At 45.7% G+C, this 144,179-nt stretch overlaps 1 protein-coding gene and 1 long non-coding RNA gene across 5 annotated transcripts; both read left to right on the forward strand.

The window, feature by feature from the left end:
* Positions 1-13,700: 13,700 nt before the first annotated feature.
* Positions 13,701-79,865, forward strand: Sspn (sarcospan). Of its 4 annotated transcripts, none has more exons than XM_052720415.1 (3): positions 13,701-13,818; positions 69,518-69,604; positions 75,535-79,865. In XM_052720415.1, the coding sequence occupies exons 1-3, from the start codon at positions 13,801-13,803 to the stop codon at positions 75,898-75,900; spliced, it is 471 nt and encodes a 156-aa protein (XP_052576375.1). In that variant the 5' UTR covers positions 13,701-13,800; the 3' UTR covers positions 75,901-79,865. The 4 variants fall into 4 exon arrangements, with proteins under 4 accessions (XP_052576375.1, XP_052576374.1, XP_052576372.1 ...); XM_052720412.1 differs by lacking the exon at positions 13,701-13,818 and adding an exon at positions 40,487-40,757; XM_052720416.1 differs by lacking the exon at positions 13,701-13,818 and adding an exon at positions 40,798-41,131.
* Positions 79,866-111,690: 31,825 nt separating this feature from the next.
* Positions 111,691-141,143, forward strand: LOC128099374 (uncharacterized). Its single transcript, XR_008214506.1, has 4 exons — positions 111,691-111,759; positions 112,222-112,334; positions 112,413-113,145; positions 140,428-141,143. It is a non-coding gene; the product is annotated as an uncharacterized LOC128099374 (long non-coding RNA).
* The last annotated feature ends 3,036 nt before the right edge of the window (positions 141,144-144,179 follow it).

The following is a 144,179-nucleotide window of genomic DNA, read 5'->3' on the forward strand; positions in this document are numbered from 1 at the left end:
GTTTTCTAGACTCCTCCTACAAATCACCATCACTAACAATGCATTCTAGTCAGGATAGTTTTGCCTCTGGGAAAGTCAGAGGCAGGCAGGAATCCCTCCTGGGATTCTCAAGTCTGAGCTGTTTGGCTCAGCTCTCTAGAAAACTATTCACTGGCCAGTATGAACAGGCCTTGAGAGATGACTTCCTGTCACAATCATTTCCAGGATGCTTTTAAGGTATACAGTTCTTCTGCGTTGCATTCTGGGTATTACCGGTAACTGTTAGTGGAGTTTCAAGCAAGACTTGGAAATAAGCATGCACACACACACACACACACACACACACACACACACACACACACACTTAAAATCTCCGTGGCTGATTGCTAAATGCCCCCCTTTGAGTAAGTTCCACCCCCACCATTGGAAAAACAGTCATGTTGGATGCCAGCTTGAGATCGACTTCCATGAAAATACCAAAGCAAAACCCCATGTCAGTTACTTTTCTGATGCTGGGTAAAGCCCCAAAACCAAAAGCAAATTACAGAAGAAAGGGTTTACAGTTTCAGATGAGTGTCCATAATGGCTGGGAGGGCATGGCAGCAGGGGCAGGAAAGCTGGCTGATTACATTTCCATCCACACACAGGAAGCGGGTGGGGGCAGAGTGGACAGGAGCAAGGCTATAAAACCTCAACCCCCGCCCCCAGGTTCTTCCTCCTGCAAGGCTGCATCACCCCTGCTACCATCTGGTGTTAACTCTGTTGGAAATGCTCATGAGAAGCACGGAGGGATCACCCCAGTAAGCCTTTCTCTTACTGTTTCCCTGCTTCCCGAAATCCGTGGTGGAGTTCTCAGCTTCTGTTCAGAGACCTCCTCATAGAAAATCCCCACTATAAGAGAATAACTCTCACCCCCTCATTCAATATATATTCATTAAATACTGTGTGGTCATCAGAAACTGCTCAGAGTTCTTAAGATACAAGCACACAAGGCCTCTTGCCTCGGGGGACTGGCATTTTCATCCCCACAGGGGCTTCAACTTATACCTCCTGGCAATATCCAGCCTTGGCCATACCTTGTGGGTCACATGTTCCAAGGGGCATTTGTTACAACTTTCTCATAACAGGGCCATGGGATTTGCTGACACACTTGTGTAGAACACATCTTTTGTTTCTTCTGTATCTGGTCTAATATTTCTTAGGTGACCCGTACAGTAGCAAATTGAGGTTGAGGATACAGTTCCATGGTGCAAAGAAGGCCCTAGTCCCGGGTAAGAACAAAACTATGACAAAAATCTTCTTGTAAATGAAAACAAAACAGCGAGATTTTTTTTTCTCATCCAAGGTGCTGGGTTAACTCTTGCCTCTGGGCAGTGAGTACTTCAGACTGAGTGGACGAGCCACCCGAGGAGGCACGCCCAGCGGTAAGACCTCTGAAAGCTGACAGGGCTGACGCCTCTTTTGTGCTGTTCACAAGCCAGTGACGCAAGACTCAGTGTGCTTTCGAGTGTGACTGTGGACTTTCAGATCTCCCTCGTGAGTTTCTTCACTCTAGACATTCAACGCAGCAATAATTTGACGGGGCCCGAGAGGCAGGCGGCTCAGGCCCTAAGAGCACTCGCTGTCCTTTCAAAAGACCTAGGTTTGGGACCCAGCACCCACATCAGGTGGCTGATGACCAGCTGTAATTCCAGCTCCAGGGGCTGATGCTCTCTTCTGTTCTCTGAGGGCAGCTGCACTTAGGTTCACACATCCAATCACCACGCATGTATAGAGTAATTAAAAAAAAAATCTTTAAAAAAGCAATCTGAGCTCTGGTTTGTAGCATCTGCTCATCACCATGGTATAAGACTGTCAGAGGCGACACCAGTGAAAGCTCAGCGTGAGGTAATGTTTCTGTAAATTGCCTCTGAGTAAACATCCAGAGAAAGTACAACGGCTAGGACGTGGTAAATGTGGACTATTTATCTCCTCTGCTTTAATACAATGTATTTAATTGCAAATTATGCAATTTAAATTTTAGCAATGGCTGTGATTGACAGCTGCTTACAAACTCTCTGGCGGTTAACAGTAGGCTCAGAGCTGTCTCGCGTCGGGCTGAAGACAGTAACCGTCAGTGACTCCCTCTGCCTTCTTCATCTGTCTGACAGCTAATGTGCTGAATTTCTTCTCCAGCCTGGAGCCACTCCTTCCCTGCTTCCACCACAGGGGAACCCTTCCCCTCCCTTCCACCTGCACCCCTGCTGTAATCCCACCCCCCACACACACATGCTCTGTCCACCTGGGAGGTGTTGTACTGGCTGGTTTTGTGTGTTGCTTGACACAAGCTAGAGTCATCAGAGGAAGGAGCCTCAGCTGAGGAAACGCCGCCATGAAACCCAGCTGTAAGGCATTTTCTCAATTAGTGACCAATGGGGGAGGGCCCAGCCCATGGTGGGTGGCGCCATCCCTGGGCTGCTGGTTCTGGGTTCTATAAGAAAGTGGGCTGAGCAAGCCATGGGGAACAAGCCAGTAAGCAGCACCCCTCCATGGCCTCTGCATCAGCTCCTGCCTCCAGGATCCTGCCCTGTTTGAGTTCCTGTCCTGACTTCCTTCAGTGATGAACAGCAATGCTGAAGTGTGAGCCAAATAAACCCTTTCCTCCCCAAGTTGCTTTTTGGTCATGGTGTTTTGTCACAGCACTAGAAACCCTAACTAAGCCAGGTGTCTACAGCCAATTCTGCACCCAGGGCCAGCATGGTCCTGGAAGTGTCTCATGGCTTATCACATAGAATCTTAAATCTTTCCATGACCCCCAAGGAAACCTCAAGCTCTTACCTGGTAGCCCCCCCCCCCCCCCCCCCCCCCCCCCCCCCCCGAATTGTCTTGGCCATCACTGCCTGTCCCAAGCACTCTGCACCAGCCGGGCTGGCTGCTTTCTAACATATCTCCCCTGCAGCAACCAGGGCCCTAACATTTGTTCCCTCTGCCAGGAATGCTCTTCCCCCACAACATTCCAGGACTGGCTCTTTCTCACCATGCAGGGTCCAGCTAAGTATCTCCTCCTCCGAGAATGTTCCCTGGCCATTCTATCTCAGGTAATTCCCACCCACACAGCTCCATCTTCTGCTACATCTCCAGTTTCCTGAACTCAGGCAAATTACCCAGCTTCAGGATGTTGTGTGAAAGTAGCGGTGGCCTCTTCCTCATAGGGTTATGAGGATCCATTGGGTTAACATATGGAAGCTTTGTCTGCTGCCTGGTTCATACCAAGTACAATATACCCTTAGCCTCTGGGCTTAGCACCAGTTATTTGAGTAGTATCCACACCACCTCTATGGTTATTAAAGTATCAGAACCCTTGTCCCCATCTAAAGGTATTTGTCTGTTTCATGTCTCTTCCTTTGGAATTTGGGCTCCTTGGGAACAGCGGCCTTGAACAACTCCTGCGCTTCTGTTTTCACACCCGGACAGGTCACTCTTGTCTCACTGTGACAGACCCACCTGAAAGGAACAGGTGAAGGGAGAAGACTTATCTTGGTTCCTAGTTTCAGAGGGTTTTAGCCACAGTGGCAGGGAAGGCAGGCTGCATTCCTGGTGGCTGCATTCTCGCCTGCAGGGAAGGTATGGCTGCATTCCTAGTGGCTGCATTCCCAGTGGCAGGGAAGGTATGGCTGCATTCCCGGTGGCAGGGAAGAAGGCATGGCTGCATTCCTGGTGGCTGCATTTCTGGTGGCTGCATTCCTGGTGGCTGCATTTTTGGTGGCTGCATTTCTGGTGGCTGCATTTCTGGTGGCTGCATTTTTGGTGGCTGCATTCCTGGTGGCTGCATTTCTGGTGCCTGCATTTCTGGTGCCTGCATTCCTGGTGCCTGCATTCCTGGTGACTGCATTTCTGGTGGCTGCATTCCTGGCGGCAGAAGCGCCTGCTACAGTCCTTACATCTTGCTGGATCAGGAAGCAGAGAGAAATCAGAAGCCTGGACCAAGTTAGAATCTTCAAAAGCCCAACTGCAGTGGCTTACTTCCTACTAGACTCTACCCTCTGAAATAATCCATGGCCTCCCCAAACAGCATCCACAGCTCAAAAACAAATGCCTAAGCCATGAACCTGTGGGGATGTTTCAGAATCAAACCATGACAGCACTTAAATATTTGTGAATGAGTGTCTTTCTAAATGAGTGAACACAGAAATTAAGAGTGACCACATTCAAGCCTTGGGTTACTATTGAAAAATAGTATCAACTGGTCCTGTAATCAGCACGATTTTGAGAACATAGATTTCTACTAGAAAAGGAGCCCCTGGACTCCATGGAAAGTGAGCTTCTGTGAGTTCTGGGAACTGGTCCTCCTTGAGTGTTCCAGTGATGCCAATCATCAGAAATGATGGGCTGAACTGAGGTCCAGTCATGAACTCTAAATTGTGAGAACTTACATACTGTCCCCCAAGATGGACAAGCCAGATGCCCTATGGACCCCAAGTTCTGGTTCTTCTGCATCTGGGATTACAGGCCGGAGCCACCATCCCCAAATTTCTCTGAGTTTTCTAATTTGGAAAATAGAAATAAAAACTGAACTTATGAGTATTAACTGAGATAGCCCCAAACCTGGCATTTACTATGTGTTCAGCACCTGAGGGGCTGAAGGATCTAGAACTGCCTGGGAGAAGTAGCTCTGGGCCTATCTGTGAGGGACTTTTTACACTGGGCTCCTTGAGATGGGAAGGCCCACTCACAGTGTGAGAGGTACCATTCCATGGGCTGGGGTCCTGGACTGAATGAAAGGAGAAAATGAACTGAACACCATCCATTTCGCTCCGTTTCCCACCCGTGGGTGTGATGTAGCCAGCAGTCTCATGCTCCTGCTGCCGTGACTAACCCGCCATGATGGACTGTAGCCTAAAACTGTGCATAAAGTAAGCCCTTCATTCCTTCCTTACATCCGCCTTCATCAGGTATTTTTTGTCACACAAAAGAAAGAAACAGCTAATGCAAATATTCCATTTTTATATAATAAACAAGCGAATTAAGGAGCTGGTGTTTGTCTACAGCAGGGTTAACTGGGGTTCATCAGCACACGGCACAACAGATCATGGGCCAGAGCTGAGGTAGAAGGAAATGGAGTTTGGGCCCAGAGGTTGGGGCACTGTGATGACTGAATGTCGGCAGTGTAACGACAGAAAACAGTGCTTGGGACTTAGGACCGGATGGGCTTCTACAGATGAGAAGCTGTCTGGGGACTGAAAGCTGGATCTCCCCCAATCACTGCACAGCTCAATTCTTGATTTCCATCTACTTCCTGGAGAAGTAGAGACCCATGTTCCACTAAAGCAGCAGATCAGACAACAGTTTGTATTTGGATGATCTTAAACACATGACTTGTGTGTCCAGGACATACAGTGTGACCACTGGGTGACATCTACGTCTTCTTATGTTGGGTAGATCAAATAGTGGAGCTCAGAGAAAGATGAGTTCATAGATGAAGGGAGACATTTTAAGAAGAAACCATTATGAACATGGAAGGGAAGGCTACAGAAGAAAGATGGGTGCATATGTTTGAACACAGACAGGCATGGTATCATCTTGTGGGAGAAGAAAGTCAGATCTTTAAGGATATAAAAGTGGGGCTACATTTATCTTTAAATGACTGTAGCACAAAAGAATTAAAAATACTAACACTTAAGGAAACGTCCTCTGACATCTCCAGAATACACTGATGACCCTCTAGTGTTTTTGCAGTGTGTATGGCTGTTGACCCTCTGATGGTTTTACAGTGTGTGTATGGGCTGTTGACCCTCCAGTGGTTTTGCAGTGTGTATGGGCTGTTGACCCTCCAGTGGTTTTGCAGTGTGTGTGTAGGCTGTTGACCCTCCAGTGGTTGGCAGTGTGTGTAGGCTGTTGACCCTCCAGTGGTTGGCAGTGTGTGTAGGCTGTTGACCCTCCAGTGGTTTTGCAGTGTGTGTATAGGCTGTTGACCCTCCAGTGGTTTTGCAGTGTGTGTAGGCTGTTGACCCTCCAGTGGTTTTGCAGTGTGTATGTGTGTAGGCGAGTGGAGAGAGTAATTTGGCAGAAAGGGAAAAGTTAATTTGAAAGAGGAAATTTGAGGTTAGAAAAACATGAAGGCGAATCACTTGTGATGAGTATAAAGAAAGTGAGTGAGATTCAATAAGGAACCAGAGAGACTGAGACCAGAGCCAGAAGGTGACCAGAGAGGACACAGAAGCCTTCTGCACGTCCGTCACCCCACCAGCACAGTCCCATGCAGCGGGCAAGTCAGGACTTGCCTGTGCGGACAGCTGGGAGGAAGAGTCTGCGGTTTGATCTGAGGCTCTGAGACAAGAGCTATGCTAATTCCTTTAGTCGAGGGCACCGTAGTGGAGATGATGGTTCTGGCCAGCTTTCCCCATTGTGGTGGGCATCATTCCCTGGGCAGGGGTTCCTGAACTCTCTAGAACACGAGAAAGCTACATGAAGCAACAAGCAAGTAGGCAATGTGGGTGCCTTTCTTTGCTCTTGACTGGTGTGCTTGAATTCCTGTCCTGACTTCCTCGAATGATGCGCTATAGTCTGGACACATAAGCCAAATAAACCCTCCACTCAGTTGGTTTTCGTCAGGGTATTTTATAGCAGTGACAGAAATGAAGCTAGAAAAATGACGAAGGCAGAGAAAGGACAGACAGGACATGGAGAGTAAAGAACTTAGAACTCCTGACATAGAATAAAGAGAAGGAAGCATCCATAAAAGAGTTAGGCAATAGGCATGTATTGATGACCCATGTATGATTCAGATACAAGCCTCTCCTTTAATCACGAGAAACCCGAGGCATAGATGTGAATTTGGTTTTATACAGATGAGGAAATGGGAGTTCAGAGAAGTCACTGTTAACCACACAGCTAGTAAATACCAGAGCCAGGATTAGAACCACCGCCTGCAGCATTAGAAAGCCCACAACATTTCCATTCACAGAGCAGCTGCCATGGGAGGGAAGCGCTCAGCCTGGGTGTGAGGCAATATAAATGGCATCTCCCTCGAATGGTGGGGCAAACATGCAAATAAATCATGACTAGAAAGATGAAAAAGAGAAATGAGAAAGGGAGGTCCACGGAGTGAGTGGGCCTCGGGTCAAACCACCTGTTCTTCCTCAGGCCCAAGAGGTTACTCTCAAGAGCCTGAGCAATAAAGGCAGTGAGTGGCCCAGCCAGATTCATGGGAACTCTTCTGTGGACAAGGCTGGAGAATCCCTAATCTGTCACAAGAGACTCCAGGTAGTTGATGGTTGGCTTCGGTGGACACATGGGAAGTGGTAGAGAGGAGCTAAGGATGCGTTCTGTAAAGATGCCTGGCAGGAAGTATGGTGGCTGTGCAAGGAGCCCAGAGACATGGAGGGTGCAAAAAACACCCATGCACACAGCTGGGAGGGAGAATTTATTCTCTCCACTTTGCATAGGAGGAAACCGTGGCTCACAGACTTGAAGGACTCACCTGTGGTCGGTCCAGGGACCCAGGTTTCAGAACCATAGCGTACCATGCTGTTTTGTCTTCTCTCTTCCCCTCTCCTCCTCTCCTCTCCTCTTCCCCCTCCCCCTCCTTCCCTTCTCTCCCCCCTTCTCTCCCTTCCTTTCCCGAGTTTCCACATTTCCCTCGCTTTTCTCCCCCACTTTTCTTTTCTCCCTCCCCCTCTTTCCTCCTTTCTCTGGCAGAACTGGAACTCAGTATACAGCTCAGGCTAGCTTTATCATTGAGATAATCCTCCTGCCTCGGACACTTGAGTGTGTTCCTCCACATTCTGCTTTATTTTTATTTTAAACAAAATGCATGTCTGGTGGTAAACCTTAGTATCAAAAAATGGGAAATATTTTTGAATAAGGCCTTCTCATCCTATTTGAATGGGGTGGGGTGTTTTTGTTTGTTTGTTTGATTTTACATTTTGTTTGCTCACTTGTTTCTAATAAAAGCAGCCATCCTTTACAGGTGACAGTGGCATTCAGCACAGGCTTGTGTTTTAGGTCATGGTAGTGTGTTCAGGCACGGATTCACACAGAACCTAAGCTGTGCATTGACTAACTCTAGTACTGTTCGGCTATCTGTCTGTCCTTCCTTTCTTTTTACCACAAGTCTTTTGATCGGCAGCTTTCCCGGATCCAGCAGTCAGTTGGAAATACTAAGATCTGAATAGGAACTGTTCGTGTGTCCGAGTGCTCACTCCAGCTGGTAGAGCTGCTGGGAGAGGTTGGGAGACCTTCAGGAAGTGGGTCACTGGGGGGAACCCTTGAAGTCTGTAGCCCACTCTGCTTCCTATTCTGCCCCTGCTTCCTGACCCACCTAGATGGGAGGTGGATCTGACCACCATGCGGTGCTCACCATGATAAGCTGGATCCCTGTAACCATAGCCAGCCTCCCCTTCCTTAGGTTGGTTGAGCCAGATCTTTTTAGCAAAGAGAGAGGAGCCGACATAGAAGGCAGTTCTTAAATGACTGACTTAGTTTCATTCATAAAGCAGACGGGCTGCTGGGGAATGTTTCCGTGCTGACTCTGGAGTCTGGGCTCTATACTGCAGCATTTGTGGGTAATGGAGTGGAGTGATTAAGTTTGGCCCACCCAGAGTCATCTCTGTGCCCACAAAAATTCACACTGAATGTGCTTATTGCTGCTACCAGTGCCATGGTAATACCCCAAGCTGCTCAGATTACTAATTTAGACTTTTTCAAGGCTGTCTGGGAGAATGCCCACACATCCAGATTTCTGTTTTAGAATGACAGCCAGCTACTAGACACCACAGTCAAGATGACTTAACATCAACACTGGACATCTCTACATACTCCGTGGCTGTGTTTTATACCTCTGCATCATTCCATAGGGTTAGTGCAAAAATTTCTCAATTACTAGTAAGGTGTTAAGTTGCTCAGACACTGGACGGTGACCCAGTCAGTACAGCGCTTGCTGTGGAAGTGTAAGGACCTGAGTTCAGATCTCCAGCACTTGTTTAAAAAGCCAGATGCAGCAACGGTTCGTGCCTTCCATTGGGCGTGTGGAGGCAGGAGGATCCCTGAGGTTTGATGGCTGCCTTGGATAATGTGCAAGCTCTAAGCTCAGCGAGAAAACTTGTTTTAAAAAATAAGGTGGAGAGTGCTAGAGGCAGACACTGAACATCAACCTCTGGCCTCTAATTGGGAATGCCCCCCAAACACATCCACTGGAATACACTATGAACACCACACACACACACACACACACACACACACACACACACACACACACACACACACACACACACACGAGAAACATGGAAACAAAACAAAAAACAAAAGAGCAGGTGGAGAGCAGGGGTAGTGCCTGCCAGCCAGGATCCTCATGGTTCTGTCCTCCTGGACTTTCCAGAAGCTGTTCCTAAGTGGCTTGTTTCAAGATGAAGGTCCCTTCTGTGCCCATTCATGAGGCAAAGGGGGGTGGACATGGAGTGCAAAGCTAGACAATGCCCTTGAGGACTCCTTCTTAGGGACAGGGTCCCAAATGGAGCCAAAATGTCAGGGGCAGATACTGGCTGAGTATGAAACGAATATGTGGCCAGACACGATGGTGCACTCCTGTTATCCTAGCAGGAATATTATTATGAGTCCGAGGCCAGTCATTATAGTGAGTTCAAGGCCAGACTGGGCTACAGAGAGAGACACTCTCAAAAAACAAACAAGTAAAACAAAAAACAAAAACAAAAAAACAACAACAACAAAGAAAACCAGCGCTGCTCTGAAGGGTCTGGGAGAGCCAGGCTGGGTAAGCGCCTCTCTGTGCTGCTGTCCGTCCCTGAGCACAGGTTCAGTTCTCTCCCAGTCCCTAGGGCACACAGCAGCTGGAAGCCGAAGTTGGATCTGCCCCAGGAGGGTGTGAGTATTGCAGGGAGTGATCCAGGCCACAGAGCATGGAGAGGGGAACAGTCCTTTTGAAAGACAAAAAGCCAACAGCATAAGGGACACCCTGGACAGTCCATGATATTCAATATTGGATCAAAAAAAAAAAAAAAAAGCAAGGAGCTGGAAGGATGACTTGGCGGTTGAGAGCCCTGGCTGCTCTCGTAGAGGACAGGGGTTTGGTTCTCAGCACCCACGGAGCGTCGCACAACCTCAGGTGACTCCAACTCCAGGGAATTTGATGCCCTCTTCTGGCCTCCTCAGGGACCTGCATGTCTTTCTGTCTGTCTCTGTCTCTGTCTCTGTCTCTCTCTCTCTCTCTCTCTCACACACACACACAGGTGTGAAATACAAAACCAAACATTTTTTAAAAAGAGAAAAACTAGAAACATGATATCCTTAGGTTTTTAAAATAAAAACGGGCACTTACTTCATATTCCTAATTTGTCCTGCCCCCACCAATACCCGTTAACCTTCAAATAAGCTTCTGTTTGTTAAGTCAGCCTCCACCTCTCCACCTCTCACAGGCTGAGTAATAACTACAATAAACACACAAATAACACCTGTGTGTTAGGTCGCAGAAGAACTTCACCGCTGTCCTAGAGAAACTGTCAGAGCAAACCCATCTCTCAGGAAATGCTGTTAGTCATTTTGAAAAATCGTCCAAGCAGCATCGTCCAACATCTGTAACGCACACACTGATTTGTACATGTACATCTCCCCCTTTATGGGGAGAGCTGGTCTGGTAGCTCTTCAATCGCTTTCTTCCTGATGGCAACATGTAGCACCCAATCCCCTTAGATATCACCTCTGTTGTCCCCACCACCTGCTGGAGTCACCCAGAGCTGTGACAGGAACCTCACAAAGATCTTTGCTGTCTTCAGCCTGCTCCTCACCTAGCAGCTTGGGTCGGAAGTTTTAATTCAGTTAGATTCTATCTCTGTCTTGTTCAACAGCCCCTGATGATTAACAGAAAAACTCAGTGTGAGAAAGATCTGCATGGGCCTCCTGGGGCTTTCTACCATGATGACCTTTGGCCTCATCTGCTTCCCCTCACTGCTGCCTCCCAGCCACATGAGTCACCCCCCTGTTATTCCTGAACACATCTGTCCCCTGTCCCTGGGGGCCTGGCCTTAGCTCCTCTGCCTGGAGCTGTCTCCAGAGGTTACAGGCTCTGGGTTCACTTCATAGCTTCTTGGAATCTTTGCTTACATCCTCGCCCTCTGTGTGGCCTGCCTGTCACTCTGAGCCTCTTGCCTACCATTATCTGCTCCGTGTTTTCCTTCCTTTCTCAAGTCTTATCCTCCCTTGACATAATTCATAATTAGCTTATTATATTTACTGCTTACTGTTAAATCTAAACCCTCTAAACCTACACTCCAAGGTCAATGGTTTGATTCTTAGACTAGTATCTATCTAACATATCGTGGGCCTCTGGTTCATACTCTAATGAATGAGGGAACGTGTAAATATTTTCAGTGCCCATTCCCTCATCTAGGCGTTCATTGTGGAGCTGTGCGTCACGTTGCCAGCTGGTCCTCTTGGTCACCCCTCCAGTTGTCCTTCTGGCCCCTGTAACCATCTCACTTGGCCATGTTGTTTGCAAATAATATCAAAGTCATTACTATGTTAGACGTGGAACCACACTTTGTTTTTACAATCCACCCTGCTCTGTGTGGCCTTGTGAAAACCTCCCAGACTAGCTTTGCTTCCAGGTCAGCCAAGCCCCAGACTCTCTCGAGTGACTGTTCATTTAGCCACAGTGGATTCACATTTCAGGCTCTGTCTTCTGTTAAACCCGGCACCTTGACAGTAACGGAAGCACTTAGCATCTGATTTATTGTCCCTGGATAGATCACCATGTCTTTCTCCTCTCAAAGGTCTTCATATACTGGAAGGTTGTGAAGATAGCCTGTACAATCCAGTCTAATCTACTTCAGTGTTAGGAGCTTCTTCCATGGCTCCATCTGGAATCTGCAGGCACCTGCGCTCATATGCATATACCTACACACACACACACACACACACACACACACACACACACACACACACACACACACTTAAAAATGTTAAAAACAAATCTTTTAAAAAGTCAAAGTTACCTGGATGTGGTGGTGTGCACCTTTAATCCCAGCACTCGGGAGGCAGAAACAGGCAGATCTTTGTGAGTTCGAGGCCAGCCTGGTTTACATAGTGAGTTCCAGGACAGCCAGGGCTACACAGAGAAACCCTGTCTCTCCTCAAGAAAGGCTATTTATAAAGTTTACTTGTTTTCCTTGTGGTAACATCCCCATTTGATAAAAGCCAGCCATGCATTACTAATCCCACATTTACTGTTCCTTCGTCATTTCTGAATTTGTAGACATGCAAGCCCCCCAGACCTTCCTTTACAGAATGAATTCTGTAAACCGTTCTACCCAAGACGGCTCTCAGCGTGAGTAACTTTGCCTTAGACCCTGTGAAATTCTCAGGGGAAATGTAATTCTTCTCTGTATGCGGTTTATTGCCCCGCTTATATAAATATACGCTTAAGAAATATCCATTTAAGGGACTGCAGAGATGGCTCAGCAGATAAAATGCCTGCTGTGCAAGCAGGAAGACTGGAGTTTGGATCCTGGGGGTATTGTGACCTGCCTAAAGTCTACAAGCTCCAAGGCAGAAATGGGGATCCCCAGGGCACACTGGATAGTAGAGAGTAGAATTCTGGGTTCAAAAAGAGACCTGGGTTCAAAGAGAGAGCCCATTCATTAAATGAAGTGGTACATGATTGAGAATACCCATTGCCAACTTCTGATCTCCATGTGCACACTCAACTTGTGCACATGCACCTGCACACACATGCATACACACTACACACACTTAATCCTATTTGAAAACATCTAGATCACAGGGAAAGGTTGTTCGGGATACCAAGAAAAAAAAAAAAATATATATATATATATATATATATATATATATTTGCTTTTTGAGACAGGGTCTCATTATATAGCTCTGGCTGGACTGGACTCACTATGTAGAACAGGCTGGGCTCGAACTCACAGAGCTCTGCCTGTCTCTGTCTCCTGAGCACTGGGATTAAAGGGTTGTGCCACTATGCCTGACTCAAAAACTTTTTGAGCATGTTTTTATTTGAAAAATTCTGGACTTCCAGTTGGGGTCCAGGCAGGATGTGCCGTTTTCATGCCATAAATTTAAGAATTATTTAGAAAAACTCTGGGAGATGATATAAGCCCCCTGGAACTCTCAAATTCCATCAACCAGAAGGTGGAGAGAGTATGTAACAAGGTCATGGTCACAGCCTTTCGTAGTTTTAGCAAGTCCTCCAGCCTGGGCGTGTCCTGTTCACCCACCTCTTCCAGACTTCTGAGACTACTATGGAGAAGCTGATGTCTTAGGGAAAAGCGGATATCTTAGGGAGAAGCTGATGTCTTAGTGAACGCCATGCGTTTTCACTGCTCAGCTTTGTCCTATGTGTCCAAACTGATTATGCTTGGTTTTGTCCTCAGGGCTTGAAGCATTTAATCATCTAGGGTACAATTTAATAATTAAGGGGGAAAAGAGTGGGACTTAATTGTCCCCACGCTTCACACAGTAGTGGCATACAAACAGCAGAGGCTGATAAACACCCATTTGTGATCGTGACAGCCCAGAGGCAGGACACATGGAACTCGGAGGCAGTGTTCCTGATCTGAGTCAACCTCAGATCAGAGGAAAGGTATTTTCCCCATGCAGTTTCACAATGCACAAAAGGAAATTGCTCTTTGTCTTATTATCAGCCTGGGTTGCAGAGAGCAACGGGAGGTTAACTTAATAATTTGCCTTTGTGTTTCAAGGTGGCAGCTGGCCAGGTGTTCTCAGGCGCAATGGAGAGGCAGCATGAAATGTGTTTGCCTGGGAAACATCCGGATTCTGTGAAGACATCCTAGAGAGCCCCTCTGGATGCTTGTCCAGCTTCAGGTAGATGATGACCTCTCCTCCAGGGTTTTAAGAACATCGTCCAGAGCTGGAGAGAGAGCATAATGATGATAAAGTTCTTGTCCTGTAGGCATAAGGGTCTGAGTTAGATTCCCAGAACCCATATTCAAAAGGTGCATATGGCAACAAGTATTTGTCCTCTCTGTGATGATGAGATGGGAAGCAGGGACAGGGGCTCTGACACCATTTCCTACAAAAGGTGGAAGATATCTCAGCAGCACACCTGAGACTGTCCTCAATTTCTGCATGCACACACACAGGTAGGCGCGCGCGCGCGCACACACACACACACACACACACACACACACACACACACACACACACACACACACCATGGTTATTGGCCAAATATGATGAGCTTTGAGGGCGATTCCTTTGCATAGTCGCTTAAAAATTAAGTGGTCTATTGATCCAAGCTGTTCATCTGCTCCCCACAAGTGCCCAAACCCAGAAACCAAGCAACTAGGAAGCCTGGTTGGAGGTAATCACCAATACCACCAGCAAAGGACTGACTGTGATACACCAAGGGCCTCAGCCTCTGATTTCAGTATCCCTGCACTCTGGAGTGAGGGCCAGCAAGCTATCAGCCATGGGCCTGTTGCCTACTTTCAAAAGTCTTGTGTGTGAGCTAAGAAAGATTTTTGTATTTTTAGGAGCTAAAAAAAGAAAGACACATCAGAAAAGAAATTCAAATTTTATTACATATGAAGTTTTATTTTAACGTACAATGCTATTTACTGACACATGGTTAAGAGCTCCGATGAAGTCACTGTGTGGAGACTGTGTAGCCAGAGCCAGCAATGTTTCCTACCTAGTCCTCTCCTGGTGAGCTTTGCAGCTGATGATCTGTCTAAAAACACTGGCCCAAACAACATACTTTCAACTCTGAAGGGAGCTTAACCCGGGGTCATCTGGGTCTGAAACACTGCATCACAGCGTTCAACAGAATCCCGTAGATCAAGGGCTTGGCTATCTACAGGTGCTGAGAAATCATATGGTTAGTGCAGTTGTTGCCACTCTGAGGGGGATGGTATCCTGGGAGTCAGGAGCCAAGGAATACTAAAAAGTCACTTCATATAACAAATCTCACACAAGAGATTTATTGGTAGAGACAATGGAGGGTGGCCGCCTCTGCTGGCCAGAAGCAGCAGGGGAGTGAGTGGGAGGTAGGCTTTAAGTAGTGTTTCTTGGGGGTGGAGTTTTCCAGGGTGGGAATTGGTGAGATTTCTAGTCCTTCACTTGGGGCAAGTCCAGGGATTGGTGGGTTTTTGAGGGCAGGGATTGATGGACTTTTGAATATGGTGATATTTCATTTGTACTGAAATGTGATTTTATTTGTATGTTAATAAATAAAGTTGCCTGGGGGTCAGAGCTAATAGCAAGCCATAGCAGAAGCCGGGTGGTGGCGGCACACACCTTTAATCCAGATCATATGACAGACAGATCTCTGTGTGTTCAAGCATGGAGACACGCGCCTTTAATCTCAATACCAATCATAGAGACCTGGAGGTCTGTATAGACAGGCAGTGATGAGGAGATCATGTGGTTGACAACCAATGAGAAGGCAGAACAGAACGTCAATAAAAAGACAGATACACAGGAAGTAGGTCTCTTTCTGAGGGGAAGGACGATAGGGGGAGTGAAGGGTAAGAAAGGTTTTTTAGTATCAGCTCTTAACTACTGCTCTGACCTCTTGGGCTTTTAACTCTGCATTTGATTCTGTGTTTCTTATTTAATAAGACTGTTACACCTATATTTGAATGCAGGGATTGGTGGGATTTTGAATGCAGGGATTGGTGGGCTTTTGAGCTCAGGGATTGGTGGGCTTTTGAGCTCAGGGATTGGTGGGCTTTTGCGCTCAGGTGGGCTTTTGAGCTCAGGGATTGGTGGGTTTTCAAAACCTGGAAGTGAACTTGGACTTTTTACCCTACAGTTATGTTTGCTAAAATGGAAAAAAACTAAACAAACTTGTGTAACTATATGGATTATAGCTTTATTACTCAGTTCATTGAGGTACAAAACAAACATATCAAGGGCTAGAATATTACTGAGGCACAGACTGTCTACAGGAGAAAGTACAACACAGCTCAGGGTTTGCTGTGATTGGGTCAAAGATATCATTTTACTGGTATTTTCCCACTCCTCTTTGTTTTTATCCCATTTCCTGCTTGTTTATGTTACTTACATATTGAAAGCCATATTTAAAAAGGTTAGAAAAATCATCAGCTGTCTGAAAAGAATGACAGTGTGGGGGACAGAGGTGTCATTGAGAGTCCCTGATAAAGGCCATCTTTATCCTGTCCTTCACCACATATTTCTTAAAGAAAGGGCAAAGCAGACTTCTCACAGCTTTTCTCTCACTAATCGTGGGAACCAGCAGGCATGAAAGACCTGTCTCTTCATTCAACAAATACAAGCAAGCTTATTTACCAGGGCTTGTACCATCTGAGCAATAACAGCTCTCTCTCTCTCTCTCTCTCTCTCTCTCTCTCTCTCTCTCTCTCTCTCTCTCTCTCTCTTTCTTTCTCTCTCTTTTCCTCCCTCCCTCCCTCTCCCTCTCTTCCCCTCTATTTGTGTTCTCTGCCCTTTGTGATGCTGAGCAAGGCTGAGGTAGTCTCTTTTCAGAAGTAAAATTGGCTTCAGAGCTTAGTAATAGGCCTGCTCCTCTGCTCCTTTCCATCCCATCCCCACAGCCAGGAAAAGGCCATCTTCAAAAAATATCCCCACTCATTACCACTACTGTAGCAAGAATCTTAAAAGTCTTATTAATAAAATCAAATCCAGGAGCCAGGTATTGGGGTGAATGCTGGAAGATCAGAGAAGCAGAACAAGCCACAGCTACCTCACCTCGCCAGTTCCTCAACTGATCCTGTTTCCTCAGACTGGAAGCCTCAGAGTCCTCATCCAAAATGGGTCTCAGCTGAACTGCTTCTCGAAAGTCTGAATGCTTAACCAGTCAAAAGCTTCTAGTTTCTGGTCTTCACACCTTATATATCTTTCTGCTTTCTGCCATCACTCCCTGGGATTAAAGGCTCACTTCTTGGGATTAAAGGCGTGAGTCACCATGCTTGGCTATATCCTTGAACACACAGAGATCCAGATGGATCTCTGCCTCTGAAATGCTAGGAATAGAGGCATGTGCTACCACTGCCTATCCTCTATGTTTAATATAGTGACTGTTCTGTTCTGTGACCCCAGATAAGTTTATTAGCATGCACAATATTTCGGGGAACACAATACCACCACACACTACTGTTTTAATGTTTCAAGATATATAAGGATAACTGGAATCCAAGCTGTAGGAAGGCCGAGGCAGGGGGATTGCCATGAATTGAAGGCAGTTTGAGCTTCATATTGAGTACTGGGTCTGCCAGAGCTATGGTGTGGTACTCTGTCTCAAAACAGAAAAAAAAAAAAAGCCAAGAAAGGTACATGAAGATGGAATTATCTCAGGGGACTTGTGAACAAATGTCTGTCTACTCCAGATGCAGCACCAATGACAGACCAGAGAAATGAATCTGCCCACGTCTAGCCTGGTGGACCAGTCAGTTTATTGGGATTACTTACAGGAGGGTGGCTGAGAGGCTACTTACAGGATCACAGGTGATTCAGTGGTAACAGTTACAACGAAAAGATGGATGTGTGGGAGGTGAGGATGTGTGGGAGTCCCTTGTGCTCCCTATACAGCCTTCAGGGCTCCACCTTAGTGCCCACTCCCAACACTTGTTTACTGTTTTACAGCCTTGGGGAGGCACCTTGTGACTTTTTTAAGGGAGCCTTGTAAGTTTCAAGCACTTCCGGTGGCCCTGTAAGCTTCCTTGTCTTAGGAGTTGCCCTCCAGCAGGGAGCCTCTCAGAGGAAGGAGCAACACCACAAAGCTGTTACCTTTGGGAGGTAAGCAGTGGGTTGGCACATGAAGTGAATGGGAGACACTAAGAAGTTATGAAATGTCCACAGAGATTGGAGGAGGGGACTTTAACCATTTCAGAATGGTGCCCCCATGATCTCTCCCCCAGTGTTCTCAACCTGCTGATGACCCAATGGGATTTCCACACTCTGCTCCGCATGAAGGAAACAGCATTTGCAGAGGGCCCTCTGTCTTTCCTGTCACAGATGCTGTGCTCAGGCAGGTTGGTGGCTTCTGTGAGGGCACTGGAGAACTTAACTCAATTGTTAGTATTTATTGAGCACCAGCAATTTCAGGTCAAGGAGTTACTAAAGTTCTGGGTTGCAGAAGAGGGTACAGGGAGGGTGTAGGGTCTTGCTGCTCTGGCTGTGGTCCAAGTAGAGCAAGAGGAAGACACAGGCGTGTTTAAAGGAAGAGTCTCCTGTGACTCATTAAATTAAGGACATTGTGTAAAAATCTCTCTGAGAAGACTGTGTACCCTAAACATGGTATGATGGCTAACATAGTACCTACCATGTGTATATCAAGTATGGTTTTGAATTAAATTGATAGTTGTCATCTGTAGAGAAATATGGTCTCACTAAAAAGATTAAAAGGTGTGGTAATACTTTATTTGTGCTTTAATAAATAAAGCTTGCCTAGAGATGGGAGGGGGGGAGGTCAGCCATTATAAGTAAACAAAGAAGTCAGGCAGTGGTAGCACACGCCCTTAATCCTATCACTTAGCAGGAAGGATCTCTGTGTGTTCAAGGCCACACTAGGGAACAGTCAAGCGTGGTAACACACCCCTTTAATCCCAGTACTAACCATAGAGACCTGGGGGTCTGTACAGACAGACAGTGACAAGGAAGTGAGGTAGCTGGTCTAAGAGAGCCAATGAGAGGGCAGAACAGCAAGTCATATAAAGCCTGGATAAACAGGAAGTCACGCCATTTGGAAACTGCAGAGTTGGTGAGGTAAGATTGGCTGGTGGCTTTCCCTATTTCCCTGATCTCTCTAAGGCTTTAACCCAAATTCCTGGCTCTGTGTTTTTTATTTAATAAGACCATTTAGAAATTCATCTACAAAAAGGCAAGGAGAGTGTGTGTATATGACATGATGTATATATGTGCATGTGTGTATGTAAGTGTACATATGTATGTGGTATATATGTCCATATATGTGTATTTATGTATATGATGCATGTGTATATGTACGTGTGTGTATATGATATATATGTGTGTGTATATATATATGATATGTATGTATGCATGTGTGTATATGATGTATATGTGTATGTATATGTGTGTATATGACATAAATGTGTATATATGTGTCTATGCATATGATGTATGTGTATGCATATGTATGATATATATGTGTGTATGTATATGTGCATAGATGATGTATATGTGTGTATGTGTGTCTATGTATATGTGTATATACAAATTCAATTTACTAATCACTACACAAAAAAATCTTGTCATTCATTTGAAGAGAAAATTTGCTTTTATAACAGACTTTTTGAAAATGGGAAAAAAAATAGAAAAGCTTTCAAAAAGAAAATTATCGTTTATTAGAGTCCTGGATCCAAAGCATGTTTTTAGAAAAATATAACACCTCTAAATACCAGTGTGCACAGGGGACAGGCACCCTGAATGAAGTGACACCTTCATGAAGAGGCATGCTTACAAACATCCAAAGCTGTGTTTATGCTCCTACGGGAAGCCATCAGTCTTGACCTTTGTGTTACTGTGAGAGGGAAGGAACCCAACCAGAGGACCAACATGGCATGGTAGGGCTTGAACATGCTCCAAGCTGTCACCAGCTCCTGTGGGTAGTCATTCCATTACATGAGAGAGCAGAGTCCCCGAATTTCGGGCAGGTGGGTGTTGAGAGTGGTTACACTTGGGATGCAAGTTCAATCTGACCTTGCATTTGATTAGCAAGAAAGGCACTGGACAGCAGTGAGTCAGGCTACAGACCTGCTGCCTTCCATCGAGGAACTGCCTAGTGGCTGTGCCTGCTCTTAAGTGGCCTTGACTGGTGTCAGCAGACCTGTGTCCTAGGTTTGCTCTTTTGAACCAAGGTTTTTCTGTGTAGTTCACACTAGCCTTGAACATACTACAGTAGTTTTATTTTTTGATTTTCAAAGAAAGAAAAGGTTTTTAAAGAAATATCTATATTACTGAAGTACTTTCAAAGTAGCTCAGTCATGGATCAACTTACGTGTTCATAAACAGATGATTTGGGAAAAGAAAATATAGTAGATACATACAATGGCATATTATTTAGCTATAGAGAGGAATGAAATTATGCAATTTGGGGAAAATGGTTTGGATTGGAGTCCACCATTTTAAGTAAAATAAATCAGACTCAGAGATAAATATCACAGTTTTATCATGTGTCAATCCTAGACTCTCTCTCTCTCTCTCTCTCTCTCTCTCTCTCTCTCTCTCTCTCTCTCTCGTGTGCGTGTGTGCGTGTGTGCGTGTGTGTGTGTGTGTGTGTGTGTGTGTGTGATATAAAAGTAGAAATGAGACTTTCTGGGGGAGGGAAGGGGACTAGAGAAGGGGGATGGGGTGGAAGAGGAGGACATGGACAGGGAATGTGGTAAAGTACATGTTATAATCAAATGAAAGCATCTTTATTAAACTTATCACCATGGACAATGAATATAAACTGATAAAAAATATTGTGGGCCTTTTAAAAATAATTTAAGGTAATGCTGGTCATCCAAGAGCAAATATCTACCAATCATCTCTCTGGAATCCAGAGGAAATGTCTGAGATGCCTGAAAAGCATCCCAGTATGCAGCAGGCATTTCTCTAGTTTTGACACTCTCAAAGGATCAATTTTTTTCTAGTAAATTTCTTTCTCTATCTTTGTCTAACCAACTTTCACAAACAGAAGCCTCTTGGGTAATATGCAAATTATTGTTGACCATTAAAATTACCTGAATTTAGACTAATGACAGTCAGCCGTCATGGGGAGTTTGAAACAAATACTTAACATTTTCCTGATTTTACCGTTTTGCCTGAGGAGGATTGTGGAATGTTGTAGAAGGAATGCAAAGGACTAAGAAAGCTTAGTATTTAGCCTCTAAGTTCAATATGGGCTTTTTGAAAATCTTAAACACATGAGTCAAGTTTCGCCCAGAAAGAAATAATTTTCTAATTTTTTTCCCTATGAACCTGTCAAGGACTAAGTTGGAGAATTCAGAGGTTTTTTTGTTTCGTTTGCTTTTTCATTCACTCACAGTACAGAGAGGGCAGGCCTTTCTCAAGGGCAGCTGAGCTGTGAAAGTGGTTCCTGAGAGAGAAGGTGGAAGGCTGTCCAGGAGTCTGGGAACACCCCTCACCCCTCCCTTGTATGTGAGGTGTAGAGCTCAGTAAGGAGAGTTTGGGATGCTGCAAGATGTCCATGCTGCTACACTGCCTTCTGAGTCTGGCCCTGGACTGTCTGCTCTCCTAGAACAAGCGAAGCTCCCGCATATCCAAGATGGTGTGATAAGATGGCATGGGGCTACAGGCGAGAGGAGAGAAGAACGGTTGTTCTGTGTTAATCCCACCATTCGAGAATAAGACCACCACCACAGTTTAAAGCCAGATTTGAAGCAAGCTTTAATTAAATACTGGCCAGATGGTTGGGCTCTGGCCAGGTCCACCTCTGGGTTTCCAGAAGATGGCCCCAAATCACGTTTTGCCGTAGTTTAAGTATTTCCTATCACGTCCAATCGGGGCGAGCATGCATCCTGACGTACGTCCAGCCTACATCCAATCAGGGGCAAGCATATATCCCGACGTGTTTCCTGCCTGTGAACCTCCCGCCCACATGTGATCAAGCACATCCAGTGCAGATGGTTCAAACAAATTTGTTTAGGGGAGTGAAAATATGTGGCTTGTTATCTCCCATAAACATTAGCATTTCAGGAACTAGCTGTCCTGGAGCAAGAGGCTCACTGATCAGAGACATTTTTGCTTTATGGATTCTTAGGCATAGTAAATAAAACTTAAAACTTTGGCTCTCCCTTTTGTCTCACACACTGGACTGGAAGTCCTCAGATGCCCTGTGGAGGGGTTCCAGGGATAGAGAGAGGGAGTCTATATAGAGAAACAACTTTTGAGTGCCTGAGCATTTGGGTAAAAGCTGAGACCTTTAAGAAGCAATGGGAATGAGTGGCAAGATGAACTTGTGCGGATGCAGTGGGGCCTACAGCTCTCCACAGAGTGGGACAATGAGTGTAACAGCTGTGTGTGTGTGTGTGTGTGTGGTGTGAGTGTGTGTGTGGTGTGTGTGTGTAACAGCTGTGTGTGTGGTGTGTGTATGGTGTGAGTGTGTGTGTAATAGCTGCATGTGTGTATAATAGCTGTGTGTGTGTGTGTGTGTGTGGTGTGTATGTAACAGCTGTGTGTGTATGGTGTGTGTGTGTGTGTAATAGCTCTGTGTGTGTGTGTAGTGTGTGTATGTAACAGCTGTGTGTGTGTGGTGTGAGTGTGTGTGTTGGGTGTGAGCATCTGTGAACATGTGTGTCAATGTCAAATGCCTTCCTCAATCACTCTCCACTTTATGTTTTTTGAAACAGGGTCTCTCATTGAACCTGGTGCTCACTGATTCATCTAAGCTGGCTGGCTAGTGAGTCCCAGTACCCTCCTGTCTCAGCCTCCCCAGTCCTGAGATTATAGGCACTTGCCACTGTGCCTGACTTTTTATGTGGGTGCTGGGCGTCTGAACTCAGGTTCTCATGGTTATAAGGCAAGCATTTTGCCAACTGAGCCTCTGGCTTAGCCTGAGTAACTGCATTTATTTGTACATTTGACTGTGTACCGTGTGAGCAGACATTGCCCCTGTTGTATGTAGGATGAGGATGAACTAGCACAGGTTATTCTCACTTTCTCAGTGCCTATCTAGTACAAAGCTGAGCGAGGAAACTCAATCTTCAGATGCATGCATTAATTCCAATTGCCCTAATTAGGAACTGTCCTGAGCCATTAATGGACCAGCTTCCTTCCCTGGCTTCAAATCTGGCTTTGGGACACGGTGCTATTCTGAGTCTCCTTGTATTTACTGAGATGGAAACAAGTGGGTTGATTAGAAGATTGAACTGCTTTTGAAGCAGCCAGGCACTATAAAACATCTACATAGGCTTCTCAGCCGCCTGCTTCACCTCTTGTTCTTTAATTAGCCCCCTCATTACTCTAATTTTTCCCTGTGACTTGTGATTAGCTGACTCTAAATAATCTAGAGGAAATCTGCTTCAATGCAGAACTCAATCAGTTTTGCTTTAGAATTCACTGAATATGTACTCATTGAGAAGATTCCTCTTTCCACTTGGGAGTCTTTGTCCCATCCTTAATCCTAACTACAAACCAAATGCGGGAGGTTTGGGGAGCAACATCTTTGCCCTTTCAGTAGTGGAACCAATATGGAGTGGAAATGCTGGCATCTGTTAAACGTGGTGTACAGTTCTGCTTGCCACACAGAGCATGGAGCATCACCATGGGAACTCCACAAGAAGACATTGTTAATCCCTATTTTACAGATGTAGGAGCTAAGACTTGGGGTAAGTAACTTGGGCAGAAACTACTTTAAGCGATGGAGATGTGGTTCAAGTGTTACAGGTTAGCTCTCTTAACAAAGGTACAGTTACAGTTAACCCTTCTGGGTTTTGTTTTGTTTTGTTTTTCAAGACAAGGTTTCTCTGTGTAGCCTTGGCTGTCCTGGAACTCTCTCTGTAGACCAGGCTGGTCTTGAACTCACAGAGCTCTGCCTTGCTGTGGAATGTTATTTTAACTGGACAAAGATGTGTTTATGCTGCGGAATATTACTTTAGCTATGTAAAGGTGTGTTACATTTGTTTAATGATGTAAGGATGTGTGTTTAATTATGTAAAGATGTGATGCATCTGTTTCACCTTGCCTGCCTAAGGCACCTGATTGGTCTAATAAAAAGCTGAATGGCCAATAGCTAGGCAGGAGAGGGATAGGTGGAGCTAGTGGGCAGAGAGAATAAATAGGAGGAGAAATCTAGGTTTGAGAGAGGAAAGAGAGAAGGAGAGAGAAGAGGGAGGGGAGGGACACACCCTGGGCAAGAAGCCAGGCGGCTGCCAGCCAGCCAGACATGAGAAGCAGTGAAAGTAAGATACACAAAAGGAAAGAAAGGTAAAAAGCTCCCAGGCAAAAAAAAAAAGGTAGATAAAGAAAAACATGTTAATTTAAGTTCAAAGAGCTAGAAAAGAGCCTAAGCTAGGCTGAGCATTCATAACTAGTAAGTCTCCATGTCATGATTTGGGACCTGCTTGGTGGCCCAGCAGAAGAAGCCTGCCACACTGCCTGACTTTGCCTCCCAAGTGCTGGGATTAAAGGTGTGCACCACCACCGCCACCACCAGCACCACCACCAGCACCACCACCGCCACCACCACCACCACCAGCACCGCCACCACCACCATCGCCACCACCACCACCACCAACTGGCTCAGTCAACCCTTCTCTATCGGAGTCCGATGAAGCTCGCTGTCACCATCGCTGTCACCTCTCTGGACACTATCCACGTTCTGATTCTGCATGCATTTTAATTGTTACCTTTGGCAGCTGCTGTTTTGGCCCCTGTGGTTTGTGCTCTTGACTGGATGGACACGTTTGTGACATCTAGGCACTTGCTCACACTTAGACAAAGAGATGGGATGGAAGAGTTGCAGATAGGGTGACTTCCAGCTTCCATGAGGGAAGCTTCACACTGGGACATGAATGGTCAGTGTCTTTGTTTTAGGTAAGTTTGAGAGTTAGTAACAGAGCAGCAGATTTCATCTTCATGCATTTATCATTGCATTTTGTTCCTATTCATCCCCCTATTCTTCCACTCTTTAATGATGCCCCAGATTGCAGACCCATTTTCTGAATTTTTTACTCTCAAAACTGCAGCTGCAGAGCCCAGTGCCTCCCCAGTGCTCCCTGCAGAGCCCCAGCTCTGACCTCAGCTGGAACCCTTCTCTTCGGGGCTCCCCAGGGCCACCTGCCCTGCCAGGATGCTCTTGTTCTGATGGCTCACACAGTACCCAGGTGCCTTATTATTTTCTCTAAGTTTGTTCCAAGTTTTTCCTCTTCTTTAAGGCTATTTCTATAGGTCTGGGGGGTGCGCACAAACACATGATTGCTTGCTATACTGGAAGCCTGTGTCCTTCTCTTGGGGAGTTATTTCATGCATCTATGGACAGGATACTCTATCTTAGAATCTTATATTTCAATGAATTTGGAAATAAAACCCCAGGACACTATATTGTCCTGGACTTTTATCTCTTCTGTTACTGTGCTGACCATGGCTCCTGTCTGTGGACGATTAATCTAAAGTGTCCTCAAGGATGGATGGAAAAATGATGACTTATTTGAATAATGCCACTGAATAGGTAGACGCAGGACAGCTCAGAAACAGAAATGGAATAGGTGAGTGCTTGGCATTTCTGGATTAAGTTTACAGGTTTCTATTGGAGCATCCTGGCTAGAAGAGGCAGAAAGTCTGTGGTTGAAAGTGTTGTAGGGGGAAATGGCAATGCTTTCATTGATCTTCATGAAAATAAATGTGCCTTGGTTACAGCCTAGTAAATACAAAATAAAAACAAACCAGCAAAACTCCTTGTGGTAGCTATGAAAAATATCAGGCATTGACTGAGGCTGAACGCAGACTTCTGGGGGCATCATCACTACCTTATTGCACACATAGTGATCTCTAAATATCATCTTGGCTAGATATTGATTGCTTTTCCAGCTCTACTTAAACTGCAAATACTGACCACATCTTCCTGTGATTTTCCATGGATGGTTTTTTTTTTTTTTTTTTTTTTGGTTTTTCGAGACAGGGTTTCTCTGTGTAGCTTTGCGCCTTTCCTGGAACTCGCTTTGGAGACCAGGCTGGCCTCGAACTCACAGAGATCCGCCTGGCTCTGCCTCCCGAGTGCTGGGATTAAAGGCGTGCGCCACCACCGCCCGGCCCATGGATGGTTTTATAGGGAGTATGATTGACAGTCGATGACATACACATAAAGTGTACCATTTGGTAAGGTGTGTGTATGTGTGTATGTGTGTGTGTGTGTGTGTGTGTGTGTGTGTGTGCGTGCGCGTGCACACAGGCCAAAGGCCAACCTTAAGTGTCATTTCTCAGGTGCCTTGAGTGGCTGGCCTCAGAGACCTTGTCTCTGCTGCCCAAGTGCTGAATTACAAGCTCTCACCACCATGTCTGGCTTTTTTACATGGATTCTGAAGATCAAACCCAGGTCTTCGGTCCCTACAGTTTATAAGTTTTGATATGTACACCCTTCACACTAATGCCTCCTCCGTTCCCCACCCTGTCCATAAAACCCTTGGCCCCCGTTCTGTCCCTCTTATACTCTGAATGTTCTAGAATTCTGTTCTGTGTGTCTCTCAGTGGCCTTGCAGAACTTCTACAGATTGCCCTGTGCATGCTTTCTCTGTGGCTCTGTCAAAGCTGGTAAGCCTGTGGTTGCGAGTGTCCATCTTCCCACACTGCATCAGCTTTGGTTTCTCTTAAGCTGTTTCACTTGATGAGATTGTGTTCAACTTCTTCAGAAATGGCCACTCCTTTCCCAAGTGGTTTTTATCATTTTCCATGCAGGGCCAACAGCCTACTTTTCTTTTTTCCCCTTAATTTTTGTTTTTTTGGGGGGCTGGGCAGTGGTGGTACATACCTTTAGTCCCAGCACTCAGAAGGCAGAGTCAGGCAGATCTCTGAGTTTGAGGCTAGCCTGATCTACACAGTGAGTTCCAGTACTCACTACACAGAGAAACTCTATCTGGAAAAACAAATAAACAAACAAATAAATAAATAAATATTTTTGTGTGTGTGATGTGTGTGCATGTGTGTTTGTGTGTGACTGCGTGTCTGAGTGTGCATGGAGACCAGTGGAGGTCCAGGTATTCTATCACTATCCATCATACTGCCTTTTGACAGGTCCTCTTACTGGGTCTCTAGTAAGGGTGGCAGCTAGCAAGCCTCACTCCCCCTTCCCTCAACACTGTGATTGTAGGTACAGTTAGTCACACTCAGCTTTTAAATGGGTGCTGGGGATTCGAACTCGGGCCCTCATGCCTGTGCAGCAATTTGCTCTTACCACTAAGCCTTCCCTCCAGTCCCTGCCTGTCTTTGTAGTGATAGCTGTTCTGATGCGGGGAGTGACTTCCCACCGTGGTTTCAATGTACGTTTCCGTGGGATGGGATAGGAAGCGTTTCTCAGCTCTTGACTGGCCATCTGTTTTCTTTCACACGGGTTCTGTCCAAACCATTTGCTTGTTTTCACTGGATCTTTTTTAAATTGCTGAATTGGAGAATTCTCTGTGTATTTTTGGTCTGGATCCGTCATCATTTCAGGATTTTTCACAGGTTTCCCCAGTGTGTGGGTCCTCTTTTCAGTCTCACTCCAGTGTCTGCTGCTGTTGTCTTAGCTGCTTGTCCAGACCAACAGTAGTCAGTCCTCCTGAACAGCTGCTTTTCATGGTCTAGACTCTTTCGGCCACTGCTTCAGCCCCTTGTCCTGTGCAGTGGAAACAGCACCCCAGAACTGGTAAATACTTAAGAATGATTCCCCCCTCTCTTGTTCCCAAGTCTCCTGCTCTGTTTACTCCACCAGTTCACTGCTGGGTCATCATGGTGGCCTCCGAGGGGATGTCGCTGTCTCCTTTCTTCCCCTCGTCCATTGTTCATGCTGTAACTCTTGGCATTTTCACAGTATAAATCCAGACGCTTCACTTGCTCCTCAAGTGCTTGCATAGTTTTTATTACCTTAAGAATAAAGTCCAAATTTCTCACTATGACCTTTCAATGTCCTTGTTTGTCCTTGTTGGATTCTACTTTGAGGTAGTACCAATATGGGAAGGGAGGCTGGTAGGATAGAAGTTCTAATGGAGCAGAGGAGGAGCAGGGATGGGGCTTGCAGAAAGTACATTACATATTTGTATGTGATTCGCTTTATGAAATGCAGTGCCATGTATGAAAAATGTAATTATTATTTTTTGAATAGCTGAGCAATGTTGATTTGTGGCAAGGACCCAAAGAGAAGATGTAAAGAAAATGGCATCAGAAGAGCGGCACACTGCTTCAATGAGCCATCTTACTGTTGGTGGTCCCTTTTAGTGGACCCCTGAGAATTACTGAGTACTAGAATTCTACTGTTGGTGGCTTGTTATTCCAGCCGAGGCTCATCAACTCCTGGATGTGTGATTGGTTGATGTTTGGGTCCAAGCTCTCAGACACGTGCTGGGCCACTGGGAATTTTGTCTTCATCTATAACCATCAAAGATGCTCAACTTTGAATAGTCATGTTACCCCATGGCCACAGTCAAGTCACCCTAGGGGAGGGACTGGGAAGCTGATGGAAGCCCCCAGAGACCCCATCTGGTTTACACCCACTAAGAGTCTAAGAAATCCCTGTAACTGTAAGGCAGAGAAGCTAGACTCTGGGACTAGTTCCCCAGACTGTAAGGACTTTGAGTATCTTGGACTCCTCAGATATTGATTAGGAGGCAGAGAGTGGAGAATGCTGGGTCCGGAACTCTAGCCTATAGGTACGTCACCCACACTCAGGGTTGTCTTCCCTCCTTAGCTAATCCTCTCTGAAATGTCCTCAGGGACACACCTCGAGGTGTGTCTCCCAGGTCAATTCCAAATGCAGTCAAGTTGACAGTGAGGTTGAGCCATCAGACCACCCATCTGATTCTTCATTTCTCCCTGTATACTATATGTTTTGTATCTGTGATATACAGCATCACTAAGAGGGAGAGAGGGCACTTGTACGCTTGGATTAGATTTGCAAATGCTAGCAAAGGGTGGAAAGTGAGGCCAGTTAGGGACTGTGGATCAATGGATATGCAATAATGATGCAGATATAGGATGACATCCAGCTTGAGTGGGGAGGTGTGAGGATGGAGGAGAAATGAGAAAAAAAAAAAAAAAAGAACAAATTTAACTCTGGTTAAAATTTGGGGGATGAAAAAAAATTGGGGGGATGTTCTTCAGTGGTAACACCATTATTAAGTAGTCTGTGTTCCATTAAGCAATCCCCCACCCATGTTCATGCAAGCCACCCTACTTAAACCTGGGGTAACAAAAAACACAACACAAACAATGGTGCTGGAAAGAGGGGGGCACTGGAGAGGGGGTGGAGAGAAGGAAAGGTCCAGTGGGAGTGTGATGAGAGAGGGTAATAAGAAAATGACCACAAAGTACATTATGTAGACATATGCAGTTGTCAAAGAATAATAGACGTATCAGAACAGTGATACAGGACAGGTTGGGTACAGGGAACAGCAAATGGAACTGAGTCCAGGTCGGGTGTAGCTGGGATTCTGCACCACAGCCCCAGGAAGTTGGAAGATCTCCACCCCAACCCCCTGGTAGCATGTTCCACTCAGGTCTCCAATAAGCCTGGCCCCTGATGCATTCTCCCTGAGTCTGGTGTTTAAAAACCTGAATGTCTTCTGAGGAGCTTGAAGACACAAGCCCTGTAAAGAGCTGGCAGTGGCATAGCTATTTGGGCCAGTTTAAATCACCTGCCCATCAGAGACTCACAGCTTTTCCAGGTGAGAGGTATAGCAGTAATTGTGTCTGTCACAGGAGCTCAGGGAGAGAGCCAGATCATAGGTACCACCAATAACCAGACAGTGGAGATGGGGTGAAAGGGATTCGGGTTCTCCCTATGGCTGGATCTCCTCCACAGTGATCAGCTGGCTCCTTCTGAATACAGAGTAGGGACCCAGAGCTCACGGTGCAATGGCCAGCTGGCAGAAGAGGAGTCCAGAGCAAGGTGGGTCTGTTTCCCCAGAGGCCTGCTGTTGCCCACGTGTGCTTAGGGACCTTATTCCCTAACACATCGGTCAACTGAAGTCCTGCTGGTGTGTTGCCAGCAGCTATACAGACCCAGGATCAGAAACGTTGATTTTATTGTGCAGCCGTGGGTTCAAATGCCTCCAAAGGCGCCTTGCGAAACTGGGCTAGTACAGTGGTCAGTGGTCATTAAAAACAGCTGTAAAAGGCCATGCTTAGTGAAGGAGGCAACAGCTAATTCAGTCACACAGACATGTACAATGTTGTGTGTTTCCCTGATGATGCTCACGGCATCGAAACCCCTAAACACTGGCTTGTGTTAGCAGGTATGTGTGCATGTGTACCTTTAGTAAAATACCTGTTTCTGCTGTTATCACTGAGACGGGCCCTGTGGGTCCCAGCTAGAGGCTGTGTGCTGCATAGTTGTCTGGTCTCCCCAGAGACCACCTGACTCTCCTACAGCTTGGTTTGGAACCAGAGAACCGGGAAGATTGGCATTGGGAGAAGTTGATGAACTTGTGTTTCTTTTCCTTCTCCAAGTTCTTCCTGGAGGTGTGAACAAATCATGAAACTGCTAAAAAGAAAGGCGGTGTGAAGGAAGGAGGCCACACAATGGGTCCTGGGAGACTCAGAATCTAGACCATTAGCCGTGAATCCAAGCAGGAGGTGCTGAACATTCGTTCACACAATTGGGCACATCACAGCGAGATTTCTTTTCTTGAAACAATGAACAGAGTGTCCTGACACCTCTAGACATTAGGGTGCTTACAGGGCCTTGTCAGGGTTAACAATCAGGAATGGGACTTTCGTGTCACCTCCCACGCTAACCCCAGAAGTTCTGTCCTACAAAAAGACACACAGAGCTTATGCTCCAAGGTGTGAGCTCAGTGGGCAAGTAGGAAATGCACCTCCTCTCCATGTGAAAGTAGATGCAAATGATGACTTAAATTTAACTAGTTACTTCCAGATATATTTCCTAGGATACCGGCAATGTTATTTTAAGATTCACAGAAACTTGAAAGATTCGTGAGGCCCCTGGGGAGGAAGAGGAAGAAACTAAACATTTATACTTTAGCTCCTTCTGACTACTCCAGCATCTCCTACACAGGTAGGAACTCAACAGTCACCAAAGAACCCAAGCACTGCTCTATGTGCAAGTGTCCAGCAGGTGTTTGCATGGACACAGCAATTGGACACCAATGAAAACAAAAAGCTGGTGAGCTACTTAAGTGTTTGTCCCTCTGGAAAGAAAGTCATAACATTTCCAAGAGAGCCAGACGTGATGACACATGCCTGTCTGAAACCTCAGCACTTGAGAGGTTGAACCAGGATGGTTTCTATGAGTTCCAGATCAGCCTATATGCTTCACAGTGAGTTCTAAGCTAGCCTGGGCTATAGGGTGGGAACCTGCCTCAGAAAAAAAAACTCAATAAGTGGACTGCTATAGTGGTAGACACCTGAAACCCATCATCCTGGAGGTGGAGGCAGAGTGACCATGAGTAGAGACCAGTTTGGTCTAGATAGTGAGCTCCTGTCTCAAAAAACAAAACAAAGCAAAACACATCTTGCTATCTGCCAGTTTCTGGGCATAGAGCAAATGAGTCAGACATGGCACAGAGTCTTTGGTGAGGTTCACACTTGTGCTGAGTGTTCAAAGCCCAGCACTCATTCTCATGAGTCCCCCAGTGAAGAAGCCATGGTGTGGAGCACTCTCTCCCTTGAGAGCCATTGGCTTCCCTCTCCTGTCTAAGAAGCTGCTCTGAGTAGCAGCTCTCCCGCCACTGGGAACTCTCCTTTGGTCTGCTCTCGGTCTATCAGAACTCCGTGTTATCTTCTACTTGGAGCCATGATAACAGCAAACACCTTGGAAGATCCTTACTGAGGGCCAAGGTTGAGGACTTTCTCATTGCTAGAGGGGATTGGTTGACAGCTGTGGCCCTTTCATTCAGTCTTGTTTTTAAGACCAGGTAATACTATAGCGGTGTTTTCTCACTAGTGGCTCAAAATAGGGAGTGCTCTGAGAACACATTAGAAAAACACAGTTTCTTTGGGAAATGCAAGTCAGTTTATAAAAGGCAGTCAGATGGGCAGCGTTATCTAAAAGCATTTGATTGTGAAAGTGGAGACACTAATTATAGAGCAAAGTTGAGTTGCTTTTGTACTCTGCAGGGCAGTTGAGTCCAACTTGTCCAGTGGGGTAATCACCTTTGTCCAGAAAATCAATCACCTGATAGAAGCTGGTAAACTAAATCCAGAGCACTGGTGTCTGCCACTGGGACAGTTATGAGAGGGTAGCACAAGGTGATTGGGAAACAGAATCAAAGACTCGATTCCTATGAAACAGAATGCCGATGTCCAAAACTGCCTGTCTTCTTCAAGGCAGTCGCTTTGAAAGGCACGCCCCTGGCACAGTGTGACCGTGGCTCAAAGAATTTTTTAAATCATTTTTGAAGACCTGCATTTAAATGCTAACAGCCCCATCGTTTTTCTTTCTCTATTTTTAAAATGTACTTGTACTAATTTTTAGAAATTGAATGTAGCTGAGTGTTTGTCTGCATGTATATCTGTATACCATGCATGTGCCTGTTGTCTGCAGAGGCCTGAAGAGCACGTCAGATGCCCTGGGACTGGAGTTAGCGGTTGTGAGCCACTGTTTGATTGCTAGGAACCAACCTCTGGTCTTCTGTAAGAACATCCAGTGCCGGGCGGTGGTGGTGCACGCCTTTAATCCCAGCAATCGGGAGGCAGAGGCCGGCAGATCTCTGTGAGTTCGAGGCCAGCCTGGGCTACCAAGTGAGTTCCAGGAAAGGCACAAAGCTACACAGAGAAACCCTGTCTTGAAAAAACCAAAAAAAAAAAAAAAGAACATCCAGTGCTCTTAAGCACTGAGCCATCTCTCCAGTCCCCATTATTTTGTATCCTTCGAAGGATGGACTTAACACCAGGGATGACTGGCAGTTGTTGAGCAGTAAGTAGGAGAGGCCGTGGGTACTGGGTGTAGGCTGAGCTGATCGGCAGCCAGCACCGACGTTTGTCAGTAGTGAGGTCATGGGAAGTTGGTGATCTGAAGCATTGGATCATTCATTCATTCATTCATGTATCCATCCATCCATTCATCTGTCCATCCATCCATCCATTATCCATTCATTCATTCATTCCAGCTGTCAGTCATTTGATCAGTCACAGTGTAAAGGCTTCCTTAGAATTTTGTGGTGAGAGCGCTTAGGCATCGGGGATGAAGTCAGCATCTTTACTTTAAATCTCTGCTCTAGGTTAATGGTCACCATTTTTAAAAACAAAAGCCGCATTTATAATTATCAAAGTTCCCCAGGAGAAATTCTGAAGGTTGTTGAATACCTATAGTCTTAGCAAGTAAACATGGGCAGAGATGCAGAGTCTTCCGTTTTAGAGGCATCTGTTTGGTACATTGCTATGGGATGTTCTGTATGTCAAGTGTGTTGCTGATTGGTCAATAAATAAATCACTGATTGGCCAGTGGCCAGGCAGGAAGTGTAGGTGGGACAAGGAGGAGAATAAAGCTGGGAAGTGGAAGGCTGAGTCAGAGAGACACTGCCAGCTGCCAGGATGACAAACAGCATGTGAAGATGCCGGTAAGCCACGAGCCATGTGGCAAGGTATAGATTTATGGAAATGGATTAATTTAAGCTGTAAGAACAGTTAGCAAGAAGCCTGCCATGGCCATACAGTTTGTAAGCAATATAAGTCTCTGTGTTTACTTGGTTGGTTCTGAGCGGCTGTGGGACTGGCGGGTGACAGAGATTTGTCCTGACTGTGGGCCAGGCAGAAAAACTCTAGCTACAGTACATGGCTTGGTTAGTCTCCTCCCTCTCTCCCTCTCTCCCTCCTTCTTTCCCTCCCTTTTTCTCTACCTCCTCCCTCCTGCTCTCCCTCCCTCCCTCTCTGTCCCTTCTCTCCTCCTCCACCCTCCCCTCCCTCTCCCTCCCTCTCCTCACTCACTCACCCACTCCCTTCCTTTCTCTCCTCTGTGACTGAGAGTGACCTGTAGGCCTAACCATGTATCAGAATTATTCGGGAGTTCTTTGGAAAGTACAGGCTTTCCAGTCCTCTTCCTGAGTCAGGATCACCAGGGAAGGGTCCCAGTCACAGACACAGGCACTGAAGAGCCTGGTGCCCCAAGCCGAAGCCAGGATCAGTCCGAGCTTAGTGTCCTGTGTGTACATGTAGAGAAGTCTATCTCCTCTCATGAAGCTTCCTGATGAAAAACACCCCCTTAGCACCAGGCTCTTGTGTCTTACCATGCCTCACACTGCCCAGCTACCTCCTATAGTCCAGCGGGAACCTTAAGGGGCACTGCCAGTGCCTCTCAAGTGTGAGGACCGCAGAGAAAGAAGGAGCAGTGAAAAGCCAGGGGACTTAGACAAGGGGTGTGTCCCGCTGCCTTTGTGGGGTCCAGACTGCAGTGCTTAGCAGGCCTTGGTCACCAAGCTGTGTCTCAGCCCAGCTAGGTCAGAACCAGCCATGGCGCTTCAGTGTGATGGTTAACCTCCAGTCATCTAGAGTAGATTTAGAGTGGCCCAGGGGACCACGGAAGCACACCCCTATGTGTGCCTGTGGGAGTTTTTCCAGAGAGGATTAACTGACCAAGAGAGACCCATTCTGAGCATAGTTTGACATAAACCCTCAGACTGGGGGCCTAGAAAAGGGGGAAGGAGAAAGCTGCCAGAGCTGGCATTCAGGGGGACCCGCCTCCACCACACTCCTACCACCATGATCTGAGCTACTTCGTGTGACTTCTCACTGTGAAGAGAGAACCCTCCAAAGCCATGAGCCAAAACAAACCTTTTGTTCCTTACATTGTTTCTGTATTTTATTTTATTTTTGTTTGTTTGGTTTTGGTACCTGCTGTGTGAGAGATACACAAGTGAGTGTCTGTCTACACAACACTTGAGCTCTGATTTGGGCTGAAGTTCGTTTAGTAAGCCAGCCAGGCTGCTTCGTAGACACAAATACACCCCAGATAACAGTGTGCTGCTTATTAAATAGGACCTGAAATTCCAAATTGCAAATGCTGTGGAGAGGCAATGGTACAAGATGGTCTCCCAAGGGACACTCCAGAAGATTCTGGCTTCAGGCACAATTAATTTCTGATGCTTAAATACTGCCACCAGCCTCCCACACACACACCATTTTTTTCCCCTCTATTAGTCTGTCTCTTATTTCCCATTGACCTTATTCTTACCTCTCATAGTGATTCGCTTTAAACTATGGGAAAGAACACCAATCGTGGGCAGCTGGCTTCCAAGAGGAAGAGACCCCCCCCCTCCACTGTAGCATCTATTCATCATATCTAAAGAGAGAATTCTTATACCACCTGCTTCGGCATGGTCCTTCATATACCCACTCCTTGATCCCAGGGTAGTGGGCAGGGTACCCTGATTTGTGTTTTATCAAGCTGAGGCCCCAGTTCTTGGGCCATGGGTGCCCCTCAAGATGATGCCAAGATGGGGTAGGTTGTTTCTTGACATAAAGAGAGATAGGAAAGATCTTAGGTCTCAAAACAGTGATGTCTCTAACACAATACTATTTTAGGGGTAAAATGTTAGAGAAATGTGAATTTCTCCTGCTGAGTTTGGCTATATCTGCTTCACTGTTCTCACGTTAGTTCTTTTTCATTTGTGTGTCAAAGTGTCTGACAATGGCAACAGGAATATGTGCGTTTAGTTTCTTGTAGTTTGGGGGTGTAGTCCATCATGGTGAGAAACTTGTGGAGGCAGGAGTGTGGGCAGCTGGTCACACTGCGTCCAGTCAGGAGGCAGAGGGGATGCTTGTGCTCAGTCCCTTTCTTCTTTTTTTATTCCATCTGAGACCCCAGTCCATGGAATTCAGGATTCCACACTCAGGGTGGATCCTTCCTACTCAATAACCCCCCCCCCCCCCCCCCCCCCCCCCCGCACAGACGTACCAAAAGCTGTGTGTCCTAGGGACTCTAAATTTAGTTAGCTTGACAATGAAGATTAACTATCAACATTAGATTATCAAAGCATTTCTTTTGTTATCTGTTTGGTTTCGAGGTAGGGTTTCACATAGCCGAGACTGGCCAGGAACTTGCTATGTAGCTGGGGCTGGCCTTGAACCCCTTATTCTCCTGCCTCCACCTTCCACGTTCTAGAATTATGGGAGTGTGCCACCATGCCAAACAAATGTTTTTGAAGTGCCAGAAACAAATAACTCCCACAAAATAATTTGAAATAAACTATGCAGATCATATATAGAGAACCCTTTCTATTTGATATAAACTTCACAAAGCACACTGAAGAATATTATGAATAAAAAAGCAGAGGGTCAGGGAGACAGCATAAAGATGACAGCTAATAATTACTGATCACTTACAATTGATCAATTATTAATACTAGGATATATCATCACTTAAACTTCAAGCCAACCTTCTGAGGCAAGTATCGTCAGTCTTCACATCTCATGCAAGAAAAGCAGACTGAGTCGGCCAAGGAGCTGCTCCACTCACAGACACAGTTGGACGCAGCTGAGGTTGGCAGTTCACAGAATTGGGGTACAGAAGGAGCTAGCCCTACCATGGTTAGTAGTGCATCCTAAGTTAACATTAAGAGTGGTGGTGACTAGATGTGGAATTAAGTGCAGGGGACTGAGTCCATGGAAGTGCGCATATTAAAGATGACCAGAGATGCCAGTCTGGCTTAAAGGCAGCTGGTGACTTGACTGCTCATCTGGGGGGGAGAATTGGTTATCAGAATGAGAACCTCATAGTTTCTGTACAACACATAGAGTGTTTACAATGATTTTATGATATTTTTAATGTCATTGCTTAGAAAACCTGACTATCATCCATCCAAAGTGTAGTGGTCAAATGGTTGCTAAAGACAACAGCCAACAGATAAAATATGCAGTCAAAGATTTTCAAGAAATGTTTTATTGGCAATATTAGAATCAAGATTACAGTTAGGATTTATAAATGTATTTTGATAGGCTGGGGAGATGCTCGGTTGGGAGAGTGCTTGCCAAGCCAGCCTGAGGACCCGAGTTCAGTCCCCAGCACCCACATTTAAACACCAGACACAACTTGGTGTGCCTAGAATCCTGGCCCTGGGGAGGCCAAGACAAGAGGATCAGAGCCTGGTTGAGCCTGGGAGTTCCAGAGTCAGTGAGAGATCCTGTCCCGAAAAGTGACTGAGGTAGCACCCAACATGGAAGTCTGAGGTAGCACCCAACATGGAAGTCTGGCCTCCACATGCTGTGAATCTACTAGTGCAACAGCACTTCACCTGTGCACACACATGTACATGTACACATACAAAAAAATAAAAAAAGAACATACAGTTTCTCTCACACTGAGGTGGGTAATATGGAGCCAAATATCACTAAGAGGGACTCATGGCTGACACCCCACATCACAGCTTAACTCACCACCCTGATACAATGACAGGAAGTCTGTGCACAACAGAGGCACATTCCCTTGGCATGAACAACTGCTTAGGTACATATAAATTAAATCTGTACAATCAAACCCCCAAGTCTTTCAGCTCAAAATATAAGTGGAAAGAAAAAGAAATTTAGATTAAAAGTTGCAGGCTTTAGTCATAAGTTAAAAGAAAAAAGGACTAGAGCAACCCACTTATCCCATCTTGGGAAATTCCCACTTAAATACATATTATGTAAGACAGTTTCTAGCCTCGACTAGCATGTGTATCTCCCAGGCATTACTGCTGCTGTGGCTATTTTTAATGTCATTGCTTAGAAAACCTGACTATCATCCATCCAAAGTGTAGTGGTCAAATGGTTGCTAAAGACAACAGCCAACAGATAAAATATGCAGTCAAAGATTTTCAAGAAATGTTTATATTGGCAATATTAGAATCAAGATTACAGTTAGGATTTATAAATGTATTTTGATAGGCTGGGGAGATCTGAGGTAGCTCAGACACAAAGCCACGGGGCCAAGTGACCATGGACTGAGGCCTCAGACACCGTGAGCAAGATTAAACCTTGGCCTCCTTTTCAGTTGGTTTTCTTGCCTTTTTCCCCTTTCAGGGAGATGTTTCGGTATGTCTTTGTGCTGAGGAGGACGCTGATAAAGATGTTGATGTGTGTGTGTGTGCACACAGGGGATGGTAATGATCAGGCAAGTTGCCTGATCATGAGGCCTCAGTCCATGGTCACTTGGCCCCGTGGCTTTGTGTCTGTGGTGACATTGTCTATCACGGCAAGAACTCATGATGGCAGAAACAGTTTCCCTCAAGACAGAGAGAGAGGAAGGGGCAGGGTCCCAGTATCCACTCCAAGGGCATGCCCCAGGGACAGGACTTCCTCCCACTCCGCCCCCTTCCCTAAGTCTTCACCATCTCCCAATAGTGCCTGAGGTAAGTGACAGTGTCTTTGGCACATGGACACTTGAGGGACATTTAGATTCAAGCCGTAACAAGAGAGAAATTTTACTACAGCTTTATACTTCTATTAACCATTGGTTATTTTCTTTGTGTGCTGTCCCTTCAGAGAGAGGTGGCTCCACACATGTATTTACCTTTATGTCATGTGCATGACTGTTTTGCCTGCATGTGTGTGTGTGTGTGTGTACCTTGTGTGTGCAGTGCCCATGGGGGCCAGAAACAGGCACCCAATCCTGGAGCTGGAGCTAAAAATGGGTGTAAGATGCTCAATATAGGTGCTGGGGTTTGAACCCACGTTCTCTGCAAGAGTGGCAGGTGCTTTCAACCTCTGAGCCATTTCTTTAGCCCCAGGGATGTGTTGCTTAGTTTTTTGTCAACTTGACACAAGCTAGGGTCATCTGTGAAGAGGGAGCCTCAGTTGAGACAAAGCCTCCACAGATTGGCCTGTAGGCAAGCCTGTGGGGGCATTTCTTGATTAATGACTGATGTGGGGGGGGGCAGCTCACTGGGCAGGTGGTCCTGAGTGCTCTTAAAATAAAAAAAAGCCCAAGCTGAGCAAGCCACGGGGAGCAAGCCGGAAGCAGCCTCTGTCCATGGCTTCTGCTTCAGCTGCTGCTGCGACTCCCCTCGTGATGGACTGTGACCTGAAAGTTGTAAGATGAAATAAACTCTTTCCTCCCCAAATTGCTTTTGGCCATGGTGTCTTATCACAGCAATAGAAACGCTAACTAGACAGTGACAGTGACAGGGACAAGCAGGCGCTTGACTCTCCTCTGCAGAGTTCTCCATACTCCCTTAACCCTAGCCTGGAACTTACAACCCACCTGCTCCGTCTCCGCGGTATCCGGGAATATGGGCCTGTGCCACCAGGCCCACTAGGAGCTGTGCTGTAGGAACAAATAGCTAGTCACAGATAGTTTGCTGGCTCCCTGTGATTTTTACCAGATTTACATAGAAAGACCAAGCGTTCTTGGTTTTTTTTTCTGCTGGGTTGTCCTTGTCAGTGGGAATCATGTTCTATATTAATCGCAGCTTTTGTCCATACCTTGTGGAAATCCTCATGGTTCTGTGACCCCAACACTGATGGTAGACTTCCTGTGCCGCACTGTCCCCTGGTGAGTGTGGCAGTGATCAGGCCATCCTGAGTGGGGACTGAATGTGTGTTTCGGGTTCTGCTTCTGACTGACTTAATCTATGAACCATATTTTTCTCACTGGTGTATAGAAAAGGTATAAGGCAAGTGCTGAGTCTCACTGAGTAAGCGCCTCTGTGTGTAAGAAGTAGGCAGCAATTAGCTTGGAATTCTGAGGGGGCAGCAGGGAGCTAGGCTTGGCCATCTCAACCAACCTAGCAGTAGGCATCATTTATTTATTAACATCTTGGAAACATAATTTCCTTTTGAATAAAGTTTCTGAATGTGAAAGTGACCATACAAAAGGAAGTCTAAATTCCCACCCCCAAAAAGGGACTATTTCTTCGTGGTTTCACACTGTAGTTTGTCCCAAATGCTGCTGTATGAAGGTAGGCATAAATAGGAACAACCAGAATTACCCATCTGTGCCTTCCGGTGGGGACCAGATCTGTAGCTACCTGTCCTGGTACATTGCAGGTGCTAGAACTAGCTCTTAGATGTTGCCTGGGGGCAACTGTGCATCTCTATCAAGAGTCGTCAACACCCCTAGACCTTTAGCCAAAATGTGAAGACTCACTGGGGGCCTCAGAGACACGATTATAATAGCTTTTAAATCCAGGGGCTGGGTGTGGTGGTGCACACTGTAATCCCAGCATTTGAGAGGGAGAGGTAGGAGAGGTAAGAATTCAAGGTCATCTCTGGATGTCCAGCAAGTTTGAACCCAGCCTGGGCTGCAAGAGACTGTCACAACGTACAAATGAGGACGAAGCGCTTTTGAAAACAAACCATTAGCCCAACCGCCCTTCGAACAATTATTCCATTGTTAAATTTTAATCAATTATTATCATTATGGTGTGTGAGCATGTGTGCGATGTGTGAGTCACATGTGTGAGAGGTCAGGGATTCAACTTTTCGGAATCAGTTTTCTCTTTCCACTGTGGGTCTGGAGAGCAAACTCAGATCATCTCACCCACCAGCAATGAAAAGAACCTCAGTGAGAGGGGAAAAAAGGGTTGTTCTTCTTTTCTCTTCTCTTCCTTTTTTTCTTTACCATTTTCTTAATTTTTCTTCCTCTGCTCCTTCCTTTCTTCCTCCCTCCCTACCTCCCTTGTTAGTTGGATTACAGATTTAGAAAAAAACGTAATTTAACTTTTGGCAGTGACTTCTCAGCTGTTAGTGCAGCCAGCCGAGCCCATTTTTGTGTCCAGTGATCTATTGATTAAACACCAGCGGTTTCAGCATTCATCACCTTGCCTTGCAGGTCCTGGAAACCAAAAAGCATAGCGGGCTGGCATTCCCATCACATGGGTCCTAGGCTCCGGGTCCCTACGCGTTGGCAGTTGGCGACCCCCCTCGGGTCCCCCTCGGCCACTAGTGGCCTGAGAGTGTTTTCCACATTTGCTCAGCTGCAGACAAGGCAGGCCCAGCCGCCCGGCCCAGGCGCAGCCACCGCAGCCACCACCGGCCTGAACATGGGGCGCAAGCCGAGCCCCGGGGCGCAGGAGCGCGTGGACGAGGAGGCACGGACCTGCTGCGGCTGCCGCTTCCCGCTGCTGCTGGCGCTGCTGCAGCTGGCGCTGGGCATCGCGGTGACGGTGCTGGGCTTCCTCATGGCGAGCATCAGCCCCTCGCTGCTAGTCAGAGACACTCCGTTCTGGGCTGGGATCATTGTAAGCATCGAGTCTGTTCTGCCTAAGCGCCAGCGGGCATGCCAAGCCGCGTGGCCGAGTGGAGACTAACCCAGCTGCATGCGCCCCCACCCCCACCCCAGCTGCACCCCTAACTGCTTGGAGACTGACTGTGGGCACACTTGGGCTCCCCGCCGCGAGGCCGGACGCAGGATTCCGGCCTTCTCCTGCCTGAGGCTTCTTGCTCCTCCCTGGGCCCTGACTCTCAATCTGCTGGAGCTCCAGAGGCCCTGTGGTCATCTTGCACAGCCTCAAAGACAACTGCAGAGGCACCCTGTGTGGCTTGGTCCTTGTCCCTTTGCCCAGGCCTGTCTGCCTAAGAAGCACAAAGTGAAGCTCTTCTTGGGAAAGGCAGGGTAGGAAAACCCGAACTTGGAGTAGACACACTGGTTTTGTTAAGCTACAGTGCCCTGTAGGCTTCCTGAAATCGTGTTCTCAGGCAGGGCCCGAGAACACAGCAAGTGCGGCCCCAATCCACACAGTGTAAGGCGGGTTGAAGCTCTTCTGGCTGTGGCAGAAATGTGTTTGGGACCGTACTAGTGGGCACCCAGTGCTTTGAGTTGGTGTGTGAATTCTTTAAGGTAAAACAGATGCAGCTTACTGAATACCTACCTGCCCTGCCAGAGCTTTTATCTTGAGTTTGTAAGTCCACTCTTAGGGAATAGTCCTCAAGTTAGAGAAGCCAGGCTGGCCCCGCCCAAGGTCATGAGACAGCCAGGCTGGCATCTCTGTAGTCGGATTCTGGCTTGCTATTTTAATACCACATTATCTAAAGCCAGTACTACACTTTCAGACAGAGTGTTTCAGTTGATGCATGCAACAGTGAGGATTGTTACGCCTCTTTGGGCCCGAGGAAGCCCACTAACAAGGTAAAACACCCTCAGGCCCGGAAGGTGAAAGTGCCGTCGGGGAGATGGGCCGGCCCTTCTGCGGTCCATCTCACGGTGCCGGTGCGTTGTATGCGTGTGTTGTTGCTGACCACACAAGGAAATCCCAACATAATGTTGTATGGTACAGAACTTAGAGACTCCTGATGCATATGCATGGGGGCGGATATTTTTAAATTAAGATTATTCGAACTCACAGATCTTTGAAGAGTAATTTAAAACGTTTAATTTGTGTCCCGAGAATTCCCTTGAAATTATCATGATTGGAGTTTTCTAAGCCAAATGATTTTTAAAAATAACTTCTCAGACATACTGATATTTTAGTCTCCTCGATGGCTGTTAACATACTCTGGGGGAAAATATCTGTCCTTGAAGGTTAGGCAAAAGGAAGAGTAAGGAATGAAGCTGGTTTTGAGGACCAGCTTTTATTTCAACTTCAAGAAGACCAGTTCCAAAGAAATGAATTAGATTGGGGGGACAAACCGTGTTTTAATGTTCAAGACATGATTCAGAAATCCTGAAACTTCAGGAATCAAAAGGTCCTGTGAGGTTTGCTGTCCCTGATGGCGTCCTGGGTGTGGCATGGAGAGCCTGGTGCACAGCAGGGGACTCTCTGTCTCGTTTCTTCTCTATAGCCTCGGATTCATTTCAAGTCCACCCATAGCATGCGGCACTGCTTCAGTTTTCTTTCAACAGAGAATCTGGGTAGTCAGAGCATCTAGCACGCATGTCCACAGCCTACTGATGGGGTCTCTGAGAAGCCAGGTGGGGGCACGTCTCATCTCGGCAGGATGAGGGCTGTGGGCAGTGTGTCCCTGTCTCTCAGACACAGGGACCTTGTGCTTGCCTGACCACACTGTCTGTGGTTGGTCTTGGGGCATTCTTCCAGACTGTCAGGGAGGGAGAGGCAGGAGGCAGATGGTGAAGGACAGGCGTGTAAACACCACACCTGGTGTTGAGTCCCGGCTCAAAAATTAGTTCATGTCTGTCTCTAGGTTTCAATTTTTGGGGTTTGGGGATCGTGTGTGTGTGTGTGTGTGTGTGTGTGTGTGTGTGTGTGTGTGTGTGACTGTGTTCATGTGCGCATACATATGTGTCAGGGAGGGCATGCACATAGACCTGTGGAGGTCAGAGGGCAACATTGTGATGTTTTCCTCAATCACTCTCTACCCCTTTTTTGAGACAGTGTCTCTCACTGACCCCCAAACTTGCCAACTGGGTTAGATTGGCTGCCCAAGGAGCGCCCCCTGGATCTCCCTCTCTGCCATGGTGAGGTCACAGACACTTGGAGCCACACCTGTCTTTTTACTTGGGTGCTGGGGCTCTGGGACTCAGAGCCACATGTTTGTGCACCAGGCACTTTACCCTGATCATCTCCCCAGCCCTGGTTCCTACTTCTTTATTGATAGTAAGTAAGCCTTACCCCTTAGGGTCACCGTGAGGAATCAACAGATCAATGAAACCTCAGCACAGCGCCAGCCCATAGCTAACAGGTGGCGATGCACCGTGCTTCAGCTTTTGGGAACAGTCGCCGATGGTGGCAGTCTGCAAGGTTCATCCCCAGGGTGACAGAAGAGTCCTGAATTGCTGTGTTTCACGGATCAGTTTGACCATGTCACCTCTCTCCGTTCCTGGTCACTGTTCACCAATATGACATTAGCCCAGGACGTTCTGCATCTCTCTGCAGGTTGATAAAAATTAGTGTGAAAGGGGGCCCCTCCCAGGGGTCATTTTCCTCTCGGATGTGGAGTCTAGTCTGGTATATCCTAGGGGACCCTGAAAAGTTGCCCTGTTCTAGTAGAAGGCTTACTGCCACCAAACCCACGGCTGAACAGAGCCACACCCACTTCCGGAATGCAGGCTGAAGCTCCCCCACGGTCCACAGCTGTGTGTGCTCCATTCTTTTATTTACTCAGGCTGCCTCTTGGCATAAGGATTGGCTTCAGTTTTCAGAATCTGCTGTCCTGTTAACTTGAGGTTTGGGTGTTAGCATTTCCTCAGTACAACTTGGATAGCTGGGTGAACCCATACAGGTGGCTTCTCTTTGACCACTGCCTCTGTGACTTGCTCAGACCTTGTACTTAGAGATTAAAGAGGTCCTGGGTGGCTTATGTTCAGAGATTTCAGTCCAGTGGGATGGTGGGAGGCCAACTAGGCTATCTCCTCTCTCTCCTCCACTGTGACTGTCCATAAAAATGACGCCACTCCTCATACCTCAGCGGCCTGAGATTTCTGTATAGGAAGGGAAGATGTTGAATGGAGCTGCAGTGGAGACCATGACATCAGCTCAGAGTCCTTGCAGATGGCAGAGGTTGTAAATCACAATGGCAATAAGAAGAGAAGCAGTCTCTCTGAGGACAAATGGGGCTCAGGCGAAGCACCTAGGAGAGAGACGTTCATTCTCGGTGTGTTCTTTTCCTATTTATTGTTTGACCAGATCGCCGATCTAGATTTTAATTTTATGTTTGGTTTTCAAGACGGTCTCATGTAGGAACTTTACGTAGCTAACTTTATGTAGCTGGCCTTGAACTCCCGATCTTCTGGCCTCCACGCCCCAAGCCATTTCAGCCAGTGAAGGAATCCACGACTGGGAATTCAGTGAGTGCAGTTCTAACTGAGATGTTTTGTATGTTTAAACTTGGGCTTATTTTTCTCTGTTCAGTACATTTGTTAGGGGTGTCTGCATGAGTCTAAAATGGTGTTCCTGCAGCTGGGGGATATCGCCAACTGCTGATGGACTGAGCACTTACCACACCTGACAGTAATGAATAGTGCCCATTAGAAAATTAACCCACACTGGTGTTTCCAAAGCCATTACCTCTCAGAGAGTCCCTGGCCGTGATTTATTTCCTTTGGCATCTCAGTCCTGAAGGCAATATCATCACCCGCTCTTCCTTCTCACCTCCCCCGAGGACGGTGAGATGTTCTTGTATCTAGGACCCAGCTGGCCTGTAGTCACCTAGTAGGCTGGGCTGATGAGAACTTACTCTGAACTTCCTGCCTCTGCCTCCTGAGGGCTAGAATTGCGGGTGGGCGCAGCCCTGCCCTGCCCTGGTTCCTGCTCTGTTCTTTAGTTTCTCCGCTTGCAGCCCCTCCATCATCCCCATATCCTGCCCACTGGAATCCAAACTCTGAGATTTGTGTCATATTATTAACCATATCAGAGAGTTTAAGGCAAGGACTTAAAGGGAACCATGTTTCCTGTATTCAAGATTAGTCTTGAAACCCATCATATAAATGTGTAATGATTATAAGTCCTGCTGGGTATTTCAAGAACAATTTCAAGAACAAGGAATGGTGATACATGGCAGTAATCCCAGCACTCAGGAGGTTGAGGCAGGAGGATTGAAAGTCCCAGGCCAATCTAGACAACACAGTGGCACCCTGTCTCAAAATATATGCACACACACGAAATTTCAATACTTCAAATTTCAAATTTCTCCAAGGGATTAGAAATGCAGGTGTATTTGGATGTTTCAAAACTGGCTAAGACTTGACATAACAGAAGAGAAAGATGACTACTTATTTTAAGAGAGAATTGCAAGCACCCGCTTTGTGAGAATTTACTGAGAAATTTGCAAGTAGATCTAGAACACATCACAAGTCAGACTGAAGTGTAGTTATTACTTATGATTTACAGCTAGAGACAGCTAGACGCCTGATCTAGCTAAGGAGCTCCACCATGGTCGTGAGGAAAGGCCGGAAGAGCAGAAGGTTTGGCGCTGGTTTTCATAGACTCTTTATCAAGTCAGGAAGCCAAAGATACTGTCAGTTTCCACATAGGAGTCTTGAGATTTGAAAAATTAGATCTGGAATAATATTTTTAGAAACACACTGTGTAATATTCATTATTTTTCATATTGAGACTTTAATATGTGTTCCCAAACCCAGTCTAGCACCTGGAGTACCACTGAGTGATAGTTTTTATTATGCGATTGTCACAGGGTTGCTAGAACCAAGGAATAATAATTACAGGACCGATTCAATCCCCGTGGAGCATATATAACAGATATCAAGAAAATAACTTGATAGCCATGTGAAATTCTCACATCAAATATAAAAATTTTAATGAGTTTATGAAAATAGCATGGAATATTTGAGAATTTGAGAAGAGGAAGTTTTATTGGGGGATTTATTAAGGCAACTCCACATAGTTAAAAAGGAGGTTTATTTTGGGGGTGGTAACTTACAGCTAGTAAAGGGGTTGATTACAGGATCTGGGAGAGGTGAGGTGCAGTCTAGCTGGGTTCTCTGAAGAACTCTGCTTGGTCTACCATCCAGCATCTAGGATCACCAGGAACCAAGGGAGCTGGCACATCCGGATCTTGGGTCTTAAGGGCTCCCATCTTGGCCCTGCCTCAGGGGCAGGTCATAGGTAGATGTGACCATTGCCAGAAGTCTCACTGGGGGTAGTACTTCTAGGTCAAAGTTGGAACAGCTACCCACTACAAAGGTTAGGATTGCACAAAATCATAAGATGCCCAAAATTGTGTGAGAAGTTTTACCTCTGCATCTAGCCCCATGATAGCCCAGATTTCTAGATACTCCCTTCACTAATGAGGAGACAGAGCTAAAAACCATTCACTTGTGGATATATTCCACTCGGAAGTTTACCTAGAGGTTAATCTCCAGAAACATCTTTGAGATGCCCACATGAATCATCTGAGTTTTGATGTTTTTGTAAGAGTAATTCTAGCACATCCGCTTTTGGGGGTAACCAAAAGAAAAGAAAGTAATGCATTATTGAACTCCCTATCCACGGGGCTGTTGTGTGTCCCCTAACATATAACACATCACATTGAAATCTATTTCTCTCAAACTTGGGGTTACACAGAGCTTCTGCCTGAACTTATGTATGCCCATTTTAAAGTAATAGAGCTGAATATTGAAATACAGAGCATTTGAGTGGACCCTAAAGTAACAGTAGTGTGTTGTCATTGCTGCATTCTGGCTCAGGGCTCCAGGAATGTTCAGAACACTGACTCATGATTTCCAAGATGTTTTAAAGTGGCTTGAGGCTGGGGAGATGACATGGCTTACTAATCTTTCAGAGGACCAGAGTTTGGTTCTCAGCACCCATATCAGGTAGTTCACAACTGCCTGTACTTCCAGATCCAGGAGATCTGATGACCTCTTCTGGCCTCCTCAGGTACCTGCATATACGTTTGCACACATACACACACACACACACACAAAATAATAAAATAAATCTTAAAAAATAATTAGTAATAACAACCACAAAATAGATGAATTCACTTGACTTATTTTGCATTTCCGTGGCTAGAAGAAATGACTTCTGGAGTTGATGCACTGGTGCTCTTAGGCCCCCCCGTGAGGGAAACAATAAGGTAAATCTCTAATTTTCAGTCTAGTCATTCACAGATTTCTCATATGCTGTCCACTTCTAGCTTGCTCTGAGGAAATGTCTGGGTTCCCTCACTCACCCACCACCACCACAGTGCTATCCTTGCCTTTTCTATTAAGATTGTTGTCTACTCAGCCCTGCTTGCTGGTGCTGTGCTCTGGAGACAGCGCATCAACATTAAAGGGATGCATGCAGGCAAGCTGGTGCTGTGCCCTGAGAAAGCACATCAGCATTAAAGGGATGCATGCAGGCCACGACAAATACTCCAGCCTGCAAATCTTGATGTAACTTCAGGATGAGAATGAAAATTAGTCACTGGACTTGAAGTAGGTACCATTTCATTGAAAAATGCAGTTCGTTTTGGGAGCCTAGAACATGTCAATCTGAAATGCTAATCATAAAAATCAATCAGAATGTGGAGCTAGATGGGGTCTCAAGATGTCATGGGCTTTTTAGTTTACTATATTCCCCTAGTTTTCATGGTGTGTATGTGTGTGTATGTGTGTGTGTGTGTGTGTGTGTGTGTGTGTGTGTGTACATGCCATACATGTGTGTCAACTTGGTTCAAACATTTGCTATTAACATGGTGTTTCTAATGAAATTCTGAGGCTTCTATCACATTTTCTACCAATAGCTGATCAATTTCATCCTTTCCTTATGCTAGAGGGCCTGTTAGACCTTTATGGGATCTGATATGTGTTATATACAAGGGATGATTTCTATTTCTGATTATTTCTTGTAGTTTAATAAATAACAAAGTTAATTCTGAATCATCTGGAATAAGTTCAGCCATTTCAATATGTAAAACAACTCTTTCTGCATATTGAGAGTCAGTAACTATATTAAGATGTTTGAGAAAATCTAATAATACCATTAGAATAGCATATAATTCTGATTTTTGAACAGAATCATAAGGGCTTTGAGCCACTTACATTTCCTGATTTATAACCTGCGTTTTCTGATTTGTTTGTATCACTATAGAATGTAGTTGCTCCAGAAATTGGTGTTCCCCATACAATGTGAGGAAGAATCCAAGTAGTTCTCTTATAAACTGAAGTTTCGTGCTTTTGTGATATTTGTAGCTAATTTCTCCAAAAAATTTTGTAACCTCTTTGCCAATGTTCATTTTCTGCCCATAATGAGGAAATTTTAGCATTAGTAAAAGATACTATAATTTCCACCGGGTCTATTCCTGCCAATTGCCACAGTCTTAATTTTCCTTTCAGAATCAATTCAGAAAATTTTCTACATAGGTCTTTAATTTTTTTACTCTGTTTGTGTGGTAAAAATATCCATTCTAAGATATTTTCTTCTCTCTGCATTAGAATTCCTGTAGGAGAATGTGTAGAAGGTAAAATAACCAGAATGCAATCAAGCTCTGGATCCAAACGATCCACATGTGCATCCTGTAATTTCTTTTCTACCAAAGCCAATTCTCTCTCATCCTCAGCTGATAATTTTCTTATACTATTTAAGTCCTTATCACCTTTTAAGGTTTGAAATAAATTACTTAGTTCTTGAGTTGTCAATCCAATTGTGGGCTATAGCCAGTTAATATCTCTCAGCAATTTTTGAAAATCATTAGTTGATAATAGATTTCTCCTGATTTGTACTTTCTGTGGTTGAATTTTTATAAACATATCTTATATCCTCAGTAATTAATAAATCTCCTCTCTGTATTTTTTTCAGGAGCAATTTGTAATCCCCAACAAGGCAAAATTTTCTTTACTTCTTCAAACATTTTCTCTAAGGTATCTGCATCAGAATCAGCTAGTAAGATTTCATCCATATAGTGATAAATTATAGATTGAGGAAACTATTTAAGAATTATTTCCAATGACTGTTGTACAAAATATTGACACAAGGTAGGGCTATTTAACATCCCTTGTGGAAGTATTTTCCACTGATATCTTTTAACAGGCTAGGAATTATTATAAGTAGCCACTGTGAAGGCCAATTTTTCTCTATCTTGTTCTCATAAAGGTATATTAAAAAAGAAGTATTCTAAATCAATTACTACAATAGACCATCCTTTGGGTAATAGAGAAGGCAAGGTAACTCCAGGCTGTATAGAGCCCATTAGCTGAATCACCTTATTAACAGCTCTTAGATCTGTTACCATTCTCCACTTTCCAGATTTCTTTTTAATATCAAATACAGAAGAATTCCAAGGACTGGTCAATTCTTCAATATGTTGAGCATCTAGCTGCTCCTATACCAGCTTTTCTAATGCCTGTAATTTCTCTGATGTCAAAGGCCATTGTTCCACCCAGACAGGTTTGTCAGTTAACCATTTTAAGGGTAGGTCTGTTGGTACCTTTGAAAGATCAGCAGCTGTTGTGTCCTGTTTATGTACAACCTGAATGGTTAGTTACTGTTTTTGATAATACTTTCAATATTTTTCTCAGAAACATAGAACAGTTTATGGTTTGTTTCTGAGATTAGAGGAATGTTAATTTTAGTATTCTATTGCTGTTACAAATTATGTCCCCATAAATTTATTGCTATGTTAGGCACATATGGCTTTAATTTTCCTCTCTGTTCTTCTGGCCCTATACACTCAACCCATCTTGCACTTTGTTTTACCTGAGATAAAGTTCTAAACCCTAGAAGCTTAAATTTTACCTCCTGAAGAAGCCAATTTGGATGCCAAGATTTTGGTGCAATTATTATTATATCTGCCCCCATGTCTACCAAACCCTCAATTTCAATTCCATTTATTTGTATTTTTACCTTTGGTGTTTGATCTTTTATAGAAGTTTGCCAAATATTTGCTTTATATTTCTCCTGAAAATTTTGTTTTATCTTCTAAAGTTGCTCTGTCATCTTGAGCAGGATGGTTTTTCACAATAGGCATTCAGTCTTTTAATTGTTCTGTGGAGGGATTTCCTCAGTGCTCACAGGGAATGACTGAACCAAATTTGACACAGGGGCCTGATGGTAAAGGGTAACCTTGCCTCTCCCATGTTCATCTGCATTCATTAGTCCAATGTCAGCCTTTGCCACACCTCCTGAATTTTCCAGAAAGTTGAGGCCTTCTATTGAGATTATCTATAGAAAAAAAAAACATTGTTCCTAGGAACACCTTGCCTACAATCCCTTTTCAGATGACCTGGTTTACTACAATTAAAGCATCTAATCTTTTGATTTTTCCTAAAAATTTTAGAAATAACTTCTCCTATCCAAGTATCATCATTAGCGTGAGATTCTATATCAGATATATTTCTAATCCTTTCATCTGTGGGTCCTGATCTTGTCTTTAAAGGCCTAATCACCCTTTTGCATTCTGAGGTAGCATTTTCAAAAACCAAAGATTTAATTAATTTTTGTCTAACTTCTGGATTTGATGTCATTCTATTTACAGCTGAAGTCAACCTTTGTAAGGATTTTGTGAAGCTTTCTTTTGGGCCTTGTATAATTTTAGTAAATGACTTAGTCCTCCTTCCTGATTCTTCAGCCCTGTCCCAAGCATTCAAAGCTGCTGTATGGCATAGAGCCAAGGTGTGATCATCAAATGTAACCTGTCTTTGCAAATCAGCATAATGGCTTACACCAAGAATTTGATCTTGGGAAATCTCATAACCTCTAGCCCTACCTTATTGTTGCTCTGGCCCTGGCTTCCTCTCTCCACCATGTTTTCCACTGTAACTAAGGACCAGCTTCCAATACTGCTGTAACTAAATCTCTCCAGTCTTGTGGCATAATTTTGTTCTGAGTGGCCCATGAATTTAACATTTGTTTCACAAAAGGTGAATGCATACCGTATGAAACTATGCTTCCTTAAATCTCTTCAAATCTAACATTTCTATAGGATCCCAGTTAACTTCTGAATAGCCTTGGGGATGCCTATCATCTGGTGGTCTTTCTTGAATGGTAACTGAATAAAGGTTAGTTTTCTAATAACCTTGAGCTATTCTTCAATTTTATAATGCAGTGGTGCAGTAGCTTCTGCTCTAAACTCCTCTGTCTGTGTGTGAATATTTTTCTTAGTTTTACTAATATGTTTTTTTAAGGATTGTATGTTATCAGTCAATTTTTTTATATTTGGCACCAATATCAAACAACCTTTTTAGGGATAAACCATGAATTACCAAACTGATAGTAATTATAATTGATATTATATCAATCTCACCTAATCTCATCCCTTCATTTAATTGTTCCATTTTCAACCCATCTTGTGAAACCATACAGAGACCCCTGCATCATGGCATTGTCTCCCATTTTTAACTTGGGGAAAAATTAAAAAAAAAAAAAAAAAACTAACCACCCCCTTAAGAATTCCCAGATGTCTCACCAGATGTGCTGACGATGACAGTGAAGTGGAAGGCTGGCTGTCACTGTGCAGCACAGCTGGGCAGAGACACAGGTGCTGCACAGCCTGGCTGAGGGCAGCTGCAGCTGCTGGAGAACAGCTGGGAGCTGAGAGTGTGTGGTGGTCACAACAACATCAGAAGCCTGAACCGGGGGGCGGGGGGCTTGTCGAGGCCCCTGATCTGAGGTGACAGTGGCACAGGAGGGTTCCACAGAAAGCCTGCAGCCTACGGGGAGAGAGAGCCAACCTCCTGAAAGCAGACATGGGAACGAGTGGAAGAAGCACATGTAGCGGGAAGTGAGGGCCCAGGGCGCCTGAAGGCAGAGCCAGCTGGCCGTGCGTGGCTCACTCAGGGCATTTGGGGCCCCAGCGCCTGCGGAGTTTGGGGTCTGTGGAGTTTGGGGCCAGGAATGGATGCAACTGGAGGCTGTTGTAGAGAGGCCGCAACAGGAAAATCCCAGACTTGCTCAGAGGGCCTGGGGCAGGGGAGGAAAAGCCAGCAGCTCCAGAGGCTGCAAAGCCAGGGATGAGTGGCTACCTTGTGATTTCATGCCCTGAATTGGACACCAGATGATGTGTTTATCTAATTATTCTGTATCAATAAAAACTCAGGAGTCAGATATTGGGGTAAGAACTTGAGTGATCAGAGAAGTGATGGAGAAGTGACTAGTGACCTCTTATCTCTTTCATTCCTCCATCCAAAAGTACCAAGACCCTCTCTCAAACCTGCCCTACTACTTCTGGTGTCTATCTGTCCTCAGTCCTCCAAAAACATCTATGATTAATTTTGGTCAGCTAGTAGCTAGTAGCTAGCTCCACCCTCTGATTCAAAACAAACTTTATTGTCAGGGTTTTTTTTGTTTTTTTGTTTTTTTGGTTTTTTTTTTTTTTTTTTTCAAGATAGGGTTTCTCCATGTAGCTTTTGGTACCTGTCCTAGATCTCACTCTGTAGACCAGGCTGGCCTCGAACTCACAGAGATCTGCCTGGCTCTACCTCCCAAGTGCTGGAATTAAAGGCATGTGCCACCACCGCCCGGCTTTATTGTTAGTTTTGAGAGCATCAGAATGTGATCAAAACATCATGTAACCATTGCTCTGTAGACCAGGCTGGCCTCAAACTCAGAGATCCACCAGCCTCTGCTTTCCCAGTGCTGGGATTAAAGGCATGCACCACCACACCAGACTCTAAGCTTTTCTTTAGTTCCTTTTCATTATAAATCTTCATTAGAGTTACTACCAAAACCATATGACAGAATCTATACTAGGCTGTTTAGAGATTTCCTCTGCCAATGGAATTGATCCAAATCTCTTCACTTTAGCCTCAGGCAGACTCTTCAGACAAGGGCAAAAGGCAGCCACTTCCTTCACCAAGATATCACAAGAATGATCTCTAGGAAACATACTAAAATTCTCCTCTGAAACCTCTTGAGGTAGCCTCCCACAGTTCATCAAATCACGCTCAGCACCTCTGTCTTCCATGTTCCTACTAGGATGACCCATTAAGCAGCAGTTAAAGCGTTCAACTGCTTTTCTAATCTACAGTCCCAAGGTCCACATTCCTTCAAACAAAAGCATGGTCAGGCCTATCACAGCAATATAGTTCCTGGTACCAACTTCTGTCTTAGTTTGGATTTTTATTGCTGTGAAGAGACACCATGACCACGGTAGCTCTTATAAATCAAAACATTTAATTGAGGGGGCTCGCTTACAGTTTCAGAGGTTCAGTCCATTATCATCGTGGCAGGGAGCATGGCGGCATGCAGGCAGATGTGGTGCTGGAGCTGAGAGTCCTACAGGTAATGGGAAGTTGACTGACTGTCACACTGAGGGAAGCTTGAGCAGGAGACCTTAAAGCCCACCTCCACAGTGACACACTTCCTCCAACAAGGCCACACCTCCTAATAGTGCCACTCCCTTTGGGGGCCATTTTCTTTCAAACCACCATAATGTACATAAATATATAAATACAGCGTGTCTATTGGTGTTGTCCTTGTTCAAGTCTCGTTTGGGAAGCCATGTTTTTGAAGTATCATGGGTGACATTTCCTTGTCACTTGTAGGGGTTACAATAGATCACAACAGACTTCCTAGTCCTCTGCCTCTTACAGTTCTTCCATAATGTTCCCTGAGCCTTGGGTGCGGGGACTGTGTTGTAGATTTATCCCTTGGGTCTGAGCACCCCAGGGTCAGTTGTTCTCTGCTTCTTGATGAGTTGTGGTTTTCTGAAATGATCTGTATGTTGCATGAAGCTTTGGTAGGAGGTGGGAGCTCCTGTGGGCATAAGGATAAGTGCTTAGAATGGGGCCTATGCTGGTCTGGTAACATGGTGGTTTGTAGATTTGGGGAGAGGTTGCTTTCCCTGCAATTACTGATTGCTTCTTTTGACAAGTTTCTGTTAATTTACAAATCAAACATACCCAGTTAGTAAAAGTGGTTGTAAGAGTGACTGAAGAATGTCATTAACTCTTACAAGCACATGTGTGGGGTGGGGGCTTTGGTCAATTCCTGCCTCCCTTCCCTGCTCCAGGGAGTACCTTGATGCTAAAGTGTCACTAACTTCCATCTTGGCTAGGTCAGTCTTTGGCTGAGCAGTGTTGTTGTGGGAAGATGTTCACAGTGAGCAACTGCAGGAGCCTGCTCTCCCGTGAGGGAGACTGGTTCATATTTGCTGTAATGGTGGGTGTTAGTTGTCAACTTGACAGGATCTGGGGATGGGCCTCCATGTGTGCCTGGGTGGGGGCTCATCCTACTTGCCTTAGTTGAGTGGGAAGAAGGGCCCACTGTGGCCGGCACCATTCCCTAGCAGGGATCCCGAGCTTTAGGACATGGAGAAAGCTAGCTGAGTCCATACTGGTATTTGTCTCTCTCTGCTTCTTGGCTACAGATGCCATGTAGCCAAGCCCTCTCAAGCTCCTAGTGCTGTGACTCCTCTGTCATAACAGACTGTAATCTGGAACTACAGGTCAAAATAAACCCTCTCTCTTAAGTTGCTGTGGTTGGGCAAAGAAAAATAAACTAAGATCTTTGGTGTTCTAGAACTCAAGAGAAGCTACCCCTGAGCTTGTCTTTATAATTTACAGCCATTGTTTGCAGTTTTTGATGTTGGTAATGAAAAATCCATTAATATTTTGATTAATTAGAATGTGTCACAAATCTCCAAGTATGTCTCCATGCTGGACCTCCTCACGTCACAGCCTCCCATCAAGGTATACCTCCTGATTAGCGCCCCCACTTAGATAGTTCAAGAACACCTCATGGGATTCTCTTGGTCAGTCACCTCCCAGGCTTTGCTTTTCCTGAGCCATCCCACAGGGAAAGCTGGGAAGGCGGCTTGCACACCCAAACACAAAGCCATTCAGGGCAGTCAGCCCCAGCTTCATTCCAAAACCAGTTGCCAACAGGAGGTTCAAGAACCTCCCTATGCCTCCTCTGGTCTGGGTGTGTATGTGTGTGCATGAAAATGCATGTGCACATGTGTGACAGGGTCTTTTACTGAAGCTGGAGCTCACCAATAGGTTAGACTGGCTGGCCAGAGAAGCACAGGGACCAGTCTTTCCCGAACTTCCCAGTTGTAGGATTAGGGACACATGCCCTTGCTGGGCTTTGTCATGTGGGTTTCAGGCTTGCGTGGCAAGTGCCCTGCTCACTGAGCCACCTCCCCAGCCCTCCCCTTTGATTTTTGACCATAATCTTGATGTTTGCCTGTCTAACGTCTTCACAACCACAGCCCCTGCCTCACAACCGACAGCAGTGCTCCCGTGCTGCCCTTTCCGGAGGGCGGCAAAAGGCCAGTGGTGACTGCTTCTCTGCTGGGCTCCTGTGAAGAAGGGCTCTGGTGTCTGTCAGTGTAGAAATGAGCAGCTGCCGCCTGGCTGGGACTGTCCTCCCGAGAGAGGCTTCGAGAGCCCTGCTTGGGTCCTCTCAGTGACATCTCACTCCGATGCTGTCTTGAAGATGTTTGATTCAGCAGTCGTTGTCACATTGCCCTTACAAACCTCTTTATGATAAGCTGTTATCGAGGCCCCTTCTCCTGAGTGGAGGGAGCAGGAGACAAGGGGGAAAAGGGGGATTTGCTGATGTGTTAGCCACTCTGGAGGCCATGTTACCGATCACTGTGGAGAATGACACCCTAGCTTTTCTACAGCGTCAGAAGGGGGACCTGGTCAGACCACTAGGCCCAGGCTGTACCTTATCTCCTGTTCAGCTGTGTAGGGAAAGCTGTGAAAGCTGAGGCTTCTGTGGTCCCAGGAGAATGTGAAGAGAGAAAGGCAAAGGCAGGACCGCCCGACTCTTAGGGGGAAGAGTGAGATCCATGTTACCTTGGGAAGGGCCCCCAAGGCCATGAAAAGGACAAGAAGGGTGTCAAGGTAAACAATTCAGGAGAACAAAGGAAAGCTTTACTCTGCATGAAAGGCTAAGTTCTGACATTATCCTCAGGAGCCCCTTCTCAGGTGAACCATGCCCTGTTCCCATGCTGGCTCTTCTCCAGCCTGATTCTGAAACAGAGGGTCCAAACAATCCTGAAAAGGTAGTTTATTGGATGTTTATTGAAGGCTTTTGGTCTTTGTTCAGGGTTCTAAGACCAACTATGATTTTAAAAATGAACATGGGTGACCAAAGAGATTGTGTCCTGCAACCCTCAATAAATAATTCTCATTCAGTCATCAAATCTGGTGCGTCACAGGTTTTTCCACACCGAGACCTCCCCGAAGCCTCACTCCCTTTCTCCCTGTCCTCACACACGCCTCACAAAAAGCCCTGTGTCTGACTAGCTGCGTTGTGGAGAGGCACACAGGACAGACTGCGGGCTGCTCAGGGACATTGACCTCCTCGTGTTGAAAAGGACAGAAGGATTCTCAAACACAAGCTTATACTAACATTAATTGCTTAATGTTCCCTTATGGCCAGCTTATAGTTTTAAAACACTGGCAGTTTGAGAAGCTGCTTGATAATGTTTTAAGGATCAAACAAGATGGTTCATACTGATTTTCTCTGCATGTCCTGTGTTGTACAATGAGTAACCTTCTGTCAAGTGTGCTATTCTCATGTCTGAGCCTGGGGACGTCAGACCTCTGCAGTCATTTCTTTCTTTCCTTCTTTCCCCTCCCGTTACCTCCCCCAACCCCATCCCTCTCCCTCTTCCTCCTCCTCCTGCTCCTCTTCTTCCTTCTTCTTCAAGATAGGGTCTCGTTGGCCTGGAGCTCACCAAATTCTAGGCTGGCCTACCAACAAGCCCCAGGGATTCACCCATCTCCCCACCCCCTCGCCGAGATGACAAGTATGCACCACCACATCCGGCTCTTTTCTTGTGGGTTTGGGAGGAATTGAACTCAGGTCCTTATGCTTACAGGTTAGACACTTTACTGACATGGTTAGACACTTTACTTACAGATTAGACACTTCATGTTTCCATCACCCAGCTTTGTTCTGTATATTCTCATTATTCATTGTATAACCACTTGTAGTTATTTTGAAGTAATCCCCAGTCTTGAGGTCATTTTATCCATAAATATTTTGCTAGTTAAGTCAAATGGTGAAGTTTATAATATAATCAAATTCTAGTATCACACATAAATTAATTTCTTACTAGGAACAAATCAGTGTTCAAACAGCCATAATTAATTTATGAATATTTCTTCACAATTTGTTAAAAATCAAGATCTAGTTGTAATTTAGTTATTATGATTTTTATATTTCCTTTACTAAAAGATTTGCCTTTTATTTCCCACACCCCCATTATTTATTTATTGAAATAACCAATTGTTAATCAAGGTCATTTTTATGTCCATCTTATTCAGTTCCAGAATCATGCAGATAATTTAAAAGACCTCACCCCAACCCATGTCCCATTAGACAAGACACAGTTCTGAAGCCATCCAGGGCTGGAGGTTGACTGCTTTCTACACTTGTCAGGGTGTATCCATACTAAAGGCACAGACTTGGTTCCTTGGTTCCATGCTGATGCCTATAGAGATGTTCAAACTGTCATGGGCCTGTGTAACTATTAAAACCGATCTCCTCTTACCCGCAAACAGCCACAGCCTCCCGCACTGTGCACTGTCTCTTTAGGATCTTTGCCCCCATCAACTCCTTTTATTTTCTTGCTAGTTAATATAAAAGATATTTGCTACATTTAGTCAAGTATTTTAAAATGTTTTATAAGAAGTTTTCATGTAATTTAGTCCTTGATATTATACAAAATAAAACTTCTTGATGCTTTTAAAATCTTTTTTGGATCAACTTACAATTCTCTTAACCTTCTGGAGTCACAATTTTCTATAAAGGAATATAATACTTTTTTTTACGTACTGCATTTTTGTAAGTAAATGTGTAGCTGGAGTTTTCCTGCCTGGCCCACAGTCAGGATAAATCTCTCTCACCTGCCAGTCCCACAGCCGCTCAGACCCAACCAAGTAAACACAGAGACTTATATTGGTTACAAACTGTATGGCCGTGGCAGGCTTCTTGCTAACTGTTTTTACAGCTTAAATTAGTCCATTTCCATTAATCTATACCTTGCCACATGGCTCGTGGCTTACTGGCATCTTCACATGCTGTTTGTCATCATGGCGGCTGGCAGTGTCTCTGACTCAGCCTTCCACTTCCCAGTTTTATTCTCCTCCTTGTCCAGCCTATACTTCCTGCCTAGCTAATGGCCAATCAGTGTTTTATTTATTGACCAATCAGCAACACACTTGACATACAGACCATCCCACAGCATAAATGAGCTAATGTATACAAGGTCAGGTCGCTTTTTTTGAGTAGGGACATACTTGAACATGACTTAAAGAATAATGCTGAATTTTAGACAGAGGAGTGGCGGTACCCCAGGCAGGTGAGGAAAGTAAAGGACATTTTCAGTCCAAGACCCAGTTTCTGTCCTGTTGGTATTTAGCTTAGATTTCGTCCAAAACCTACTTTGTTGCTTCACGATTCTGTTGTCTGTCTTTATTCAGTCTTTTGAGGATGTAACTGAAATATCTCAGCAGTTCCTGTAAAGAATTAACCTTCACCCAAATGCACAGATCTGTGCTACATTGTGAAAAGACGCCATAGAGAAGACACTGGGTTAGATGTGGGTTTCCAAGAGTGGGTGAAACACCCAGGCAGAGAGCCCGGTGGCTTACAGTCATGACTCGCTTAAAATGGTTTTCAAATGAGGCTTTGGAACATCCGAGTCGGGGCTTCTGAGTGCTGGCATGCTTCCCATGCATCTTCCCACTTTTCCAACAGAAATCTTGCTTTGGCAGAAGCATCAAGGAAAATGTGCAGTATCCATGGGGTTCAGGGAGTTCACGCCCCGCGATTCAGCCTCTGTTTGCATGTTAAACATCAATTCTGTGGGAATCATGTGTACGTGGTACAAGGCAGCAAGTTGGTGCAGCACAGTGCTGTGTGCTGGGAAGCAGGCGGTGATCTGAGGAGTACCCTCTTCCTTTGCACTCGGGTGCTTGTGAAAGAGATCTGGCTAAACACAGCAGGGCAAGTTCCAAAGCTTCACTGTGGAAAACACTAAAGAGAAAACAGTTGTCTTTGTTGGAAGTGTCAAATCATGATGGAGCCCATCACTTTGAGCTGGACAGAAGGTATTGAACTGTGGCAGGGACATCACTGGTTTTAGAAGTTCTCCTGAGGCCCTGTACTCATGCTACCAATCAGGGCTTTGGCCACAGCAGAGCAGGTTGCTGCTGCCAGTGCTGTGAGCAATACTTGCCTTTAGAATCACTGGGTTTTAAAAAAGAATCTCAGAAATTTTGTTTCACAATTTATTTTGTAAAAAGATGTATATAACACACCTGTGGACTGGGCTAGGTTGGCTTTTGTATTTTAAGGTAATTGCCATATTATTAATGGTTTAATTTCAATGTCTTTACACACTTACATATGAAAAGTGTATACAGTTATTGTAGTTCAGACAGGTGCTTGCCACAGAGAAATTTTTCAGGCAAAAGGACAAGAACTAAGAAAAAAATGGGTGAAAAAGCTTAATGGATCTCATTTCTCTTGAAACCCTGAGAAGGCACACTTTATGCAATAGAATTATTTATTATTTACACTTCCCTTCTAACAGAAAAATTTTGACCTGTATCTCTAATATTTACTTCTTTTAAAAGTAATGAAATATGTGGGTGTGGTAGTACGTACCTATGGTCCCAGTACTCAGGAGACAGAAGCAAGAGGGACAGGAGTTCGAGGCCATCCCCCACTGTGCTTCAAGAAACATCGTCATCTTTACAAATTAAATATTAAAGATTTCCCCAACTTCCCTGGAAGATGTGGAAATACAAAGCCTAGATTGTAAGTCAAAACTCAGACCACATCTTCATGGGCAGGCAAAGTGATTTCTCTGCTAGACTTTTCTGTCAACAATCTCTGCTCCAGTGAAAGATTTTAAAAATTAAGTAAAAATAAGGAGTAAAGAGGATGGTCCTCTAGGACTGTAGAGGACTGTAGTTTCTGAAGGTAAATGACAAGGCACTGACCACCTTCTTGCCATGTCACAGGTAAATGAGATGCCCCGTGGCAAAAGTTCCTAGGTATATAATTCATTCACTTATATACCTTTGTGTGTAGTAGAAAAGAAGCCACTATTCTGAGTCTGATTTATGAAACCAAGATTTATTTTTAAAGATTACAGTTAAAGCCGAAAGTGTAGTGCCTGAGACTACTGTGCCCCATCCTTCCTGTTTGGTTCAGCCCGGTCCCCAGACTGGTTCTTGGTCTTTCTGTTTGTCCCTGTCACTCCTGTACTCAGCTGATGTCTTGTGTACTAGGTTCAGCTGCAACGATTGTGGTTTTAAAAAATAATACTAATTTTGGATCTGTTATGGGCAGAAACTATTTTTTCAATGAACAGTTTTTTTTCCCCCAGCATTTATAAATGCTCGCTTCTATATATTATCACAGGACAGGGTGACAGAAACATACAGAGCACACTGTGGTCACCAAGAGTGGCATCTCTGGGGCATTTGGTAATAAATTGGTCTGAAGCAGAAACAGAATGAAGCAGAAAAAGAGGTTTCTATCACCCAGATATTTGCTAACTGTTCATGCCAGCATTACCCAGGGGGTGCCTGACAAGTGGCCTTTGCAGGCCAGGCCACTACATGAATGGATTCTTTTACCCATTTGATGGTGTTTATCAGCTGCCTTGTGAGGTGTTAGACTAAGCCCTTTCCATATGCTGTCGCATTAACTCCTTCAGCAGTGTGGGAAGCAGACACCTCTGAGGTCCTAGGTATGCTGGGACTGCCAGATCCAGTGCTAGGTTTCCATTGTAAGCTGTGTGGTCCATCTCACAATGAAACCGTGGACAGTTACGTTTCTTTTTCTTTCTTTCTCTTTCTCTCTTTCTTTCTTTCTTTTTCCCTTTTTTTGGTTTTACCTTTTTTTTTTTGGTTTTTCGAGACAGGGTTTCTCTGTGTAGCTTTGGTGCCTTTCCTGGAACTCACTCTGTAGCCCAGGCTGGCCTCGAACTCACAGAGATCTGTCTGCTTCTGCCTTCCAAGTGCTGGAATTAAAGGCGCACCCCACCACCGCCCGGCGGACAGTTACATTTCTGTTCCCTGGATCCATGCATGTCACATACATAGCCTCAGTCTTGGGAAATGTGCAGTGGGTCTGTGCTGTTGAAGAAAGGGAGCTAGCAAGATTCGCATGAGAAGCAACTGCAAATTCACTGGGTTTGTGTGTGTGTGTGTGTGTGTGTGTACATGTGCGTGTGCTCACGTGTGCCTGTGTGTGTACTTGAGCTCTCAAATGTGCATGTGCAAGCTTGCATATTGGAATTGTTGAGAATTATCAGTTCTTGTTCTTCAGGCAAAACTATCACTTAAGAATGTATGGCCCTTTTTGCATCACTTTGCCCTGCTAGAGAAGAGCACTGAGGTGTCTGTGGCTCCCGGCCACTGCTGCATTACAGCCCCCTTGCTTATTTGTTCAAGGACACCGCTCTACTCAAGGCCATCGAGGCAGGGATTTGGGTCTTGACTCCTCACTGTAAGGTCTGCAAGCCTCCGAGAGTCTGTGGTACATGGTAGAGTACAATGAATATTTGTTAAAAGAGCAGAGTGAGATTATGTCTAAGATGTGACAGGGTGCTTTCATTTACATATATTATTCATTTTCAGCTCAGATTTCAGAGTAAGTTACTGGCAGAGATTGATGTGAGATGGAAAATAAAATAATACCTGCTGCTGTTCCAGGCACATTACTTCAAAGTCTTTAAAACAACTTATAAATTAGCCAGTATCACTTTCTCCACTGAGTACTAGATAAGCGAGTGTCCCTGACTGAGTTGAGCCCTTAGTGCCTCAGCCATGACTCAGCCATTCAGGGCAGGAGCATGAGCTGGCAGCCTCCACAGATCTCTGCTGCTTGCTGCCAGGATTCCTCCAGGGAGACACCACCGTGCCCCTACAGTGGTGAGGAGACAGGGCAGTGCGCTCTGACAAGTGCACTGTTAGCTCTGTGATGTTCTACTCTGCCACGGTATCATCAAGCCTGTCACTGAGTTTCCTGTTCCTTGTCTATAAAACAGAACTAGTAACAGTGACTTCTTAGGACACTTGTGAGTGTGAAATAGAAGCCAGGTGTGGCACACACTGGTGAACCCACCACTTAGGAAGCCGAGTCAGGAGGGTCAGGAGTTCAAGGTCATATATTCAGTGGCATAGTGTGTTCGAGGCCAGCCTGGATTATGTGAAACTGTCTTAAAGGCGACAATAACAACAAAACCAACAAAAGAAATGGGATGACTCACTTACTGAGGTACTGAGCATGGAAAAAAATCGCTCACTGTTGGCATGATGCCAAATCATCTAGATACGGGCTTTTCCTACATAAATATCAAGAGCATGCCCAGTGACCACTTACACAAATACTGATTAGAAGATGCAGCAAGTGTGACCTATAGTCTCAGCTGTGAGCCTGGCTAAGTTGACAGTACATTCAAGACCTTTTAACAGATTTTAACCTTGGTCACAATAACTATGCATTAGTAATCACTAGCTAACGATATATCCACAATCAGTGGTGTCCTCTGGCTGTTGGAAGGATTATCCCAGCTACTTTCTTTACATTTCTATCAGTCGTCAAATTAACTATAACAACAAAGCATTATTGCTTCTTTTTGCAGATGGGGGAACTGAGAACACAGAGAATCAGTTAAAGCCAGGCATGGTGGTGCATGCCTACAGCCCCGGTACTCAGGAGGTAGAGACAGGAAGGTCCGAATTCAAGGCTAGTCCCAGCTACAGAGTGACTTCCAAGCTAGCCTGGATCTCATGAGATTCTGTCGCAGGTCGAGGATCAGAGGGAGAAAGACTTTTATCTAAGACACTTCATGAGTAAAGAAATGGAATCAAGATGGGCGGTGGTGGCACACGCCTTTAATCCCAGCATTCAGGAGGCAGAGCCAGGTAGATCTCTGTGAGTTTGAGGCCAGCCTGGTTCTACAAAGTGAGATCCAGGACAGGCACCAAAACTACACAGAGAATCCCTGAATCAAAAAACAAAAAAAAAAAAAAAGAAAGAAAGAAAGAAAGAAAAAAAAGGAATCAATTCAATCAATTCAAGCTATAAAACCCACATTTTTCCCACTATGCAGCTCTAATAACATGTACAGTTTCATACTTGATTTTCAACTGAACCAAGCAATTTGTTTTCATTTGTTCTTTTTCTTCTTCTTTTTCTTTTTCTTTTTTTCTTTCTTTTTTTTTTTTGGTTTTTTCAAGGCAGGATTTCTCTATGTAGTTTTGGTACCTGTCCTGGATCTCACTCTGTAGACCAGATCCGCCTGGCTCTGCCTCTTGAGTGCTGGGATTAAAGGCGTGCACCACCACCGCCTGGCTCGTTTTCATTTGTTAAAGGAACTGTGACTTAGTGTTTTGTGGGTTTGAATGTTCTTTTTTATTTTTTTTATTTTTTTTAATGTGTGTGTGTGTGTGTGTGTGTGTGTGTGTGTGTGTGTGTGTGTGTGTAATCTAATTTGGAAGGACACATTTCTGTGTCTGATTATTTTGCTTTTGCCTAGATCTGTAATGAAAAGTGTTAATATGATAACAAATGCTGAGGATGTCTTTCACAATTCCATTGTGCTTAAATTCTATTTGATTAACCCCAAAAGCTGTATCTTTAACAAACAGCACACAAAAAAGAGATATAGCTGTCTCATGATGATGACACTGTGAAATGGATGAAGGACTTGACAATTGGAAGGGGACATGGCATTGACTGCTTATTTCGCAGGGTAGGACTCATCCCTTTGTTCAGTGTTTCCATGCTGTATACACTACCCACCTAATACCCAGTTAGCTGATATACAGACTACCAAATCAACTGTCATTCTAAGTATAGTGCTTATATTCAAATAATTCCATTTTATTTACTAATGGTCTTGGCATACTAGAGTATTGATGCTGATAACTTTATTATAGCATATTGTTATAAGTGTATTTTGTGATTAATCTGATGCCATGCTTTGATATATTTGCCATAGACAGAGAGAGAGAGAGAGAGAGAGAGAGAGAGAGAGAGAGAGAGAGAGAGAGAGAGAGAGAGATACTACCTTGAGAGTCTTGAGCATCTGATGGAGTCCTTAGAATAAGTCTCTCATAGATACAGGTAGACTAGTGCTGTGGAATGTTCTGTATGGCAAATGTGTTGCTAATTAGTTAATAAATAAAACACTGATTGGCCATTGGCTAGGCAGGAAGTGTAGGCGGGACAAGGAGGAGAATAAAGCTGGGAAGTGGAAGGCTGAGTCGGAGAGACACTGCCAGCCACCACGATGAGAAACAGCATGTGAAGATGCCGGTAAGCCACGAGCCATGTGGCAAGGTATAGATTTATAAAAATGGATTAATTTAAGCTGAAAGAACAGTTAGCAAGAAGCCTGCCATGGCCATACAGTTTGAAACCAATACAAGTCTCTGTGTTTACTTGGTCGGGTCTGACGGCTGTGGGACTGGCAGGTGAGAGAGATTTGCCCTGACTGTGGGCCAGGCAGGAAAACTCTAGCTACAGACTAGAGTGTGCAGTGGGATTTCTCTTTGGCTCTCTCCTGTGTCCCTTTGTACTGAGTCTCTGTGCTTATTGCATGGATTCTAAGCAGTTAGTAAAGCTTAATTTGCCAAACAGAAATAAACCAACCTCACTGGGTGAGCAGATGCTTCCATCAAAGCAGAGGCAGAAGATGTGGTGGGATGGAGTGTGGGAGGGAAGTCTGTACACTCATGAAAGCTGATGGCTCTCTTTGGTACTTTGAAATCTGCCCTGGTAGAATTTACTCCATGGGAATGACTGGATATGGCAAACAGCTCTGAGCCATTGTTGAACATTAACTGTCATGCCCCTGAAGATGTGGTCCAATTTTTGAAGAGATCGTTTTGCTTTGGGTTGATGTGGGTGATACCCATCCAGTATATCAGGATGACGTGTATGTACTATGTGCTGAGAATTCAGAGACAGAGGGATTTTGTCACCAATTTTAAGAGTTCTTACATTATGAGTACTAGCTTGTCTCATGGTACCAACACTTTTATTGTGTATACATTATGAATATTAAAAATTCATCTTACAATGAACATACACCTAACCTTTTACATTATGAAGTCTCAGAAGATGAGGGGAAGAAATAAATGTAAAGCATTCTACTGTTGTGGAATATTACTTTAACTATGTAAAGGTGTACTACATTTGTTTATGCTGTATTTGTTTAATGATGTAAAGATGTGTTGCTTTGCCTGCCTAAGGCACCTGATTGGGCTAATGAAAAGCTAAACGGCCAATAGCTTGGCAGAGGAGGGATAGGCTGGGCTGGTGAGCAGAGAGAATAAGTAATAAGGGGTGGAATTTAGGCTTAAAAAGAAAAGAGAGAGAGAACGAGGGAGAAAGAGAGGAAGATGCCCAGGGCCAACCAGCCAGCCAGGCAGCTGCCAGGCAGACAGACACGGAGTAGGACATACAGAATGAAAGGTAAAAGCCCTGAGGCAAAATGTAGATGAAGAGAAACAGAGTAACATAAGTTGTGAGAGCTAGTGGGACAAGCATAAGGTAAGGCCAAGCATTCATAAACAATAACAAGTCTCTGTGTCATGATTTGGGGGGCTGGCAGTCCAAGAAAGTCTGCTGCATTCTACATAGGGCTGACACGCTGTAAGTGGTCCTGGATAATACATACTGTTTTCACTGTTCATGAGGAATCACTCTATACAGTGCTCTGCCATTCTGATAGACTCCACACAGGCACTCAGGGGACTGTTCACACCTAGACCTGTGCTTCTCAGGGTGTGGCCCTAGGACCAACAGCAGCAGTATTGGAATTTTGTTAAGGATACAGATTCTGGGTCTCAACCCTAGACCTGCTGAGTAAGAAATTGTGAGGATGGGATGGACCAAGCTCTTCAGGTGATTCTGAACCAGGCTTCTTGGCCTTGTTTAATAAGGAACCAGCAATGAGAATAGAGTTAAAAAAAATTCTTCAGCCATGCTTACGGATGCCTGTCGGTCTTGAAATCTTGATCAAATAAGCAACCTCCAATAGCTCTTTTGTTTTTCTTATTATTTATTTTCCTGGCACATTATGTGTTAACAGCTCTCTTGAGTAAGACAACACCACACAGAGACTACAATACATTTATCATTTGTTGAAAATGACTCCTAATAGTTTACTTTTCCTTACATAATGTAGGTGACTTCTATAGAGATTCCCTTCAGAAAAACCAGTGAGATGCAATCTACTTTCCTGAGTGGTCCATTGACTTCATGACCATGGGGAGAGGTTAAGTTCCTCTTGTTACAATACTTATTGGATGAAAGCACTTTGCATCCAATACTTACAGAAATAGAGTCACGTTTCGCATTTACAGTTGATCAATGGGGCTGAGAAGGGCAGAGAAATAATGGAAGGTGTTCGGCAGACGTTTTTATTCCCCAAAAACCCTGTCTAGCAACTCTGACAACAATGTTGAAAGAAGAAAACAAATAAATTGAAGGCAGTGAGAATATCACAAGGCCAGAATATAAATATACACCAAGGGAGAGGTAAATGATAATAATTCTCATTTTTGCAGAATATTCTGGGTGCTACTTTCTTGCCATGGCAAAATGAAAAAATAATTTATACCTATGCATCTCCTTGCCTTGTACTCATAATTCTTTAAGGGATGTATCTGCAGTCAATTAGGTCAAATAAGCAAAGCCAGTGTGTGGCAAGCCCTGCGACCCCTCTGTCTGGAAACAGACTCGACATTCAGAGAACATTCCAGCCCCGCTTAGCTCTACAGCTCACGAGAGGTGGACTTTCCCCTGTACAGACAGAACTGTCTTTCTATAGATTGTGGGGTTTAGAAGCAAAGTGCTTGTAGAAGAGTATGTCTAACAAAAAATAGGTTAAAATGATTTTTGTCTTTTGTTCCTTTCCATTCAAAAGAATACTTTAAGGTTTTCTTATCAATACAGTTACCCACCTGTGGTGAACCAATGTCCCCAAGCCTTCAGTGACCCTGGCCCTGTTGCTTCTTGGCACTAATGTTCAGAGCCCCATGTCTCCCCTGGCCCAGATTCCAGGGGGATCGTACATTAGCATGCCCTCCCCTTCCCTGCCTGCAACTAGAATACCATGTCTTCTGGCATGTCCATATCCTGCCAGCTCAGGAAGTAGGTTCTTCAGTCTGGCGTGAGAACTTTCCCTATGGCTGTCAAGCCTTCAGCTTGAAGTGTTCGATGAAGATGATTTTTCCGTAACATCCTGTACATACTACTAATAACAAGAAAAAAATGATAATTCATGTGAAGCTATGGGTAAGAAGACCCCACCCTCAGCTTATACATGCTAACTTATTAACATGTGTTGAGCTAGCACAAGCCCTATAACAATATGACACAATGTACCAAAGTTAAAAGAAGTATATTTGAGGTACTTTCTGTCCAAAGTGGGTAACTTAGGTACACGACAAACATATTCTCATCCATCTTCCTCCAGAGAACTTCCCCAAGCCTTCATCAGGTCAATTACACCATCTGTGCATTCCTGCAGCTTATATGCTGTTCACACCTCCATTATATTGCCACTTCCTTCTGTCAGGCTGGGTCAGCCTCGGAGTGAGACTGTGGTTTTCGTCTCTCAGTTCCCAGAGTCATGGAGCAGTACAGACTGTGTAAGCCACGAAGTTCAGTAGATGGACAAGTGGCTGGGCATTACAATGCTGCACAGTGTCTTGCTGGAGGTCAGGCCTAGTGAAGGTGACCCAAGAGTGGCTGCTAACGGGGCTCTGTATTGTGGAGGAACTATCAGTCAGTCTTGATCATTAGAATGTACATGTCTCATCATGAGAAGGACGGAGAGCTTGGCAATTGAGATTTCAGCCCAGCAGCCTCCAGGGACCAAGACATTATGTGGGAGAAATCTTGATCCTGCTGACAGAAGCTGAGGAGAAAGCCCAGGCATGTGCTTCAGGATGTGACAGGAGCGAGTTTGGAACATTCTGTCTGGCTTGCTGTGAATGAAAAAAGAAATAAGAAAAAACAAACCAAGGCCCTTGTCCCTTTGCTTCAGTCCTGCAGATCCTCTGTGTGAGGAGAGGTAGTGAACCCCAACAGCCTCGCCAAACTTGTGCCACACTGGAATGTTTAAAAATGTATTTAAAGACATGAAAATGGCAGAGGGTGCTGAGTGGAAAGAGAAAGGGGGTCATTGGAATGGGAGGGGGCAGTGAAGGAAGTGGATGATGTGATTAAGATATATTATGCATGTGTATGAAAAATGTCATGATGAGATCTGTTGTGTATTTTTAATACATGCTGATAATATAACAAATTTGAAAGTGCTTTCACAAAGGACTTGCTCCCCGACTTAGAAACCTGAACTGCCCAGCCTCTTGTCTCCCCGCCCGCACCTGCCCGTCCTGTGCTGTAGAACCACCTCCCTGAGTCTTGCTTTGTTTTCCATTCACAACTCTTCAGACCAGCATGCTCATGATTCCAATGATGTGCCTCTCTAGAAATGTCACCCGGAGCTCACGGTGGTCCTCCTGCCTCAGCCTCCAGCGTGCTGAGACTACAGGCATGAGGCCACCACACCTAGCTTCCCAATAGACTAATCTTGTTCAGATTGCTGAAATAGCATCTCGGAATCCTTGCCACATCACCGGACATCTCTGATTATTTTCCTGAAGTGTATCTAAAGCCATGTCACCCCCTGCTGGAGAGCCAAGCCACCGCCTTATCACCCCTCTGTCCTGTCTTCCCCTGCCTTTTCTACTCTACATTTTGTTACAATTCTGCTGTGGGTCTGTCTGTTCTGCTAGCCTGCTCTACATTGTCCCATTGCTGGGCTGTGGCTCCTGCATCTGCTTTCGGCCAGGCTGACTGCTGTGTGCTGCAGGCCTGCAGTGTGGGCCCCTGGCTTCCTTTCCATCACCCCAAAACCCCCTTTATAGGATTCTGTGATGATGACATGAAGAAAGTCCTTAGACGAACTCCAGCAGGTTGCTAGTGGCTGTCACTATTATTATTCCTTTCCAAGCCTAAGTTTTAAGCAAAGCCTTCTGTATTTTCCTGTTAGATTCAATTTCTTTAAGCTTTTATAGTTCTCTGAATGGCACGTAGCAGAAAATGTCCTGCCTTAGCGTAGTGTGTGAGTTTATTTGGACTCTACTGGACATATACTAATCAAATAGATTAAATTTAATTTATCATTGTATATACTCTGAACCATCTTCTGTAGTACCTGGAACACAGAGGAACTTAATAAATACTGGCTAAGCTAAAACAATGTCTTTGCTATTTTACAACCATGTTCCACTGGACTGGATAGATGGTTCCATGGTTCAAAGTGCAGACTGCTCACAAAGAGAACCTACCTACCTTAGTTCAGTTCCCAGCGCCAAGTCAGATGGCTTACAACTGCCTAGGGATCTGACACCCTCTTCTGGCCTCTGAGGACACTGCGTTCATGTTCACATACCCACACATAGATACACAAACACATACTCAATAAAAATTAGCAAAAATACATCTTTAAAATTGAATTTCACAAGTTGAGAAAAACCTGTTTGACATGAATAAAATGAACTGAAGGGCTTGACAAAATAGGTGATCCCAGGAAGGACACAGAGCTGAGTGTTTCTGGAGTCCTGACACGTGTGCCCCAATGATGTCCTTTGTCCCTGCTGCAGGTCTGCGTGGTGGCCTACCTTGGACTGTTCATGCTTTGTGTCTCATATCAAGTTGATGAGAGGACATGTGTCCAGTTCTTGATGAAAGTAAGTTGTTTCTCCTTTTTTCAGAATCATTACATAGGAAGAAACGTGAGCACAAAAAGAAGAGGGCTTTTCAAGTGTTCCATATCTGACGAGTTTAGAAACTTCGTTTTCAGGCAGTCCAAACATGTTTTAGGAGCATATTGGTCCAGACGCAGAGGTAATGCTGGTCCTTTTAATTTCCATGAGTTAGGTTGTTCCTAGAGCACACCTTTAATGTCCCAAAAAGGAATATTGAACAGTCATCAGTTCAAGGAAACACTTGGCCAGGGAAAGGTGCCCACTTCCGTATCTTGTGGTTATTTGGAATATTTCAATAATGAAACAATCTGAGTGTTTCCCCTTGTAGGTGGGAGCACCAAGACAGAAAAGGAACATTGGCCAAATCCAGTGGGTCCTGCCAATAGTCTGTGGGAAATGGCTAGGCTATGCAGGGCTTGGCAATTCTGTCTTTCATTACTATGAACTTTTTGTCTGTTGTGGACAGTGCATTTGGTTGCAGTCTGTTTAAGTACACAGCACCTCGCTCCACAAATATAATCTCCAGATTATACTTAACTTAAACACTTAAACAGAGACTTAAACACTTCCCTCAGAGGTGAGGAACATAAAACAAACAGCTTGGCTGGTGGATTTCACTCAGTGCCATAGCCAAGGATGAAGAATGTTCTGTATGTTTCTCTTGCCCATCTGTAGTTGACTTTTCTTCTAGGCACGTTCTTTGCTACAATGAGGAAGCATGAAGCCCAAGAATAAGTCAACAATGTCATTTAAAAGCCACAAAGATAAAAAATAGGATGTGTTTAAAATGTGGGGATGTAGCTCGGTTGATACAGTGCTTGCCTAGCATGGACTCCCAGCACCAAATAAACGGAGCATGGTGGCACATGACTGACTATAATCTTACCAGTCATTAAGCAGAAACAGGGGGATCAGAAGTTCAAAAGTTCAAGGCCAGCCTCAGCCATGTACTGAGTTGGAGACCGGCTGAGCTACATGAAATTCTGTCTCAAAAGAAGGAGGAGGAGGAGGAGGAGGAGGAGGAGGAGGAGGAGGAGGAGGAGGAGGAAGAGGAGGAGGAGGAGGAGGAGGAGGAGGAGAATGTCATATATTCAAAGATGGTGGTATAAAAAGCAGTGTGCTCACACTTTGAAGGACAGTTGTGAGCCACCATGTGGGTGTTGGAAACTGAACTTGGGTCCTCTGTAAGAATAGCAAGTGTTCTTCACCCCTAAATCATGTTTCCAGCCCTGAAATGTACCTTCTTGATATGAGGGGTTTTTGTTTTTTGTTTTTGCTGTTGTTGTTTTTAGAAGAAGGCAAGAGGGAGCAGACACCAGTTCAGGCTCTTGTTTTTGATGATCTGATCAAATAACAAGGCATGGTGATGTGAAGAAGGAAAGAAAGGAAAAGAACAAGAAAGCCAAAAACCTAGTAAGAAATAGCTTGCTAAGTTTCAGGAGATTCATCCAGCAGGTAGGAGTACTCTGGTGTGGGTTGTATCCAGGCATGGAGAGCATCCTGACTTCCTTACTCCCTTCCTGATTCCTGAAAAAGTGCAGATGAAGCCTCCCTTTCAGTGAGTCCCCTGTCAGGCGTCTCAACATCTGTCCCTTAAAAAAACAACAGAAGAAAAAGAAAAACAGGGATGGGGAAGAAGAAGAAGAAGGAGAAGAAGAAGGAGAGAAGGAGGAGGAGGAGGAGGAGGAGGAGGAGGAGGAGGAGGAGGAGGAGGAGGAGGAGGAGAAGGAGAAGAAGAAGAAGAAGAAGAAGAAGAAGAAGAAGAAGAAGAAGAAGAAGAAGAAGAAGAAGAAGAAGAAGAAGAAGAAGAAGAAGAAGGATGGCTGTTGGTGTCGGCAGGCTGCAGACCCCCCTGGGAAAGTCTCCTTAGCTCTTTCCTTTCTTCAGCAAGACAGACACTGACTGACAGACAGGCGGTCCTTCCTCCTCCCTGAAGGGGACCTTCAGCCAGGCTGCTGCCAGCAATCTTTGTGGCATCTTTGTTCCAGAAAGAGCTTTGTCCGGGCTCCAACAGGGCACAGCTCGTGCCGTGCTTCCCATGGTGGTTTAGGGGGAATGAAATGGGCCTTCTGGAGGGGCTTGTCACCATGTGGCTGCATTTTAGCCCTCTTTCCCCTGGCTAAGCTTTTTAGTTTATTTTCTCTTATTGGGTACCTAGATAGACAGGACAAGTCACCATGCTATGGTGATGGAGTCTTCTTGTACAAACACACACTCACATACACAAACTCACACATCTGCACGCACACACACACACACACACACACACACACACACACACACACACACACACACACATTGTGGTAGTCTGAAAGAAAATGGCCCCCAAAGGGAGTGGCATTATGAGGAGGTGTGACCTTGTTGGAGGAAGTATGTCATTGTGGGGGCGGGCTTTGAGGTCTCTTTTCTCAAGCTTCCTTCAATGTGATAGTGAGTTGACTTCCTGTTGCCTCTGAGTCAGGATGTAGGACTCTCAGCTCCAGCACCACATCTGCCTGCATGTTGCAATGCTCTCTGCCATGATGACCTCTGAAACTGTAAGGAAGCACCTCGATTAAATGTTTTTATTTATAAGAGTTGCTGTGGTCATGATGTCTCTTCACAGCAATAAAAAACCCTAAGACACTCACACACAAACACTCACACACACTCACAATATACAAACACACACACAAACACATACACACACTCATACTCACACACAAAACAAACACACATACACACAATGCACACACACACAAGCACACACACATATACAAACACACAAACACACAAAACCACACACACATACACAAACTCACACACAAACATACACACATACATAAAAACACACAAATATTCACACACAAACACACACAAGCACACACTCACATACATACTCACACTCCCCTGCTCTTAGACCTGGAGACCACTAGCACTTCCCTGCTTTTCCCCTGGACTCTCTGCCTCTGGGCCTAGCAGGTCGCTGGGTGTGGACCCTCCCGCCTCCCTGTGGGTGTACCCCTTTTCTGAGTGCTCTCCTGCATTTGAAGGTCATGTGTCTGCAGACACCTTGCTGGCGGTTCCTCAGGCTGCTCGGTGGCAGACACTTCCCCAGCAGCAGAAAGGCCTTACAGTTCTGGCCAAGGGGAAGACATTAAATCTAACCAGAACTCCCCTCCTCCCAGAGCCGCCAAGTGGGAAAGTCTCAGCAGGTTCCAGAGACAGCAGGTCAGGAGCAAGCCTGGGGATTACAGAACTGGCCTCCAGGGACATTCTGCTGGGACACCCACACAGGCTGCTGTCATATCCAAGGTCATTCCACACACCTGCCTTCATTGACAGTTTATTTCTGTCATGTGGGCAAAACAGGGTGCCTGGTTTTAAATTGTGGGTTTTAATGCACGAGCCTGTGGCCGTCAGGAAGGGACCTTGCAGATGTCACCAGCAGGCTTGAGTATCTGTGACCTCAGACAAGAGGCTTCCCTGACTCTGATGTGTGCCCATGTCACTTTGCGAAGGGATGTGGCTTCTCTTCCCCTGTCCTTGAGCTGCTGGATTCTGCATATTAAAGGAGCTAGATTACAATTAAGCAACCTCTGTGTTTGTGTCAATGTTTACAACCTTCTACAAGCCAAGTCCACTTTGTTCCTCCCACGTAGCAGAAAACAAGACAGATAGTAGAGCTGGTCCTGGGAGGTTTCTAGAAATGGCAGCATTCCGTCTCTGCTGGTTTAACTCCTGTGCCCTTGGGAGATATCTGCTCTTGATCCTTAGGGTGATACTATGAAGTCAGGTTAGAAGTATCACTCCAGACAGATGTGCAGGTAAAGAGATGACGGTTAATATGTCCAACAGATGAGCCCCAGGTAGCATTCTGGAGCAAAGCCTTAATTAGGTGGTCTGGCCTGCCGGCTCATGTCCTTCACTGTTGTGTGCTTGGGAATAAATATCTGAGCTACAATGTATCATTTAAAAATTTTTTAAATTCTATTTTATTTATTTATTTTCTGTGTGTGTGTGTGTGTGTGTGTGTGTGTGTGTGTGTGTGTGTGTGTGCTATGATGTGTGTGTGTGTGCTATGATGTGTGTGTACAGGCCAGGGTGCATCTTGCAGGGCACCATGTGGGTTCTAGGTATTGAACTCAGGTCATCAGGCTTGGTGGCAGGAGCCTTTACCCACTAAGCCATCTTGCCAGCCCTATTTTCTTTAAAATATACAGACTTCTTATTGTCAACAAATGGACTTTCCCATAGTAAGTGTTAGAAATAGCTACCATTTAAGGACATGTGTGTGCATCTGGGTGTGATTGTGAATGTGTGCACAAGGCAGGGTATGCAGTAGACAGAAGAGCAACTGTAGGATCTGTCTGCTGGTGGCCAAAAATAAAAAATAAAATGGTGTGGCAGAATTTCAATTTGGGGCTGTTCTACTAAGTGGATGGCTACACAAAGGGAAATGACCATTTTAACTGGGGTTCCTCCTGCAAGCAGTCACACGTGGGCAGCATAAACTGGCTCCCCATACCAGGAATTTAAATTCAATCACCAAACCCAAAGATTTCAGAATAATCCACAATATTTTCAATATTCTATGCCATTAGCCTTACACAATAAATCCATATTTTGAAGTCTAAACACACCAAGTCTACATAAAATATTGTCACTGAATGTTCTGGGGACAGGACCGAAGCAGTCCTTTTAATATCACAAATTAAATAAATCCTTTCTAATTTTATAATGATGCCACTTTGCACTTCCCTGATTTCCCCCTCCAAGGAACACTAAACATGTCAAGTACAAATTATTCCTGTTATGTTTCTAAGATACAAGATGTTTTATCAGGCATGATGATACCTGCCTGAAATCCCAGCCCTTGATGGGAAGAGGCAGGAGGATCAGGAGTTCAAGGCTGGCCTCAGCCATACATCAGAACTGCTCTCAGTAAGGAGCGGCTTTTGTCTATGTTGCAGCATAAATCTTGTCCTACAAACTGTAGGCACTAGTCCCAAAGTCCGGTTTTATCTGGACCCCACACAGGGAGACCACAAAGAGAACTGTGTCTGGTGTGTGACTCTAGTCCCAAGAGCATCTCTTGTGCTGCACAGGGAATTTTATTGTGGCCTTGTTGGTGAGAACCCACGACTTTTGGACACAATGTTCCAGAAGTAAGTAAAGTAAACCAGAGACGTTTATGGAGAGTCCACAATTCCTTCCAAGCAGAGCTAGAACTTTAACCAGCACGACCAATCCCAGAGCTACCATGTAGGCTAAGTCACCTGCCTTCCATAGCCATCACTTATTTTTCTACCCAGAGGCCTCTTGCTCGGGGGTCTTGACAATCATGGCTGTAGTATGATAACTACAGTATCAAGTACATTCTGTTTTCCATTAACCTTTATCACTAGTTGATCAACCTGTAATAATTTTGACCAACACGGTGCTCGTATTGCAGAAACCTGGCCTTTACTTTCCAATCTCGTTTCCATCCTATGACTGGCAATTCTCAATTTAAAAAATAAGTGCCATGTGTCATCTGGGAGAGAGGGCTTGTTCGGGATTCATTTACGTTTCCTGCTAAATCTAGACATAAACATCCCACAGTCAAGCCAACAGGTCATTGCAGGTCATGGAAAAAGCCAAGGACTGCATGACAAATGGCATACATAACTCTAAAGCTGGCCACGGTAGCACACACCTATGATGCTGGCACTTGAGCACAGGAGGGGGGAGGACTGGGAATTAAAGATCATCCTCAGCCTGGGGGACATAAGACCCTGTTGCAAAAATCCATCAGTCATCTAACTAATCAACATGAAGTATATCCGTGTCTTGGTATTAAGGTTTGAGAGAACTCAGTAAAACCGTTCACTAGCCTGCTTTGCGGTCAGCCCATCTTCTCTGTAACAGAAGGCTTTTCTTCTCTGTTGCAGGTGCTCTACTTCCTGCTGAGTGCCCTGGGCCTGATGGTCTGCATGCTGGCCGTGGCATTTGCCGCCCACCACTGTTCCCTGCTTGCACAGTTTACCTGTGAGACCTCCCTCGATTCTTGCCTGTGCAAACTGCCTTCCTCGGAGCCTCTCAGCAGGACCTTTGTTTACCGGGATGTGGCTGACTGTACCAGCATCACTGGCACTTTCAAATTGTTCTTAATTATCCAGATGGTTCTAAACCTGGTCTGTGGCCTTGTGTGCTTGCTGGCTTGCTTTGTGATGTGGAAACACAGGTACCAGGTCTTTTATGTGGGTATTGGGCTACGCTCCCTGATGACTTCTGATGGACAACAACAAAAGACCTAACAGCTTGACTCGGGCGTAGAGGCAGAAACAGAACCCTGGTTAGCCAAGGTGAAAAACACAATTTTTTTAAAGGCAAACTTTTGACAACAAATGCTTATTCATTCTCTAAGTGAATATTTTTAGATTTTTCAGAAAACAAAAGAACTTTTTGTAGATATCTATTGTACATTTTAAAAAATTCTTGGGAGGTCAGAGATGGAGAAATGGCTCACAAGCCCTCTTGCAGAGGACCGAGTTCAAGTTCAGTTCCAGAACCCAAGTTGGGTGACTCACAACTACCTGTACCCCCAGCTCCAGGGGCATTGGGTGCCCACACATATGCACACACATGTACATAATTTAACAAAACAAAAACTTTTAAAGTTTTTATGAGAAATAAGATTCAAATTGATTTCACAAACTCTAAATGGAAAAGGAATAACAGACGAGGAATGAATGACCTAGATCAATTGCTTTCTGGTGCTTACTCCTAATGCTCTTTCATCTATGACTTACACAACCTCCTTTCCTGTCCATCCAGGATGATGGTGTGAACTGGCATCTGAGGCCACCTCCTAGCCTCCAGATTCTTCTAGTTCCTTCTACCACCTGCCGTTATCCACCCTGGTGTCTTGGAGGAGAATGGTAGAGTCTGGGAAAGATGAATCTCTGTGTTGAATGCTTTAACTTATCACAGTAGAGATGTCTTTAAGGCATGAAGTAGCTTTAAAAAAACCTAGTAGAACAGGAAGGCCGAGTAGTTATAAACGCCTGGGTGGGGTGCAGCCTTCTGGCTGCCTTAACCCCATTCCATGAGTGGACTGCAGCCTCCCTCCGTGATGGTCTGCAGCCTCCATGATTGCCCGCTTCACATAATTGAATGGTAGTGCCGTTGCATTCTTAACGATGTAGAAAGTTTAAAAATAATTACATTATGCCTCTAGTCTATCATCTAAAACAAATCATTAAGACTAATTTCCAGCTAATTGTTCATTATAATTATGCTGTTTAATGAGCTCTGGCTGTCCTTAGGCAGTGCTGTTGGTGTTGAGAAAAATTATAACCACAAGGGAAGATGTCTGAAGATCCATTCTCCTGGAAGCCAACCACTACAAAAAAGAACATGTAAAACACTAACACTCAGGTTTAAAACACTCTTAGAGAAAAAACAAGAGCATTTGTCATAGGAAGCGAAGCACTTACACTAATAGCATAATTGTGATGTGTGATGTGTTGAAGAGTATCTCTCTTGACAAGCAGGTACCTTTGATGGTGATTGGGTACCACTGTTGAGTCCTGTCGTAAACTTGGGCTTTTTATAAAATCCTATTAATGATGACTTTTACAGTTGACCTAGAGACAGATGTCTCAATGCCATCATTTGGATGATATGTCCACAGTTAGAGGGTCGATTTAGTTTGTTATCAGTTTAGATTTGACACAGGTACTTTGTTAGGATAGACTTTGCTGCGTTACTGTTATTACTAAATTCAGAAGAGCATCTGTGCATTGAGGAAGGTGCTCACTTGGGAAATCCACACCGTGTAAAGACCACCATGAATGTCTCTCCTAGTTGGTGTTTTCAAAAGTAGAAGTTCCAGGTCATGGTTCAGCCAGGTTTGCTCTCTACCGTGGCTGTCCATACACTTTCCTAGTCCCTAGTCCTATGGGAACATGTGTTCTCCTTGAGAGTCGGTGGAGAGTTCCATGATGGTGACAGTGGAATCAGTCTGTGTGACACACACATCCCAACTAAAGGAACGTATTAGGCTGGTCAGCTGGAGGACTGGCCATTGTAGTTCACTCCAGGTAAAACTCATTGTGTTCTGCCTTGCCCTGAGTCTGCCCCTCTTGCCTGCTAGCTCAGATCAGGAAGGCCCATCAGAGTGTCTGGTGGATAAAATCCCACCAAAGGTCTGATCTCAGCTGTGCACAACCCTAAGCCTCCAGATACTGACCTGAAAAACCTTCCGTGTTTGTTAAGAATAACCAACTCTGGGCTAGGGAAATGGCTCAGTTAGCCAAGTGTTTGCCACCCCAGTAAGAACTTGATCCTTAGAACCCAGGTAAAAAGGCCAGGCATAGTGATATGTGCTTGTAATCCTGGCACTGAGGATGTAGAGACAGGTAGATCCCTGGGACTCCTGGACCAGCCAGCTTTATTAAGATCGAATTTTAGGTCTCTGGTGAGAGAGTTTGTCTCAGGGAACAAAAACCGAAGAAACAAAAAAGAAACCAGAGTGGACCGCTGACCTCTGGCCTCCACATAGATCACACACACACACACAGTTGCACCTGCACACTCTGAGGAATAACCAAATTCACATTGACTTATGATAGTTTTCTGTAGAAATAGCAAAAGGATTGGGAATGGGGATGTCACAGGCTGTCCTTTCAAAGGGAGGTTGTTTTCAAGTCAGTGGCTGTGCATTGGGTACCGCTAGAGGCACCCAGAACAACAGAACACTTTCCACGACTTTGACCAGCACAATCAAAAGGGTTTTGTGCGTGTGAGAGAAAATCAAGATTCCCTACACAATTAGGTTGCTCTGTGCTTTACAAACAACTCATGGGGCATTTTAAAGGGTACAATAATTTTAGCCTGCAGGTTTCTTGTTTTCTAACACAATCAAAAGTAGGCATGGTTTAAGGTTATAATATTTTGTCTGCATAGAATAGGGATTTTACTATTATATGATCAAATTATTCTTAACTCCCCAAAGAGGAGGACAAAGTTGTAAGTGCATAGAAGGAGCAAAACCAAACGAAGGGATCCCGTTGCTAAAAGCTCACTGTATACTGGTATGTGTAAGAACTGTGCTGCATGAATAACAAATGGCTTTGGGTTGGATTTGAAGTATTTTGACTTTATGTTTTGCAAATATTGAAGCTGCACTAAGGACAACAGAGAAGGAGCAGGCACAGAGCTTCTCACTTAGCAGAATGTTACACTTCAAATCTGTCCAAGAGCCAGGATGGTGACTGTGCCTTCCAAACCCCAAAACAGCAAGATTTGCACAGCCCCCCTCCCAAGCCTCCTTCAGGAGAATTAAATGAAGCAAGATTTTGCAGAGAAAAGAAGCAGCCAGGACTTGGCAGTACTTGGAATAGGAATACGACAGTCTGAATGTACAGACTGTAACCGAGCCCACTCAATGGGTCTGCGCCTTCACGTGACCATCATCTGTGGCTCCCAAGCTCCATCCAAATTGGTGTAGGCAGCACCTTGGAGCCATGCCTAAACCATAGCTACTCCAAAGCCCTAGAAACTGCAGTCAAGTGGCAGGTCTCACATTGCTCCTTCTTTGGATTGAAAGCTTAGATGTTCTTTTCTGAGTGCCTTCCAGTGTGTTCCCACAGCAAAATTCCGTTCTGTATATGTTTTGTATCCATGTCCAAGGTGGTTTCCTGATACTCTTTCGCTTGCCTTCTATGTGCAGCATGCTCTTCTTTTCTGAGACTGTGGTAGAGACTGGAGAAAAGCTGCCCGGGGGGGGCGGGGGGGGGGGGGGGGGGGGGGGGGGGGGTATTAGGGAGCAGCTGAGGAGCGGTTACCGAAAGACCATCAGAAATGAACTCGAAAGCTGTTCATCATTTGCAAACATGAACTGTGTCCTGGTATTTCCTGGTGACTGTCTCTGAATCCTTGCTGCATGATCACATTTGTATAAATATGCCACTGGATTTTTACTCCAGTTAAAAAACTCACAATGTGCTTTAGCAGTACAGTGTAAATTCTGTCTGTCTGATGGCCAAATGCTTAGTGGTCAAGCCACTGAAATGAATTCGTGTCTTCTAATTTTCTTATCTCAAATGAGCACTGTCCCTTTCAGAACTGTGGCTCTGTGTTCTGGTGTTGCAGTTTCCTTTCCTGGCCTTGATCAAATCAAGAGAAGAAGATGAAGTGTTTCTATACATTTGAGGTGGTTGTTTTTAAAGGGAGGTTGTGTGTTTCCATTATTAATAAACTTCTCATAATCCACAAATGTTTTAATGTGACTGTGTGATGCATGTGAATTGGTATATGTGAAATTGTTCAGATCAGTGCTGGCTTCAGAAACTTGTTAGAACCTGGAGGTCAAGGTGTTAAGTGAAATAAGGCAGGTTCAGAAAGATTAATACTGCCTGATTCCTCATGTATGTAGAGACTAGAGTGTTACATGAATCTTAAAAGGTCTTATTAATAAAAAACATGGGAGCCAGATATTGGGGTGAATGCTGAAAGGTCAGAGAGACAGAACAAGCCACAGCTAACCTCGCCTCATCAACTTCTCAGCTGATCTTGTTTCCTCAAACTGGAAGCCTCTGAGTCCTCATCCAAATGGATCTCAGCTGAACTGCTACTAAAAGCTAAAAGTTTAAAAAGACTCTAGTTCCTGGTCCTCATGCCTTATATGTTTCTGCTTCCTGTCATCACTTCCTGGGATTAAAGGCATGTGTCACCATGCCTGCCTGTTTCCATTGTGGCTTTGAACTCACAGAGATCCGGATGAATCTCTGCCTCTGGAATGCTAGGATTAAAGGCGTGTGCTGCCACTGCCTAAACCTATGTTGAATATAGTGGCTGTTCTGTGCTCTGACCCCAGATACGTTTATTAGGGTGCACAATATATTGAGGAACACAATATCACCACACTAGAGCTTACACACACACACACACACACACACACACACACACACACACACACACACACACCTCCTCTTACCAACTCCGAGGCAATGTAAGAGTCCATCATACTGTGAGTGCTCTCTCTTTCTGTTTACATAGGAAAGCTTCTAAAATGCAAACAGCAGGAGATAAGTACCAATGCATCCCCTGAGCTGCATTTCATTACTCAGTGTTAAGGCCCCAGGGTTAGAAGTCTGACCACCACGGATTGCTGTGACATTGGACAAGCCATTTGGTTTTACTTTCCACAGATGCAAATTATGGAAAAATCAAACCTCCTCACAGTAACATGGGGGAAAGTGAAATGAAGTAGCACTTACCCAAGAAACTTCAGTACACGGTTTCCTCCTTCTGTGGCTGGTTGGTGTAGCCTATGATACTTTTCATGGACACGAGCTTGTTCCCCACATCTAGCTACAGGAGTAACTTGGATATAGGCTAGTCATTGTGAAATATAAGATGTATATTACCATGCATTTTTTAAAATTCAAAGTGTAAGCAAAAGTCAAACTATTCTGAGACAACAATGCATTCATTCTGTCTTTCCAGCAAATATTTATACATGTATAGTGATCCTTTGAAAAGCCTGGGAACTTAAAGGCAGTTGTTTTTGTTGGGGAAGAGCATTAGAAGAATTATTAACCCAAGGGGCTGTGACATGCAATCACGTTGCCATTGGGGAAAGCAGAGGCTATATCAGCACTCCAAATGCAAAGATTACAGGGACCCCAAGTTTTGGTGGGGCCATCCTCTGTCGCTTCGGTAGGAGAGTCTCACCTGTGCAATGTGGGCTGGTCCTTGATACCCAAGTAGGAGACTGGCAGATAAGAGAGATGAGAGGCCCCGTGGAGCCCCGGACCTGGAAACATGGTGAGATGTTTCATCTACTCTGTTGAACTTCCTTCCAGACCTTTCTTCCCAGAAACGCTCACAGTGTCGTCTCTGCCTGATCATGTGTAGTTCCAGACCAGGGCTGCCTCAAGGACTGAGCTCTGTGACCAGAGATGACTGTAATCTTATGAAATCCACCAAGTTTTCCTCCATCTTCCTGTACAGGAGTCTGTTAGGCCACTGGTGGCCCAGGGAGGACCTGAAGTTGGTGAGGCAGGTGGGCTGAACTGTCAAACTCAGGAAAACCTGGTTGGAAAGTGTGACTGAAGATAAGTTCTTCCGTTGGGGTGGAATCCATGTACTCTCACCAAAGGGGCCGTGTCTTCTCAGACAGCATCACTTCCTGTAGCTTTTGTCTTGCAGTCATGTTTGGTTTAGATTGTAGCAAAATGACATAAAGATGTTAAGTCATTCTCAAAGGAGAGAGGGCTTCCTTCATTTTGTTATAGGGAAGCTTAGGATTTCAAACACTGAGTTTGACCGGAATGGGGGAAATGTGTAGAGGAGTGACACTGAGCATATTTGGACACTGGCTGAGGGAACCACAGAGAAACTGGGTTCTGTCTGGCCTGGCTTGGGTTAGAGCAAGAGCAATGACTCCGGAACAGCCTTCCACCCACCACCCGGTTTCAAAGTTGCTCCAGATAACTCTGGGGAAAGTGGCCAAGGTGGTTTCTCTACTTGTGCATTCTCTCTTCTCTGTGGGCTTTCTGCAGTCTTCCAGAGATCATACACACACACACCCATACATACACACTCACATCCATACACACACACACATGCACACACTCCATAGCCAACCTGCCTCCCCTTCCTTTGAGATTCTGTTAAGGTATTGTGAACTCAAATGTTAGTGGCTAATATAGCGATTCCCATAAATGCAAGCCACACAGTAATAGGTTCTTTCTAAGGGCCAGCAAAATTCTCTGATCTAGGGAAATGAATCATGATGCCAGAGAGTGGAGACCTGGCCACCTGCTTCAAACCCAACCATGTAGGTAGCCACCTACTCTGTCTGACCAAGATTTTGACAGAGCTCCAGAGTTGGTGGGACACTGAGACTATCTCCCATTAGCCTTGGCTGTACTGTCAGCCTGCAGCTAAAGCCACTGCTGGTTATAACTAAGTGACACTCTGCTCAGACCTATTGAAAGGAGATTTCCATAGAGCGAAAGGGAAGGGACTTTTCCTCACACAGGTCCAGAGGGCTTTTACTGTGAAGGGAGGATGAACAGAAGGAGAGAATTCATGCAGCAGCTCCTGGCCCCCAGTCTGGATCCCTGAGCACTACAGACAGCACACCAAGGCTGACTGACTTTCCTCAGACCCAGGGCTTCTCGTCATCTTCCACAGAACACCCTCAGACTGGCCTGGAACCACATCAGCCCAGAGGAGGATGCCAGCCAATAAGCAGAAAAAAAAACTCCCAAATTGTAACTTAACAGAGTGATCCCTTTTTTTTTTTTTTCCTTTAATTCCCAAAATGTGCTTTCCCCAGTCCCTGAGCACAGACCTGTGGTTTTGTCTCCCGGGCTTTGCAGCCTCTGCCTCGAGCCAAGAGACTTGGCTGTGCTTCCCCCTGAGTCAGAGTCTCGGCTGGTAGCTGAACCCAGGAAGCCCTGGCCCCCACATCTCTCCCTAGAACCACCAGCCCACACCACCTCCTGTGCTCAGCCCTTTGGCTGGGTGTCCTGCCCGCTCTTTGTTTGGAAAGCGCCATCTTACGTAACTCCAGAACCTACTAAATGCTCCATTGTCTTCTGCTTGGGAGCATTCAGAACAACCTATTACTGACTTATGACTTATCACCAAGATAGAATCTCTTGCCCGCATCTCCTCAGCCCCTTGGAACTGGCCTCACCTGCCTTACGGCAATCAACAGCCTGGCTTAATGCTTGTGGTCTTTGGGGAATTACAGGTTCAGGACAAGGTGCAGGGAACACAAAGGCAGGTTCATCTGTAGGTCAGGGTGGTTCGTTCAGTTCAGGCCGCACAGGAAAGCCATTTGTAACTCAAGACTGAGGCAGGCGTAAACAATTCTGATCTGATTATTCCTTTGCTAATCTGATTTTGATAAACAGCTGATGAAAACGAGAGACGTCTTGGCCCTCGGAGAAGAGATACCCGGGCAGTATAATCACTTTCTCTTATCTCACCAGGTGGGGGTTGATTTCAAGACTCCTATTAATAGCTCAGGGTGGCAAGAACTGTGACCTCTGCCCTGGATCTTCAGAGCCTTCAGAGCAAGGTGACAACCGCCTATCGAGTGAGGTCCCTTCAGCCGTCTTTATTTTCTATGAATCTCTGATTAGCCCTGTTGGGGATTCTAGTAATTACTCTAAGCTGGCACCTCCAGAAAAAAAAAAATAGACCTCTTAGGATTCAATTAAAAATTAAAGGGACCTTTGTGTGTGGTTACCAAGGAGCTTTCACAGAACAGGCGGGATGTGGACCTGCACAAATCAAACGCTGCTCATCGGTGACGTTTCTATGTGGTTCTGCTGCCTCAGCAGCCCTAGGGAGAGGGGCTCATGAGGGAAGGGGGACAGGCTGTCCTCTCTTCCCCACAGACCTGTGATCTTAAAGGGTCCCTCAGGCCTCCACTTACTTCTTTCTCACCTGGGGCCAGCTATCTGTGGGGCCAGGTTAGGCAGAAGTGTGCTTCTTTCCTTAGTTAGTGACATCAAACCCTCAACCAAGCTTCCGGGAAGGGTGGAGTGGGCTGAGTCTGGGGGACAAATGTGCCTCAGCTTGTCATATTTATTTACTGAGCTTCAAAACAGGGACCTGGGGGCTGGAGAGATGGCCCAGCAGTTAGGGTGCTAGCTGCTTTCCCAGAGGTGTCCACTTGGGTTCCCAGCATCCATGTCAGGTAGCTCCAGGGGATCTGGTGCCCTCTTCTGGCCCCCATAGGCATCCAGACACATGTGGCATATACTCACACAGACACACTCCTAAATGGAAAAAAAAAAAATCTTTTTTAAATGGGGGAGCTAAGAGAACCTTCCCATTTGGATGATAAAAGAGCGATTCTCTCAAGGATTGTTGAAGACCTGTGCAGTCTTTGGGCTAAAGCTTCTGACAGGGACTACTCATACATCTTACAGGGCAAAATTTTAGAGCATCCAGTTTAACCCCCCCCCCCCCCACTCTATAAAATACAGGAGGAAATCACTGCTTTCAATTTCTTCTTTCCTGATGACAAGTTGAAGTTCACTTCACAGGAGGTAGCTGAGTTGCTTCGGTTTTATTTGAATACAACTTGCATTCCCAAATGGGAAAGTCAGAGCTCCACACAGCTCCTGGAGGTGCCCTTAGAGATCTATTCCTCATTTACTGCTGTCCGGCCATGAAAGGGTGTCAGCAAACATTGGTGGGAAGTCCTGGACTGAAGGGGTCTAACATGGAGAAACCATCAATGGCACTTGGGGAATGTTTGTGTCTGAATAGACACAACCCTCTACAGACCCCTCACATAGCAGGCAGCTTCCATAGCTGCTTCATTCACACACCACCCTAGAGCTCTAAAACATCTACCACCGAAAATCAAGGGAATTAACAAACAGATCCAGATGGCCCTACTGTCCTTGCTTTTTAAATTTACTTTTATTGTATGTTTGTGGGTGCTCTGTCTACATGTATACCTGCGCATAGTGTGACTGTAGTGACCCAGGAAGCCAGAAAACGGCATCAGACCCCCTGTAACTCAAGTTACAGACAGTTATGAGCCACCATGCGGGTGCTGGGAATTGAACCCAGATCCTCTGGAAGAGCAGCCAGTGCTCTTAACCTTGGAGCCATCTTTACAGACCCTGTCCTTCTTTGTCGTCCCACAGCCTCTTCTTATTGCAAAAGCACTTTGACTTGGGGAACATTGAAGATAGGGTCAAAGTTGCGGATTTAAGGGACTGTGGAAAGACTGTCATTGTAGTACCAACTATTACTTCAATGGAACAATATAAATTTAAAGCAATAAGTCCCTTAATAATAGGATGTGCGCGTGCACACATACACACACATTTAGACAGAGTTTCTCTCTGTAGCCCTGACTGTTATTGAACTTGCTTTGCAGACCAGGCTGGCCTCAAACTCAGAGATCCACCTGCCTCTGCCTCCCAAGTGCTGGGATTAAAGGTGTACACCACCACTGCCCATATAGTCTGCATATTTTAACACATGAAAATAATATACAAAAGCATATTTATCACCCTTCAGATGAGGCCCAAAAAGGAGATACAAAGAAATTAGTTGCTCTGCCCAAGCTAACCCTGGAATTCAGATGCAGACAGTTTGATTCCAGAATTATCACAGAGCATTTCTCAACTGTCAGGGATGGCCCCTCAAGTTCATATACAGAGAAGACATCCTCCAAATATCATGGGGCTTTACAAAGACTAGTTAAAGAGAAATATGCCTCAGAGGTCTCAGGCTGGTGCTGAAGGCCTGGAGGATTCCTCAAGAGCCCTTGGTCAGCACCATGTCAAGGTCATTGACAATGATGAAGAAGTTGGTGATGGTGCTGCTGTTAGTGACTGTGATGACCAGTCAACTTGACCACATCTGGAATCAACTAAAACACAAGCCACTGGGCACTTCTGTGAGGGGTTTTCTGGATCAGGTCATTTGAGGTAGGAAGACCTGTGACACCTGAGTGTCACCTTCTAGTGGCACCTAGATAAAAGAACTTGGAGGGAGGAAACTTTGCTTTTTGCCTGCTTGCCCTCATCTTACTGGCAAATTTATCTATCCTGTTGTTGAGGCATTCCTTCACCAGAGTTAGAGCCAAATTCTTTGGGCTTCCAATATAGACTGAAGATCAGCAGCTCTCTACGAATCCTCCAGGCCTTCAGCACCAGCCTGAGACCTCTGAGGCATCCAGCCTTGGACTGAGAACTACAGAGTTCTTAGCCTTTCTAGTGTGAGACAGCCATTGCTGGACTACCTGGACTGTATTATATGAGCAACTCTACTAAATCTCCTGTGGGGTGTGTGTGGGTTCTATTAGTTCTGTTCCCTTCGAGAGCCCTGATTAACACAGTGATGATGGTGGTGGTGATGAGGACAGTGGTAACTATCCTCGTGTTGAAATCACAGACATAGCAGGAATCCAGAGAATCCTTTTAGGTCCCAAAGTTCCTCTAGCAAAGCACTCATCAGAAACACAGTTAGCTTCTATCTTCTGAAGCTGAACACCAAATAGCAGCTCCTCTCGTCTCCCTGCAAACACTGCATGGAATACTGAGGGTTTTCTTGTGTTCTTCCTCAGACATGATTTCTAATCAGTGTGGAAAGTGAACCAAAGCCTCCAAGTCATGGCAGCTGGAAGCCCAGAGGCTTGGTGCCCTTGGAGAATGAATGTCATGACAGGCGAGCATAAGCCTTTCTGAGAGCGAAGCAGTAACTGCTTAGAAGGATGGCCTGCCACCTTTGCTCTGGAGCCCTGGCAGGTCTAAGAAGTGTTTGCACAGATACATACAGGCCTTTTTCTTCAGACCCAGCTGAATGTTACGGTTTGAATGTGAAACCTCCCCACAGGCTCAGATGTTTAAACACTTGGTCCCCAGCTGATGATGCTGTTTGAGAGGTTGCAGAACTGTAGGAGGTAGAGCCTCTCTGAAGGAAGTATGTCACTGTGGGGAGACCTCAAGGGTTCATAGCCCTGCCCACTTTCCTGTCCAATCTCAGTCTTGACTCCTGAGTTAGTATGACCAGCTGCCTCCTGTTCCAGCTACCTGCCTTCCCTACCATGACGATGCTATCCCTGCCTAAACCATGAGTCAGAGGAAACCCTTCCTTCCATAGTCACTTTTTTCGCAGCAACAGGACAGTAACTAAGACACACAGTCACCTTCTTCTCACTCATCATTATCTCTGTCCCTGAACCTTGCACAGCTGTTGTAACTCAGATCCCGTAGTGGGGCAGCACTTTCTGAAAGCCCTACTAAGGACCTTTCTGGGAAAACCAGCACCCTTGGGCTCTGCAGTTTCCCATCTAGACCTTTTCCAAAGCATTGCTTACCAGACCACACTGCCTGCCCGAGGCCCTGTGGGTTGGAGCAGAAGTGGGCAAAACAGGCCAGCCCTGTCTGTTTGAACTTAAATGTGCAGTTTATGTACCCTGTAGACCCTGATGAGCTAAAACAGACCAGCTATAGATCGACAGCATCCTTGTAAATTAAAAATTGACATTAACCCAGCCATGAGAGGACCTTTCTGTACAGGAGGAAAGAAGCTCTTGCTTTCAGGAGTGTCCAGGTTGCTGACTAGACCATGAATAGGCAAAGGGCACGCCCACACCATTACTACCCAAACCTCCAACCCCTCCCACCCCAAGTGAGCTTGCTTCCTTGCTTTTCTTTCAAGTGAAGCAAAAACAACCAGAAACTAAGGAGGGTCCATGGAGACTGCAGCATGGGAACCCCGAGAGACCCACAACACAGAGTTTTATGCATGTTTCTCCCAGGACACAGCAGCAGTTCCTGACTGAGAAAGATTGGAAGGGGTGTCATGTCGGGTTTTTCTGTTTTTTCTCTTCTCATTTCTGTGACAGCATGCCTCTCATCAACAGCTTCAAATAAAGAAAGATCCGCTTTAGTTTCTGATTTCAGAGATGTCAGATGGTCATGGCCAGCTCTGTCAGTTCTGAACCTGGGATTAGGCCGAGCACCGTGGTGGCGGGATTGTGTAGCAGAGACTGGCCGCCTTATGGTGGACAAGAAACAGGGAAGTGAGGTATAGAACAGGCCAGGGCAAGATCTAGTCCCCAAGAACACATCCCTCACCGACCCACTTCCTCCAACCCCTTACGGTAACACATCACATTACGAACCCATTAAGGCATCAATTCATCGATTAGGTCAGAGACCCCAGGATCCAATCACTCCCCAAAAGTCCGTCAGCAAGCAAACCTGAGGACATGAGCCTGTGGGGACACTTCATAGTCACACTGTAACAGGAGGTCACATGAAAGAACATGTGACACTTCCACAGGACACCCAGGACTTCTGAAGGGGTCACACATTGCTTTGTAAGAGTTGGACTCCTGGAAGGGCTTAGTGAAATTACTGTTTAATACATATATTTCAGAGACAACATTTCTCTGTTTTACACCTCCATTTATACTCTAGGAGCGCAGCGGGGACCTTGACATAAAGCAGAAAAGAGACTGTTTTTATCAATTTTTTTAAAAGTTTGGATCTTGTTACTAACAGTCAAAAGTTGCTTTTAGACTTGTTTGATTTGAGAAAAAAATACAAAAACAAAAGAATATAATATTATAATCCCTTTAGTGAATTCCTACACTGTTTTTCTTAACAGGAGAAAGATACTTCTCAATCTAATATCCAGGCTGTAAAGCAAGAAGACTCCTAACCCAACATGATCATTTTCCATGAGCTCAAACAGGACAGAGCAGAGACCCAGGGTCATCAGAGACTGTTAAAGACTATGGGGACTTTTGAAATTGGACTAAATGCATCTTGCATTATGATATGGCTACAAGTCTATGGAGGCCCTGGAGTAGAATGTGGTGGTTTGAAAGAAAATGGAATCCCATAGACTCACAGGGAGTGGCATTATCGAAGGTGTGGCCTTGTTGGAGTGGGTGCGGCCTTGTTGGAGGAAGTGTGTCATGGGGGAAGGCTTTGAGGTTTCAGAAGCCCAAGGCAGGCCCAGTGTCACTCTCTCTTCCTGCTGCTTGCCGATGTGGATGTAGAACTCTCAGCTACTTCTCCAGCACCACGTCTGCCTGCACTTGTGAGCCAGCCCCAATTAAATGTTTTCCTTTATAAGAGTTGTTGTGTGTACGGGCGGTGGTGGCGCACGCCTTTAATCCCAGCACTCGGGAGGCAGAGCCAGGCGGATCTCTGTGAGTTCGAGGCCAGCCTGGACTACCAAGTGAGTTCCAGGAAAGGTGCAAAGCTACACAGAGAAACCCTGTCTCGAAAAACCAAAAAAAAAAAAAAAAAAAAAAAAAAAAGAGTTGTTGTGGTCATGGAGTCTATTCACAGCCATAAAACCTAGCCAGCTAACTAAGATACTTTATTTTTCTTTTACCTTGGGAGTTTAAAATGTCTTTCTGTTTGTCAAGGTCCTGAAATTGTGTACAGTCTGAGTAAGCACAAAATCTCTGGTTCGTGTTCTCTGGGATGCAGGCTAACACCCCTGCCTCCCACCCCTGCCTTCCAAGGACTCAGTGGTTCCTCCACATTCTATTACTTAGTTATCTAATTATTTAATTATTTATCCATGGACATTTCTCCTAATGTGTTTTCTTTTTTAAAATATAAGAAAGTTAAATAGAAGTTACCTGTCTTGTCCCAACATCAGTGATTTAGAGTGGAAGTCAAGGAGAGTGATAAGGCACCACAGCACCCATCAGGAGAGGCTAACTGTGACAGGAGACTTTTAGGAGGCAGCCAGGCAGCATCTTCTTCAGGAATGTGCTCTCGTGGGTGTTAACACATTGTGTTGGTGACTGTGACTTCCGCAGAGCAAGCTTCTTGTCTGCCTCACTGTGGTTCTGTGACTGAAATCACAGACTCTCCATCAGCCCGTTTGCCCAGTCCTTGTCCAGGCTCCACTGCCAGTTGCTAGCTGTTGGCACTCAGACAAAGTCATCAGCTACCCTTACAGAAGTCCCTTCCCTCATCAAAGGAGGGGGGCTGCAACAAGAACATACCAGTCTTGTTTCCCCACCCATCTTTGAATTTGAGATGCAAGAAGAGGGGATTCTGTTATGATATATGATGGGGACTGAGGAAAATAGGGCAGTTCTGAGTTGGTGTGAGAGCAGAGTCCTTTTTCTTTTATCTACCCCCTATGTAGGCAACTAAGACACCCATGCTTATATTTAATATGGGGAGTGATTTCGGGGGATGGAGAGATGATGCAGTAATTTAAGTACTAGCTTTGTAAGCACAAGGCCTTGAGTGTGATACACTGGAATCCATGGCTTAAACAAACAAACCAGAATGAGGCTTGGAGGTGTGTGCTTATAATCCCAATGCTGGGAGGAGACTGAGGCAGGCAGACCCTTGGGTTCACTTGCCTGCCAGCCAACCTGGTCTAATCAACATGCCCTGCCTCAGACTAGTGAGAGACCCTATCTTAAAAAACAAGGTAGGCAGTCCCCAAGGAGCAACAGCTGAAGTTGTCCTCTGACCTCTCCTCGCACCCGCAAACACACATCCATGTGTGCCTGCACAGACATGTGTACTTACCCCTCGTTAAATAAAACAGAGAGCAATTTCTAGAGCACTCTGCCTCAGAGCCATCTCTGGATGACGTCATCCTTTGTAAGTCTACTTCCTGGCTATCCTCATGAGTCTGTCTGCAGCCAGTGTGTACAGCCTTTCTCACTGTGGTGCAGAACTGTGACCAGGGACGACAGTGACTCCAACTCATCTGCAGAAGTAGGGTTCACTTTCAGCCTCTGCTCATGTTGCCGACAGACACTGGGTCCTCTGGCACAGGTCCCTGACTGTGCCTCTGGTGGCCTTGTCAAAGCTGAACTGTCCTCTAGAGAGCAATGCCTGCAGACTTCCAAAGAGCTCTGGGGTCCCACGCCAGCCTTTCTCAGCTGTGTGAGGAGGGAAAGCAGGAGACATTTCTGCTGCGGCCATCCTTCTGCCTTTACGGAAGTATGTTGCTCACACAGAGGGGTCACCTGTAGTTCAAGACAATGCAAAAGCTGAAGGGGGACCCAAACAACCTTTTCAGTGACAGACAACTAATCTGCCACGGATACATTCGGGAGGCCATTTAATGCCGGGAAGGAGAAGAACTGGCCCAGAGGCCCCACGATTCATGGTGCAGGGCACTGTCTTCTGGCTCTGATTTTATTTGTCTGTCTGTTTTAGAATTATGAATGCAGCACATTCAACACATAAACTGACTGAGAAGGGAGGGCTGTGTTCATTGCACAGAGAAATCAGAGCTCCCTTTCCCCATGATTTCCAGAAAGGGGCCAAACAAGCAGTTTAAAGCTAACCCCAGGCTTTGGGACCAGGAGGCAGGTGAGAAACAGTGGTCCTCCTTGCTGCCTGTCATTGCCGGTGCCTCCGCCACGTCCAGGGACATTTTTTACCGGTTCAGCTTAAAAATAAATACATTTTTAAAAAAGGACTCGGCTCCAGCTTATCTTAGCAAGTGACTCATGTGGGCTCAGCTGGGCGGCTGGCGGTGGCCTGAGTGTCTCCACCACGCCACACTGGGCCCTTGGCAACGGGACAGGAGGCCACAGGAGCTGGGTGAGGCTGGACCCACGAAGAGGGAAAGAATGGCATGAAATTCAATGCAGCTGTTGAGATTTCCTTTCATTAACTTAAATTATATCAATTTCTGGATTTCAGATATCTATTGAAAGGCAAGTAAGAAAAGGACTAAAGAAGACAATCTAACTGCTTTTACCCTAACTCAAATTGAGAAATAATGGAAGTAATTCAGCCTGGGGCTGAGATGGGCCTCCCCCATTCCTGCTGTTCCCTGCCTCCCTTCCTGCTTAGCTAAAGGTTTCTATTTCAGCCCTCTGCCTCTGAGGCAGGAAAAACAGAGCTAGGGGAGCTGTCCCCACTGCTGTGTGCCTGGCCTTGCCTCACCCCTTACCCAGAGTGACTCACTGATGGAGTCCCTAGCACAGCATCTCTGGAGGAGCAAGTGCCATGTTGCTGTACTGGCGTACTTAGTCACACTGCCCCCAAACCTTTATTACGCAGCCGTGGTGACTGGACCGTTCAATTATTCATGTATTTCCCATTCCAGGTATACACTGGGAGAAGAGCTGATCAAAAAGATGTACCCTAGCTGTGCCAGACTGAGGTGGAAGGGAGGCCAGGGCAGAGGAACTGTCAGCTCACATTCCCACATTCTCAGGCCCCCTGTTCTTGTACTCCAAGCTCTTTCCTGAGGTTTTTCCATGAGCCTCTTTTACTATAACAAGCTGCACTGATCTTTGGATGGTCTAAGCTTCTTTGGGATACCCCTATCCCAAAGATACCTTGGTTACAAGGTAAAAAAAAAGAAAGGCAAGAGAGAAAGAACATGTAAAAGATTCTACCTCAGTAGTATTGACCACATAACCTGTGTCATGCTGTTCACCGTTCCAGGAGCAGAAGACGCCAACATCCACACAAGAGACAGGCCCGCACTGTGGGCAAGACAGTGAGAAAGAAGAATAAGGCAAGAAACAGAGCCTTTCACACAGTGGGCAAGGCTTGTGCAGAACAGTTTCCCATGGGAGAGGTGAACATCGAGTAACAAAAGGTCGGTTGGCAATGGGAGGCCCCTTGATAGGCGCATTACTGCATCAAGGACCTGAATGACAAGCAAGAGCTGGGCAATGAGTTGTGATGATCGTGCTCCAGGTAGAAGGAACAGCAAACGCACTGGGAAGCTAGGTGTTAAGTGCAGAAAGATGACGAAGTACCTGAATCAGAGTGTTGTGTTGGAGGGGTAGGTGCTACCAGATACGAATGCAGAAGTCTATGCTGATGGGATCTTGGAAGGACTGGTATGCTGTGATAAGTAGTTTGGGCACTGTTGGTATGTCTGTAAGCTGTGGGGTGGCACAGAGTTCTTCTGTGTACCACTCACACATGCAAAGCACACATGCATGCTTACACACAGACACAGGGAAGACATACTCTGCTGGGGTTATGGGGTGGTTTGTTTTCTTTGTCAAGTTGGCTGGATCTCAGAGTCACCTGGGAGACACACCTCTGGGTGTGTCTGTAAAGTTATCCAGGGGCAGTTTTAACTGAGAAGGGAGCACGCCAGACTGAGTAACGTGGGGAGGAGAGCAGGCATGCACACTGAGTACCAGCGTGATTAGCGAGTCCTGCTCCTCCTGCTGCCCCTTGCTGCCTCGGTGGATTCATCATGATACTCTTACGCCAAGATCCAAAACTAACCCTTCTTTCCTTAAGTCACTTTTGTTGAGTATTTTGCACAGCAACCGGAAATATAGCTATAGGTTGGGGAAATATGTTTTTCTAATTGCTTGTTTTAGCTTTATGTCCTTGTGATTAAAACATGTATGTTATAAACAACTTGATGGAGAAAAGCTTCATTTTGGTTCATGGCTTCAGAGGTTTCTGCCTATGGCCAGCTATCTTGGTTTCTTTTTTTAATTTTTATTTTATTATTTTATGTAGATGGGTGTTTTGCCTGCATGAATGTCTGTGCATCACTTGCTTACATTGTTCATGGAAGCCATAAAAACACATTGGAGCCTCTGCAATAGAAGTTACAGATGGTTGTAGGCTATCATGTGGGCACGGGGAATCGAACTCAGGTCCTCTGGAAGAGCAGTCTGTGCCCTTCACCACTGAGTGATCTCTCTAACCTCTACCTTAGTTGCTTTTAGACTGTGTTGCTGTGGGATGTCTTTCTGTATGCTGTGAATATATGTTTCTCTGATTGGTTGATTTGGCCTATGGCAAGTCAGGTTATAGCTAGGCAAGAAATGGAAGAGAGAGGCAGGAAGAAGAAAGGCAGAGGGGAGAGAGATGCCAGCACCACCAGAAGAAGCAAAATGTGAAAATACCAGTGAGCCATGGCCACGTGGCAACTTACAGATAAATAGAAATGGGTCAAGTTATAAGAGCTAGCTAGCAAGAAGGCTGCCATAGGCCTTGCAATTGGTAATTAATATTAAGCCTCTGAATGATTATTTAACAAGTGGCTGTGGGATCTTGGGGCCAGGCGGGTCTGGAAGAACCTTCTGGCTGCACTGTGGTGAGGTAAATATCATAGCAAGGAATATGTAGTAAGGTGGGCTGCTCCCCTCTTGGTTGCTCAAAACCAGAGAGGCGGTGTGGGGGGTGGGGGCACAAGACACTTTAGGCATGCCCCAGTACCATACTTCCTCTACGTAGGCCCCGCCTCCTAGCTTATACTATCCTCCAATGAGGCACCAAGCTGTGAATCCACAATGGCCTATTGCTCTGACTTTGTCAGAGACCCCATGATCCAATCACTTCCCTGAAACCTGCCTCTGAGCGTTTCATTGGGGGCCAGGTCTTCAACCCCTGAGCTTTCCGGGGGACATTTCCTATCCAAACCAGAACACTGACCATTGCTTCAAAATTGGCATTTAGAGAGACGGACACTTTCTCAGAAGTACCAAAGGAAGGGCTGGGTTGGAAAACAATGAACATTTCTTTGAATCTCTTTAATAAAATTAATACCTGAAATGGAACAGCACTATGTACATCATGCTTGACATTGACCTTTCAAAGCCAACATTTAAGACATCATGTTGTGGCTAGGACTGGGCCATAATAGGAAAGAAAAATATGGAATGCTTTCCCACTGAAAGTATCGCACGCGCGTGCAGACACACACACACACACACACACACACACACACACACACGCACGCACGCACGCACGCACGCACACCTGGTAAGAGAAGGCATGACTTGGCTTGAAGAAGCAATAACGGGAACTCACTACTGGCATGGTTACTTACATTTGCAAAGAGCACAGGCCTCCCTCAGAGAGTCAGACAAGAACCTTGTTCTATTGGCTTATTTAACCACAGTGGTCTCTTTCTGTCCTGGGAGACCAGTGGCACTCTAGAAGATCCATTCCATGAAAGGGTTCAGAGCAAGTGAGTGCTCTGAGGTGTTGACCATGAAATACTTAAAAACACTTTTTTCTTATGTGATAGTCTACCTTCCCTTTAAGAGAAAAAAATCTGAGACAAAGGAAAGCATAATTTTCATTATGAAATTTTGGATATGTCTAATATGGATAAAATTATGTAGCATATTCTTGTACAAGGATGGGCTTCTGAACATCTACTGACTTGAGATATTCTTTGACTCTATCATATCCACAGTGGTTCTTGTTTAAATAAATGTGTATAGAAGGTAAATAAATTCCTCTCAAAGAACAAAAAACAAAAACAGGCAAAGTTAATGTCTGAATAAAACTATGGTGGACTTAGTCGTGTCCAAATACAAAAATATACAAAACATGAATTACTTTTTATGTAATTCATTTATTTATTTTTAAAAATGATTTTTAAAAGTCAGTCATAGTATGTATCCTTATCTCATTTAAACTAAAGAAATAATGAACATCAAAATAAAACAAAGACAGCACCAATGTCAAATATTAAAAATCAGGGGGTTATAGCACATAGAAGCTGCTATATAACCAAGTAAAAGATTGAGTCTGGAACCACGGGCACGTCCTGTCCTTGTACATTCACATTCAAAGTCACCAGGGCCTTAAGTGAGTCAACTGTTAAAATTTCATTTCAGAGATCTTTCCTTGTTGGGGTGGCTAAGGGGTGAAAGCAGGCTGCCTTTATTGCTCCCCAAGACACCTATGTTTTAATCCCTGGATCCTGTAAATGTTACTTCACAGGACCAAATGGACTTTGCATGATTGAGGCCAGCATCCTGAGATGGGTGGGTGAACCGGGTTCCCTGGGTGGGCACAGATGAAAAGAGATGAAGAGAGGGGTTGATATGGAAAAGGGGAGACAAGGCAGCCACAGATTGGGTCACTCTGTACTGTTCATCAATAAACCTGCAACTCTCTCGGCAACACCTGAACAAAAATAAACCAAAGACAGTTGTATGAAGCTCATCTGCCTGGAAAATTCGACTGTATTCTAATCATGGACAGTCTCCTGAGTAATGGGGCCAGCTTTGAAGTGGAAACACTCCCGAATGCTAAACCCGCCTTCTCTGTAGCTGCTCTGTGAGAGCTACTAAATGACTAAATGATCAAGAGTTGAAGGATGAACTCTCCCCAGGCTGGTGTCCTTATCTTCAGAGCTGGTAACAGCACACAGCTGATGATCCTGTATGAGACAATGTGAGTGAGCTCGACTCTTCCTGTGGCCTGGGATGTGGGGTGAAGGCTTGCTGAAGAATGTGTGCAGCTGGGGTGGGCAGAGGAGCAGTTCAGCCTTGAGCCCAAGCTTAGCATGTGGGAGAGCTTGGGTTCAATTTCTGGCACCCATAAAAATAATAATAATAACTGTAGCTGATCATTGTTTCGGTGTTTAGATTTTATTTATTATTTTATGAGTGTTTTGTCTCCATGTATATATGTATATGTTTGTATGTATATATGTATGTATGTATGTATGTATGTTTGTATGATGTATATGCCTGGTGCATGTGGAGGCCAGAAGAGGCTGTCAAATGCCCTGGAACTAGAGTCACAGATGGTTGTGAACCACCATATAGATGTTAGGAATCAAACCTAGGTCCTTTACAAGAGCGGTCAGCTCTCTTACTGCTGAGCTGTCTCTCTAACCTACCCTTTCAGTACTGAATTGACTATTATTTCCCAGAGCATAAAACCCATAGGAAAAATGTACACAATAAGAATGCCTGACTGATAAGAGAATGCACAAATTGAAAACCCAGATTTGAAGTCAGGTCGCTAACATCCAGAAGCCCTTGCTGCTGCCCCACCCTAATAACCCTTTTCCCTCCATCAGAAATAGTCCTTTGCATATTAAGGGTAATTGCTATTCAACCCTCTTAGCTTACGTGGCAGATATTTGCTCGCTTTGATTCTAATTCTGTCAACAGAGAAGAAATGGTTCTGTCCAGACTTGGGAGCTTATAGTCACCAAGAAAGTGGGAGGGGTTGAGTTCCTATTTGTCCAGAAAGACAGTGTGCAGGGGCGAGTGATGTGACAGCTGCATACTTCACAGTGGCTGACAGCGATGGGGACTGAAGATCACTGTCACCTTCCTGCCTGCCTCGTGTGCCCTTTATGCCTTCCTATGGAGAAGAATGATATTTACAGAAACAAAAGTAATATAAGAAACTTCTCCTTTTAGAATTGCCTTCAAAGCCAGCTGTGCACTTTTCCAGAGATGTGAAGTGACAGGGAGAAGGAAATGCTTACACCTCCCTTCTTGGCACCACACAGCAGCTTCCCCATTTTAATTATTCGTTGTTACAACCACCGAGCAGTTTCCTTCTACTCCCAATAATTCCTAATGATGTCTCTCCATAACTCAAATCAACAAGAGAAAAACAAAAAGAAGCTGATACTGTGTGTGCTTCATGTCTACTTGGAAGAGACCCAGAGAAATAAATAAATCCCAAAGAAAAGCTTAAAGTTCTTAAATACCCTTTAAGAAGGGAGAGAGAGGAAAGTGGGGAGGGAGAGGGAGGATTTTACAAAGTGTATTTGCAGGTTACATATTCAGATCTTCTATGCTCATATTTTGGCATGATGTGTCCTGAGCCCCATCATATCATTAACTTTATTTGACTTGTGAGGAAATTGAGGAAGTGGCCAGGAAGGTGACAAAAGATGACCTTAAAAACAGGAAATGATGATCCTTCCCTGTCACGACACCTGGAAGATATAATTATTATATATATATATATATAAAAAAAACTCTAACAACAGGAGCCAAAAAGTTTTTGAAACAAATAGACCAGAACTGAAAGGGAATTTTACAACTGAAGAATTAGTCAGAGATCCCAGTACCATCCTCAGCAATGAGCAGAAACACTACACAGAAGCACTAAGAACATGGAGGACCTTACTGCACTATAAGGCTGCCTCACTGTACTTGGTGTAAAGGATGGTTCCCAGCTCCTGCAGAACTATTTTCCGGCACATAAGGACAGACCGTGGTAGGTGGGACCCTTGATAAGTCTCAATAGGGTTAGAAGATTAAGATCAAGATTAAGGTGAAAAACATCCTCTAATCAAGTTCAATAAGAATCAGAAACAGAAATCAGAGAAGCTCCCAAATATTGAGACATTTAAAATACTCTAAACAAATCACAAGGAAAACCAGAAAATGTTATTAACAAAAGGAAGCCAGAGTATAACAACAATCTTTAATGGCTGAGGCAAAGCCATACTCACAGGGAAACTTGAATATTTTGTTACTATTGTTACAGGTTTTCCAGTCCTGGGGAGCAAATGCAGGGTCTCACACTTTCACAGGCACTCTGCACATGAGCTGTACAAAGTCTGAAGATTCAGGACTTTAAGTGCCTATGTTAAAAAGAAAAAAAGCTTCAAGTCAGTGATATTAGCTTTAATTTAAGGAAATTATATAAAGCAACTTTTAATGATGAAGAAAATTAATAACCTTGTAACTATATTGACTGTCCTAGTTAGCTTTCTATGGCTGTGATAAACACTATGACTAAAAGCAACTTGGGGAGGAAGGGTTTATGTCATCTTACAGCTTAGGGTCCATCCTGAAGGGAAGTCAGGACAGGAACTCAAGGCAGAAACCTAGACAAAAGAAGGCACAAATTCACAAAATCCTGGGTGAAACTGGAGCATCACTACCAGTCCTACAGAAACAAGAGGATTCTAAGAAAAGGTTATGAGTAGTCCTATGCCAACAACTTAAAACATCACTGATTTAGGAAGAAATAAAATATCTGTATAGACAAATAAGTAAGTTAAAATTTTTAAGTTAAAGTTTTTCTTTGACAGAAGCCAGACCTAGATACCAAATTCTCTATTTAAAGAAGTAGGCACTAGACCTCCATATTCAAAGAACTCAGCACTAGATCTCCATATTTAAAGAAGTCGGCACTAGACCTCCATTATTTTTCAGAAAGTATAGAAGTGAGTGTCTTACTGTTCTGAAGTCAATATCCTGACATTAAAGCTGAATAAAAAACATCAGAAGAAAAGAAAGTTACAGATTAATAACCTTCATGAACATGGGCCCAAAAATCACTATCACAACACAGGCCAATTAAATTTAGGAACATGTAAGATGAATTGTGCTCTAACACAAATCATGATGTAACCCACAACATAAAGGTGACTGAAGATGTGAAACCACACACATAATAATATGAGGGCAAATAACAAGATCATCTCAATAGATAAAGGACAAAAATCTGAGATCCATTCATGATTTCAAACTCTGCACAAGAGCTGGAGAAGTTGCTCAGCCTTGCCTAATCAGCAAGCTGCAGGTCCTAGCGAGAGACTTTGGTGTAGCAGGCTTTCTCGACTGCCAACCCCCCAAATCATGATATGGAGACTTATTATTAATTATGAATGCTTGGCCTTAGCTTTAGGCTTGTTTGTAGCTAGATTTTTAAACTTAAATTAATGAATTTGTATTAATCTACGTGTTTCCCCAAGGCCTGTTTACCTCATCTACCTACTGTCCATCCTACTTTCCTGCTTCCTCTTTGTCTGTCTGTCTCTCTGGCCCCTGGCTGGCTGAGTCCTGGCTGGCTGGCTGGTTCTCCTTTTCTCTCTGCCTGCCAGCCCCATCTATCCTATGTCTAGCTATTGGCCATTCAGCTCTTTATTAGATCAATCAGGTAGGTGCCTTAGGCAGGCAAGGTGAAACAGAAACACATCTTTACATAGTTAAACAATTATTCTGCAACACAAACAAATGTAACATACCTTTACATAGTTAAATAAATATTCTATTCCACAACACTTTTGTCTCAAAAACAAGGGGGTTCAAGTTGGTGGTGCATGTCTTGAGTCCCAGGACTTGCAAGACAGAGGCAGATGGATCTTCCTGAGTTTGAGACCAGCCTGATCTACATAGTGAGTTCCAAGTCATCCAGGGCTACATAATGAGACCTTGGTTTTGTTTTGTTTGTTTGTTTGTTTGTTTGTTTTTAATGAAACAAGAAAACAAACCAAACACACAAGGATTAGGGTTAGGATGTTGAAGTTAGCTAGTACCTGGGGTTGACCTCTGGCTGACACAATCATGTGCATACATACCTGTAACCATATACACACAAACATACACTCAATCTGCACAGACATGCACACATTCTCCAGGCAAATAGGAAAGAATTTTCTGTTAATTTGTACCAATTGCATAACTCTCTAAATTTACTACAATGATTTAATTTAATACTACTGATTTTATAGATACAAGGCTCATCTCAGTGTGGCTTTTATAAAAGTGAAGAAAGGCTGAGATGCTGAAGTCTGATGCCGAGTGCTGAAGATGGCGATGGTGTGCTATGCTCCTTGGATCCTTGCTCATTAGCTTTGCTCAATCTATTTTTAATGAACAAAAACGAATCCTGCTCCATGGATGGTGCATCCTCCAGCCTGGTGCCTGGCGTGTTATATGGCATTGTCACTAATTCTCTTTGTTTCCCACTTCCCCCAAAGCAGCTTTCTGTCCCCACAGCCTCATGTCTGCATCCTCCAGCCCTAGGTGGGATTTTCGGCATGTGTGGAGCAGATATGTGATAGAAGCAGGCCATTTGGCAGCATGGGCATGAGAGGCTGATGAAGGCTTCTGTCAGATGTAGGCAGCTTTAACTGATGTTCATAGAGTCCATCTTCTCTGCCTTCTTCTCTAAAAGTTGACTCTGAAAGAGCTTATGATTCAGAATTTTTCCCAAATAGGAGTTCCTTGGGTATACACTTAAGAGCCAACCTTATTTGGGAAATGGGGCCTGCACAAATAATGGGGCTTCACTCATGAATCCTTCAAGCAGTATTTATTCAGCACCTTCTCTGTGTGCCAACTGTTCTAGGCTGTGGAGGTCCATGGCACATACAACAAGCTCTTCACAGTTCAGTGGGGATGGGGTGGGGGATGATTCACAGACAAATAAGCACTAATAGTTAGTCCACATGGTTTGGGGACTCCCTGAAAAGCAGGAAAGGGGAGGACAGAGGCAATAGTCACAGTAAGGGAGGCCAGCAGCCACGACTTCTCTATCAAGACAACATTAGAGTGTGTCTGAAGGAAATGAGAGCAAGAAAAAGCAACCTGGGAAGAAAGAACAGGAAACACAAGAGACTGGAGGCAGGCGCATGCTCAGTACTAAAGCAAGAAAAGGAAGGCAGAGCATGGCTGTGGCAGAGGGTGTAAGTCGTCCGTGACAGAGATGCCCCTCGCCCAGGTGGAGGGGCACAGGGAAGACAGCATTACTTCAGGCATGAAGCGGGCACAGGGAAGACAGCATTACTCCAGGCATGAAGCGGGCACAGGGAAGACAGCATTACTCCAGGCGTGAAGCGGGCACAGGGAAGACAGACAGCATTACTCCGGGCGTGAAGCAGGAGCACTAAAGAGTTTAGGAAGACATGCCATGATCTGACTTCTATTCAGAAGGGGCCACTTCAGGTGCTGAATTGGTATCGACTGTAGTAGGGCAGAGGCTGAAGAAGGGAGACCAGTGAAGGAAGATACTAGGTTGCACTCCAGGCAAGAGGTGATGGTTGACCCAAGGTGTTACCGGTACAGATGAGCAGCAGCCATGCTCTGGATATGTTTCTAAGGGAGTGCCAACAGGATTAACTGATGATGAGATACAGGGAACTGAGAGACAGGAAAGCGCCAAAGATGATTACTTTAATCATTTAGCGAGAGTTAATGCAGTAATTCTATGCTGGGCACTATTCCAAGTTGATGGCAAGCACTGATCATCTCATCTTGGCATTAGCCCCGTGAGATAGGCACAATTTCCATCCTTATTTTCTTCCTCTGAAAAGCGAGAAGGGTGGAGTAGTTGACATTTACCTAGAGAGGGAGGATGTTGGAGGAGGAGGTTCAGGGTGGTACATGAAGGTTGATGCTGTGGTTGAGATGATTGACACAGCTTCCTAAAGGTATGGAACAGGCATCTGGTGATAGAAGTCTGGAGTTAAGGAGCATGGTCGACGCTGGAGATGTGTACAGTATCGAGGCAGAATCAAAAGCCATGAAATGGACAAGATCTTCAAGGAAGTATGGCTACAAAAAAGAAAGCGATCAAAACCAGCCTTGCAACATTTGAATACAAAGAAACAAGGACAAACGCTCAGCGAGGGCACAGGAATGGTGCAAGCTGAGAAAGGCTCTAGGGGAGGGGGTAAGGCTGGCATCAGTGCTACTGATGGGTCAAGTGAGAGTGACCAGAAGGCTCCCTGGCTGCTTGAAGAGATCCTTTGCACTGAAAGAGAGAAGTGCAAGCTTGAGTGTAGTGGGGACCCAGAGAAAGAGACCAGGAAACAATAAAACAGTCCTTCCTCTCTCCCTCCCCCTCCCCCTTCTCTTCCTTCCTCCTCCTCCTCCTCCTCTTCCTTTCCTCCTTCTCTCCCCTCCTCCCCCTTCTCTCCCTTCTCTCCCTTCCTCCTCCTCCTCCCCTCCTCCTTCTCTCCTCTCCTCCCCCTCCTCCCCCTTCTCTCCCTTCCTCCTCCTCCCCTCCTCCTTCCTCTCCCTCCTCCCCTTTCTCTTTCCCTCCTCCCCCCTCCTCCTCTTCTTTTTGATTTTAGACATTGTCTCATTCTGCAGCTTAGAACTCACTATATAGCCAAAGCTGGCCTTGAACTCTTGTCAGTTCTCCTGCCTCAGCCTTTTGGATACTAGGATTATAGATAGGAGCCATAATACCTGTCTCAAGGCATTTTCTATATAAAGAAATATGACAGAATCCAGAAGAAAATGTAGGGTTGGGAAAGTTTGTTGTGTAGATAAGTGAAATAAAAGCATATTCATATGTTGTATGATATTTTGTGTTCTGACAAATAAAGTTTGCTTGAAGATCAGAGGGCAGAGCTAGTCACTAGCTAACCACAGAGGCCAGGCAGTGATAGCTCACACCTTTACTCTCAGCACTAGGGAGGTGGAGACAGGAATATGAGGTGGGTGGATACAGGATCTTGGCCCCCATTCAGTCTGAGGATTCATAGAGACAGGAACACCCCATTCGGTCTAAGGAATTGTAGAGGTAAGAAGTCATTGGTGGCTGTTGCTCTGCTTCTCTGGTTTTTCAGCTTTCACCTTAATATCTGCCTGTGGGTTTTATTGCTAAGACTAATTAGGATCATGCTTCATTCTTACGCAGAAAAAATTGGTCAAGTAGAAAAGACAAAAGCATATACTGAAATGGGAGCAAGACAAGACGTGGAGCCAATGAGGAGACACAGGGTCTTACAGCAGAGCTTGGCTTTACACAGAAGCAGGGACATCCATCCATCAGGGAAAGGAGGGGGGTGTCTGTGGGCAAGTCCGTTCACGTGAGAGAAGTAGTCATTTGTGGAGGGTCGCTTCTCGCGGCTTCTACTTAAATAATGGCAAAGGTCATACATTAAAGAAAGGAGTACTGGAGTTTTGAGGAGAGAGAAGTTATGACCATTTAAGAAAATGGGGCCACCATCCAGAACTTCATCCAAAGCGCAGGCCAGTCCACCATTCCAGTCTCTTTCTTGAGCCTAGAAAAGGCTTTTTGTTTTTCAGAAGGCGATGTAGATGTAAACACTGAGGTGTCCATGTGCTTCCTAACTGGTTTGTGTAACCTACCTGGACCAGGTAAAGCAAAAGGTGAACCAGCTGAAAGTAATTCTCTTGAGTCAAGATGCTGTTTTTCTTGGGAAATCTAAATTTTACTTCCTTCTGTTTTTAAAAAAGGAAAGTACATCGTTAAATGCGGAGCTGAACATAATTTATTTGAAATGCTTTGCGAAGGCTTTGTATGATTAAATACATGTATCAGAATAATCATTCATCAAACCATTAGTCTCATTTTGTTCTCTTAGAAATAAGCTAGGCCCTTTGTGGGAATGAAGGAGTTTGGGCAGTGAGAGGCATATATTCTTAGGATTGGCCTAGACTGGTAGTTGTAAATACAGGTGCTTTTTCTGTGTCTGTCAAGCTTAGGCATATATAACCTAGTCAGTATCTCTCCTGTAATGATTACTGAGCAAGAGCATAGTTACTTGCCATTTCTTCTACCATTATGACAGAAAATATCCTTAGAACTTCCTTTTTCAAAAATAGAGGGATCTGACAACCTTAGGCAAGGTGGTAGAGTAAGATTCCCAAGGTGGTGATTTCTGTCTTACGCATGAGTTAGTGCTCCTACCCCACAGTGTCTGCTCACCACTCAAAGTCAACACTCTGAGGATAAGAGTTGGTAGGACTAGGCTTGTTCAAGGACCTGCCATGGCAAAAAAAAAAAAAAAAAAAAAAAAAAAAAAAAAGAGTACAGCACCCTCAATTCTGTCCTGGAAGAGCGGGAAAGGACTTTGGTAGGGCTGGATGGGAGATGCAGGGATCGAGGCAGGAAGGTTGTGTGGTCAGCAGGATTGGCATCATCCATGGCTTGTCTCCTGATCCTGTGGTGGGAAGATGAGACTTGACTCTGACCTCCTGAGGCCAGTTACCAGCACGTCTGTTCAGTAAGCTAAACAACACAAAAATGTACTTGCTTCGTGTTAGGTGGTTCGGGGCATTCAAAGGAGGGGATTACACATTCCGATGTCATCGGAGGGGCAGCAGATGCTCCAGGCTAGGTAAATCTGAGGATGATTATCATTTAATATCTTAATTGTTTGGGTGCAGCTTTAGTTTAGAATTTAAAATTCCAGGCAAAAGGAGAGGAGCCAATCTAGCTCTCTCCCTGGCACCATGATGTGGGAAAAGTTTCCTATCCCCAGAGACACTTCCCTGTTCTGTGAGTCTTGTGTGTCTCATGAAGGTTGAGAAATAAAATGAAGCAACATGTCACAGGAGGTGAACAGGTCTGTGTCGAGCACATTGCGAAGGCTATCATTCTTAATTACGTGTTGTCACTTAGACGTGGAGAAAGAGCAAGAGCTGCCTCTGAGGACTTGTTTCTACTTGTTATCTGATCTGGAAAACAAACTGTTACCCACTAGGCCCTGACTCAGCAACCAAATGCTCCATTTCTGGCCATCAAAATGAGTGTGTGTGTGTGTGTGTGTGTGTGTGTGTGTGTGTGTGTATGCAAATGCATGTGTATGTGTAATTGTGTATATATGTGTGTGTGCGTGTATGTGCACACGTGCGTGTGTGCATACGTGTGTGTATGCACATGCATGTGTATGTGTAACTGTGTATATATGTGTGCGCATGTGTGTGTGTGTGTGTGTGTGTGTGTGTTTATACAGAAATTTTCCAGTTCTCTGTGATTATTCACCAGCTGGTTATCCTTCACCGCCATTCTGACACCAGTCAGAATTGGTACATACCCTTCAGATTAAGCCGCCATCTTTGAAGCCCTCCTCCCCTACAGGTGCTGTGCGCAGGTTCAGGTCCCTCGGTCACTCCAGCTTCCATTTTTCTTGGCAACAGTCAGAGGTCTTATCACCCCCTTCTTGGGCTGAATCCTTGTAAGAGTGGCTCAGAGAACCCAAGCTGACTTACTAGATTACTGAATTACTACAAACTACATTAGAGGATACAGCTGAAAAGCCAGATCATGAGGTATGTAGGAAAAGCCATGGGAGAAGAGGCAGGGCTGTCTGAACTCTGGGAACTTCACCCCATAAATACCCCCTGTGTGTGCAATGCAGAAGCTCTGCACTCCGATCTCTTCGGGTATTTGTGGAGACCTCCTGATGTAGGTATGAGCCATTCAGTTGTCCCTTGTTGGTGATTAACTCAATCTCCCCCTCCCCCTGCCCCTTCCCACTTCCTAGAAGCCCTAACCCTCCAACCACATACATGATTCCCATGGCAACCACACATCCACCCTTAGGGACTTTCCAAAAGTCTCCTCATTAACATAAATTCATAAAGGAGTTTATTATGAATAAAAAAGACCTTTAGATTTTTATCATTTAGGAATTGCTCAGTGTTTCAGGAGCTCTGGCCAGAAACTGAGAGTGGAGACTAAATATATATTTCTTATTGTACCATGACATCCCAACACACAGCCCAAAGAATCAATCAAGAAGCTATAGAGTTTGATGCATGTTTCACTCATCTCTAGTTTGCCTAAGACTTGGGAACCCTTAGCCAACTAATGAGAAGGACATCTTCATTTTACCAAAATATTTTTCAAGTCCCAGAGGAGTGAGGACCACATGTCTAACAGTGGTACTGCTTCAAATCTCATTAAATGAAGGAAAATAATTGAACCAAAATGCATGCCTTCCCAGTGATTGGGTTTCAAAAGCCTGCAGCCACAAGGTCTGTCTCACTCTGGCTTGGCCCTGGGAAGTGAGTGGGTGTGCTGGCGGCTGCACTTGAACCTGGATTTAATGATACCCTTCATCAACTTCACCCTCTGCCGATGCTGCCATTTGAATCTCACAGCTGTTGAATTGCTTGTGTGTGTCTTCTATGTTTCCATTTCAAACTAAGAGAGCATGGAAAAATGCACAGAGCCACATAGAGAACCCTATTGGGCAGTGTGTCCTCTTGTCAGAACACTTAGCAAGAGAGCCAAGACTATGCTTCGCACAGGCCTGACCTTGGTGTATCATTCAACCCACATTCTACACGCAGTAACCTATGGAAAAGGCTCTAAAGATCTAGGTCAAGCTCAGATCCCACCCCACCACTCACAGTTAACCAGTAACCTGCCCAGGTAGTTGGGGATCCTTCTGCGGTTGATACACTAATTTACAGGGTGCATCCATGGAGCCATATGTCCTTTGTGACCACCCGGAGTGTGGGGCCACGCCCATGCTCGTCACCTGGCTCTTTGATCCCAGGCAGGTGACTTCTCCTTGTTGAGACATGCCAGAGTCTACACTGGGGTTCCCAGTGCAGCTTGCAGGTTATGCTGTACAAGGGTTGTCAGCTTCTTTATTTAGCCATGAACCAGTTCTTTCAACAAGATCAGACACTAAAGTCCAATAGATATTTAAAACAATGACGTCTAGAATTACCTGGCAGGAAGCAGAAACAAATGATTGATCCCTAGGCTGGTCAACTTCCATCCCACTGAAACCAAACCCTCTCTCACACAGATACTCACACATACACACATACACACTCACACACACACTCACACACATACACATACATACACCCACACGTACACAGGAACACACACACTCACACACATACACCTACATACACCCACACGTACACAGGAACACACACACTCACACACATACACATACATACACCCACACGTACACAGGAACACACACATACACACATACATACACTCTCACATACACACATACATATACCCACACATACACATGAACACACACACACACACAAATACACACACACACATACACACACACACACACACACACACACACACACACATACACACACACACACACACACACACACACACACACACACACACACACCACTGAGGGACTTTGAAGAAGCTCCAGCACTCTAATCCAGGGCAATTGGAAAGCTACTGATAGTCTTACCGATAAATTCATGTTACAGACAAGAAAACTGTCCCAGGTCTTTCCTGTCCTCCTGTCACAGGACGACACAGGTGGCCCCCACATATTTGAAATGGCTAGCCTGAGCAGAGGCTAGCCTGAGCAGAGGCTAGCCTAAGCAGGGGCTAGTCTGAGCCGGGGCATGCTCTAAAGTTGGAAAGGTACAGAGGATTTAAAGGGGAGTTACAAAATCAACAGGAATCTAAACTGTCATTGATACTTTTTTTTAACTGAAGACATTTTAGTCTATATTTGTCTATTTATTTATGCAGATCTGTGAGTGCATGTATATCACAGTGTGCATGGGGAGTGGAGGTCAGAGGACAAGTTGGGAAAGTTGGTTTTCATCTTCCACCATGTGCGTTCTAGGGATCAAACTCAGGTCACTAGGCTTGACACTTGGACCCACTGGCTATTGCATTGCCCTAGAGGTTTACTAAGGAATGTAGGGCCTGGAGAGGTGCTCAGCGGTCGAGAGCACTGGCTGCTCTTTCAGAGGACCTGGGTTTGAGTCCCAGCATTCACATGGCAGCTCACCCATCTGCAACTTTATTTCCAAGGGACCTCTGTGGGCACCAGGCACACACATGGCACAGAATTACATGCAAGCTAAACCCTCGGATGAGCAAAATAAATATTAAAAAAACAAATGTACTTAAAATGAATCTCTCTTGCTTTCTTAATAGGATCACTAGACAATTCAAAATGACCTAAGTGACTCTCATTCACATTGTCCAGTGATTCTATGGGACGCCTTATAAATGCCTTCTCCAGAGGTTCCTGGATTGGTGGTGGTGGGTCCGGATTCATGGCTCCTAACTCTGCAGACTTCACCCCTCCATTCTCTATTGCTGGAGTACATGACCCACTGCTCCCAGTAACATCCCCAGACAGCTTCATTGAAGAGAATGGGATAGGTGGGTTATGATTTCTTTGGTGTATAGGAAGGGCTTGCATCTAGACCCTGACTTGATTTCCCTCTCTGTCTTAGATGCCAATTATCTGTAAAGTGAGGGCATATGTTTACAGACATCCAAAGCTCTGTTCAAGCTCTGGAATTTGGCGCCTTTGAACTTTTTTTTCATAGTCACCTCTGCTCTTCTTCTCTGCTCGCGACCACTGTTGGCTTGTGTTTAGTTCAGGCTAGCGTTGACCTCACCACTCTGCTGCCTCCTCCGGAGTGGGTTTCCTGGTGTGAGCTACACGGCAGTCGCTCCCCAATTTCTTTGACTGTGATATTCTCGCATCTATGTTTCCCTTCCTCCAAGTTACCTCCTCCTCCCAGCCAATTTCCGCAAGCCGAAGTTCCTCTGGGAAGAGAAGAGGCCTTCCTAGACGAGGCAGAATTGCTCTCCTTCCCCCTTGCTTCCCAAAGGCCAAGACAGAATAGCTACCTGCTTTCCTCTCTAACCCAGTCAAGGTGGGCGTGAGGAGAGGCGGGAGGGCAGGTGCATGGCTAGAATGGGAAGAATAAGGCAGCAGACCCAGGAAGGGAATGAGACTTAGAAACTCCTTCTCGAAGAGATGCTTAGTGTTCTAACTGAACTGTAAAGTCATAGAAAGCAGAACCAGGCCTGCCCTGGAGAGACAGGAAAGGACTGTCACATGCAGGACCAAGCACACTACCCAGCAGCAGAGAAATGGGAAGCAGCCACCCTGACATTGGTTTATGGCCCCTGCTTTTTATTCATGACACACTTATAAAAGCTGTAGTATAGAGGTAGATGAAACACATGCCCAGACTGAGAGAAGCAAACCTTTACTAAACTTTCTACCCTCCTCCCCTGCTTGTAGGAAGCGGAAACACCCAAACATTGTTTGAAATCAGGGAGTTACCAGCTTCACAACTGAGTTCCCTGGCAGAAGGCCAGGCACACACACCGTCAGCGCGTGGGAGCAAGCAGGGTTCTTGGGGTTGTGTCGGAAGTTCCAGAGTTGATGAGGCTGTTACAGCTGGATTCAGCTGGTACCTAAGGGTTTAGGATCTAATTATTTCTTCCTTTCTCTTTTATTTTTCAAGACTGAGTCTCTCTGTGTAGCCCTGGTTGTCCTGGAACTCGCTCTGTAGACCAGGCTGGCCTCGAACTCACAAAGATCTTCCTGCCTCTGCTTCCAAGTGTGGGATTAAAGGTGTGCACCACCACACCCATAACTGTTTCTTTACAGTGTACTTTACCTTGGTATTGATGCACTGCCAAGCCCATGGCAGTGGTCTGTTCTCTTGATGTTTTTTTTTCTGTTTGGTATTTTTGTCTCTGATGCAGTAATGACACTAGAAGCTTCTCTTGGGCCACATTTGACAGGGCTTAGGTCAGAGTAACGTGAGGAGTGTTCTGAGAGGCTGGCCTGTGGCACTTACTGTGTGCATTTGAAAGGCAGCTTGAACCCAGAGTCTCTTGCCATTGGAGGACCTCCTACAGTGGATGTTCTAGCGAAGGCTGGCACCAAAGACACTGGAGGCTCCTGTGACTGTTTCCTGCTGGGGGCCTTCTGGAGACCCATGCTTCCCCTGGGACTTGTGGTCCTGTCTCTCTTCCCCATCCAGTTTCTTCCTCGGTGGCCATAGCCTCTGCAGACCCTGGTGTGTCTCTTGAGAACAGTGTCGGGAGGTCTGTGCATCATGCCTGGAAGAACAGCCAATGACCCTTCCCCCAACCCAACTTTAGGGTGGCTGCAGTATCACCAAGTGTCACTGTCCTCTCTGGCTGCCCAAATGAAGCACCATACTCCAGTGGCTCACACCAGAACTTAGACCTGATTCCTCAGGGTTCTGCAGGTTGTAAATCTGAGTGCCAGATGCCGGCAAGCTGGTTTCTTTGGCAACCCCTCTGCTTGGCTTGCGGGTGGCAGCTACACCCTGTACCTCTGCGTGGTCTCCTTTCCTGTTACGTCTTCTCTTGTAGGGACTCCAGTCATATTGCATGAGGGCCACCTTGTACTATTTCTTGAATCAGCCTGAGCCTGTGGCATTGTGGGGTCAGATTTCAACATGGGAATCAATGGAGCCCAGAGCACTGACTCAGGAGGCTGAGATCTTACTGTGTCCGCAGCCCTGTGCAATATCTGAATAATCCAGTGGTGCCATTCCACTCTCTGTCCTTACAAAGATACCCATTTCACTAGCCTTTCTGAGAGTCCTAGACTAGTCATCTCTAGGGCCTCAGTTCCTGGGTGTCGAGATGTTTTCTGGAACGTGCTCCTTGGGGACTCCAATGTTGACTAGCTGGTGTCCAATGTGCTGGAATTGCCTCCCCTGGCTATTCTTCCCAGTTCAGTTGAGGCAGACACTGAGGCCCAGAGAACCAGAAATGTCACCTGACCTAGTGATCTAACCCTTTAGTCTGGGTATCCCAGCAGGCAGACGTCCCCTGGGGGCACGTGTTTCCAAGGGTCCTGCAGTCAGCTGTCTCTGCATTAAATGGATACTGGAAATGGAAGGATGTCAGAGTGTGTCTGGCTTCCCATAACTCCTTCAAAGCAATTCCCTGGTGACGCCAGTGGAGAAGACAGGATCATGGGGTCTAGACAGGATCCCTTAGGTCTTTTTTTTCAAGAACCATTTAGTCACATCCCTCCTGAACCAGATCAACAGGGTCTCCTTTGCCCTGGGCCTTGGAAGTCAGCTCTGTTGTCCAGGATCCCGCTTCTGGGATTATTACATAAGCACAGCTCTTACAACTCTTGCCCAGAGATGGTGTTCCTGGGTGGTCCTTCTTGGGTGGGTCTCTGGGCATAGAAACCCCACGCCACATTTCCTCCTGGGCTTTGCAGAGCCAGGCAGATCCTGCCTCATACAGCTCAGCTCCAGCTTATTTGGGAGATTAAGATCAGAGATGCTGTGGAAGGGCCACGTTTTAACAAGGTAGAAAGCACAAGCTATTCAGAAGTCTCGCCTACTGTGCAGAACACCCCCCCACACACACACATACACACACCACACCCCGGCTCTAGGGACCTCTCCCATAAAGATGCTATCACGGGGTGAGGAAAGAGTCACCCCACTCCCAGCAGGCTTCTAGTCAGAAGAGCTTCACTTTCAATTACCGGCAGCAGCTGTGGAGGCCACTTATGTAACGGACTCCGCGCCTCCTCCTTGGGAGGTGGGGAGCCATTTGGTGTGTGCTAAATAATGAGTCATGGTCAGAGTGAGGGAGCAGAGAGCGGATTTCTCCTGTGAATTGCTTCATCTGAACCTCTAGTAAAGAGTGGTGAGTGAGTCAGAGCTGGCAGGGCTTGCCCAAGGCAGGGAAGCACGGCCATGGGGTGGGTCTGAAATGCAGGTCCCCTCAGGGATCCCCAAGGGCCGCTGAAGGAGGCTTTGGGGTGGGAAGCCCAGCTGGGTACTTGATGAGGAGACTCACGTTTGTTTTGAGCTGTGTCTGACCTGCCAAGGGCTCTGTGTCCTGAGAGCTTCGGGCCTTTGCCAGGCCTAGCCAGGGTCCAAGAGTGTGGGGGTGAAAAGAAAGACTTCAGAATGAACAGAATTAACCCTAGAAAGGTGAAGTGTGTCGGGGGGGAGGGGGTGCGGGACACAGTGATTTGTCTCCTTTCATGTTTCTGAGAAATCCAGTCAAAATATACAGTTTCTGGGCCAGCAAGATGGCTGCAGGTGAAGGCTCTGGCCCACAAGTCTGATGGCCTGTATTTAGTCCCAGAGGTTTGTCTCCTAGGCGAGTCTACAGCCTGTCCAGTAGATGATATTAACCATCATAGTGGAAGGAAAGCGTCAGCTCTGCCCTCCAGAGGCACACAGAGAGGCACACACACCCTACAACACACACAGGTAAATACATATAATTTAAAAAATTTATAAGTTCATGTCAGCAAATAATTTCTTGTGACTGCCCTCTCCCCACACCAGCAGGCTTTTCAACGTGGCATCAGGAAGCCAGAGCCTGTCCTCCCTCTTCATAGTAAGCCCCAGCTAAGCCCCTGTGAGTCTGGAGCGGTGTGCAGGGCCTCTTACGAAGCTGGTCAGATCTGTGCTCTGCTGTGGTGGATGTGGTGTGTTCAGACAACCGGCCTGATGAACAGTGTGGTAGGTAATATTATCAATGGGGCAAGTTGTGGAATCACCTGGGAGATAGCTCTGTGAGGGAGTTTCCGGACTGCGTTCATCGAGGAGGAAAGACCCACCTTAACTGGGCAGCCCCATCCAACTGACTAAAAAGAAGGCAAGAGCTGAGCACCAGCAGCGTTCATCTCTCTCAGCTTCCTGACTGCAGATGCACAGACTCTGACCAGCCGCCTCACCCTCCTTCTGCATGAACTCTGTCCTCCAACTGTGAGCTACAATGAGCTTTTAAGTCACCTTTGTCAACCATTCTGTCCCACACTGAGAAGTAACTAAGTAACAGGAAAGGTTTTATTCAGCATGCAAACCTCTGAGAGCTGAGCCCTCCCTCCTGGAAGCAGCAGAGCCAGAGGTCAAGGTCAAAGTGCCTGGTTAGAATCCCTGCTTGGCTGCTTACCCCAGCTCTGCTTCTGGGATACAGTTATTGCCTTTGTGTTTGTGGAGGTCCTCATCTGTGACGTGGGACACCGAGAGCCTCTCTATCACAGGGTAGTTTTGAAGACTGAGGAACACTTGCAAGGTATTTAGTGTTGGGGGTACCCTGTTATCATCACCATTATTTTATTTATTTATTTGTTTGTTTGTTTGTTTGTTTGTTTGTTTACTTTTGCTGGCCTGGATCTCACTCTGTAGACCAGGCTGGCCTCAAACTCAGCGATCCGTCTGCCTCTGCCTCCCAAGTGCTGGGATTAAAGGAGTGCGCCACCGCCGCCCAGCTCTCAGCACCATTACTTAATGCCAGCTTAATTTCCATCTCTAGTGACGTCTATCAAAACATACATTAGAACACACAAGCAGGTTTATGACCAATCAGGTAAGGCTTTTTTAGAACTAGCAAAAACTTTCCTCCTCACAGAGTGGGAGGCAGTATAACACTAATGTAGAGTGAGGACTTAACAAAACCAAGTTTGCTGAGCTCAGAAAGCAACCGTAAAGTAATGAGTGTCTGGACTTTAACTACCAACTCCGTGTGTTGAATCCGGTCACATGATTGTAGCTTAAAGTTTTCCTGTGTACTGGCCTGCCGGTGGTCGGGACAAATCTCTCCCACTCACGTACCCCAAGTAGCACACAGAAGCTTATATTAATTATAACTGCATGGCCATGGCTCAAGCCTTTTGCTAGCTAGCTCTATATCTTAAATTAGCCCATAACTATTAATCCATGTATCACCACATGTTCCTTGGCTTTACCTGCATCCCATTACATGTTGCTCCTTGGGCTGCTCACTGGTGGGCCCCCCCTTCTTCCTGTCTCTCTCTCTCTCTCTCTCTCTCTCTCTCTCTCTCTCTCTCTCTCTCTCTCTCTCTTTATTTCCTGCCTGCCTCTAAGCTGCTTTGCCATAGGCCAAACAGCTTTATTTATCAACCAATCAGAGCAACACATATTCACAGCGTACAGAAAGACATTCCCCCCGTCACATGAATTCTGGAGTTTCTTATCCCATGTGATCACAGCTATCCACCAGTGCTGATGGTGTCAACATGAGCAAGGAGTTAAATCCACAGATTCTAATTTGACACAAACTTCTCAAGCTGTTTATCCTGGTGTTGGAGAGGGAAAGGAAGGAGAAGAAACGGGGCTGTTCTTAGACTCTTCGTGGGTGGATCTTCCAGCTTCTGTTGTGACTGGATTCTGTTAACTGACCACAGAAGTAGAGGACACACTCCTCAGACTGGCCCTTCAGCCCTTTAGTGTAGCTGGAGAGTAGTTGGGTCCCACCAAGCCCCGGCAGTCCGACAGCCCACTTATAAAATAAACACACAGACGCTTGTATTATTTAAACTGTTTGGCTTAATGGCTCAGACTTCTTGCTATCTAGTTCTTACATCTTAAACTAATCCATTTTTATAAATCTATGCCTTGCCACATGGCTCGTGGCTTACCGGCATCTTCACATGCTGCTTGTCATGGCGGCGGCTGGCAGTGTGTCGCCCGTCGCCCCCCCCCCCCTCCCGCGCCTTCCTGTTCTCTCAATTCTCCTCTCTGTTAGTTCCACCAATACTTCCTGCCTGGCTACTGGCCAATCAGTGTTTTATTTATTGACCAATCAGAGCAACACATTTGACATACAGACCATCCCACAGCACTTTAGCTCTAGATGGATGTGATGTTTGCTATAGGAAGAGCTGGGGCAGCTGTGCACCTGACCTCATCGCCACCACCATAATCCTCACCCCACATAACATCCACATTTAGGGAATGCTCATTGTGCATTGGGCACAGTGCTCTGGGACTTTATCCATCTGCTCGTGTTTCATCTTACAATGATGTCATTGGTTTACTGTTGTCTCCCTCTGAAGGCTGAGAGAACCATGTCCACGACAGGCTTACAACCTGTTTGTGATCCCAAGCCTGTAATGCAGTGTAGTCTAGGACTCTGGTCTTGAGACACTGTCTGAGATACTGTCTGTCTTGTCACTGTTGCCGAGGGTGGGGGCCAGCTACTCTTCCTGCACTGCTCACATCTGCTGAGCTGCCATGGAGGACCTTCTGAGTTAGTGCCTGTGTCCAGGGAGCAGTCAGAGGCATTCAGCATTTGTAGAGAGAACGTGGTGCTGACAGGATGGACAAGAGTATTGACATCCGTGGGTGCTCAATGTGTGGATGTGAACTTGACAGAAACCATTTTAACCGGCCAGGGAGTGAAGAAACTACCTTCAGGTTATTCTGTGGCGGCAATGGTGAAGGCCAAGGGACTTGCTGGTCCTTTGTTGTCCTGGGCTCCTACAGGAAGCACCCCTTGCTCGTAGGTCTCAGGGCAGTCATTTGAGACAGGCAAAATTGATGGCTTCGACACGTTTCTTTTCTTGAAACAACGTTAATTTGTCCAGTTTTGTGGCTTTTTTATGTGGAACAGCATTAGATCATCCAAGCTTGTGGTTTGTTTGAAAACGAAATTCCGGTAAATCTTTCACACCATCTGGCAAGTGTGGTGATTGGCTGTAAGTTAGGAACAAGCCACTGAGCACACAAGAAAACAAAGTAACAAAACCCCACCAGGAACAGAGAGGTTCTTGTAATTTCTCTGCCCAGATAAACCCACAGGAGTCTTTGAGGATGGGTCTGTCCCCTTGAACAGAGCTGGAACCTGTCACTCTTGAGGTGGGAATCCATTTCTCTCAGTTCCTTGGGGCAAGTAGAATACCTCTGCTCAAGCTTCAGCAGGAGCCTTACATTCTTTCTATAGAACTAGATCACTGGGGACCCCCGAGGGCACACACAGGCTCTGGAAACCAACATGAATGACCAGGAGAGAAGATACAGATAAACACCAGTAGCTGACTCTTGCGAGTATAAAACACGTGACTGAGCCCGAGTGCCCCAGGGACATAGGAGATGCCACTCTTATTTAGCTGTCGGTCATATCCACAAGTTCTTCACTGGTATCTATAATATACACGGCAGATTTTCACCCCTGTGCCTACTGTGTGGATTGACTGTCCTAGGCACAGAAGAGAGAATGTGGGCCGGATAAACATGACCATTGTGTTTGAAGAGTTCATGTCCAGAATGACAGACAATTTCCAAGCTGTATCATTTAAGGTAATTTCGAACACAGGAGGCATCATGCAGGGATGAGGAAGCAGCTGTGAGGAGAATGAACGCGGGGATGAGGACCTTTGCTTGGTAGATTGCAAGGAGGCTCCAGGGCTGCTGACCCCTGATCAGAAACCTCATGGTGAGATGTACGAAGGATGGAGGAGCGGAGGGTGTCCTTGGAATGGGGAGTGGGGAAGACTTGAGGGGGCAGCCTGGGGGCGGCCTGAGGGGGGCAGCCTGAATGGGGACAGCCTGGGGGACACAGCCTGAGGGGGGCAGCCTGAGGGGGGCAGCCTGAGGGGGGCAGCCTGAGGGGGGCAGCCTGAGGGACACAGACTGGGGGACACAGCCTGAGGGGGGCAGCCTGAGGGACACAGACTGGGGGACACAGCCTGAGGGGGACAGCCTGAGGGGGCATCCTGAGGGGGACAGCCTGAGGGGGCATCTTGAGGGGGCAGCCTGGAGGTAGCCAACCTGAGCGGGCAGCCTGCTGAGACGGTTCCAGAACACTGTGGGATGAGGTAGGAAAGGGAGGCAGGGGCCACACCCTTGGGCTGTGAGACGCTCCCCCACTGTCACACAGGGAAAAGACATGGCCCAACTGACAGGTCACTGGGGAAAAGGGATTTCAGATCAGCGGTGGGGACAGAAGAGACAGAGGTGGCTTGAGAAGGAGTACAGGAGAAAGTGTCTTAGGTAAAGCGCTGACACAGTTGATGTGGCGGAATAAAGCAGCCGTGAAATAAGGATGCTCCCAGGTCCTCCAGTTTGAGGCACTGGAGCAGGTGGAGATTCCTTCCAGTTGATGAGTTGGGAGGCAGGAGAGGAATGCTGTTTGAGGCAAAGGTTTAAAAGCAAGTTTTCATTATGTGAAGTCTGAGATAATTTGATACATCTAAGTGGAAATAGAAAGTATATTTTCTAGAGTTCAGCAGAAAAAAATAAATAAAGGAGTGATTACCACGGCGCTGATCACTGGACCCAGGAGGAGCAGGGCTCTGATCTAGCAGAGGGAACCAGTAACTACCCTAAAGGAGGAATGTTAAGGGTCTCTCACACCCTGGAGACTGGGAAGAGTGGACATGAAGTGCCTAACCCACATATGTGTGGTGACCCCAGCCTACTTGTGCATGGCCTCCAGCCCCTATCACCCCTCCACAAGGTGTACCCCTTGACTACCACTCGTGAATGAGTCTGGACTAAGTCCCAGGCCTTGGAAACCAGACCCGAGCAGTTAGGACAGGAATCCCAGAGCCCCAGCGCTCTGGAACATAGTGTACAGGGGATAATTTATGGGTTGGTCAGGCGTGTCACTAAAGACTGTGGACTCTTCACTGCCTGGATGATGGTTAGAGCAGGTGATGCCAGAGCTGGAACTTTTAAAGCTTGAGCCACCAGACAAGGGCCTTTGGTACTAGACAAGGGTAGCATTGCACACGTGACATGCATTGGTGTGACAAAGGCTGTGACTCTACTGTGTGATGTGCAGGTCATAGGAAAGAACCCTGGGTCATTCATCCTGCTGTCCTGTGACTCACTCCTGCAGCGTCTACCTTGTGGGCAGCATCTAGTTCCACACTGACCTTGTCACGATGGGAGTGAGCAGCCTTGTTCAGTTTGCCTCAGCTCTTGTGGGAGAAGGAGGAAGTAAAAAGCAGGGTGTGGGAGAAAGGGAGAATCCATGACAGATGGGCTCACCCTCCTTCCTCTGCCGAGGTAGTCAGGCCAGAGGCATGGGAAGCTCTGGGCTACTCATGGGCATTTAACCTCAGAGGCGTTTGTACAGGTGCTGGGACAAGCCATCCCTCAGGCTGTGCTTACTCGGGACATTCCACACAGCAGGGGTGTGCAGAGACATGAAGGACAGCATGCTTTCTGTTTGTCTGTCTATTTGAGACTCAAGTCCATCCGTCCAGGTGCTGAGGACAAGGATCCATGTACTTTGACCCCAAGGGCTAGGAGTTAGCAAGAACTGGTCAAGGGCTCTGAGGTTAGGGCTGCCTTCTGAGCTTGGTGAGTCAGGAGAGAGGAGAAAGACACCTTATGTCAGTTTTTGTGAGTGAGGTCGCCATTTGGGGAGGCTGGGAATCCGGGAATGGGTTGTCCTTGAGTGTTCTCGGCAGCCCGTCCTTCCAGAACCAGGACTATGGACAGTCAGAATCAAAGTTCTTCTCCATACACAGGGCTTGGACATGATTGGCTAGAGTCAAGGTCATTCTCCAGGCAAAGCATGTATTGTCTTCTCAGAGACTCAGAGCTGGTAGTCCTCCTACCAAGTCCAGGACTGGTCCATGTTGTATGTGCTGTCTGAATAGTTAAACCTGTAGCATTCACTCGTATGAAACAGACAAATGTTGGATACTATGGGCCTTTAGTGTCTGTGTGACGTGAGTGTCCTCCGCTGCCTCTTCATCGCTTTCCTCTTCCTTTTCTCCTTCTCCCTTTTCTTCACAGCAACCATAATATCCCTGTAGTTAAGCCAATGGGGGAAAAAATAAGCCTGTCAGGGAAAGGTCTGTGAGCCAGGAATGAATCAATGTGTCATTCCAAACCTACTGGTGGCTTACTTTGTGGCCTTGGGCAAGTCACCCAATCTGTCCACTGCTTCCATCCAAACTGAGAAAAAGCAAACTGGAAAGGGGCTGGGAGAAATCATCAGCTTGGTTCCATTTGCGCAGTAACGACCTCTTTCTATTTAGGAGGCTTTGGCCCCTCTCCTGGTTCACTTTTGATAGTGGATGGATTTGCAACTAAATGGAGCTCTCAGCAGCCTCTGTTGAACATTCTAAAAGCCTGTGGTCCAGCCTCTTTCTGATGTGACTCAAAGAGGCTTTCAGCAGGACCCAAGTCAAGACCTCTTTACAGCAAGTGTTATATGAGAAAGAAATTAAGCTATCTATATTCCTCTTCAAATTAAGGCAACAGGAAATGTGTGTTTTTAAATTGTGGTCTTGAACTTCATAAGTTCATTTACTTCAGAAGACTGACCTGCCCCTAGGGCTTTGCTCAGTGTGGCACATACTGAAAATGCCTCACACGTGCTTATGGCCTGATGTATGAACACATGGATGCCTAAATCAGAGAGAGAAAAGGAAACTCTTCTTGAGTTTTATTCTATAATTAAATTTAACCAGAATATTCAAGACTGGGGATCAGAGACCCCCTAGGCATATTTGATGTTCCTGGGCATTCTCTTTTACTTTGACTAGGTTCAAGTTCTGCTTGGATTGAGATGAAACCCAAAATAGATGCTCTGTGGAGCATACTGGGTGCAGTCTCTGTGAGGCACTGGTCCTACTGGGTGCACACAGGGAAGAAAAAGGCATTGAGCACTATGGCACGAGCTAAGAGGCCTCTAACCAGCAAGACTTAACATGCTTAAAATTATCTAGATGCTGAGATTGTCTGTGTTGACACAGGAAGTCATGCCATTCATCCATCTTTTGGATCAGTTTATCAGATTCACTAGGCCTAGAGAGAGTCACCAGTTGATGTACACCCCAGAGCAGCCACTTCAGAGCAGAGACTACGGATGTTCCAGAAAATTTCGTGCAAACTCATAGACCTCATCCTTCCATTCCACCACGAGGCCTGATGGTACATCCTTTCTTCATATGCCCAGACACCATCTCTAAGAGAAGCAGGTACAGGGGCAGGTCTCTGAACAGCTATATTAGTGACTTTTCTTATTACTGTGACCAAACACCTGATAGAAAATACTCAGGAAGGAGTGGTTGACTTTGACTCACAGTTGCAGAAGATCTAGTTGACCCTGGTGGAGAGGCGGGGCAGCTGAAGTGGGGCTGTCTGTGGTGGTGGCAGGAGCTTGCACTGAGGATTTCTCACATGACGCTGACCAGGTAACGCAGATGGGATGGGGAGCTGGGACAAGCAGTAACCTTCAAGGCTCACACCTAGTTCTGTGATTCCTAGTGCCAGCTGAGGTCCCACAATTCCCCAGTATAGGGACACCAGCCAAAGAGCAGCTGAACAACACAGGAGCCTTTAGGGGGTATGGCAAGCCCCAAACCACTGACAACAACCAGGTGTTTTATGTCTAGGACAGAACAACCTCCTTAAGAGGTGGCTTAAACAGTGATTCTAGACCAATCTTATTGTATTGTTTAAAAGCTATACCAAATGCTTTTCAACGAGAACATAAAACAAAACAAAACAAAAAAACCAACCTTTCTTCTGGCTAATTTGAATTATACGATATAGTACTGTTAACTCTAATTATGCTTTGATAAAAATATAGTTATGTTCAATTGAAAAGAAACAAAGATATAAGCAGATTCTCAGGACCCATTCCATACCTAGCCAGTCACTGCATGTGGATTTTGCAGATTGACAGGTGATTCCTATGCACATTAAGTAGGAGATGTGCTGGTCTATAGTCCAGGACCATGGCTTGACCCTTTCTCATCGTCCTGCACATCTTACTATGTCCAGGGTAAGTCTGTGACTTGACCTCATTTGGATAAAAATAAAGAGAAAACTGAAGAGAAGGGTGGGGAGCCTCCAGCACCCTCTGAGTCAGGGAGCCAGGAAATCTGAGCTGCTCCTGAGGTCTGTTCACAGGCCAACGCCCTCTGTTGACAGCTGTTCTGTTGAGGAGGCTTCTAAATCAAGTCAGAGGGCCTAGGAAAGGGGGAGGGGCCAGTTCAGCTATGTCTGCCAGGAGTGATAGATGAGAGACTACCTACCACATTTGCCACTCCTGAAGCTAGAGATGCTGAGGGAGGTCAATTAGGAAAGAGCCCTGGATCTCCCTGAACAGAATTTGCAACATGGAACATGATAATTGCTTTCTGTTTCCTAAGCAAAATCTATCCGTGATGGAATGGCTTCATAGCCAGCCTCCTTCATCCCAGGAGAAGGGAGGGGGACTCTAATTCTCTAGAAAGCCTCCTTAGGCTGGGATCTTCCATTTGGCCTCATGCACCCTAACATGGCCAAGGAGGATTCTGCTAAGCACAGCACCAGAAAAAGCCAGTTGTCAAACTCATGCTCCGCCACTGGTGAACACCCTGCTGTCGGAAACTGCAAAAGCAGCCAACTCTACAGAATCCAAGTCTCCTGGGAATTTGATTGACAACTTTTTTCCAAGTCAGATGTATCTTTTCTTTAAAGTGTATTACTTTAAAAGAAATTTCAAAAATATTCTTTTAAAATCAGATGTCTTAGTTCTTCCCTTTCTTTTCAGCAGTGTGGTAAGAGTGATTGACTAGAAGTTGGGGGTACACATGCTCCAACATGACCCTCCTGGGTAGATGTCTCAAGATATTTATACATCTCCCTGCACCTCAGTGCATTGGTGACTTATACACACTCAGTAATCAATACAAGTGCAAAGGATCACCCCATTCTCCTCTCAAAGTCTTGGGAGTTTGAGTACATGTTATTGCTAGTGGAGAGGTTTGTTTCATCTGTGAGGTTCTCGGGCCTCCAACAGATGCGGCTGTGGGAGGATGATGAATGGGTGCTAAGATCATCTCTCTGTCCTGGATGATTTCACGGTACAGAGCACCCTGGAAGCATGAGAGTAGGCCACAAGTCCCCCAGAAGTCCCTGGCGTCTCCAAGGATACCAGAGTCCCTAAATAAGTTGTGGTATTGAGGAACCTAAATAGGAACAGAAGCACAACCTGAATTTAGCTCCCCAATGGCAAAGATAAACAAGAAAGCCCTCCCACTGATCATACCTGGACCATCCCAGCCAGGTCACAAAAGCACAGAGAGCCGCTTTCTCCACCACCCTCCATGCTAGTAGGGTTGGGGTGATGGCCCTGGAGTCCCCAGTCCACCTTCTGTTGGAAGGGGACTCACGTCACTCACAGACTAATGCTTTTACCAAGGGTGCTGTGGTCAGAACAGTGTCCCCTCGAATCCAGATCCCTGTGTAAAGCCCTAAACTCCCATATGGCAGTATTTGGAGACCTTGAAAGAGGGCTACAAGGCTAAATGAGATCAAAAAGGGTGTTTCTGATCCGATATGACAGTGTCCATGGATCTGGGCACACAGGCAGAGAGCAGAGGAAGACGTGAGAGAAGGTTGGTTCCTGCACACAGGGAGCAGAGTCCTCAGAAGAAATCAGATTGCCCACTCTTTGTCATGGACTTCCAGAGCAGTGAAAAAACACGTTTCTGCTCTTGGAAGCACCAGTTTGAAGTATTTCATCATAGCAGCCCTAGTCGGCTACCACAGGACTGTTCACCAGGCCACAGCTGTCGCAGTCCCACAGATCAGCTAGGGGTTAGTGCCTGGAGCTGAGTCACTTCTGATAGGTGGGGTGGGAAAGGGAGAGAAAGCGAAGGTCCCTGGGCCATCTCCAGCTGCCAGCTCGCTCTGAAGGCGGAGAACAGGGCTAGCAGATGGGAGTGTGTTGAGTCCCTTCTGCAGGTGAGTCACAGGGCATCTGGGCACACAGCCATCTTCCAGCCTCTGGGCTTCACATGAGAACCATGTGAGGTTGGGGGTAGCTAGGGAAGGCACGCTAGACTCAGCACCCCTCTTGTCTTTCCCTCCACGGCCTTTGTTCTGTTTCTCCCTTGGTTGTCTTTTTATAGCCAAACTCACCATCAAAGGCTGCTGGCCACAAAGCTCACCTCTGCTGGTTACCCATCTCCGCCTCTTCGGGGGTGATGGTGACTTCATACCTTTTCTACAGACACTCTCATTAAAAGGAGTCCCACATTTGCAAGACCCTCAGCACCTTCCCCTAGCATTGGGCTTCTTGCTTGCACGGCTGGGTGAGGCTTGGGACTCTCAGATCACACAGAACACGGCCGGTCGCTTGGGTTGTCTGCAGTGTTGTTGGGTGTTTTCCTGGCTGTCCCCTCTCCTCACTGTGGAATGCCTTGGTCAGGCTGCTTGCACTGGAAACCTGTCAGGTACCAACTGTTCTGGGAACCTAATGCATGCCCAGAGGAAGACAGTGGCTCTAGTCTCCCACGGATGCTTTGAGGGCGCTGTGGTTCCTTATGGCTTTTTAGTTCTTACTCCATTCTCCTCCCAGTGAAGGAAACAGGGTTCTTTCTTCATTCTCTCTCTCTCATTTGTCATGTGTTTTCTAGCTGTGGATAAAACCATGACGTCAACAATGGTTTACCAAAGCTTCTGTTGGCACCTCCCGCTGTCCCTTCCCTCTCCGCTTGGCTGGGCACCACAGTGGCAGGAGTCTGGAACGGCTTCCCAGCTCCCAGCATGGGACACACACATGCTCCGAAGCGTGAGGAGCAGTATTAACCTCTTAGGAGATTTTCCCAGAGCAAATGAGACAGTTATGGAGTGTTAACTTCTGTCACTTCTTACCTTCATCTTTCACTGTTTAGAACCAGCCACTTGGCATGAGCAGGATGAAACAGAAATTCAAGATTTCTCTATATATTCTCTGCTAGATTGTCATTAAGATGGAAGCTTCTTTGCCATCCAGAGGAACTGCGGGGATCAAGCATATGACAATAAAGCTCCTGCATGGTCGCATGCCTTGGCTATTTATACTTCAGATTTCAGAGAAAGGACCAACACTTCCCATACAGACAGTCCATTCCCCCTGTCTCCTGATTCAGCTGGCCACAGAGCACCACAGCTACATACAAGGGGCAGGAATGGATGCTTTCCAGCTCGCTGGGGTTTGGACCGGCAGCTCTCATCCCCAGAGAAGGGGTTCTCTGTGGAGACTGAGCTGGCAGTGCTCAAGCTTGCCTTGTGGTTGGCACGTAGGCTGTCAGAAATCATCTGTGCACCATCCTGCCAGGCTGGGGCCATCCTAGGGGGCAGGGATTCATTGCTCACACAGGAACAAAGAAAAGCCATCTCCTTCACTCGGCTTCTCAGGCACCTTTTGTGTACAGGGACTGCTATTGCCCCAACCAGTTCAATATCTAACTTATCATGCCTGCATTCTTCCCCAGCAGTTCAGGCCTGTCTCTACTAGGAACAGGTGCCAAATTGGAGTATGGAATTTTCCCGGCAGGCCTCAGTGATGGCTGCTGCCAAGGCGACTGTGGTAGAGTTAGGGAATAACTATCGAACCACAGATCTGGAGAGGCAAGACCAGGCCACCCTTTCGGCTTGAGTCAGCTCAGGTACAGGCTGTCCCTTGAGGAAAGACTCCCCAATGCCAAACCCAGATGAGGACTGCAAGCCAGGTTGGTTCTCACTAGGCAACTTCCCAGAACTAGGCCAATCAGGCCCTGTAAGGACAAAGGAGAAAGGCTTTTCTGGGAAGGCCACAGCAGGCTCTGCCCAGTAAGAGCAGCAAAAGCCACATGATTTCTAGGGAAGCCCCAGACACCTGTGTTAGTGAGTGTCTGAAGTGAGATCCAGGCCTTTGTGGATGCCAGGAAAGAAGCTGCTCTGTTCTACACAGAAGCAGTCCTGGAATTCAAGACAGCAAGACAAAGTCGGTGATACCATAGAGCTGAGGTCAAAAGTCCATGCTGGGCTCAGTGGGCAAAGTGTTTGAGGGCCTGAGTTCAGTCTCCCAGAATTCACCGGGAAAAAGCTGGGTGTGGTGGCACACATGTGTAATCCCAGGGATGAGGAGGCAGAATGAGGTGAACCCCTGGGGTTCACATTCCAGCTAGCCTAGACCAGCTGATGAGTTCAGACCAGTGAGAGACCCTATCTCAAATGATAATGACAACAAATAAAAATCCTAAGGTGGACAGCACCTGGGAAATGGCAGCTGTGTTCTCCTGGTTCTGTATGCAGGGGCACATGTGTATGCTCACCCCTATACAAAGTACCCCCCTCTCCCTCCATCCCTCCCCCATCTCTGTTTCTCTGCAAACCAAATGAATAAACATGGAGAAGCAATTATTCTTTTCTTCTCTGTGGTGTGTGTATGGCAAATGCACATGAGTGTGTGGGTTCATGTGCCCTGTACGCCCATGAAGAGCCAGTCTAGAACTGGATAGGGTGTTGCTCTTAATCTTATCCCCTTGAGATAGGTTCTCTCACTGGACAAAAAGCTTGTACTTTTGGCTGTGCTGACTGGCCACTGGCCAGCAAGCTCTCAGGATTGACCTAGCTCCACCTGTCCGATGTCAGGGTTGCAGACACATGGGAGTCACATCTAGGTTTTCACAAGGGTGCTGGGCATTCGAACTCACGTCATTATACTTGAAGAACAAGAGCTATTACCCACTGAACCACCACCTCCAGAGCCTCAAAGAAGCAAGTTCTTTGGAGTCCATCAGTAACAGATCAACACTGCCAGCACTGTCCTATAGAGCCTGGGTCTCCTTACCTGTGGAAGCAGCCCCGCCCACAGCCAACGTGGCAGGCATTCCTTTCCTCTTTCTGGGCCCTGAAATCTTGACTACAATTCTAAGACCACTTCCAAGGTCGTTGGTGATGAAGCTACGGGGGGCAGGAAGGGGGACAGCCATGGGGACAGGAAAGCGAGCTAGCCCCTGCTGTGGCTTTGAGTAGTAGCGGTGTTGCTTCATCTGGAGATTTCACTGGCTTCATGAAGACGCCCACTTCCACTACTTTTCTTCTTTTTTGTACATTTCTTTAATAGGATTAAAAGCCCTCTGGCTTAAAGCCTGAAATTGCTCTTAGGATGAAAACCAGATTCTGTGGATCTACAGGTATCACAGTGTCAAACACTCTTATGCTGGCAAATGATGAGGTATTCCATTCTAGTCACTGTGGAAAAGGTACAGAGTGTTAGGACCAGCCAATGCCTTTTCCTTTATTCATTGCTATTATTTCCCTGATGGCTAAAGATGCTGATCCTTGTTTTCCTTCAAGTCTCTTGTCTTTTTTCCTGAGAGCTGTTTATTCACTTGTCTGTTTATTGGTGGGAATATTTGGAGTTCGGGGTGTGTGACATTTGGGGTTCTTTATACACCTACCATTAACCTCCTGTCAGATGTCGTTAAGAGTTTTCTCTCATTCTTTAGGCTGTCTCCTCACTCTGATTGTTTCCTTTTCTGCGGAGAAGGTTTTGAATTTCTCACAACCCCGTGTGTCAGTTCTGTGTGACTCAAGTCACTTTCCGAAGCTGGACTGTTTCCCTACACGTTCCTCTGTGGTTTCAGAGTCCAGAGTCTTCCAGGGCTGGAGTTTCATACAGAGCGCCGTCTGCTGAAGGTCCTGGGCTTTTTGTTCTTGGGATTTTGTTTGTTTGTATGTTCTTGCTATCCAGTGTATGTTTGTATGTTCTTGTTATCTAATGTATGTTTTTAACATGTTTGTTGTTTTGAGACAGGGTTTTTCAGCCAGTAGCTCAGGGTGGCCTTGAGCTTGTGATGGAATCCAGCCTTTTCTCAAGTCCTGTGACCCTCAACTGCTTCCCCAGTGCTGGGGTACAGGCGAGCATGGCCACTCCCAACTATGACTCTCTTTCCCCCGTTGGAAGTTTTGGAGGGTCTCAGATGCCAGGCTCCTCTCCTGTTGTCTTCTTTTTTCTCTTCACTCATTCCCCCTCAGGTGTGGCTGCAGCTGGAGCCTGGGACTGCATCCTAAGATACTGTAAACATGTCTATATATCTGATGGAAAGATCTCTGAGGTATCTGGAGATGAAAAGTAAGAAATTATTGGTCTATTGCTCTCTATTTAGAGACCCTGAAAGCCCAGATGTGCCCTCAGGAAACCTGGCTGTTGCAAACAGAAAACAGAAAGGGCAGAATTTGGGTCTAAAAACACAAACAGAAACACTTATGGAGAAGCCATCTTTAGAGAGTATAACAACTGAAAATGTAAAAAAGCTGAATCAAACACATGGATGAAACTAAATGAAATATAAGTGTTAACTTTTATCACATAATTCTTCCAAAGCTCTGGATTTGAGGTAAGAGAGAAAGCTTGGAGGCCACTGCCTGGCAGATAGTGTTGACAAACTGGATTTGTATTTGGGGCCCATTAGGTTACAATGCTGGAATATTGGCTTCAGGCCACACGAGTTCTCCATTTTACAGGTTCATGAAGCATGTGTCCATGAGAAGCTATACTTTCAACTCAAGATAATGGAGGAGGAAAGAAAATCTGTCTCATAACTGAGTAAACAGTTACCAAAGGATGTGGCAAGTGGAAACCCAGAAATAAAACAGTAAACCAGAAAAGCTGTTAGAATTTGCTGTATGGGGCCATGCTCTGGGCTCATATGTTCTAAGCCTCTGTACCCAGTTGACAGTGCTGCCTCTGGAAGCTGTTAACTTTGGGGAGGTGGGACCTCAGGGGGTGTAGCCCAGCACGGCTTCCAGCCCCACTCTGTACTTCCTGGTTCCTGAGATAGGAGTAGGTGGTTGCATGCCCCATGGCCAAAGACACTAGAGAGTAATGGTAGAGAATTTGGATCTTTAGGAAACTGTGAAGGATGTTTTAGGAGTCTACTGCTGTGGGATGGTCTGTATGTCAAATGTGTTGCTTATTGGTCAATAAATAAATCACTGATTGGCCAGTGGCCAGGCAGGAAGTATAGGCGGGACAAGGAGGAGAATAAAGCTGGGAAGTGAAAGGCTGAGTCAGAGACACTGCCAGCCGCCACCAGGACAAACAGCATGTGAAGATGCCGGTAAGCCACGAGCCACGTGGCAAGGTATAGATTTATAGAAATGGATTAATTTAAGATATAAGAACAGTTAGCAAGAAGCCTGCCACGGCCATACAGTTTGTAAGCAATATAAGTCTCTGTGTTTACTTGGTTGGGTCTGAGCGGCTGTGGGACTGGCGGGTGTCAGAGATTTGTCCTGACTGTGGGCCAGGCAGGAAAACTCTAGCTACAGTCTATCTCTGAAACACCTGGCCAAAAGCAGCTTGGGGAGGAAAGGGTTTATTTCAGCTTACAACTCTCACTGAGGGAAGTCAAGGCAAGAATTCAGGGCAGGAACCTGGAAGCAGGAACTGAAGCAGAGGCCATGGAGGAGTGTGGTTTGCTGGCTTGCTCCCACGGCTTGCTCAGCTGCTTTTCTATACCATCCAGAACCACCTCCAAGGGCAGAACCATGCACAGTGAGCTGAGCTCTCACACATCAATCACTAACCAAAACAATACCCTGCAGACTTACCTACAGGCCAGTCTTACAGAGGCATTTTCTCAGTTAAAATTCCCTTTTCCCAGATATGTCTAGGTTTGTGTCGAATTGACAAAAACACCCAACCAACACGGGGCGGGGTGGGGGGGGTGGAGTTCAATAGAGGAGTGACTTGCCCTTAAGTTATGTTTGGAAAGAGCATTGTGCTGTACTTTTGGGTGGATGCCAGTGGGACAGTAGAGCAGGAACACTCGTGGGCAGTTTGCTGACTGTGGTCACAGGACTGGGATGGCAAGAGAGAAGTGGAAAATTCTGGAACAAATCTCCTCAGTTTGTTCATATGCCTTAGCTGACATCCCATCTATTCCTTTAACTATCATCTTCTCAGAGACCGTTCCTGGTCCCCAAGCATGCACACTGATGTGATGGCCTATGGAGTGGGAGGTATCGTAGAGGGAAAGACACACTGAGTACACTGCAGGGGAGGAGAGGCTGTTCAAGCCGTCAGTGACAACCTGTCTGAAGACTACAGGGCCAGTCGTCCCCGCCAATCCCCATCTAACTCATCAAATCATCAAAAAAGCAAATAACAAAGCAAACAGACATCCCGTGGACATCAGTGGGCCACTGCAGACAGCCGGGAACCTCTCATTACAGCACTGATGCATCTCTCTCAGACCACATTAAATGACCCCAGTGACATGCTAGGTGGCTGTTACCATGCAAATGCAGTTTCTCCTTCTGTCGAATGGGGCTTTAGCTCACACGAGGCAGCAGTTAAGTGCATTAATTGTGTAGGTGCTACGTTAAGTTTCATGTCCTGACATGACAGTGTGAGGGACATGGAGAGTTCTGGATTTCCTGGAGAATGGCACCTTGGTTCACACAATGACACCGTGTTGCTTGATCAGGCTGCAATGATTCACCACCATCACTGTCAGCCTGACTGGGTTTGGATTCATTTAGGAGACACACCGGTGTGTCTGTGAGGATATTCCAGGGGGCTTTATTTGAGGGGGGAGACCCACCCTGAATGTGCAGCAGGAGTCCCTGAGAGAGGGAGGCAAGGGGAAATTTGTCGGAGCTATGTGGTCTGGAGCAGGCCAAGATTCACACCACAGTAAAAGTCACAACTTTGTATTTCACATATCCCACTCAGGAAAGAAGTGCATGTGTGCATGCACACACACACACACACACACACACACACACACACACACACACACAAATAAAGATTAAAAAATGAAAGTAGTACTAACAATTAGTTTCTCAGGAAGTACATTTCACTCACACTGGAGAATTCTAGTATAACCAATTTAGTGGCTGTTATGGGGCTTTTAGCTCTAAGAAGGGCCCAGAGCAAGGAAGGGCCAAGTACCAGGCCTGGACCAGGCTTCCCTTCTATTTGGGCAATATGACTGACGCAGGAGACTGATATCTCTTATCAGAGCTGTCACTGGGCATTTGAGACAAGGACAGTCGGATGGTCACAAAGAAGAACCTCCAGGCTCTAGGACAAGGCGGAGATGTGTAACAGCACCACTCAAACCCCAGCACATCAAATCCTACTTGACTGAGCGGGAGTGGAGGAAACCAAGTGAGCTGTAGTCACCAGCACTGTTCCTTCAGATCTGGGTCCTGGCAGAATGACACAACAAAACACACCCTCTCATTGATCTCACACTACTGTGAGAAGGAAGGCCACACATTAAGCCACAAAGCTGGTGACTTGGGCCCTCACATCATCACTGCTGTCTGGCTCTACCCTGTTTCTCTATTTGTGCCTCTGACTACTTGAGGATCCCTTAGGATCCAGAGAGAGAGAGACCAAGAGATGGGCTGAGTTTCACTCAAAAATGGGCTAGCTCAATATATGACATAAGCCAAAATCGGATTGCTGCTACATAACTCTGAGGGCAACACCACACCCCCCCACTACCACACCACCACCACCACCACCACAACCCCCCACCCCCCACCCCTCCACCCCTCCAACCCCCCCAGCCTCCCCCAACCCCCCCAACCCCCACCTCCCCCCCACCACCACCACCACCACAAACGAAGACCAAACAGAATTCAGCAGTGAGGCTTAGGAGGTGGTTCGGATGCAAAGCACTTACCGTGTAAGTGTGGGGCCCAAGTTTGGAGAGTTTGAAACCCCAGAACCCAGGCAAAGTCAAGCACAGTAGCTCATGCACATTATCGCAGAGTTCTTAGGGTGGAGTGGAAGGTAGAAACAGCAGAACTCACAGAAGCTCGGAGGCCAGCTAGCCTGGTGCACACAGCAGCCAATAAAGAGATCCTGTCCCAAACAAGGTGGAAGATGAGGACAAACGCTCATGTTGCCCTCTCACCTCCACACACATGTTGTGGCATGTGTGCTCCTGCATTCACACACACAAACACACATACACACAATACCCACAAACCCAGCATACATCGAAGTACTTCCAACAGGCAGAACTTTGGGGTTGGTAGAGGCTGACCCTAATCAACCACTTCATGTCGAGAAGGAAGTGGTATGTAGCAAGAATATATGGGCTTTAGGACAGTGATAAATGGTGTGGCTCTTTGGTCATGGGCCTGGGAAGAGAAAACTAGAAGAGTGGACTTCTGGGACAGAAACTCAGGACTCCACAGAATTGAACATAAGGTGTAAAAATGTTTATATCCATGTTCTTACCTACCAGACAACAAAAGTACCCAGAATGCCTCAGCTGGTTGACATTAGCACATCTCTGTTTGGCCACATCAACTCTGGCATAATGAATGTATGCGTAAAACATAAGTGTTTATGCAGTGTGACTGAGACTACTCATGATCTCACCGGCACGGGCTACCACTCACCAAGTGTGAGTTACATCTTCCCAAGGCTTACTGTCTAATCTATGAACCACAGACACCAATGTCAAGGCCCTAATGTAACCCCATCTCACAAGATCAGTTAGCTATGTGATAGAAAGTTGCTAACATTGGACCCCTTCCCCCTGAAAGGGATGTGGCCATGCTTTGGTATGTCTTTAGTCCCTACAGGGTCTTAACCTGCACCACTATGTGAAGAGTCACAGTGTATTTGATCTGATCCACGGGCTTTAGGATCTTGTGAAACAATCAACTGGGTCAGGAAACCCAAACGGACCTCATTTGAGGACATAGAGGTGCAATTCTTGGATTCTACTACAGATTTACTGAAGGAAACTGAGGCAGACCCAAAATGTACTGTTCTAGGTCATCCTAAAGAACACTAGAGTTAGGGAACCACTGCTTAATACTGAAGGAGATGCCGCATGGACTGGGCACATGACTAGGGTGCTACACAGTGTGCCAGCAAGAAGCGCTGCCTGGCAGTGGTGTTTCAAAGAAAAGCTGCTGCTTGGCACAGACAGGGACTGTCCTCTAGGACACAGAGCACAGCTGCTCTCAGTTGAGACCCAGGAGAGGTTTAAGCCATACTGAGAGTGACTGGGTGACTATGTTCTCCATCCTCCCAAGGATGACCCAGAGCTGATACCACCCTGTACTCTCAGGAGGGACTGATGCTAAGATTACTACTACAGTGGATACTTTAGGGTATTAGACTTTCATTTCCCTGGAGAGACCTCATTGGGAATGGTGGTCATCTGTCAGTGATCACTGAGCTGAGCTGTGCCCCTGACAGGCAGAATAAATGGGTCTGGGAAGCAAGGGCTGGGAATACCAGTGACCGTGATGACCATGGCTTCCCATGACTCACTTGGGAAAGTTGTGCCTCTGCTCCTACAACTCTGGGTTTGGGAGGCTGGATGGCTGGCTGGCTTCCAGCAAAGAGGAGTAAAATGAGAGAGAAGCATTCTGTCTGGAGAGAAATAGAAGAGGATGAAAGAAGGTTTAGAGTGATGACTATGTAGCCATCACCAGGAGCAACTGCTGGATGGGTGTTAGGACACAGGTCTCCAAACCCAGAAGGATGGACATTCTAGATGTGTGAAAAAGTCAGTTGAGACTGGAAAACCAACTCCTGGAGTGATGAGCTGTTGGTGACAGGCAGTGCTTGGAGCCCTTCTGAGGCTTGTGGTCCTGGTTTTAAGGAGTCTACTCATCATACTTCTGCATTCTCCCCCAGCAGGTAGTCAGCACAGAAGAGGGGAAAATCAGGACCCTGGTGGGCTAGAGAGGAAGATGAGGAAGATAGAGAGGAAGAGAGCTCTGAGATGCTTGAGAATTGTTTCAGGGACTTGCCCTGAGGAGGAGGGGCCGATATGAAGGAAGAGGCTGGGTAGTGACAGACTTTTTAAAAACCACACTAAGCATGTAGAAGAAGATGCAGCATTCGAAGAAACCATGCATCTGTGCAGAACTGTGAACGACACAGATGCATGTCTGAGAGGTTTGAAGCCTGAAAGGCAGAGTGGACTCTTTGCTGACCTAGATCTCAAGCAAGCTAGAAGCTCATCCAACAGGGAGTCCCATTTGGCTAAAAGTAGAGCAGCCGACAAATCCTTGTCTTCCTCTAGCGACAGAATCATCAGTCAGTGTAGCGGAGAGGGTGGGGCTTCTGCTTTCACTGAGAAGAAAATCTTTGTGGAAGTGAAATCAATGGGAATTGAGAGAGAAAATTGTTTGATACCCTTAACTGCCCTAAATGAGCTGCATTTTCTGTGGTTCATGAGATCTGAACCCATTATTAGTGGATTTTGTGAAGTTTTGAAAAATAAAATGGCATTGGCAGTAGACAAGGGACTTCACAAAAGAAGGCAGTGTGTGCTGGAGTGAAAGAACCCCCGGAGAACAGGACTAGCAGACAGAAAGACAAGAACTTAGTCAACCAGAGAGGTGAGAAGTCAGTGTTGGGAAGTATATTGTCAATCTAAAATGGCCCCAGGGCATTCCCCCCACAGCAGCCTGGCCCCAACCCAACCTTTAAGCACTGTATTTCACCTAGACGAGTATTCATATTCTGTCTCTAGTTACTGGAGCTTTTACACTAACCTGATGGCTTTACTGGTTACTTCCCTTACTGATATCATGGACAAGGAGCAGCCTAAGGACGGATGGGTTTATGCGGGCTCATAATTTGATGGGATCACGGCAGAGTGGGGATGACAAGCTGAGGTGGCTGGCCATGTTGCAGTAAGGGAGCAGATAGATCAATCCCGAGACTCACCTGGCTTTCTCTTCCCTGACCTTTTCCTTGACCCCGGCCCATGGGATGCAAGTCTTCCCATCTTAGTTGACCCTCCCTGAAAACACTCGGAGAAACATTCAAATGGCTTATATGTTTCATAGTCCAATCAAGTTGACAATTGAAAGTTGCCATTATGCAGCTGAAGAAACAGGTTAAGCAAAGTCATTGATCCTCTCAAAGCCGCATAGAATCGAGAGTCAAGACCCCAGCTCAGGCCAGTATCCCTCTTGGAACAGCATTTGACAGTGTTACTAGCTTTTGAAAGTCACTTCAACACAAGTGTGTGTATGTGTGCGTGCATGCATGCATGCATGTGTGCCCATGTGTGTGCAAGCATGAAGGCTGACATCATTGGCTGAGCTATGTCCTTAGACCTATATTTTTAATATGAAGGAACAGTGGCATTCTTGCCTTCATTAAGTAAAGTCATTATGTCTTCAAATTTCCATCTGTAAGAAGACACTGTCTCCCACGTTCCCACCAATAATAGGCCCTTGACTTCTAATTTTTGCTAAAGTGGTTGATACTTCCTGTGATCCCATAATTTTGTGGAATTTGAGTACAATGTCATGTTGCTTAATTATTTACTTATCTTCCTATCAGGTTGTTTGTGATTTTGATTCTGACAGGTCTTCCCGACTTCACCCACAGTCCTCTGGGGCAGCACATGGCTTGGTCACGTGCGCCCCAGCATTGCTTTCTGAGTCTTTCTTTTCTTTCATGAGTGCCTGAGAGAGGCAGAAAAGCACTTAAGAAAGTAGTGGTTCCCTTGCTGAGAAACGTGAATACTGAGCTCATGAGAGAAAAGAAGCAAGGACCAAGACGTGACAAGTCAGATGACAGCGAATCTGCGGAAGAGATAGATGCGAGCCAGGACTAGAGTCCGATTGTGAAACTAGAAAGATGAGATTGAAGCGCAGGCAGGTCACGCTGAAGGGCCAGATGTGAGAGCACAGAGCTGTTCATTTCAAATAGCCATTAATGCTCAAAACCTCTGCCCTGCCCTGTGTGTGTGTGTGTGTGTGTGTGTGTGTGTGTGCATGCGTGTGTCTGTATGTCTCTCTGTGTCTTGTGTGTTTGTTTTCGTGTGTCTGTTTGTATGTGTGTATGGTGTCATGTCTGTCTCTCTCTCTCTGTGTCTGTCTGTCTATGTGTCTCTTTGTGTGTGGGTATGTGTGTGCATCTCTGTCTGTGTCTGTGTATCTATCTGTGTGTGTATGTGTGTGTGCCTGTGTGTCTGTTCTCTTTCTTTGTGTCTGTGTGTCTATCTGTGTATATATGGGAGAAGGAGGAAAGGAGGGAGGGAGACAGACAGACAGAGAGACTAGGCTGTAAGGGAATTGTTTTTGTAGTGAGTGGATGCAACTCTATTACTCATATACTCAGACAAGGATGGATGTTTTTCTTGTTCAGAATTCTTTATTGTGTGGGTCCTTGCAATGTTTCAGCAGCTAAAGGCACTAGCCACAAAAGCCTGGTCACCTGAGTTTGACACCTGGAATCCACATAAAGGTGGAATAATAGAGCTGACTCCACACGTATGCCATGCCATATGCACCCCTACAGACGTTATGCACACACACATATAATAATAATAAATACATTACATTAACTAAAAAAAGCTAACCTTAAAAAAATACCACACTGAAAAATGACAACAAAACCCCCAGTCTTCTGTGGGTATCATATTGCCTAAGTAGGACCCAGCCGGGTGCTTTAACGGGATTGAGGCTCTCTGCGGTGTGCTCTGACCTCCCCTCCACAGCTCTTCATGCTCTGTGCTGTGATTGTTGATCAGACTCCCTCCATGTCTGGCTTTTGCCGTGCATGCTTTTTTCTGTTCTCTGTGGCCGTGTGAATTTTCATCCTGTGTCTCTAGAGCTGTCCTAACCACTCTTGCCTGATGTGAACTCTTCCCATTTTGAACTTTCACAGTAATTATTATCTGCCCACGTATTTGGCGGATGGTCACTGTCTCCTTGAGATTCTACTGGAAACCAACCCTCCACCCAGCTGGCTTATGCAATGAGGAAATTTATTATCTCATGTAGCAGGAAGTCCTGAGTCAGGACAGGCTCCAGCAGAGATCTGGGGACTTGAAAAAGTCCTTGGAAAGCCACATTTACCCCATTACCATCCAGCATCTGGTTTCTCATGGTCCTAAGGTGACTGCCAAAAGCCAATTTCCCCTTTGGCTATACCTAGCAGCCGAGAGTGAGAACTCATGCCAGGCAGTGACGACATATCTTTCCCACCACTGGACCGTAACAGTGACAAAGGGAATGACCTGATAGCAACTGGGACCCACACCTGCCTCTGTGGAGGGGGTCACCCTTCTTTCTTTCACCCAAGAGAAGTGAATGCTTTAGTGAAGTTGGGGTCTGGTAGGCATTAAGATGGGGGAGAGGAATGCTGCAGGATCATATGTTGTCCCAGAATAATTATCTGTTATCTTACCTTGCTGTTTGTTACCTTCATCCCTTCCGTTGCATTCCTCTTGGGTCAGTTGCAAAAACCTTGTATGGTGCTTACATTTTGTAATTGACGTGTGTGTGTGTGTGTGTGTGTGTGTGTGTGTGTGTGTGTGTGTGTAAGCATGTGCATGTGTGTATATATGTGCAGGTGCACATGGGTGAGCATGCATGTGGAGGTCAAAAGCAGTCTCAGGTATTGTTCCTCAAGCACCATCCACGTTGTTTGTTTGATTGTTTTTAATTTTTGAGACAGGGTCTCTCACTAGCTTTGAACTCTGCAGTAGGGGAGGCTGGCTGGCCAGTGAACCCCAGGAGTCCGGTGTCTGCCTCCCTGGTGCTTCTATTACAAACTCACACCACCACGCCCATTTGTGGTTTTGCGTGGGCCCTTGGGATTGAACTCAGTGCTTGCATGGCAAACACTCTTCCAACTGAGCCGTCTCCCTCCTCACCTTGACCAGGACCACAAAGTAGTTGAGATTTTTGAGGTTCAGGTGTTAAGTATAAAAAGATAAAACCCTAGGAAGGCAAAGATCTGGAACCTGGGATCTTGTTGTTCTCCTTGATCCTTGTTTGCCTCAGCCCCAGGAACTACACAGTATTAACATCACATGCCAGTCAGAATCCCAAGGTCAAGGAGGCAGAGATTCTGTCCTATGTTGTCTTCATCCTTGAGACTTGCATTTGAATATGTCTCATTGCTCAGACCTGTATCTATTTTATCATATTCCTCCCAAGAAAGGCAATCACACACACACACACACACACACACACACACACACACACACACACACACACACACAAAGTGCTTAAGATATTCATTCACTCCTAGGATTAGTAGCTCATGCCTGTAATAGTAGCACTTGGAAGGCAGAGGCAGAAGGATCAGGAGTTCAAGGCCAGCCTTAACTACATAGCCAGTTCAGAACCAGTCTGGGCTTTGTAAGATCCTGTTTCAAAACAAACAAAACCAAGCAAGATATTCACTCATTCATCAACAAACTTCTGTTTTGAATGCCTATTACCAAACTGTGCTAGGGAGAGTAAATTCATAGTGAATAAGAAATAATGCTTGCACTCAAGTTCCCCACTGATGGACATGGGGTAACTTCCTCATGTTTAGTAGCCTCTGTTTCTGTGAGGTCATGGGGACAGACACCACATTGTCATCTGCCTTGAACTCAGTGCTTTTATGCAGACATTATGCTGATCTGGGTGATTAGAATGGTCAGTCTGTGCCCACCCTGTTCAGTGTTTGCCCTAAAGTGACACTGAGCTCAGCTGAAACATCTCTAAGAAGGGATACATACTATCGGTGTGCTTGCTGTACACACTATAAAATCACCCACGTGTAGGGCGTCCTTCTGACACCCGAGCCTGGGGAATATCTTCGCTAAATTATAGTAAGATGGGCTGGGGTAGTGGTTAAAAGTTTCTGAATGAGTCAGGCCTCTGGTGCTAAATTTATTAATGAATCATGTTCCTTGCCTAGCAGACACTGTGGCAGAAAGTGAAAGAGGAAGAGGCCTTTCAATGTCTGTTTTTAACAATGTGTTCTGACCCTCTATCCACCAGGGCACATTTCGACATGTTTTAGCAATTTAAAACAATGCTTGTCACTAAAACACAGACTTGGTTTCCCCCGCATTTGGAAAAGTAAGTGAGGTCTTTTCTCGAAGAAGAGAGTCTAGTTATCATCTTCGCCCAGAGGTTTCAGATTCTAAATTCCTAGTGGCTGTGCCATGGCCTCTGGTGCCTTGCTCTTTGTGGAACTTCAAGTTCAAGTCTGATCTTTGCAGGTGTCGCCAAAACCTTCTTGGACAGTAGTCATCTGCACATGCTCTTGCTTACATTTTTATGTAGCCTTTGTTGTTTTTCTATGCTCGCTTCCCGTTCTGTAGCTGCATTCTGGGTCTCATCATAGGCCATTTCTCAGGCAAGATCTCAAGTGGCCCTTTCCTATTCCTCCTGCCACTTCCTTTTCTATGTGGCTTCTGCACATGCGTAAGAACTGCAAGTTCTTCCATCTTTATACTGTCTTCCATCATTCCTCTCTGCAGCTGCACATAGGAACTGTGTGGGGTCCTTGGTCAGCCACGACACCACTTCCCCATCATCCTTGATGTTTCTGCTCTCCTGTCAACCACCAAACCTTGCTCTATTCCTGCTGTGTTTTCTAGACCTGCCCTTGATGGTAAGATAAAGACTCAAAGTTTGATAGGATCGGCTTTCTACAAATTTACCCTGATCTGCAACAGCAGAGTGATGTAAAGATTGTCACATGCCTGCAAACATTTCTCCTGGATGACATTTCTAAATATGCCACATCCTTTAAAACACTATCCATACAATACATGGGTTTTGAAAATTCATTTGTCTTCTTGATTTATACAAAATATTAAGGCTAATCTGCCTTCTTCTCCCCTTCCTTTTTCCTTTCTCTGTATATGTGCATATAGCTATACATACACCATGACATCTATTTCTACCCATCATCCATCCATCCATCTATCCATCTATCTATCTATCTATCATCTATCTATCTATCTATCTATCTGTCTATCTATCTATCTATAATTTATCTGTCTGTCATGCCATTTATTATATGTGTATAGCTATAATCTACCTATTATATATACATCATATATCTATCTACCTACAACCTATCGATCATCCATCTATATCTATCTAGTTATCATCCATCATCTATCATCTACTTATCTATCATCATCCTACCACATATTTATCACATATCTCTCATCTATCTATCTATCATGTAGCTATCAATCATCTAGCTACCATCTGACTAGCTACTGGGTTAGCTATCATCTATCTGTCAATTTATCATCTATCAATTTATCAACCTATCTATAATCTATAGTAAAGTGGAATAGAATATTATTTTAACTATGTAAAGGTGTGTTTTACCTTGCCTGCCTAAGGCACTTGATTGGTCTAATAAAAAGTTGGATGTTGCCGGGCGGTGGTGCGCACGCCTTTGATCCAAGCACTCAGGAGGCAGAGGCAGGAAGATCTCTGTGAGTTCAAGGCCAGCCTGGGCTACAGAGTGAGATCCAGGATAGGCTCCAAAGCTACACAGAGAAACCCTGTCTTGAAAAACAAAAAGAAAAAAAAAGTTGAATGGCAATAGCTAGGCAGTAGAGGGATAGATGGAGCTAATGGGCAGAAAGAATATGTAGGAGGAGGAATCTAGGTTTGGGGGAGAAGAGAATGAGAGAGAAAGAGAGGGAGATACCTGGGGCCAGCCAGCTAGGAAGCTGCCAGACAGACAGACACAAAGGAAGCAGGAAAGTAGGACATACAGAATGAAAGAAAAGTAAAAAGCCCCGAGGCAAAATGTAGATGAAGAGAAACAGGTTAAATTAAGTTATAAGAGCTAATGGGACAAGCATAAGATAAGGCCAAGAATTCATAACTAATAAGAAGTCTCCATGTCATGATTTGGGGGCTGGTGGTCCATGAAAGCCAGCTATACTATATATCTATCATCTACCAATCATCTATCATCTGTCTACCATGCATCGATCATATCTCTATCTACCTATCACGTATATATCATGCATCTGTCTACAATCTATCTTGCTATCATGTATCTATCATCTGTCTATTCATCTATCTATCTATCTATCTATCATCTACCTATCTACTACCTATCATTTATCTATCCATACATCCATCCATTCATCTTTCTATCATTTGTCATCAAGCATCTGTCTAATTGAAGAAATGATTTGATGCCCAGTTGTAGACAATGTGATCAGCTAACAGGCCCCAGATTTCATCTCCTTCAGAGTCTTCCTTCCATGAAGAGGGTCATCTTGCCTGTATCTTATGAGAGTACCCATGTCCATGACTGGGGAAAGTGCTTCTAGTCCTGAGTCAGGCAGTTGCAAGGTTACTGTTGACACTCTTGCACCCCCTACCCCATCAGCTTTCTTTGACTAAGCCAAGTCTTCGTCCTTCCTGAAGAGGGCCTCCTTGGCAATGAATATACCACATCCCCAAAGTGTCTTAGTGTCTGCTTCCAGAGACACCAACCTTGGAGTATTTGCAGAAAACGGCAGAAACCCATTTCACTTCCGGCTGGAAAGGTAGATGACCGATAGATGCCCCCTAGCAGAGGACTCTGGTTTTGTGGTTAAACATTCACCAGTAGGAACGGAAAGATGTGCTGGTGGAAGATGCTGAGTCAGAGAGTGGGCTGCATCCAGCCACTGAGGCACATGGGGGGAATCATAGCTCTACAGACAGCAGCATTCCGATGTTTAACAACTCCCGCTGAGGGCTGTGCTGTGTGGGGAGGCGACAGACAGCTGGGTCACGGACAGTGGAAAGATGAGTCTGACAGCCAGAGGGCTCCTTGCTCGTACACAGTCTCAGCTGCAATTAAGGAAAGGTTCATCTGAGTGACGTCAAAGATGACTAACCGCTCAGGCCACACCGACCTCTTACGGTCTTGGTTGGAGACACCTGGGACCTGAGCAGTTAGGATGCGGATATTTTGGTCTGTCCATTTGCAATATCATACCTTTATTGTTAATTTATATATCTAATTTTCTCACTGTATTACTAAGTATTGCCTCTCTGTTGTTTGCCCCTTCTCTCCCAGTCAACCTAGGAAAAACTGCCCAGAAGGCAAAAACTGCTCTCACTGTGAGTTTTCAGGAGGGTCTTTCCATGGCTGTTGGGGATTATCGACTCCACGAGATCTACCCTTCCCTTTGCTGTGAGTTCCCAGGGATGCGTATTCCTGCTTCGCAGCCTGTCTGCTCCGCCTGACCTCGCATCCTCTGACTGTGAGCTGCTACTTTTCTCATCTGCTAACTACCCTTCCACGTGACTTTGCCATAACGTGAGCGCACAGCTGCTTCGAGGGTTGTTACGTGAATCTGAAATGTCCTACATGCTCAAGCTTTAGGTACTTGGTCCCCAGCCACGGTGCAGTTTGGGGATGTTCTGGCAACTTTGGGAGGTGGGATGTAATTGAGAGAAAATCACATCATCTCTGCCCCCCAGTTCGCTAACTTGTCAGGGGAACTGGTGCACATGTCTTCCCTCCTGTGGCAGCCTAAACCTTGTGATACCTGGGAACCCAAAACAATCTTTCTTTCCACGAATTGTTTGTTAGTGTGCTCCTCACAGCGATGCAGAGGTGACTAACGCGTGAACGTGTTTCTCCTCTGAAATCTTAAAGTTGACCCACTGTTAGTCTCATCCCTACAGCATCACCCCACTCTACTGTTGTCTGTCTGCCTTCATCTTGTTCAGGCTCTCAAAGGGTGTGGGCACTGACAAGGGACAATGTGTCCAGAGTACCGGCAACAAGGAAGTCTCCCACAGATTGGGGTGATCAGGCAGATGATGCCCATCCATGAGGAAGCTGGAAGGTTCACTCTGTAAGAAACGAGAGCACACCAATTAGATTTCCTGTTGCTGCCATCTTCTGTGTGCCTCACTGGATCTCCTTTCCGTGTGCCTCACTGGATCTCCCTTCCGTGTGCCTCACTGGATCTCCCTTCCGTGTGCCTCACAGGATCTCCCTTCCGTGTGCCTCACTGGATCTCCCTTCCGTGTGCCTCACAGGATCTCCCTTCTGTGTGCCTCACTGGATCTCCCTTCTGTGTGTCTCACTGGATTTCCCTTCCTCTTCATTTTCTACTCCCCTCCCCCAATTGCTTTTTAGAGCTTAATTACTTAAGATGTTTTAAGTTCCCAAACAATTATTATCTTTGCCATGATCCCACTAAAAACCCTACATTGACCCAACAGATGGATCGGTAAAGAGCTGACAGCCTTGTGCCCCTTGCTACTTGACAGCATTCTGGGGAAGAAGGGGTCCACGCTGTGAGTTTGTGCTGTGTAGACTTTGAACTGGTGGTCAACTGTGTATAACTAGTGGATTAAAGATAGGAGTCGCACCTGTAACATAAGTCAGCCACAGAGAGACAAGCTGGGACGTTTTGTCTAAGAGAAGAAAATCAGGGTCACATGACAGGCAATGTTCAGCTCAGCAAAGTCATTATTGCTGAAATTATGTGATATGTATCTATCCTTTCCCTCCTACTTCCTGGCTGCTGAATCTAGTTCCTTATGCCAAGACTGTGGGAAAGAATACATTAAAAATATTATAATACTAGTTTTAAGTATAAGGACATTCAGGCTAGCTGGAGACATCAGTGTCTGGTATAGGGTTTGAGATCACATTTACCATTTTCTATTGGAAAAAGTGAATCATGAATGTAATGAGTCTCTTTTATCTCCACAATAACAGCCTTGGACAAGTGCTAAACTGAGCCTTAAAGACCAAAAAAAAAAAAAAAAAACCTTGAGTTCTTTCCCTCTGTCAGGTTTAATCTTTCTTTTTGACACTGCCTAGCTGCTGAGTGGTGAAGCTGGGGACTCATATGTCTCATTCTGTGACAGCTCCAGCACCAGTTCCTGTTGTCGAATATTATTTTAAGGTGTGTTACATTTGTTATTCTCTGGAACATTTGTTTAATGATTTGAAGATGTGTTGCATTCTTTTGTATTGTACTTGCTTAACTCTGTGTTACTGTGCCTGTCTAAAACACCCGATGGTCTAATAAAGAGCTGAACAGCCAATAACGAGGCAAGAGAAAGGATAGGTGGGGCTGGAAGGCAGAGAGAATAAATAGAAGGAGAAATCTGGGAGAAAAAGAAGAAGAAGAAGAAGTAGCAAGAACAAGGAGAGGAGACTGCCAGGGGCCAGCCACAGAGCCACACAGCCAGTCATGGAGTAAGAAGTAAACTAAGGTATACAGAAACGGAGAAAAGGTAGAAGGAATAATTTAAAGTTAAGAAAAGCTGGCAAGAACAAGCCAAGCTAAAGCTGGACATTTATAGGTAGTAATAAGCCTCTGTGTGACTTATTTGGGAAATGGGTGGCAGAGCCCCCCAAAGAGTAAAGAGTAAAAACAACCAAGAAAAGTCCCCTGTTCTGTCCACAGACTTTATAAGCTGCATATTTGCCTGCCTGCCTGTCTGTCTGTCTGTCTGTCTATCTATCTCTTTCCTGATACAGAGTCTTAAGTAGCCAGGCTATCCCAAGACTCACTGAGTAGCTGAGGAGGACTTTGAACTTCTGATCCTCCTGCCTCCACTTCCCTAGTGCTGGGTTACAGGCATGAGCTGCCACATTAGGCATCTCGTTTTTTCCCTATGGACTGTTGAAACACTCAGAGCCTACTAATGACTTTGGCCTCTAGTCCCTATTTTATACCTACAGGGCTCTCTCACTGAAAAGAGTGGGCACTGGTTTCAGAATTATCTACAGTGTTCAGCAGAATGCCAGGGTGCTGTTAGGACTTGAAAACTCTGTTGAAACAATAAATGATTTTAGACATGGCCAACGATGAGGAAGGCGTCAACTCTGTGGCTGGTACGGAGCTTCCTGCTCATTAGCATCTCTCGGGTTCACACCCTCCCTCAGGTCATGCGGCCCACACAATCCACCCTTGCTCCCCAGTGCGAAACCTACTCAAGAGGTCAAGTCCCACCCAGAAGCTACAGAACACGATGGGGAACGCCATCTGCCTTTGCTAGTTCCTTCTTTCTTTGGTGTAACCTTCTCTGGCTAAAAAATGACTCTTTCTGGCGCATTTCTATTGTCGACTTGCTAAATACCAGGAAAGACTAAAAATGATATTGAAATAGGCTCCAGTGGACTGTGGCCCACTTAATACAATACTCACACTCTGGTTTAAATGGCTACCTTGCCAAAAAATAAAACAAAAAGTGAATTGAAACCTTGGACATCCAATGCAGACTCATGATCCATCTAGTGATAATTTACCCTGGGTAGATAATGCAAGGCCCTGCATTAAATGTTTCCATTGAGCTGTGTCATTTAGTAATTTTAATAACCAGAAAGATTAGCATCAAGGCTTGATAAAGGAAAAAGCAAGTAAACCTCCCCCACCCCCAGGCCCTCAGAAAGGGAGTTAACTTGCTGAAAGTCAAAGAAAATGAATTCAAGCCCAGGCAGCCAGCACAAGGGCTCAGGGTGTCAAAGACAGTGGATCTTGGATGACCCCCCAACATCTATCTTCATCTCTCTGTACATTTGCGAGGCCATGTGAACACTGTGCTTTTCATTTTTCCAACATAAATGAATTAGAGGACCCATCTTTTGCATGTTTCTGAAAATGAGACTCAATTATGCCTCCAAGTCATATTAACAAAAATTATTTACTCTTTCAAAACCTTATCAGCCTACAGCCTGACTGTGTGGGGGCAGCACTCTGGAGCAGATTGAGAGCCTGGTTTCATTCTGTCAAGGAGCCAGCAGGTAGGAGAAATATATTGGCAGAGACACTTGTAGAATATCCACACATCCCAAAT

Source organism: Peromyscus californicus, unplaced genomic scaffold (assembly GCF_007827085.1).
Source record: "Peromyscus californicus insignis strain IS unplaced genomic scaffold, ASM782708v3 Scaffold_6__1_contigs__length_162567912, whole genome shotgun sequence".
NCBI lineage: Eukaryota > Metazoa > Chordata > Mammalia > Rodentia > Cricetidae > Peromyscus > Peromyscus californicus.

Bases quoted from the DNA above. Each gene is read 5' to 3' on its own strand.
- Sspn (XM_052720412.1), top strand. From the start codon at position 40,560: ATGGGGCGCAAGCCGAGCCCCGGGGCGCAGGAGCGCGTGGACGAGGAG. The intron at 40,758-69,517 runs GTAAGCATCGAG...TCCCTGCTGCAG, and splicing joins CGTTCTGGGCTGGGATCATT to GTCTGCGTGGTGGCCTACCT. The intron at 69,605-75,534 runs GTAAGTTGTTTC...TCTCTGTTGCAG, and splicing joins GTGTCCAGTTCTTGATGAAA to GTGCTCTACTTCCTGCTGAG.